The 120,918-nt window shown below is 48.9% G+C and overlaps 9 protein-coding genes across 40 annotated transcripts; 3 read left to right on the forward strand and 6 right to left on the reverse strand.

Annotated features, from left to right (window-relative positions):
* The first annotated feature begins 1,730 nt into the window (after window positions 1-1,730).
* P4htm (prolyl 4-hydroxylase, transmembrane) lies at window positions 1,731-15,747 on the forward strand. Of its 2 annotated transcripts, none has more exons than XM_004835139.3 (9): window positions 1,731-2,674; window positions 2,763-2,844; window positions 10,070-10,260; window positions 11,191-11,287; window positions 12,882-13,044; window positions 13,588-13,773; window positions 14,474-14,564; window positions 14,699-14,822; window positions 15,325-15,747. In XM_004835139.3, the coding sequence occupies exons 1-9, from the start codon at window positions 2,324-2,326 to the stop codon at window positions 15,543-15,545; spliced, it is 1,506 nt and encodes a 501-aa protein (XP_004835196.1). In that variant the 5' UTR covers window positions 1,731-2,323; the 3' UTR covers window positions 15,546-15,747. The 2 variants fall into 2 exon arrangements, with proteins under 2 accessions (XP_004835196.1, XP_021115724.1); XM_021260065.2 differs by having other exon boundaries at window positions 1,741-2,674; window positions 10,070-10,290.
* On the forward strand, window positions 15,700-22,817 carry Wdr6 (WD repeat domain 6). 4 transcript variants are annotated; one of them, XM_087186035.1, is made up of 6 exons: window positions 15,700-16,078; window positions 18,508-20,989; window positions 21,072-21,167; window positions 21,255-21,371; window positions 21,468-21,586; window positions 21,679-22,817. In XM_087186035.1, the coding sequence occupies exons 1-6, from the start codon at window positions 15,700-15,702 to the stop codon at window positions 22,140-22,142; spliced, it is 3,657 nt and encodes a 1,218-aa protein (XP_087042161.1). In that variant the 3' UTR covers window positions 22,143-22,817. The 4 variants fall into 4 exon arrangements, with proteins under 4 accessions (XP_087042161.1, XP_087042163.1, XP_087042162.1 ...); XM_087186037.1 differs by having other exon boundaries at window positions 15,852-16,078; window positions 21,084-21,167; XM_087186036.1 differs by having other exon boundaries at window positions 15,948-16,124; window positions 21,084-21,167.
* Dalrd3 (DALR anticodon binding domain containing 3) lies at window positions 22,349-25,422 on the reverse strand. Of its 6 annotated transcripts, none has more exons than XM_004833986.4 (12): window positions 25,130-25,422; window positions 24,756-25,051; window positions 24,393-24,649; window positions 24,228-24,307; window positions 24,024-24,146; window positions 23,631-23,704; window positions 23,469-23,530; window positions 23,285-23,367; window positions 23,026-23,199; window positions 22,837-22,924; window positions 22,679-22,747; window positions 22,349-22,580 (listed from the first exon to the last, which is right to left on the reverse strand). In XM_004833986.4, the coding sequence occupies exons 1-12, from the start codon at window positions 25,292-25,294 to the stop codon at window positions 22,516-22,518; spliced, it is 1,536 nt and encodes a 511-aa protein (XP_004834043.1). In that variant the 5' UTR covers window positions 25,295-25,422; the 3' UTR covers window positions 22,349-22,515. The 6 variants fall into 6 exon arrangements, with proteins under 6 accessions (XP_004834043.1, XP_087042171.1, XP_004834042.1 ...); XM_087186045.1 differs by having other exon boundaries at window positions 22,837-22,950; window positions 23,026-23,169; window positions 25,130-25,415; XM_004833985.4 differs by having other exon boundaries at window positions 22,837-22,950; window positions 25,130-25,409.
* A 2,778-nt stretch (window positions 25,423-28,200) lies between these two features.
* Window positions 28,201-29,771, forward strand: Ndufaf3 (NADH:ubiquinone oxidoreductase complex assembly factor 3). The gene is made up of 6 exons (XM_004833988.4): window positions 28,201-28,389; window positions 28,630-28,832; window positions 28,911-29,103; window positions 29,215-29,281; window positions 29,363-29,463; window positions 29,543-29,771. Exons 2-6 carry the CDS (start codon window positions 28,756-28,758, stop codon window positions 29,642-29,644), a joined length of 540 nt encoding a protein of 179 aa, XP_004834045.1. The 5' UTR covers window positions 28,201-28,389; window positions 28,630-28,755; the 3' UTR covers window positions 29,645-29,771.
* Window positions 29,772-30,232: 461 nt separating this feature from the next.
* On the reverse strand, window positions 30,233-34,969 carry Impdh2 (inosine monophosphate dehydrogenase 2). 2 transcript variants are annotated; one of them, XM_013069977.3, is made up of 15 exons: window positions 34,765-34,969; window positions 34,289-34,337; window positions 33,967-34,068; window positions 33,780-33,854; window positions 33,254-33,460; window positions 32,716-32,803; window positions 32,444-32,643; window positions 32,274-32,364; window positions 32,086-32,181; window positions 31,760-31,831; window positions 31,025-31,168; window positions 30,800-30,944; window positions 30,563-30,706; window positions 30,390-30,473; window positions 30,233-30,306 (listed from the first exon to the last, which is right to left on the reverse strand). In XM_013069977.3, exons 1-15 carry the CDS (start codon window positions 34,860-34,862, stop codon window positions 30,285-30,287), a joined length of 1,617 nt encoding a protein of 538 aa, XP_012925431.1. In that variant the 5' UTR covers window positions 34,863-34,969; the 3' UTR covers window positions 30,233-30,284. The 2 variants fall into 2 exon arrangements, with proteins under 2 accessions (XP_012925431.1, XP_004834052.1); XM_004833995.4 differs by lacking the exon at window positions 31,760-31,831 and having other exon boundaries at window positions 34,765-34,967.
* Window positions 34,970-35,269: 300 nt separating this feature from the next.
* Qrich1 (glutamine rich 1) lies at window positions 35,270-82,062 on the reverse strand. Of its 9 annotated transcripts, none has more exons than XM_087186041.1 (13): window positions 81,625-81,758; window positions 80,012-80,068; window positions 75,807-75,867; window positions 72,520-72,677; window positions 68,424-68,753; window positions 63,411-64,442; window positions 47,112-47,289; window positions 46,358-46,512; window positions 43,637-43,751; window positions 38,234-38,342; window positions 37,765-37,916; window positions 37,335-37,425; window positions 35,270-36,118 (listed from the first exon to the last, which is right to left on the reverse strand). In XM_087186041.1, the coding sequence occupies exons 5-13, from the start codon at window positions 68,730-68,732 to the stop codon at window positions 35,926-35,928; spliced, it is 2,334 nt and encodes a 777-aa protein (XP_087042167.1). In that variant the 5' UTR covers window positions 68,733-68,753; window positions 72,520-72,677; window positions 75,807-75,867; window positions 80,012-80,068; window positions 81,625-81,758; the 3' UTR covers window positions 35,270-35,925. The 9 variants fall into 9 exon arrangements, with proteins under 9 accessions (XP_087042167.1, XP_087042166.1, XP_012925420.1 ...); XM_087186040.1 differs by lacking the exon at window positions 81,625-81,758 and adding an exon at window positions 81,120-81,301; XM_013069966.3 differs by lacking the exon at window positions 72,520-72,677.
* Window positions 82,063-82,933: 871 nt separating this feature from the next.
* Qars1 (glutaminyl-tRNA synthetase 1) lies at window positions 82,934-89,841 on the reverse strand. Of its 4 annotated transcripts, none has more exons than XM_004833998.4 (24): window positions 89,641-89,841; window positions 89,355-89,502; window positions 88,925-89,034; window positions 88,691-88,766; window positions 88,409-88,473; window positions 87,727-87,780; window positions 87,524-87,581; window positions 87,142-87,213; window positions 86,933-87,018; window positions 86,669-86,755; window positions 86,204-86,303; window positions 86,011-86,089; window positions 85,825-85,933; window positions 85,599-85,729; window positions 85,416-85,508; window positions 85,169-85,306; window positions 84,996-85,083; window positions 84,767-84,910; window positions 84,532-84,636; window positions 84,081-84,173; window positions 83,860-83,987; window positions 83,702-83,768; window positions 83,504-83,629; window positions 82,934-83,082 (listed from the first exon to the last, which is right to left on the reverse strand). In XM_004833998.4, the coding sequence occupies exons 1-24, from the start codon at window positions 89,809-89,811 to the stop codon at window positions 83,032-83,034; spliced, it is 2,379 nt and encodes a 792-aa protein (XP_004834055.3). In that variant the 5' UTR covers window positions 89,812-89,841; the 3' UTR covers window positions 82,934-83,031. The 4 variants fall into 4 exon arrangements, 3 of the variants coding, with proteins under 3 accessions (XP_004834055.3, XP_021115043.1, XP_087042165.1); XM_021259384.2 differs by having other exon boundaries at window positions 89,670-89,808; XR_002395480.2 differs by lacking the exon at window positions 83,860-83,987.
* A 3,631-nt stretch (window positions 89,842-93,472) lies between these two features.
* Window positions 93,473-104,538, reverse strand: Usp19 (ubiquitin specific peptidase 19). Of its 11 annotated transcripts, XM_021260430.2 has the most exons (28): window positions 104,367-104,503; window positions 103,244-103,399; window positions 102,780-103,039; window positions 102,477-102,515; window positions 102,194-102,322; window positions 101,972-102,105; window positions 101,600-101,899; window positions 101,262-101,484; window positions 100,985-101,141; window positions 100,810-100,881; window positions 100,579-100,694; window positions 100,256-100,476; window positions 99,838-100,033; window positions 99,622-99,755; window positions 99,375-99,533; window positions 99,181-99,291; window positions 98,584-98,694; window positions 98,401-98,502; window positions 97,812-97,952; window positions 97,608-97,726; window positions 97,244-97,381; window positions 96,834-97,138; window positions 96,612-96,722; window positions 96,307-96,523; window positions 96,071-96,223; window positions 95,809-95,969; window positions 95,551-95,729; window positions 94,094-94,602 (listed from the first exon to the last, which is right to left on the reverse strand). In XM_021260430.2, the coding sequence occupies exons 3-28, from the start codon at window positions 102,901-102,903 to the stop codon at window positions 94,375-94,377; spliced, it is 4,080 nt and encodes a 1,359-aa protein (XP_021116089.1). In that variant the 5' UTR covers window positions 102,904-103,039; window positions 103,244-103,399; window positions 104,367-104,503; the 3' UTR covers window positions 94,094-94,374. The 11 variants fall into 11 exon arrangements, with proteins under 11 accessions (XP_087042160.1, XP_004834069.1, XP_004834068.1 ...); XM_087186034.1 differs by lacking the exons at window positions 94,094-94,602; window positions 103,244-103,399 and adding an exon at window positions 93,473-93,949 and having other exon boundaries at window positions 100,256-100,470; window positions 101,750-101,899; window positions 104,367-104,538; XM_004834012.4 differs by lacking the exons at window positions 94,094-94,602; window positions 103,244-103,399 and adding an exon at window positions 93,473-93,949 and having other exon boundaries at window positions 100,256-100,470; window positions 104,367-104,538.
* A 158-nt stretch (window positions 104,539-104,696) lies between these two features.
* Lamb2 (laminin subunit beta 2) lies at window positions 104,697-117,816 on the reverse strand. Its single transcript, XM_004834014.3, has 33 exons — window positions 117,724-117,816; window positions 117,540-117,625; window positions 117,241-117,413; window positions 117,023-117,158; window positions 116,869-116,942; window positions 116,288-116,476; window positions 116,133-116,196; window positions 115,699-115,901; window positions 115,489-115,609; window positions 115,002-115,190; window positions 114,618-114,797; window positions 114,397-114,509; window positions 114,052-114,131; window positions 113,835-113,967; window positions 113,507-113,665; window positions 113,304-113,431; window positions 110,118-110,250; window positions 109,585-109,777; window positions 109,367-109,510; window positions 108,917-109,148; window positions 108,669-108,832; window positions 108,364-108,588; window positions 108,057-108,274; window positions 107,849-107,945; window positions 107,388-107,760; window positions 107,110-107,294; window positions 106,798-107,039; window positions 106,371-106,719; window positions 105,855-106,062; window positions 105,630-105,771; window positions 105,370-105,546; window positions 105,116-105,275; window positions 104,697-104,942 (listed from the first exon to the last, which is right to left on the reverse strand). The coding sequence occupies exons 2-33, from the start codon at window positions 117,622-117,624 to the stop codon at window positions 104,806-104,808; spliced, it is 5,406 nt and encodes a 1,801-aa protein (XP_004834071.1). The 5' UTR covers window position 117,625; window positions 117,724-117,816; the 3' UTR covers window positions 104,697-104,805.
* Window positions 117,817-120,918: the final 3,102 nt, after the last annotated feature.

A 120,918-nucleotide genomic window follows, 5' to 3' on the forward strand; every position in this document is an offset into this window, starting at 1 on the left:
AAAGGAATAAGCTAGGAAAGGAAGAAGTGAAATCATTATTTGTGGATGTCATGATACACTACATAGAAAACCCCAAAAGCTCCACCAAAAGACCTCTAGATTTAATAACTAAATGCAGCAGTGTAGCTGGATACAAAGTCAACACTCAAAAAATCAATAGCATTCCTGTACACAAATAACAAACTCACTGAAAGAGAAATTAGGAAAACAACACCTTTCACAATAGCATCCAAAAAAACAGCCCAAATCCCCATCAACTGACAAATGGATAAAGATGTCAGGCCAGGGATTTAGCTCAGTGGTTCTGCAACCTGCCTCACAAGCTCAAGGTCCTGAGTTCGATCGCAGGTACCAAAAAAAGTAACAAAAAAAAAAGATGTGCTTTTTTTATACAATGGAGTACTACTCTGCCATATAAAGAAGGATAAGCTTGAGCCATTTCTAGCTAAGTGGATGTATTTGAGACGATACTCATTTTTTTTTTTGGTACCGGGGATTGAACTTGGGTCCTTGTGCTTGCAAGGCAGGTGGTGGAACCACTGAGCTAAATCCCTGGCCCTCCAGACCATACTCTTAAGTGAAACAAATTAGGCACACATGTTCAGATACTGCATTGTTTCTTTGGTTTGAGAAACTGAAAGTGGAAATAAGGACCAAAATGTATAGTAGATGTTGCCAAATGGGAAGAAAATGTTCAATGAGAAGGGGAATAATGGAGGCAGGAGAGGGAAAGGAAAGAAGGGACCAAAAAAAGAAAATAGAAGGAAAAAATGGCCACAAAGCTTTTGTAAATAAGGTGGGGTACAGGGGTTGAAGGGGGAGAATGGGAAAAAAGAAGCATGATACATCATGTATAGGTACACACTCCCTATGATAAATGTTATCATTATGTGTATCTAAAATGTACCAATAAATGTTTTGCTTTTAAAAAAAACAAGATCTGGAGATGTAACTCAGAGTGAATGCCCTGGATTCAGCCCCCAGTATGGGAGTGGAGTGGGGAAGTACAGTTGCAGGAAATGTGAACAATCTTAAACTGATTATAGCAGCTTTATCTACTTCAATGAATTACATTCTTTTTTTATAATTCATTTTAAGGGGAAGAGATCAGGTTCTTACCTCTGTCTCCACTGTTTGTCTGAGACAGGGCCTCGCTATGTAGTTTAGGCTGGCCTTGAGCTGACAATGTACCCCAGGCTGGCCTCAAACTCACGGTGACCCTCCTGTCTCAGCCTACCGAGTGCTGGGATTACAGGTGTGCACCACCACACTCGGTCTGTTCCATTGTTTTAAGGCAATAAAGGAGACCTAAAATGTAGGCAAAGATGCCAAGACCATCCTGCTTTTAATTACTCATTGGGCATCTGGATCCTCATCCTTTAAGTCCATTACAGAAGCACACATGAAGTGCACTGGTGCTTCTGGAACAGGTGAAGAAGGAAGGAGACTGGACTCCTGCCCAAGGAGACTGGAAAATGCAGCCGAAATGGTATTACTCCTGAATATATACGGGTGTGCAAGGTCAGCTTTAGTCATGGGTATGTGTGTCTCCTCCAGGGAATAACCCAGCCCTAGAAGGGCAGAGAGCACGAAGATACCTTGGAACTTGGCCACTGGTTTATCCTGCTTCCCCATTTTTGGTGATCATCTGAGTTTGCTTTTCCTCTGAGAGGGTGGCATCTCAATTGTGGAAGCGCCCCTTTTTCTCATTCCCACCTACACTGCACACTGAGCACCCGCTGCATTCCTGCGAGTGACTGCCAGGGCGCTGACCTCCAAGATTCCAAGGGCTCTTCCACCGCCCCAGCCGGGGTCCTGCCGCCTACGGAATCCCCGCACACCCTGCACAGCAAGCAGCTTCTTCCGAAGGCCTGACGCCTACAGAACTCCTGGGGAGCGCGCGCCGCCGGCGGAACACAGCTTCAATTGCCCGCAGGAAGGTCGTGGGACCTGCCGCACCACCACTGCGTACAGTCGGCTGCCGCAGCACTGAGTCATAGACTGGTGCCGCCGGCCGCAGCCTCTCCCTCCCTACCAGACCTTGAGCTTCTTGTAGTAAGCAGAGGCCTCTCAGGACAGCAGCTACCATCCGGGCTGCCCTGACAGTGCTGTCTTGCCTGGGTCTCCAAGTGGGAGTAGCTTCTACTTCGGAAGAGCACAGGTCTGCCGGCCACTCGGCTGAGAACAGTCCCGGGGGCGGGTCCAAGGCGCTAGCGGGAAGCCGGCTTCTGGAACCCGCGGGGCGCGCCAGGGCCTGTGGTCCCAGCGACTGCGCAGCGCGGGCCCAACGGCCCCTCCCCCGGGCGCGCGCGACCCGGGCGCCATGGCGGCTGCGGCTACAGTTCCGCGGCCCGGAGCTGGGAAGCCCGCGGAGGCTGCTAGTCTGCAGTGGGCGACCCCTGAACCACGGGGGGTCGCGGTTGGGGCCAGGCCAGGCGACGACGAAGACTCGACTGTGCAGCCTCTGTGCAAGCCTCGCGGCATCTGCTCGCGGGCCTACTTCCTGGTGCTGATGGTGTTTGTGCACCTGTACCTGGGCAATGTGCTGGCGCTGCTGCTCTTCGTGCACTACAGTAACGGCGACGAAAGCACTGAGCCCGGACCCCCGCGCCGCTCCCCGGGCCCTCTGACCGTCCCTACCTTGGGTCCCCTCACCCGGCTAGAAGGCATCAAGGTGAGTATCCCCCGCCTTCCCCCCCCCACCTCTGGGCCTCCCGCGGCCGCACCCCACTACGGGTCTGAGCTGTGCGCCTTTTCCTCAGGTGGGGTACGAGCGCAAGGTACAGCTGGTCACCGGCAAAGACCACGTCATTCGAACCCTTAGCCTCAAGCCGCTGCTCTTCGGTAAGTCCACCAGGAACTTCCGGGAAGGGCCAAGGGCTGCAGTGGCCACTTGAGGCCCCTTTCAACCACGTGCTTTTTGTTTTGAAGATGGCCGCTTCAAAGTAGCCCGCCCTCACCAAAATAGGTAATAGGGCAACCTTTTCACACTCCCCTCTCAGCCATCCTCCCTGCAGTGGACTCTTCCATCACAGAGCTTCAGAATGCAACCCTATGGCTAGTGTACATTGACATTGCCTCTGGACATTTCATGCCACCACAAATTCTGTCACCTTCTAGAGTAGAGGAAGGGTAGGAGACTGACAGCCAGGTCCCAGCTGGTATCAGGCTTCTAGGAGAAATCACTTTTTAAGTTTTTATTTTATTATTATTTTTATTTTGACACAGGGTCTCACTATGTAGTTCAGGTAGCCCTTGAACTCATTATATAGCCCAGGCTGGCCTGGAACTCCCAGAGATCCTCCTGGCTCAGCCTCCCCAGTGCAGGGATTATGGGCATGTGCCACTGCACCTGATGGGAAATCACATTCCCAAAGTGGACCCTGTGATCTATGAGAAGCAGTGTATCCAAATGTGAATAAACTAGTGCCCCTTCACCGCCCCATGAGGGAACCAGGCAGGCACAGCTTTTGCTGCCAAAACTCTGAGATTCTTTTTAGGAGTCTTTTGTTTGTTTTTGTGGGGGTTTGTTTGTTTGTTTCAGTACCAGGGATCGAACTCAGGACCTTTCGCTTACAGGCCAGGTGCAGCGCTAAGTCCCTGGCCCTGTTTGTTTGGTTTTGAGATGAGGTCTTACTATGTTATCCAGGCTGATCTCGAAATCACTATCCTCCTGCCTCAGCATCCCAAGTGCTGGGATGACAGGTGTGCAGTACTTCCTGGCCGGATTCTTCTTTTGATTGGCCATTGTAGGTAGAACCTTTCAGGATAACCCCACCTAGAGCCGCATCATGGCTCATGTTTCCTGAGTTCCTATTACATGATGGGCTTCATGTAATTATTTAATTTTTTTGTTTGTTTTTTGTTTATGGTACCGGGGATCGAACTCAGGTCCTTGTACTTGCACAGCAGGCAGCAAAACCACTAAGCTAAATCCCCGGCCCTAATTATTTAATTTTTACAACACCCTTGTGAGGTGGAAGTCGATCCCACCCTGAGGCCAGTGAGTGACAAAGTGAGGTATGGAGAGCTGCAGTGGCTTGGCCAGGCTCATGCAGTAGTTCAGTGATGACCCTAGGATTAGGATGCAGGCATCTGAAAGCTACAATGATAGAGCCTACACATAACAACCACACTGTTAGCCTTGAAGACCCCAAAGTCCCACAAAGACTCCGTGCAAAGATGTTTTCATGAAGACGTGTAGGAAGTACGGAATCATTCTGGCTGGCTGTCAGGGAAGGATGATCTAGGCCAAAGGAGTGACACTCAGCCCATTACTGCCACACTGCTGTGAACAGACTGACTGAGAAGGTTGTGTTTTATCTGCCTTCCTCGAACCTGTACCTATCTAATTCAAAAGTACATTAGGTTACAACAGACACAAGGCCAAAGTTATTCTAATATTCAGCTGTCCTGTAAAGCAGAAAATGAGAAACCCAGATCTGAATCTCCCAAGAGTAAATTACAAGAAGCAGAAGAGATTTGACAGTGGGTAAACTGGTGCTGCTTAGGCTATCGCATAGGTCCCAATTTCTGCACATGGTTACAAAGGGATAATTAAGAGATTTGAGCACCTGTAGCATGAACTTCCTGTTTGTGGTTCTCATTTCCTCCAAAACAGATTACCTCCTGGCCAGTTGGTGAAAGATGGCCCAGGTTTACCTTGAAAGACCTGGGGCTTGTTTGTGAAATGAGATGGAGCAAATAGATAATAAGAAGTCCAAGTTCGAGAGAGGGAAACCACAGAATGGCAGTTCTGCAATGCTGTGGTATTGGATAAATCCAGGGAAGGATACCTCACCCAAGGAAGACCAGTGTCCCCCGTCCTCTCATACTTGCCTGTCTGTTCAGCCTTTGATCTGCTCATCCCAAAGAGGCAGGCAGAGCCGGAGGAGGATGGACTTGCTATAGGCTCCGCCTTCTCTAGGCTCCAAACCTGTGACCTGCCAGCTTCAGAGATCCAAGAAACCAGGGTTGAAGGCAGGATGCTCAAGATGTGGGCTGGAACATGGGGACTTGGGTCCTACCCCCAAGGTGGCTCCACGTCTGTAGAAGGGATTCTCACTACTGCAGGGAAGATCCTATGTAGCCCTCAATCTCTCTCTTTGGGGAGTCTCCTGTTTCCCACTCTTGTTTATAGAGGTACTTTGTAAGTGGGACCTGGGCCACAAAAGGCCCCATCCTGAGCTCTTGGATATACAAATGCCTACATGACTGTGGTAGGCATTTCCCAAGCATTGAGAATATTGGGAGTCAGCTGAGGACTTAGTCCTGTTCAGATCAGAAGGAAAGTGTCATTATCATGTCTCTGGGGACATTCCCTTCCTACAAGTGGCTCACTTCTCCCTCCACTCCATCGTGCCTCACCCTCATTCTGTCTTTAAACAACCAATTTTATCTCTTATCTCCCTTCTTTAAAAGCCTTCAAACCCCTTCCTTTTTTTTTCTTCTATGCAGTGCTGGGAATGGAACCCAAGGCTTTGCACATGCTGGGCAAGCGTTTCACCACTGAGCTACATCTCCAGCCCTATAGACTCCCTGTTTCACTTCTTGGTCTCACGTGATGCTTCAGAGCCCTCTCACCTCTTTGACCTCATCTCTTGCCACCCTACCCCCCCAATCCCTGCCAGTCCTCAGCACCAAGCTCACTGATCCTCAGGGTCTTTGTATGTGTGGTGATTTCCTCACTAGACTAGAGCTAGGCCTGGCTCTTCCACAGATGGTGGCTTCAGCTCCATGAGGTATCTGCTGAGATTACCCATCCTCAGAGACCTCTCTGTACTCAGACCAGTCTTGAGAGAGTCCCAAGCACATTGTTACATCCTTGCTTGCTTATCTTCTCAGCACATAGCACTGCCAAGAACTATTTCTGTACTCACTTTTGTCCTTTATGCCTCTGTCCCTGAGGTGAGCTGTGTTTGTGGGAGGGTTGATCTGTTCGGGCTGTATGTCCAGCAGCCAGAATTGTGTCTTCTACTGATAATCGGCTGTGTGGAGAGGTTGTGTGTTCAGCCCATGCCAGCACCTATCTGCTTGTACAGTGACTCCACCCCCACCCTCTATTCGGCCAGCAAGAGTTTTAACCCATTTTTCTTGACTACAGAAGATAAACAAGTAATAGCAACCAGTATACAAAACAGAGTATTTTGAAGTCATGACTGCTTTATCAGGATTTCTGAATGTATTCTTTCTCAGCTATATCAGATCACTGTGCCCATGACAACACTGGAGGCCCAGAAGTAGGGAAATCATTTCTGTGTGCATATTAGTTTAAGTTTTTAAGTGCATGAATGCAGTTTTCTGCATCTTCCACCCCCTGTCCTACCATATGCACACCTCTGATGTTGTATGCACTGCTGCTTTATAGAGCCACAGACTCAGTGAAAGTCAAGCAGGTATAATTGAGTCTGAGGCTGCACAGGCAGCACGCTGCCCAAGGGGAGCATAGCTTGAGCCTGTGTGCCTGCCGTGAACCTTAGCATGGAGTACCTAAGCATGTGGGCAGCCACAGGGTGTTTGGTAAGCCGTCATCCCAGGCCTGGGGAGGACAGGAAGGTAGTCTTTCCTGTTGGGCACATCTAGTCACCACGGAGCCTAACTCCATGCTTCTTGGCCAAGGTGAGCACTGGGGTCAGAAAGCAGTGCCATCCTGCTGTTCCTGAAGCCTCTCTGCCCTGTGGTCTTCAAATCTGGGGCAGAGGCAGGCAACAGAAAAGGTTCTGTATGTGTCCAGGAGGGCACACATGGTTTGTATGGTCACTGCAGAGGTTGTGACTAAAAGTCCCATGCTCTCCCTGATAGGGTTAGCTTCTCTTCTTGGCAGTGGTGCGGTGTATAGCCAGCTGCAGATTTCGGTGCCCCCAGCTCTAGGCATAGGCTATGGTTACCAATAGGTGGCCACCCTGTATCTTCCCACTTAACACATAGAAGGTCCCTGCCTGGCTTCCTTGAAGGAAGTTGTGCATACATTTGAGATCTAGCTGCACCTTGTTAGTGTTGCAGGGTGGGAACCAACTCGGTTGGGCAGTGATTCTGTCTTCGACACCTCTAGTCTTAAGTCAGGTTCCTGGGGATGCCACCCTCCGTAACAGAATTTCTGGCTTGTTTGTTTCATTTTTGTTTTTGTAACATCCAAGTTTGGTTTTTTGTTTTGGTTTGGTTTTTTTATAATAAACCATGTTTGTAAAGGAATTTATTTTTTAGCTGTTACCAGGCAAAACATTTGCAGTTCCCTCTTTCATTTGCCCTAGTATGCAACACAGACACCATGGCCCACAGAGAAACATCCACAGTGCAAGATTGCTGGCCAGGGGTAGCCACAGTGAGGCGAGCTAGGCTGCAGCATGGATAGATGACCCTGCAGGGTGGAGGGAAATGGTGGTGGTAGGTGGAGCCTCTGGTGCTTCTAGTGCTGCCCTGGCCCAGAACTCTCCCTGGTTGCTGGGCAACAATACTCTGGTCACCTAGCAACAGCCTAGCTTTCTGGCTTTCTCTGCTTGCACATATCACAGCGTTCAGCCCTCTCTTCTTGGTCTCATGTCCCCAGATTTTCTCCCTTAACTCAGGCTTTTTTCCAGTTTTCCAGAACACCTTCCCATCCCCCAGCTCCTGGCCATCCAGTGTACGAAGAGGGTATGGAGGGCCCTGAATGTGCCTGTAATCACCCGCAAGGGAGAAATCAGGCTCCTCTCTCTTGTCCTGAAAGGCTTTCAGGACACAACAGTCCTTGGCTAGGGCTGGGGCTGACACAGAGTCTAAATGAGCCCATTCTTGCTGCTGCTGACATTACCCAGAGGCTCTTGCGAAGGCCTTGTTCTGCAGAGTAGGAGCTGGGGGAAATATTGTTCACAGGATAGGTTAACCAGAAGAACAGCCTTGTGACCACTGGGATCTGGGAGAAACAGCTCCTGGGAGGGGTAGGGGCTCAGCTCCCCCTCTTGCCAGCATCCCTGAGGTGGATAGAGCTTCCATGCCTTGCTGGAAAGTGACTTTCAGCCCCCAGCCTGAAGCAGCCTGCAGCCTGCCGTACCTTGACATGCAAGAGCCTTAGATGGTTTGTGGTTATAGACCAAGGGTCCAAGCCCACATGCTCACTATTGGTGGTCCCTTGATGGTCCCATAGGCATTGCTTCTCTGGCCAGAAACAGTCTTATAAAACAATCCTTCATTTTCCTCTCTTCCTTTTCAGCATCCAGCACACTGTTAAGTGGTCAGAGGATTAGTGAAGAGCTGAGCTGCTCTAGGAGGCCTTAGCTAAAGATACCCATCAAGGACTTGGGAGCCCCTGCCCTACAGGGGCAAAGAGGGAGCGGAAGAAGAGGTGGGCATTGGGGTGGCACTCCCAGGCAAGCAGGGACAACCAGCGGACCGACTGCTGGATGGCCTCAGCTGCTGTGTTGTGGTCCAGCATGTTGGGCAGCTGCATCTCTATATAGCCAGTGTTGTAGCACAGTGCCAAAGCTTGGGGGATGAGCATGCACTGGGGACCCCCTAGTGTGCCATGGCTCCATGGCATTGTTAGCACCGCCAGCATCCACAGCCCTGTCTCCTCTCCATCACCTGATTCTCTGCCCTATCCTTGATGAGTTGAGTTTGAGGACCTCATAGGGCAGTACTCACTCCTGCAGATGTTTGCAAAGCTCCTGGTTAGGCTCCAACATGATGACTGTGCTGTTTGCTTTTAGCACAGCCATCGTAGAGGTGATAAAGGCAGCATTTCCACTGGCCTGTGGATTACTGGCACCTAATAAACCTCTGTCTGTCTGTCTGTCTCTCTCTCTCTCTCTCTCTCTCTCCCTCCCTCCCCTTCCCTCTCTCCCTCCCTCCCTCCCTCCCCTCTCAACCCTTTCTTCCTTTTTTATCTTATATGTTAAGCAATCCAGAGGTGACTGTTGATAGCAGTTTGGTGTAACCATTGTCCAGCAGTGCTGGCTCCCAGTGGCTGGCTCATGCCCTTCTTGGGCTTGGTGGTTTTCAGGGTTGTGCAGGCTGGGGTTGGGAGTGTTTGTTCTGTCCTCGGTGTCATCACCTGTGATCATATCAACTACCCCTGGAAGCTGCATCTGGGTGTGAGTGTAGATTCTGGGTACAGCAGCCAGGGGCCCTGGGCAAGTCACTGATGGGATTGGAAGGGTGACTGTAGGGATTAAGGAGTGGGTTATTGCAGGAAATTTTTAGGACAGTTAGTGTGTGGACTGAGTCTGCACTGCATGTGGTCTGCTATGATCACTATTTTTTGTTAAATGGTTCTGGAGATTAAACCCAAAGCCTTTGCTTTGAGCTACATGCCAGTCTTCTTATTTTATTTTGAGATAGGGTCTCACTAAACAGTCACCAAGTTGCTCAGGCTGGGTTCCCAAGCTGCTATGATCACTACTTAAAACTGCTCCCATCCTGAGGCCATTTTCCTTCTTGGCAGTGACTGGATACCCCCTACCTCCAGTACTGGGGACTGAATCCACCGATCCAGGGGCACTCCATTATTGAGCTACTTACTCCCCAGTTCTTTTTTGTAGACAGGGTCTCACTATATAATTCAGGCTGGCCTTGAACTCACTATGTAGCCCAGGCTGGCCTCAAACTTGCAGCAGTTCTCCTGCCTCAGCCTTCCAAGTGCTGGGATTACAGGCATGCACCACCACACCCAACGTTGTTCATTTTTATTTGAATAGCACTAAAAAGCAAAAATTAGAGCAAGAACCAGCCACAATCTCCCTACTCTTAAAATATGTCTTCAGCAAAAAGAAGAGACAAACCCTAACCCTTAGGTCTACTTTCAGACCTTCAGGCACCCCAAGGTGGGGGATTAGCCCATCTCCAGCTTACCTCCCAGGACCCCCTTGGAAAATGTGTTGTGGTCATGAATGAGAGACCCCACATGCCAAATCTCAGCCAGCCTTGGCAGGATACCTCACCTTGACATAGGGTCCAGAGCATACGTAAAGGGTGTGTAAAGTCCTCCAGTCCTGGGAGCCACCTGGAAGCACCCTAGAAACCCTGCAGGGAGGAAGACACTAGGTGCACAGTGCCTCAGTTCAGTGTGTGGCCTCACCTACCCGTCTCCTGGCAGAAATTCCTGGCTTCCTGAGTGATGAGGAGTGTCGGCTCATCATCCACCTGGCACAGATGAAGGGGTTACAGCGCAGCCAGATCCTGTCCACTGAAGAGTATGAGGAAGCCATGAGCACTGTGCAGGTCAGCCAGCTGGACCTCTTCCAGCTGCTGGACCAGAACCACGATGGTCTCCTACAACTCCGAGAGGTTGGGACCTGGGGCCTAAGTAGGCACAGGGTGGGTGCGCCTATAAGTACTTCTTTGATGGTGTGGCACTTGTTGAGCTCAGCTCTGACCCTCACAGGTGGAGGCTCCTACAGGCCTGTGTGGGCATCCCAAGACCAAGGGCCCCCTTTCTTTTGTAGAGAGGCCCTCCCTTGCTGCTCTGGATATGCCAGAGGATGGGAGGAGGATCCATTAAGGGTGATGGAATTTATCACCACAGATTTTTTGTTTTTGTTTTTGTTGAGGTAGAGTCTTGCTATGTAGTTCAGGCTGGCCTTGAACTCACTATGTAGCTCAGGCTGGCCTCGAACTCCTGACAATCCTTCTGCCTCACCCTCCCAAGTACTGGGATCACAGGTGTGCACCATCACACCTGGCTGCACCAGTTTTTGAGTGCTGTTCCTTCTGTGGACTGGATTTCTTGCTATGATAGCTGGGGGCTCCTCAGAACTCATGATGGATGGTGGGGGGCAGCTCTAAGGTGGCCAACATTTCTCTGTATGCCCCTCACACCTGAACTGCTGAGAGAAGTCTGGCAGTATTGAGGATTCCATTGTTCACACAGCACTGCACTTAACATGGCCTTCTTGAGGGTCCCAGTAGCCAGGTCCTGGCCTGGGGGGTATGTGTATGTGACACAGGCATCTTTCTTTCCGCCTCTAGCCAGCAGTACTTCTGAAGTATTGGGTTGAGAAAGCCAGTGGCTCCCAGGCCTCTCACTGTTTCCTGGCCAGCTCCTCAAAGGCCTCTGGACCTGCCTGTCATCTCTCCTTTCAGCTTGGGAACCTCAGGCTCTGTCTTGTGTTTTCACCCATGTCCCATCACTGGACCCCTTAGCTCTACCGCAAGAATTGGGCCATATGGCTCTTTACCACTGGAGTCACCCCATTGAGGGACCCTCTTGTGCTTTAGGTCCTGGCCCAGACTCGCCTGGGAAATGGATGGTGGATGACTCCAGAGAACATTCAAGAGATGTACTCTGCGATCAAGGCAGATCCCAATGGTGATGGTGAGCATACACCCCTCCATAGTGTAGTCCCTTGAGTTGCCTCCTCCCAGCTGTACCATCTTAAAAGCTGGGGCCCTTCCCCCACTGCTGGCAGCCTCCATCCCAGCTCCCATAGTGACTTCAGGTGAGGAAGGGAGGAACCAGCTCTTCCCTTTATCCCTAGGAAGCAGGCAGGCAGCCAGATCTCTCATTGTTCTTGGTGACAGTCTTTTGACTCCCTGAAGGAATGTAGAATCGAGGACACAGGAAGTTGGGCTACTAGTAGGTAGAGGGCAGAGGACATAGAGTCAGAGCGAGGAAACAGTGAACCCAGCCAGTTTGGGTTTGGCTGTTCTCCTTGCTCCATGCACCTTTCCAGACGGGCACTGGGTCCACCCCATCACAGCCTCCCTGCTCTATGCAAGGCCTCCCTGACCTTCCTTCAGCCCAGCTGGAGTCTTGCTGAAATATCAAAGTGCTAGTGTTACTAACTATTGGGGGCAGGTGTGGGTCCAGGGGAGTTGTCATGCAAGGGTCTCAGACACCTTTGATAATAACCCTTAAAAGCTTTCTGGAGCTGGGCTTGGTGGTGCACACCTGTGATCCCAGCACTTGGGAGGCTCAAACAGGAGGACAGATGCAAGTTCTAGGCCAGCCTAGAATACATAAGCAAGACCCTGCTCCCCCCTACCAAAAAAAAAGAAAAAAGAAAAAAAAAGGGGTTTCTGAAGTGTAATCTTCACCTTTGTGCCCAAATTCTGGACCAGCTGAGGAAGAGACAGAAGTCAAATAGGACTTGGAAGCATGGCCTAAGCCTGGTGAACCTGGAGTGAAGAATTAGGAGGCTAGGACTTGAGGCCTGAGAACTGTCATACTGCCCTCAGCACAGAGCTGGGATCAGATGCACAGCCCTTGAATGGCCCTCACCCTCACAGGGCCAAAGGGGTAAGAGGTCTCCTTCAGATCAGCCAGAGCAAGATAACGCGGAGCAAAGACCACTGCTCTTCTGCAGCCCCAAGAGGGTAGAGCCTTGCTTTGTGGTTTGGGGAGAGGGTATTCCTCACTGGGCCAGGTGTCTGGCTTTCTCTACTAAGGTGGACTGGTCACCCAGTAGGGAGTACTGGCCAGGTGGGTTCCACCCAGGATGGGCCCTGGGGTCATGAGGGAGACTCTGGGACAGGCCCTGCTTGCACCCTACAGTGGAAGGCCCTGGCAGAGACCCAGCATCAGCTTTGCTCTCCTAGGCCTCTACAGGTTGGCATGTGTACATCACACTCTAGAGCCCTCAGAGTTCCAAGGTCACCTGTGGCCCATTCAGCCCTATGCTCATGCTTCCTCTGGAGGCTCTGCTGTGGCACTCTAATAGGGGTTGTGCTTCTTCCTTTTGGGGCCCAAATCAAGGCTTAAACTGAGAAAATGAACTTCTCTGGGTCTTCCCTTAGGGCCCGATGTGACAGAAACCAGGTTCATCTGACCCAAGAGTCGAGGTGGGGACAAGTGCACATGGTCCCCAGGGCCAGGGCTGCTGCCGCCTTTGGGGTAGGTAGGGAGGTGCTGCCTGCCACTGGTCTCTCCACGTTGGCCTGGCAGTCACTAACGATAGTGCCCTGTGCAGGAGTGCTGAGTCTGCAGGAGTTCTCCAACATGGACCTTCGGGACTTCCACATGTACATGAGGAGCCACAAAGGGGAGTCCAGCGAGCTGGTGCGGAACAGCCACCACACATGGCTCTACCAGGGGGAGGGTGCCCACCACATCATGCGTGCCATCCGCCAGAGGTGAGCAGCTGGGGCTGCCTCCCCAGGGCAGGGCCTCCACAGAGGTCCATGGGTGGGGCCAGAAGAACAGAATTCACTAGCTGATTCAGGATTAAATTACATTCTTAGACCAAGATGGGGCCCACTGGAAGACAGGCAATTAACACAAGCAAATTAAACCTAGTTGTGGGCAAACAGTATACAATTGGGATTAGAAATCAAGCTTTTGTTTCCTGCTAATTAGAGAAATGACTCCTTATCTCTGCCCATAAGGGCCCCTAACCCTGGCCAGCAAGGCTTTTAAATAAGTAGCCTGGTTACTGAGAGGAGGGTCTCAATTCCTCCCAATTAAGTAGAAACCTCCTTGCCACACAGTGGGTGTCTCCATCCCTGTCATCCGGGGAAAAAGGCTCATCATGTGTGACCCCTGCCTGTTCTTACAGGACCAGTCTAGGATGACTCAAGGAGCTTCTAAGGGGGTGGTCAAGGGAAGAGCTTATGGCAGGCCCAGGGTCGACCGTGCCAGCTCCTTAACAAATTGCCTTGGATGGGGCTGCCCACCAGAGTGCTGCATCTCACTCGCCTGTCACCTGAGATCGTGGAACTCAGTGAGCCGCTGCAGGTTGTGCGATACAGTGAGGGAGGCCACTACCATGCCCATTTGGACAGCGGGCCTGTGTACCCAGAGACCATCTGCTCTCATACCAAGCTGGTAGCCAACGAGTCTGTACCCTTCGAGACCTCCTGTCGGCAAGTACCTTCCACCTAGGAGCTGGCTTTGATTCCCCAAACAGGTACCCCCATGACAGTCACAGCCTGGCCCTGTGGGCGTGCCCCTTGACAATGGCATGGGGCCCAGAGTACCCTGGACCACTCTGGTCAATGATGCCCTTATCTCTCCCCTGAGTTGTTTACTGAATTACAGGAAATGGGTGGCTACTGACCATTGTGCCCACTTGAGTTAACACAGACCCAGATACCCCAGGCACCAAAACTTGCCCCCAGAGCTCTAAAGTAAGGGTCAAGGCTGGGCTCCTAGCTCCTTCTGTCCCTTCCCGCAGATATGGATCTTGACTCAACTGTTGAGGTCTTCAGTCTCAGATTCTAAAGTTGTGCCCACCTCCCCTGCCTAGGTACAGGATTAGGTCTCTTCATGTGGCTCTTCCAGTCCTCAAGACCTTTTGCATGATTTTTCTGCTTCTACTAGCTTGCCTTTCCCAGCCAGGCTCTTGGTAAGGGTCATGTAATTTAGCTAGTAAGTGTGATCTTGGCCAGAGACATTGGCACACATATTCAAAGACTGGATTTGTGGGTACTGGCCTACCCTGTTGTCATCCATCACCACCTAGCCCTCTGGCCTCTGGGAACCTGAGCAGCTTATTCTGCCCACATGTAAGCCCTGGGAATGTGCTAAACTGGGACCCTGCTCAGCAGCCCCCCTGTCTTACAGCTACATGACAGTGCTGTTTTATTTGAACAATGTCACCAGTGGGGGCGAGACTGTCTTCCCTGTAGCAGATAACAGAACCTACGATGAAATGGTAAGGGCTAACTGGGTTGGGGTTAGGGGTTGGCAGGACCTTGGGCAAATGTAGTACACATCTGGGTGCTTGGGTATACAGTGGGAATTCTGGGGAAGTTGGCCTGAAAACTCCATCATTTTGGCTGTCCACAGAGTCTGATTCAGGATGATGTTGACCTCCGTGACACACGGAGGCACTGTGACAAAGGGAACCTTCGTGTCAAGCCTCAGCAAGGCACAGCAGTCTTCTGGTACAACTACTTGCCTGATGGGCAAGGTGAGGGTCTATGGCCAGGCATGGGGGTTCCCTGAGGGCAGCTTCCCTTTATGGAGCCCCTTATGCCACCCTGGAGGGTCTGTTCCTGGCTGCCATCCAAATGCTTTTCTAGCCTGGGCCTCCCAGAGCCCATCCTGTAGTGACGGCTATAGGCTACCCCAGCACTAGTGCCACTCCCGGTTATCTCAACCTCTGTCATTCCCTGATACCTCAACCTTACTGCTCTCTGGAGCTGGGACATGTCCCTCGCCAGCCCAGACTGCAGAGTTGTGGACAGGCACAGCGGTAAAAGTAGTTTCAGAAGGCCAGTGGTGTTGACTGTACATTAGCGGGGTGAAATCCTGAGCCCCCAAGGAAGCCATGGCGTTGGGTGTTAGCTGCCCCGAGGCTTGGACCCACCCTTGCTTTGTCCTCCACCTGTCTGGGGCCAAGCACAGGCCAGCCCAGCCCGGCCGGAGGCCCCTCACATCCTGTCCTGTGCTCATGCCATACTCCTTTCTAGGTTGGGTGGGCGACGTGGATGACTACTCGTTGCACGGGGGGTGCCTCGTCACACGCGGCACCAAATGGATTGCCAACAATTGGATCAATGTGGACCCCAGCCGGGCACGACAAGCCCTGTTCCAGCAGGAGATGGCACGCCTATCCCGCGAAGGCGGCGCCAACTCGCAGCCCGAATGGGCCCTGGACCGAGCCTACCGCGACGCGCGCGTGGAGCTCTAAAGGGAGGGTCAGCCAGACTCCCACTGAGCCGCGCACCCCCAGGTCGTGGGCTTGGCTCTCGTCCTCTACAACTGCAAAGTCCTGGCCGATATCTTGTCCCGAGCCTGCCTGCAGCCGCGATTTCGGCCCAGTTCCCGTGTTCGTGTTATTTATTATGTGCGGACCCCATGCTGCTCGGTCAAATAAACTCCTGTGGCTTCTAGTTGCCGGGCAGACTAGCTCTGGGTCGGTGGAGGATGGGAGAGGAGGCGGGCGGCCTGAGCCGGTGTGGCTCCGTCCTCACATTTCGCCAATCAGAAGCCGGGCTGCTCGAGGGGAAGGTCTTCATTGGGCCCAAGCCGCAGGTCCGGCTAAGGGCGGGCGCCGCGGATCTCTAGTTCTCGCGAGAGTGCAGGTGTCTTCGCCGCGGAGGCAGCGGGGCCAGAGGATCGACATGGATGCTCTCGGAGACTACGTGTGGCCGCGGGCGACCTCCGAGCTCATACTCCTCCCGGTTACGGGGCTGGAGTGTGTGGGGGACCGGTTATTAGCGGGTGAGATTCGACTCGAGACTCGCTGGCGAAGAAATTGAGCACCCCAGTGGGTCGGGGTACAAGGACAAAAGGATGCTAGGGTGGGGTGGGCGGCGGGCTGAGGCCGGCCGGGAACGAGGGCCATTCCGAGGAGGGCGGGCAAAGGTGGTGTGGCCCTTACAGCCTTTCTTCAACACTGCAGCCCAGTTGCGGGGAGACGCGGCTTGGGGAAGAATGGGCAGCCCTCCGAGGTTATGCGGCGAGCGGAGGGAGGTGTGGGGGCGTGGTCCAAGGGGTGTGTCGGGGCGGGGCATCACCGGGAGGCTGAGGAGTGGAAGGCCCTTAAAGAGTGTCGGGGAAAATTGCCTATGAGACCTTTTTGAGTAAGGCAGTGCTCAGAGAGGCGGGCGCTGGGGTCCCACCGAGGACTGGCTCAGAAGGCACCGGCCTGTGGCTGGCTGCAGAGGCTTGGATCTGCGGTGTCAGGATCCTGGGAAGCAGTACGGCCTGATAGGAAGCCACTAGTGACCGATGATACTGAGTGTTTTATAAGGGTTCCAAGGCCAGGTGCCGGCTGTCAGGCCTTGAGTGAGCAGCCACTAGCCCTAAGAGGGGCGTGTGCGTGTACGAGTGGTGCGTGTACGAGTGCTTTGATCTGCTGTGGCGGATCTGGAAGTACAAAATTCTGCAATGAGCTAAAATCCTAAAGATTGTTGAGGAAACAGCTAAAGTAGAACCAAAGATAAGTTCCTGGCAGACGGTGGGCTTGTCAAAGCCCTTGAGGCTGGGAGAATTTGTCGTTTTGGGGCAAAGAATTCTGTTGAGTCTGGAGCCGGTGTGGGGCCTGGGGGGAAAAGTAGCTGGAAAAGGAAGCAGAGGCTAGAGTGTTTTAGACCTTCATCTGACCTTATCACTAAAGGCAATGAAGAGGACTCACTACAGGTTTTGTTATTTAAGATTTTAATTTTTTGGTTTTTTTGTGGAGCTGGTGTGGAACCCAGAACCATGAGAAGGGGCATGCTAGGCAAGCACTCTACCAGTGAGCTGCATCCCCAGGCCAATTTTTTTTTAAGGGGGAAATAATTTATTCTTTCTTTCTTAAAGTCAGATGTAGAGCTGGGGGTGTTCTTCAGTGAAGGCCCTGGGTTCCTTCCCCACCATTGAGAAAGGGGCAGGGTAGCTACAGGCATTGCCAGATCTACTCACTGGGTCCAAAAGACTCCACATTTCTCCACATCTTGGCCTCTCTCTCTGAATTCTTGGCTGTTGGCTCCATTTTCAGCCAACTTTACCCTTATGACTCCACTTAAGGCTTTAAGTTGAGAATGACTTGGAAAATGTAAGTTAGAAAGCACAATTAATGTTTTCTTATGACATTTTATAGTATAATTCTTTACTTTTTTTTTTTTTTATTGGTGCTGGGTATTGAATCCAGAGTCTCATACATGCTATAACTATCATGAAGCTACAGACTAAACCCATAGCTACAGTTCTTTTGTTTTTGTTTTTGGTACCAGGGATCAAACTCAGATCCTTGAGCTTGCAAGGCAGGTGGTGGAACCACTGAGCTAAATCCCTGGCCCTTAGCTACAGTTCTTTGTTGGTGGTGGTGGTGGTGGTGATGGTGGAGGTGGTGGTTTTTTGAGACAGGATCTCGCTATGTACTTCAGGCTGGCTTCAAACTCATGAAGATCCTTCTGCCTCAGCCTCAAGAGTACTGGAATAACAGGCATGTGCCACCACACTTGGCAGCTACAATTCTTAAATTCTATCCATGTGGCTGAGTGTGGTGGTGCAGACCTGTAATCCCAGCTTTCTAGAAGGCTGAAGCAGGAGGATTGAAAATTAAAACCCAGCCTGGGCAACTTGGCAACTTAGCAAGACCTTATCTCAGAATAAAAGATGAAAAAGAGTGAAAGTGTTGAAGATATAGCTCAGTGAGAAGGCCTTGAGTTTGATTCTCAGTACAGAAAAGCAAGTCATTGATAGGGCCAGGGATTTAGCTCAGTGGTTTCACCACCTGCTGCGCAAGTGCAAGGGCCCGAGTTCGATCCCCAGTACCAAAAAAAAAAAGTCATTGATGAAGGGAACAGAGAGTTGCACTGCAAAACTGAGTTCAGCTGGGCCGGGTGTGGTGGTGCACACCTGTGAGCCCAGCATTCAGGAGGCTGAGGCAGGAGGATCTCTGCGAGTTTGAAGCCAGCCTGGACTACATAGTAAGTTCAAGGCCAGCCTGAACTACATAATGAGACCTTGTCTAAAAAAAGAAAAGAAAAAAAAAAGGCAAGTCCACCTGAAGCTGAGACCAAGGGTTTTCTAAGGTTCAAGCTGTGGTATTTTGCTGATACATCCATAGGCTACATGCTGAGAAGTCTCGCTGCCCCATCTCTTCTCTATGGATCATCAGAGTTAGGTGAGCAGTTCTGATGTGGCTCTTTGGCTCTGTCTAGGTGAGGGGCCTGATGTCCTGGTATACAGCTTGGACTTTGGTGGGCATCTGCGGATGATGAAGAGAGTGCAGAACCTGCTTGGCCACTATCTTATCCATGGGTTCCGGGTTCGACCAGAGCCCAATGGAGACCTGGACTCAGAGGCCATGATAGCTGTATTTGGAAGCAAGGGACTCAGAATTGTGAAGATTAGCTGGGGTCAGAGCCGCTTCCGGGAGCTCTGGCGCTCTGGCCTATGGAACATGTCTGACTGGATCTGGGATGTACGCTGGCTTGAAGGTAATGTGGCCTTGGCCCTGGGTCACAACTCAGTGCTGCTGTATGACCCTGTGGTAGGATGCATGCTACAGGATGTACCCTGCACGGACAGATGCACCCTCTCCTCAGCCTGCCTGATTGGAGAGACTTGGAAGGAACTAACCATAGTGGCAGGCGCCGTTTCCAACCAGCTTCTAGTCTGGTACCCAGCAGCTGCTCTAGCAGACAACAAGCCTGTGGCACCTGACCGACGGATCAGTGGGCATGTAGGCGTCATCTTCAGCATGTCCTACCTGGAAAGCAAGGGCTTGCTAGCAACAGCTTCAGAAGACCGAAGTGTCCGTATCTGGAAAGTTGGTGACCTGCGGGTGCCTGGAGGTCGGGTGCAGAATATTGGACACTGCTTTGGACATAGTGCCCGTGTGTGGCAGGTCAAGCTGCTAGAGAATTACCTTATCAGTGCAGGTGAAGACTGTGTGTGCTTGGTGTGGAGTCATGAAGGTGAGATCCTCCAAGCCTTTCGGGGCCACCAGGGCCGTGGGATCCGGGCCTTGGCTGCTCATGAGAAACAGACCTGGGTTATCACTGGGGGTGATGACTCAGGCATTCGGCTGTGGCACCTGGCAGGACGTGGGTACCCGGGATTAGGGGTCTCGGCTCTCTGCTTCAAGTCCCCTAGCCGGCCAGGTACCCTCAAGGCCGTGACACTGGCTGGCTCTTGGCGACTGTTGGCAGTGACTGATACAGGCACCCTGTACTTCTATGACCTTGAGGTCAAATGTTGGGAGCAGCTGCTAGAGGATAAGCACTTCCAGTCTTACTGCTTGCTGGAGGCAGCTCCTGGTCCTGAAGGCTTTGGACTGTGTGCTATGGCCAATGGGGTAGGTTGCGTCAAGGTTGTCCCCATCAACACTCCAACTGCTGCTGTGAACTGTGCCCTATTCCCCGGGAAGGTCTATAGCCTGAGCTGGGCCCTGCGTGGCTATGAGGAGCTCCTGTTGCTGGCCTCTGGCCCTGGTGGAGTGGTAGCTTGCCTAGAGATCTCAGCTGCACCCTCTGGCAAGGCCATCTTTGTCACAGAACGTTGCCGGTACCTGCTGCCCCCGAGCAAGCAGAGATGGCACACATGCAGTGCTTTTGTGCCCCCAGGTGACTTCCTGGTGTGTGGAGACCGCAGAGGCTCTGTGCTCCTATTCCCCTCCAGACCAGGAGTGCTCAAGGACCCTGGGGTTGGAGGCAAGGCTGAGCCTGGAGCTGGGGCACTTGGAGGGGATGGTGGCACAGGTGGGGCTGAGAATGCTGTGGCTGAGTGGAGCCCTGTGTCTACCCTCCATTCTCTGCATGGGAAGCAGGGTGTGACCTCAGTCACCTGTCATGCTGGTTATGTGTATACCACAGGGAGGGATGGTGCCTACTACCAGCTCTTTGTGCGAGGCAGCCAGCTCCAGCCAGTCCTACGGCAGAAGACCTGTCGGGGCATGAACTGGGTTGCTGGGCTTCGAGTGGTGCCTGATGGGAGCATGGTCATCCTGGGTTTCCATGCCAACGAGTTTGTGGTGTGGAGCCCTCGGTCACATGAGAAGCTGCACGTGGTCAGCTGTGGAGGAGGCCACCGCTCCTGGGCCTTCTCCGATACTGAAGCAGCCATGGCTTTTGCCTACCTCAAGGATGGGGATGTCATGCTCTACCAGGCTCTGGGTGGCTGCACCCGGCCACATGTGATCCTCCGGGAGGGTCTGCATGGCCGGGAGATCACCTGTGTAAAACGTGTGGGTGCCATCATCCTGGAGCCTGAGTTTGAAGTGCCCAGCTTGGAGCAGCCTGACTACTTGGAGCCTGATAGCGAGGGGCCTGGCCTGACCGACATCGTGATCACCTGCAGTGAGGACACTACTGTCTGTGTCCTTGCACTCCCCACCACCACAGGCTCAGCCCATGCCCTCACAGCTGTCTGCAATCATATCTCCTCCGTGAGAGCTTTGGCTGTGTGGGGCCTCAGCACCCCAGGCGGCCCTCATGATCCTCAGCCAGGTCTGACTGCCAATGTAGTGTCTGCAGGTGGTCGAGCAGAGATGCACTGCTTCAGCATCATGGTCAGTCCTGACCCTAGCACCTCAAGCGGGCTTGCCTGCCACGTCATACACCTTTCATCCCACCGGCTAGATGAGTACTGGGACCAGCAGCCCAATCGGCATCGCAAGGTCAAGGTGGACCCTGAGACCAGGTAATGCAGACTCCCAGGCAGGAGTTCGAGGTGGGATTATGCAGGGCCAGGTGTCCCTACATTTGCAGGCTGCCCCTGACAGCTCTCGTTTCAGGTACATGTCCCTTGCTGTCTGTGAACTTGACCGCCCTGGCCTTGGCCCCCTTGTGGCTGTAGCCTGTAGTGATGGGGCAGTGAGGTGAGTGCACAGGGGCCTAGAGGGTGGAGACAAAGGGTGTGAGTGGTCCAGGATGAGTTCTGAGCTGGGCTACCCTCTGGCCCCCAGGCTCTTTCTCTTGCAGGACTCTGGGCGAATTCTGCAGCTTCTTGCTGAAACTTTCCACCACAAGCGCTGTGTCCTCAAGGTCCACTCCTTTACACATGAGGCACCCAACCAGCGGCGGTGAGGGGCTGCATGGTGGTCCTGCCTGGGTGGATGGGGAGTTCCTGTTGTTCTCCATCCATTTTACTCGCTTGGCTTCCCTGCCCTGGATTTCAGGCGGCTGTTCCTGTGCAGTGCAGCTACTGATGGCAACCTGGCCTTCTGGGACCTTACCACTGTGCTGGACAGTGGTTCTACTGTCCTTGAGCCTCCAGCAGACCCTGGCCTTCCCTGCCGTGAGTAACCAGTGTGCAACTGGGGCTACCTCTCCCCACCTCTCACTTTGCTCTCACACACAAGGGCCCTAAAACCCATCTTCTTTCTCTAGGGCTGGGCACTCCCTGCATGACGCTCCAGGCCCACAGCTGTGGTGTCAACAGCCTGCACACCTTGCCCACATGTGAAGGCCACCATCTTGTGGCTAGTGGCAGTGAGGATGGCTCCCTCCATGTCTTTGTGCTCGCTGTGGAGACACCAGAGGTGGAAGAAGCTGTGGGTGAGCCTGAGCTGGTGCCCCAGTTACATGTGCTAGAAGAATATTCTGTCCCCTGTGCACATGCTGCCCATGTGACAGGCCTCAAGATCCTGAGCCCCAGCCTCATGGTCTCAGCCTCCATTGACCAGCGTCTGACATTCTGGCGTCTGGGACATGGTGAGCCCACCTTCATGAACAGCACTGTGTACCATGTGCCAGATGTGGCTGACATGGACTGCTGGCCTGTGAGCCCCGAGTTTGGCCACCGCTGTGCTCTTGGGGGCCAAGGGCTTGAGGTTTACAACTGGTATGACTGAGATGTCCCACGGTGGCCAGTGTGCTGGGTATGGGGCCTGCTCACAGGCAGTGGAGCAGGGATCGACTGTCTGTGCCTGTGCCCAGCATGCCTCGAGGAGAGGCTGTGGCAGCCATGGGTTCCTGACTCCAGAGCAGGACTAGAGGTGAGTAGAGTGCTGCTTGGGTGGACAGAGAAGACACCCTGCTTCCTACCACAGGACAAAACTTTATAGCAAGCAATTTATTTTGATTCCAAGGTCCTAACATCTGTGGCTATTACTTTCTTTTCCCAGTTGATAATTTTGTAAACATTCCCAGATGTTGAGCTCTCTGTGACGTTAGATGTGGCTCAGTGGTGGGAGACCCAGCATAGCCAGGCCAGCGTGGAGCACCTCACGAATGGCTCTTAGAAGTTGCAGGCGGGCAAACATCTGACCAAAGAGATGTGGCCGAGCCTCCTGAAGGAGAAGGGACCTACTGGTCTCATCCTCTGCTTCCCTTGGCTTCACTCTGTAACCTTCTGCACCTCCCACACACCCCCTTTTGCTGTGCTCACCCCTAGGATGTGTACCCGGTTGTAGTATGAACTGAAGTCCATGCTGAGCTGTACCAAGAACTTGCATACCTAGAGATAGAGATTGAGTCACTGGCTTGTGTCTTTGGCCCAGAATAAAGTAGAATGTGTTGTGTCTGTCCTAGTGTTCTAAGACTCACTGTTTCTGTGCGAGCACTGATGTGGAGCCCTGGGCCAGTGCAGAACAGGCCTGCAATCTGGCTGAGCAGGTCCGGAAAGGGAAGGACACTATTGAAGAGCAGCAGCCACTCCCCCTGCAGGGGAGAAGGGTGCTGGGAGGGAAAGTCCAAGCCTCCTGCTTCTGCCAGCTACCCAAAAGGGGCACTCACCTCATCATGCAACAGTGAGAAGTCCAGACTTTTCACGGATGGAAAAGTGGGGTACAGACCTTGTTCCATATTGCGCTTGTAACCCTCAAAGAGTGTGGCAAGACGGGCACAGTTATACATGACAAAGATACCACTTTTTGTGCCCTTTGTGGAGATGATGTCAGCGAGGAGGAGCTGGGGAATGGAGGCAGAGCTGCGGAAAGGGCAGACACCACACCCTGTCACCCCAAAATCAGTCCTGTGAGATGCCCAGGCTCACCTGACTCTGTGGGGCTGTGCTCAGCATCTCAAACTTGATAGTGGCCACAGTGAGAAGCTCAGAGATCTCTGTCCATGCTGGGTCTGGGTGAGTATATATCATCAGTCTCTTTAGACAAGGAGCACGGAGGGGTACAAATGACCTGCCCCTATTCCAGGGCACAGCCAGGGTCTCCCAGGCGCACCTTGTGCCAGATCACTACCATGCTTCAGTGCTGAGGCCTTGCACACCTGGGCATGCCGGAGCCTGCATTTGTGAAGAGAAGACCCAGTGGGTACAGCCCAGCACAGACCCCTGTCCCCTATCTCAACTTCCCTGGCTGGGGTGGCCTTCCAGCCTCACTCACTCATAGTACTCAGGGGCAGTCATCAGAGTGCTGGGTGCACCAGCTACTTTCACTGGGCCACAGACCAGGTGCTTCTGTGGAAGAGAGCAGGGACTCAGCTCAGTTAGTGTTGCCCTGTAGCCATAGTCTCTTCAGGAACCAAAATCTGCTGCCTCTACTCCAGCCTGACCCACTCTCAATGTGTAACCACCAGGCTTGGTGCCTTGCAAGCCCAGCCCTTCAAAACACTATTCTTGAGTGTTCTTCAGACCTACCCCAAGAAGACTTCTGTACCCACTGGACATGCCAGCTCAGTAATTCAATCTCCCCTAATTTCTGAACCCATCAGCTAACAGGCTCTTGAGTTTTCAAGGACCCTCTGAGGTTGCAGGAACTCCACCATCAATAACCTACCTGTCTGAGAGGAGCCTGGTCATCCAATTTCCACCAAAGCAAGTCCAACTTTTGTTGCTGGAACTCCTCTTCACAGCTTACCACATGTATAACCATGCAGCTGTCTACATCAGAATCTGGGGGCTTACAAGGGAAGAGGGCAGTCACCGCAGAAATGCAGGCTATATGGTTTGCTAAAGGCCTGCAGGACCGGGAGTTACTAACCAGGACTGGGTAGTTGCCCTTGGGCCAATGCTGCACAGCTTCCTGCAGCTCAGCTAACACACACAGCAGCTCCTCAGTCACTGCAAAGAGAACACAGATGTTAAGGCTGCCCAGGTGGGCAGAGGTACACCCCTCCTTTCTGCTCTGATTGGCTCCAAGTCCCACCCAGGCACTTGTCCACGTTGGGGTCATAGCCAGCCCCACGGCCCTGTTCTTTCACCAGCTCCTTCAGGCCCAGTCTGCCCAAAACACCCGGGGGTAGTGTCTCCTGGTCTTGGGCAGAGGTGAACTTTGCAAGCACGAAGTCTCTTAGGGTTTCCGCCGGTGCATTTTTCGAGGCAGTGGGCCAGTCCACTCGCAGTTTCTGCAGAAAGGTTGGTAGGTGCGGGTCCTGCACTGCAGGAACTAAGCGCACACACACCCTGTAAAGAGAGGGGGAGGCCTCAGCCTGTGCAGCAGCTCCGTATTGCCAACCCTCTGCGCCACTTCACAGGTCCCTTTTCCACCCTGGCCTCGGCCTCCTTATACCCTTGACCGCGCAGAGCTCGCGCCAGGTGATCAGCCACGAGTACGGCCCGCAGCTGGCTCAAGCGGAGCGCGCCAGGACTGCAGCGCAGCGCTGGGCAGTGCAGGAGGATGCGCAGGCCTGGTGAAGCGCAGTTGGCCGGCGTAGCATAGGAGGCCACAGCGCCGAGGACGCGCTCAAAGACAACAGGCCGCTGAAGCTGGAGCGACAAGCCCGCGGGTGTCGGCGCGCAGCACAGTACTGGGGCCACCCCGGGGCCCTGCAAGCCGGCGAGGGCACGGAGCACATGCTCGGGCACCTGAGGGCAGACGAGTGGGTGAGCGGGCGCAGATTCCCGCCAGGCCTGTGGTACACATCCCGCCGGGCTCACACCCACCTGGCCGTCCCCGAAGCGCGCTTGTAGTGCGCGTCGCGGCGCCAGGAAATCTCGAACTCGCAGGTGCCGGGCATGTGTCTCTTTAAACCACACTGGGTCGCCAGGCCCTAAAGCCGCATTTAGGGCCCCTAGTGTCTCCCCTACTCCAAGACGTTCCGTCGCCATAGCGACCGGAAAGAGCTACCCGAACCGGAAGCAAATCGTCAGAGGCGGAACTTCCGGCAGCGCGGACGGAGAAGACTAGGCTCTGGCTGAGACCTGCGGTGAACAGGTGCGTCCGAGCTGAGGGGCGGTGCCAGCTTCCAGCCCTCGGCGCCCAGTGGGCAGGCTGCTTTGCTCCTGGACCCGAGTCCGAAACCTCGGGGCCCGCTCTCATCGCCCGACATTAGTAGTCAGAAAAGCATCCTCGCGACCGGGTTGAGGCTCAGGCCAGACGCCTAGTCATTAAAGTCTCATCTCTGTATGACGATGTTTCATTGCACCGTCCTAAACGTAATTAAGCGTCAGAGCCAGTTTTGGTGGCTAAAGTTTGTAACCCCAGCAGGCTAGGACGCAAGAGGATCGCAAGTTCGGGCCCAGCCTGGGTTAACAGCGAAACACTGTTCAAAATAAGGATGGAGGGGCCGGGGATTTAGCTCAAGGTCCCGAGTTCCATCCCCGGTACCAAAAAAAAAAAAAAAAAAAAAGCTTAGAACTCACAAAATAAGGGTGGAAATTTGGCTCAGTGCGAAGGCCCTGGGTTCAATCCCCAGTACAGAGAGCAAACAAACAAAAAAAAACTGCCCTAAGTGTGTTGTCATTAGAAAAGACAGTAACATTAAAGACATACACTTTTACTACCCCCCCATCTTATTTTTAGCTGGGCGTGATAGAACATGTCTGTAATCCCAGCACTCTGAGACAGGAGGATCGAAAGATCTAGCCCAGCCTGGGCAATTTTAGCTTTTATCTTTGTTTGTTTTTTGAGACAGGGTCTCTGAATATAGTTAAGGCTAGCCTTAAACTATGTAGCCCAGAGCCTGGGTAATTTAGTAAAATAAAGACTAAAAGGCTGGTGATATAGCGCAGTGAGAAGACCCTGGGTCCAATCCCCATACAACAAATTTTCAAAATCTTGTATCTTGTGTTTGACAGTTTCAGGTTGTCTTTCCTCATTTGAGATATGGGTGTTATTTCTAATAAATACGCAGTTTGATAGAATTACTCAACTTTTCATGATACCTAATGAATTAGAAGTTTCAGATGGTTTCTAGAATTGCTAGCTTTTTTTTTAACACAAGCTTTGGCTACAGCATTCACGCTGGCCTTGAACTCATGGAGATCCTCCTGCCTCAGCCTCCCAAGTGCTGAGATTACAGACATGTATATTTCCACTTTACCCTGGTGTACAATACTTTGGCAGCGATCTATCTTTTTACCACTTCTTGATTTAGGAAACAAGCCCGTTTGGGCTAGTAAATCAAGGTGACCATGAGGAGACCCAGCCAAACAGACCTCAGTAGGCAGAGCCTGCTCTACCAGTGAGAAAGCCCTTTCCTCTGTCCCACAAGAGTTCCCAAACAGTTTCCTTTCAATGGAACACGACTTCCACTCTCTTCCTAACAGACTGAACCCAAGCCCTATCTCTGGTCTAGAGAAGCGGGGAGCCTGCAACTCAGGGAGGAGGGAAATCTAAGGACAGGAAGAGCTTAGTAAGGCCTCTTTCTGGGTCAAGGCTGTGGGACCTGCTGGAAGGTGCCGAAAGAGCACTGGGCGGACACGACATTCCCGATGGCTTCTCGGGTGCCCACTCAACGGGAGTGATCGTGTCATTCCAAAGCACTTTCTGCGCCGGAGGTGCACAGCCCGGACTCTTGACAGCAGAGATGGGCCCCGCCGGACTTAAGCTGCTCTCGGCCCACCAGACGGTTGCGGGGTGGTTTTCCCCAGGAAGTGCGAAGCTATCTTTAGGGAGGTGGGGTTGCCCAGCCCCACCTCGAGGACTGGGTCTTCCTCTCCAGCGCTCCCGGACAGATCAGGAGATGGACGTGGCCACCTCTGGTCCGGGTGCATCTGGAGGCACGAGACCAGAGCGGCACGGCAGTGTCTGGGCAGAGCGCTGCTCAGGCAGGAGAGCAGGGAACGAAATCCAAGCGCAGCTGGAATACTCTCTAGACAACAGCTGCTTTTGGGATTCCGTTGCCCGCTGTCCCGCCGCTGGAGGGGCACGTGCCCCAGCTCACCCGCCCCGGGGCCGGACCGGAACCGCCTATCCCAGTCCACTTCAGGGTGGACCTGGAGGAGGTGGTGTAATAGTCTGGTGAGAACAGAGCGCTCACCTGGGCCCCAAACAATACGAGGAAGGTGGGGGGCCTCCCCTGGGACCGAGTCCCAATCCGCATTAGATCCGCAAGGCAGTATTAGCCCTATCGCGGTCCCATGCAGCCGGTGCCCCTGGTGCGGTGACGGAGGCTGGGCGGGCTCGGGATCCGCCGGCAGGGAAGCGCCCGTGGGCTGGAGAGGAAGTCACCTGCGCAGACTTCGAGGACACCCGCGCCCAGGCCCTTTGTCCGGTGGCGCTGCCAGCGGCTGGAATGCCAGGGACCGCACGGGCCCACGCGGCGGCGACAGGACCCAGGGAGCCCATGGCGACTGGCCTAGGCCGATCCCCGCCAGGCCCAATGGGCCCCGCCTTCCGCCCGCATCAACCGCGGGCAGCGAGCGCGACAGTATCCCCGAGGGGTACGGAGAGCTGGCGCGCGGAAATGCCCGAACCCCGGACGCCAGAAGCTCTCGTGCCAGTAGGCCCCGGACTCTGCTCAAGACAGGGCTGGAGGACTGGGGGGTGCGCGAACAAAGTGGGCGAGGACAGGCTGGCTCTCCGGTGCTGTCTAGTTCCCGTCCGCTCCAGTCCGGCCCGATCCGTCGACGGCAAACAGCTACCACGGCTACCCCAGCCACTCCGAAGCTCACCCTTCCGCTGGCTCCCGAGCCCGCAGATTTGAAGCCATTTTAAGGCGAAACCACTTGGCCACGCCCCCTCTATCTCCCGAGAAGCCAATCCACGCGCAGCCACGCCCCCCTCGCCCCGCGCGGCGCCACCGCCAACTGTCGCGCGAGTGACGGTTGGGGAAGGCTGTGGTTCTGGGGAAGGCTGTGGTTCTGAGGCTCGGCGGGGAAACCTTAGCCGACTGCTCCACCCACGGTGCTCGACGCCCAAAGCCTGGGATTAAGAGTCTGGAGTTGGCGCCGCACCCGGCCAGGTGTGCTGGGCTAGCCAGGTGCGCAGCCCCGCCCCGGTTCCCGGAGCCTGTCCTGGCCGAGAGCCCCGGCGAGGTCGCGGCTGTGGCGCAGGCAGTGCCAGAGGGCAGCTCACCTGCCAGGTGTCCCTACTCCCTCGGGACAGGGGCGGGGCGGGCGGCAGGTGCTGACACCAGAGCCGCTCCAGGGGAGCGCTCTGCTGAAACCCTGGCTTCCCGGCTTACGCGATTAATGACAAGGTCTTCCTTCGTATTCAACAGCGTGGTAGACGCCCATCAATAACCCCGCGTGATGTCCTCCTGGACGCTGGGGGCGCTGTGGCCCGCTTGGCCCGACACCCTGACGTCCTTCCAGGCCGGCGGCCGTCTCGCCGTGCTCCGGCAGCCATGGCCGTCGCCTTCGCCTTTCGCAGTCTGTGCCGGGCGCAACTCGCACCGCGCGGCCTGCGCGCCGGGCCGCTCTGGTGAGTTGGGTCCGCAATCTCCACCCACCCCGCCGTGCCCCGGCACCCCGCTCCCTGACCCTGCTCTTCGCCCCGCAGGACCCCACGGCGCTGGCACCGGCTCTCCCCCGCAGACGACGAGCTGTACCAGCGGACGCACATCTCTCTGCTGCAGCGCGAGCTCCCGCACGCCATGTATATAGAAAGCTACAGCATCCGCGGCTTCACGGTCAGTGGAAGCCGAGTTCTGGGGCCGTGCGCCCTGCTCCCGAACTCCGTGCTGCAGTGGAACGTGAGTCTGCCCTGCTCGTGCCCCTTAAACCTGGATTTTCCAGTGGCTTCAAGGTGGACCTGGGGAGAAAAGTCTCCTGTACTTGTATTGAATCGACCCCTCCCCATTCAGGTAGGATCCCACTGGGACATCACCGAAGAGAGCTTCTCCCTCTTCTGGATGCTGGAGCCCAGGATAGGTAGGCTGAAGGCAGGGTTGAGGCCTGAAGATCCGAGTCTTTACGCCCTTGCTGTAGATGACCCACCCTTCCCTTCCTCAGAGATCGTTGTCGTGGGCACTGGAAACAGGACCGAGAGGCTGCATTCCCCGGTGCTGCAGGCCATGAGGCAGCGGGGCATTGCCGTGGAAGTGCAGGATACGGTTAGTCTTAGAACTTGGAAACGCATCAGGGAGTTCTGGCGTACCCTTGGGCAGGCTAATGCTGGCCTTTTCTTTGCAGCCCAATGCCTGTGCTACCTTCAATTTCCTGTGTCATGAAGGCCGAGTGGTGGGAGCTGCTCTCATCCCCCCACCTGGAGAGAGTTCACTGACTCCAGAATGAACTCCCAGGAACCTATCCGTTGTCCATGACGGCACTGGCACTGGCGGAGCCTACACTGACCTCTCCCCCTTTGGCACTCTGTAACATTGTTATGCTTGCCAGGATAACTTATACATCTTATTTTGTATCCGGTGTGTTGTTGGCCATGGGCTGTTGAGTTAGTGGGCTTTGGGGGGGGTGATTAAGAAGAAATCAAATCACAGTTCCACATCAGCTTGCTCACATGCAGATTTGAGAGGACTCCAGTGGCTTTCCTCAGAGCCTTTAGTTAAGAGTATGTATTCATGAGGTGGGGAATTAGCTTAGCAGTTTCACCGCCTGTGCACGCAAGGACCCGAGTTCAATCCCCAGTACCAAAAAAAATAAAGTATATATTCCTGTTTTGGGGTTAGCAGGGGGCCCAGCAGATCCCAGTCCCATTGACTGTCCACCCTACCCCCCCGCTCCCTCCCAGCCAGGGAAGAACTTTGAACCAGAACTACCTCCTTCCAGGTTCATGGGGTACCCCTTGGGAACCAGGGTGCTGTATGTCTGTGGTGCTGGCATCTACAGACCCCACGTCTGTTGGCTTCAAAGATCAGGCATCCCTTTTATTTTCAAACTTTTATTGAAAAACCAAGGAGATATGATGGGTTCCTTTTCAGAAAAGTCGCTTCTCATACCTGTAGGCAGAGACCATCTAATGAGTTCAAGGCAGGAGGAAAGTGGGACAAAGCATGGCAGGAGTTAGGACGAGGTCACTTACGAGTGAAGGCTGTGGACACCACCTTCCACCTGGGCTGAGGACGTTCTCTTCTCAAACTTAAGCTCCCCAGAGTACATCATGGCTCTGAAGAGGGGCAGATGTCAGTCACAGACAGTAAGTAGCTGACCCTAGAAAGGCTAGCCTGTACCCATGTCCCAGCCACCCCAGCTCACCGGACTTGTGTCAAGCTTTTGGCACCAATGTCCTGGCAGGAGTGCTGGATGCCAGCAATCAAGTAAGGAACAAACTTGTGAATGGATCCTTTGTCTTGCACAGCTCCCGACACCCCTTGGGCCACTTTGATTTTGTCAGCTTCACTATGGGAAGATGCAAACAGTAGGCAAGGTCATAGCAACGATGAGCCCTAGTAGTGCAGGGTGAAGGTGGGGCGAGTGGTCTGATTGTCCCACCTGAAATAGCGGTTCTGGCTGCTGAGATGCTTGTCCATGGCATCAAGAGAACCCATGCCACGATATTTCTTTAGCCGGATCCCATCAGAGAAGAAGTACTCACCAGGGGCTTCAGTGGTGGCAGCCAGGAGGGAGCCCATCATGACTGTGGACAGAAAAGTGCTTAGGGCAGTCTGAACAGCATGAGGAAGGAGTCACACCAGGCTCCAGGGTACTGGACCTCACCTGTGGATGCCCCCAGGGCCAAAGCTTTGGCAATATGGCCCACATTCTGGATTCCTCCATCAGCGATGACAGGAACACCAAATCGCCGTGCATATTCTGATACTTTGTACACTGCTGTTGCTTGGGGCCTTCCACAGGCCAACACTGTTGATAGACAACAGAAGCATGGGGTTAGTGGGGACAGGTAACAAACCAGCCTCAGTACCCAAGAGCTCTTGGCTACATCTGCGCCAGGATGACAGCCTGACTGATGAAGGTGTCTGGATGGCTGCTGCCCCATCTAGTGTAAACTGTACAAACAGGTGTGCTGGCCTCACCCCTGCATATGCACATGCATGTGTCCAGGGCCCAGGGCAGCCTCAGGCACATGCAGTCCCAGCTGGTAGCAAGATGGGACAGGAGTCTCTGTGCAGTTAGTACCTAGAGGCACCAAGTCAGGCCCAACCCTTCTCCCCTGCACAGTGGGCAGCTCAGGCAAGATCAGGGCGATGGTAATGTGGAAGGGAGAGCAGGCTCCAGAGTAGGTCCTCGTGCCATGCCTATCTTATAAGATGTGGTAAAGCCTGGGTCCTGCTCTGAGCAACCCAGGAAGAGGGAGCTGTGATCCCAAGAAGCCCCAAACCATGGTCTGTACATGTTTGCCCTGCCCACCCATCAGCACCACAAACCCTGAGAGCTACAGCTATAGTCAACCAAGCAGCCGGGCAGTGGGCAGCTGGGCCGGGCCAGACTTACTATAGCAGCCCGTGACAGTAGAAGGGCATTTGGGGCTGTGGGACTTTATGTCTGGAGGGATCTTGGGAGCCACTAAATAAAACAAACAGACCAGAGTTTAGAGAGGGCGCAGAGCAGGAGCAAGGAGGCCAGGCTAGGTGGGGAAGTAGCAGGTGAGGGATGACAAGAACTCATCTTGCTTCCAGCCATATCACCCATCCAAGAGGCTGTCTGGCCCCAAAGTTGCCCATCTTGGAAAACTCAATGTAGTTCCCATAAGAGTGCTTGGCCCCAAGGCACATGGGACCTGAAGCCAGTCTCTAGGCTCTGCTGGTACATATTCTCACCTTCCTGGGTGATGCAGATGGAGCCGCTTCCCATGCCCACCCGTAGGGCATCTACACCTGCATCAATGAGGTTCTTGGCCTGAGCTGCGGTGACCACTACAGTGAAGGAAGAGAGAAAGACATGTTAGGGTCCAGGTGGGACCCCAGCTCCTCCCATCCTGAACCACAAGCACCAGTGTCTCACTTACCATTGCCTCCAATGACTTGGAGATTGGGGTATTTTTCTTTGATGTACTTGATCATATTGATCTGGAAGATGGAGTTGCCCTGGGAAGAGTCCTGACAGAAAGGAAGTCCCAATCAGACTGTGATATAGCAACTGCCCCTACTGTCCCACCGTGTTTATGCAGTAGCTCACCAAAACCACTACATCCACACCAGACTGAGCTAACAAGTCCAGCCTATACTTGTCATCTTCATGAGTGCCAATGGCTGCCCCACACAGCAGCTGCTTCTTGGCATCTTTGGAGGCCAGTGGGTAATCCCTGTTCTTCTTCAGGTCGGTCCGGGCAATGATGGCCACCAGCTCATCATCTTCATTTACAATGGGTAATTTTCCTAAAGCCGAGTCAGACACGAATCAGGACCATGAGCGTTAGTTCTAGGCTCCTTCCCACCTCTAGGACTCACCCTTCTTGCTGCGCTGCAAAATTTCATTTGCTTCCTTTAATGTGATGCCTGCAGGGGCTACTACCAAGTCTTCCCTCTTTGTCATGATCTGAGGAGGGAAGTCATGAGGGAGGACCAGTCAGAAATCAAACCTCTCCATAGATCCTACCGTAACTCAGAGGGAGGCTCCAGGACCACCAAGTTCATCTATTTGAATCCAGATCACACCTGCTCTACAGACCTCAACATTTCCAAGTATAGCAGCCTCTTATGCTATAGTGGACCACACATGAGCAATGAAAACACCAGTAGAGCAGGGCTGATGGCATGTGGGCACTGCCCCTACCTTGGTAGTAGCAAAGAACAAAACAAGAATACTAGCAAGCCCCTCCAAGGGGAAGAGAGGGCACAAACCCCATAAAGCCATGAGAAATATGGCTGGACATTCATTTTTTCCTGGATAGAAGAGGTCCTCAAAGATGTCAGATGGACAAAAGAAGCCACCTTTTTTTCATCTGGGGCTGCTAGAGCTTAGCTCTGCTCTGCCAGTGCTACCCACCTCTTCCAGAAACCGGTCATGCTCCTCTTCCTTGAGAAAATCAATATCCCTCGAGGAGATGATGCCCACTAAGCGGCTCCCCATGCGGCCTGTATCTGTGATGGGGATGCCACAAAAGCCATGCCGAGCCTTAGCTTCAAAAACATCCCGCACTCGATCCTTGGGGCTGAGAACCACAGGGTCTGTGATGAATCCCTGCTCATATTTCTGGAAGGGATAGTGAGAAAGTGCATTGTACCTCTGAAGCACTTTCAGGCTCTTGGTCGAAAGCACAGGGTCTGTGCCTAAAATCCTCCTCTGGCAGAACCACAGAATCAACCCTTCTGAGACATGGGTGGGCTGGAGGCACTGTGCAGGTCGTGTTCTTCTGCTAGCTTAAGAAACAGGATCTCGGGCCCTTCTCAGTAACTGAACCCACAGCAGGGAGAAAGGACCCTAAACTAACAGAACAACTCCCCCATTCCCACCCCACTCCACCTCAGCACAATTCCCAGGAGCTTCTGGCCATGATCCTTGCCCTTCTGACCTTCACTTTTCGAACTTCATTGGCCTGGAATTCAGGTGTACAGTTGTGGTGGATGAAACCAATACCTCCTGTGAGCTACAGGATAAACAAAAGATAGGGAATAGATGACTAAAGATAAGAGAGGCAGGCTTGCATATCTTTAAGACAGACATTGTCCCAGTTTTCTCCCAAACCCCAGGGAGCTCACCGCCATTGCAATGGCCATCCCAGCCTCTGTGACTGTATCCATGGGGGAGGAAACCAGTGGGGTCTTGAGTGTGATCTTCTTGGTCAGAGCAGAAGTAAGGTCCTAAAGAGACAAAGGACTACTAGGGTGGGAAAGTGCCTCATACTCCTCAGGGTGGTACCAAGCCCCCCAAAATGGGTACTATATGATTTGCATGCCAACCAAAAAGACCATTCCATAGAATCCACCCCAAGTCCAATCTGGAGAGGAAGCCCAAAGACCAGGCAACTGCAGCACCTTAGCCCACTTTGACGTTCAGAATCCAGTTTTTTATCATACTCACCACCTGGTCTGCAGTGAAGTCGATGTATCCAGGGAGAATGAGAAAATCGCTGCAGCAGAGAAGAATAAATTGGGAGTAGGACTCTCAGGTTTCTGGCACCCTGAGACTCCAACTCCATGCCTTAAAGCCTCTGAGCAGGGAATGACACTAACTGAGACCATGTGTCACAGGCAAGACAGCAGGTGCAGATAGGCGACGGGGCCTTTTCTTCCACTGAACTGTCATCAGTGTTCCTCCCGGCCCGACAATTCCATGTATCTAAAGAACGGAGTCTCAAGCCAGAAATCCCTACTAATCCCGAAATGGCTCCCCCAACCCCCATGCCAGATCTGTCAAAATGAGTCCAGGAAAGATGAGGAATTCCCGGATCCTGCTCCCGTGTTTGCGCCCAAGGGGGCCCCACTGAAGCTCCCATCTGCCCTGTTATCCTGGGGTACCGCCCCACTCCTCGCCCAAGTGACCCCCTAAGCCCGCACTTGTAGGTGAGGCCGTCCCCGCAGTTGAAGAGCTGCTGTGCCGTGAGTCCGTCGTCCGGCACATAGGATGTGCCCCCACTAATCAGGTAGTCAGCCATGGCCAACACAGACCACCTCCGTGTGTTTCCGAGGACCACGCCGCAGAGGCCTCTGCCGTCTGGATCGCGCCAATATAATTCCGTCACTCCACCGCGCGCCCCGTGACGTCAAGGCGCAGGGCGCGCAGGGCGCGCAGGGCGCGCAGGGCGCGAGCCAGAAATGTAACTACAGCAGAGGTGGGGCTAGAGGGGAAGAAGCGCATGCGCATAGAGTTCAGCAGCTCTCTTGGGTACCTGGGGCCATTTCCTGTCCCACCCCTAGACTCCCCTTCGGCCTATTCCATTAACAGGCTTAGCTTTGCTTCCGCTGTCACGCCAGACTCCTCCCCAAATAAAGACGCGATGTTCACTAGCATGTTGAAAAGACGTGCTTGTCATTCTTAATAAACAACTAGAGTAAGAATACATAAGAGAAACAGAGTGGTATCTTTATATGATACACAAGTGTATGTTACAAGAATTCCATCAGGCACAGGAGCCTCAGGTTTAAGGCCTCAATGTTAGGCCAAAAAAAAAAAAAAAAAAGGCATGGTAAAGTTTTTAACATCTAAAATGTCACTTGTCATAAAGGAGGGTGTGATAGAAATTGTCTTTAATAAATCATTGAATTTCCCCTCACTTTTCTCCATTAGACGCTAGGTTTATGTCTGAACAAGAAGAAAACATGGTTCCTCTGTGGTCAGTGATATGAACCAGTCCAGAGTGGAAGCCAGCTGGGGAGACTCCCTGGAGGTTGGTCCATCATTAGTTCCATCGTGAGGAAGGCAAGGGGCCACATTTCTATCAGTCCAAGCCCTTTCCTCGGGCCCAGATAAAAGTCAGCCAGCAACTTTCTAGGACATCTGGCTCTCAGGAAACCTCAAGCCCCCCCACAGGCCAAGGAGTCTGCTGCAAGTCTATGAAGATGCAAAGGGGGCAAAGTTTTACATTTTAAACAGAAGTAGCCTGAAAGGCTCCATAACTACACCAATAAAAAAAGAAAAAAAATGGAGGCCTCTTCTTTAGTGTGAAAGTCTGTCTGGTTTTTCCTGGTTGGTTTCTCTTGTACCATGGCTGAGGCATCTCAGTGCATGGTGCTCGCATTGGCCACTGCAATGGCCTCCTGAATTTCTCGTATCACCAGGATCCGGGTCAGCATTTGTCCCATCTGCTCTCTGCTGATAGGCTGGACTGAGTACCAGATTGGGCTGTTGGGGGCCACTACTGGCTCAGGTGTCAGGTAAAAGGTGTCATTCCGGCCTTTCACACTCTGGGGACTGAAGAATATGTCAGTAAAATCTTGGGTAACACCATTATAACTTCAACCCACCCAGTACAGCTACTCAAATCCATGCAGATACCACACACCACCCTCCAGGACCTCCAATGGTGCTACTGTCAAACCAGTGAGTTTGCCTCCTCCTGCCGTGCTTTCACACAAGTCAGATGTGATCAATCACTAACTGCACTTGCCTTGGGCACCTCTGGGCTTAACTATTGGAGGCCATCTACATTCCATTTATCACCACTCCTGTCTTCATGTGATTTGTTCACACTGTTTGCTCTACCCAGTAATATGATCATAATGTAGGGCCCTTGCCTGGGCTCACTCCTTCACCCACGGTGCTCTAACTCTGTCGAGTACTTAGCACACTCCATCCTCTAACAGTTACTCATTCATCCATTCGAGATTTATTGAAAGGCTACTACTGTCTGCCAGATCTGCACTAGGTGTGGATGGTAAATAACAGTAAGTAGTTCCTACCTCATGAACCATACAGATTAAGAGGGAAGACAGAAATTAAAGTTACACAAATACACACAAAATAAAACAGCAGTTAAGCCAGAGGGAACAGGCAGTGAATCTAGAGATGTTTCCCTGGAAAACTAGTGTTTATAGAGAGGAGCTAGCATGATGCCCTTCAGTGCGAAGAACCTAGCAGGGCTAGAGGGCTCAGACCCAGACCACGACAGAAATGGGGGGGGGGGGGCACCACAGACACATGGATGGACACCAGCAGCTGCCATGTAAGAGTTCATGTAAAAGTTGTTTCTGTGGAGTAATGAGAAACCACTGAATGTTTTAATCTAAGTGACATACTAAGACCTGCAACCAATAAAGATCCTTCTGATATTGTTGTGAAGGTCACATACCAAACTTCAGGGATAAGAGGAAGCCAAAGCCAAGGGAAGAAGTTCCTTGAACAGGTGAAAGAAGGCAGTAACGAATGGTCAGGACCAGAATGATGTAGGGCAATGTTCAGTACGTGATGAAGGTGACATCTATGTGCCTCCCTACCTTCTTCAGCAAAGGTGACTGTCAGGAACCACTTTTATGTACAGTGATTAAGCATGCTTTTACAGTTCCCTTTTTGGAGTAATTTTACTCAGTCTGGGACTAGAGAATGCTTCTCTCCTAAGATCTTTAAGTAAGTATGCATGCACATGAACATACACACACACAGCATTAGCCAGTGGATAAAGCCTCCTCACCATTTGAAGAGGTAGAAATCGTAGAGCTTGATGGGACACCGCAGTGGATTCTCTGGATTTTCTGTCTGTTCTGCATACATGTCATCTGTAACTATAGAATGCCCCACCACCATCACAGACCTGGCACAAGGTTGTCTTAGCTCAGGCCCAGCTCAGGAACCTCAAGCATTCAGCCTCCCCCTCTAGGAAATACTGGGTGAGAGGATGGAAGGGATGAGGGATGGGCAGTGACTAGGGAAAAAAGCAGCTACCTTCCCCAGGGTTTCTCTGCTTCCAGGAGAAATCTTTGAACTTTTTGGCCAGACAAAGGGAGTAGAGAATTCCTATCCAGAAAAGCCCAACCTTCATAATCATTACTACCCTAATAAGGACCAGGGCATGGCAGGAAAAGTAGTTATCTATTTCTGCCATACCTGCCTCCTTCCCCTACCTTTCTGGCCAGTCTGGTGTATTCCAAGGGCCTTCAGGTACCGGATACTTGTGCTTTTATCCTTTGGATTAGAGGGGTTCTTCTTTGTCTGTCGCAAGACCTTGGAGAAGGCCAGTTTCACGTGCTGGTCCACTGTCTTCAACAGGAAGTACCTGTACCACAAGTGAAAGCAAGGCAGAAAGAGGGGTGCCAGGAGGATACCATAGCTTACCCATCACATCACCCATCAATGCTTCAGAGGAGCCAATGCCCACATTCCCAGGATCTGGACAGGCCTGTACCAAAGCCACACTAAGATGGACAGTAGGGGTTTGGGGCGAGGCTGTTTGCCTCACCAGTCACACACATAATGCAGCCATGTGAGGCTGGGCTTTCAAGAGCTCAAAGGTTCTCAAATGTGTATCGGAGGAATTGAGAAGTCCTACAGAAGTTTCCACTCTTTTTAGTGGTGAGCTTCTAGAACACTTACTTGGTATTAAAGAACATGAGGGTGGTCAGCAGGGTAGAGGGGGAGTGCGCCCCAAGCTGTTTGCACTCCCACAGCATCTCCTCAGTCACGTGGCTGGGCAGAACGTAGCCTAGGAGGAACACAGGACTGCTACACCAAGTGGATGGGACAAGGTCCCCCAAAGGCACATAGTGGAGGCACAAAGACCATACAGGAACATAAGTCTTATCAAGGGAAGCCTCCTTAGGGTATGCCAAAATAATCTGGGAAGCATTAAAACACAGATGCCTGGGTCTCAATCCAAGTTTCTAAGATGCAACCTGATAAGCTGTATGTATTTCTAACATGGTCATACAGCTAGTGCTGCCTAACATGACTACTATTCTCTCTCTCTTTTTTTTTTTTTTCCTGGTACCACGAATCGTACTCAGTGCCTTGCTTACCAGGCAGGCCCTGAACCGCTGAGCTACATCCCCAGCCCTAACATGATTACTGTTACCTGGCAAATTCTTCTCTCAAATCAAAGGCTAATATGGGGCAAAACGAAAGTTCTCAGAGAGAATGAAATATATAAAACTAAAACACAAAAATCCATGTATATGCATACTTTTCTTTGAGAGCTTTCAAGGTGTCCATGGCCCAAAGATCTGGTATCCATACCCCTCTGGCCCTTACCAAACCTCTACCATCTCTAGAAAGTAAGCCCACTTTCAACCCTTCTCCAGACCAAGACAAGATTGATATTTGAACTATTATAAGATGCTTGCAACAATGCAGCTGTTACTGTGTAAAACCCTGGCCAGGGGGCAGGAGTGGGGTTGGGAAGCTAGGATTGCACCAAAGGAAAATGACACTTGGTATGACCACCAAAGACCCTTTGTGTATTCAAATCACTAACGTCCAAGTGATCGTGCGCGCTGGCAGCATTTTCCTACAGGATTTCAGGAATCTCGAAGCAGACAGCAAAGGTTAAATTTGGTGCAGTAGAAAAAGGAATATTCTGGCCAATACAGTTCTTTTTCTGGTCTTGCGAAAGCTACATCTTTAAACTGAGTTAACGATGATTCTTTTTTTTTTTTTTTCGTTCTGGAGATCGAACTCGGGACCTTGCACTTGTGAGGCAGGCACTGGAACCAGAGCTAAATCCCTGGCCTAACAATGATTCTTAAGAAAACAACCTTTAATTGTTCATCACTGGGGAAACTGGTAAACCAACTCATTATTGTGAAAACTGATAAAGAAAAAGAAACAAGCCCTTATTCTGCCTTGTCTATACAATCAGGACTGCCTGGAATCCCGAGTTGAGGAGGGAGAGGTGAATGAATATTTCTTCCAATATTCCAATATTCATGGAATATTTCCTCCATGAATAATGAAGAAATAGCAACATGAGAAGACTGTTTTGCAGCCCACAATTTAATGGATCCAGACAGTATGGGCATTGTGATGGAGGAAAAGCCGCCTATGTGAAGGAAGAATGACAAAAACGAACAAAGCTGGAATAAATTTTTTTTTTTTGGTACCAGGGATCGAACTCGGGACCTTGCGCTTGAGAGGCAGGTGCCGGAACCACTGAGCTAAATCCCCAGCTGGAATAAACTGTTTAATCTATTTAGCAACAAACTATAAAAACTAAGAAAAAATATATTAAACTAAACCAAAGCAAACAAGTCAACAAAAACTAGATGAGTCTTTTTTTTTTGGTACCTGGGATCGAACTCAGGTCCTCGCGCTTGCGCAGCAAGCAACGAAGCCACTGAGCTAAATCCCTGGCCCCATAGATGAGTCAAAGGGCTAGTTTAACGAAGATAGACCTTTTACAAATTGGAAGATCTACAGAAGGAGAGGGAAAGTAAAGTAAAAAAAAGATGTACAGCCAGGCTTGGTGGCTCATGCCTGTAATCCCAGCACTCCGGAGGCTGAGGCAGGAGCACTGCTGCCAGTTCAAGGCCAGCCTAGACTACATAGTGAGACCCTGTCTCAAAATAAAAACAAAAACGAGGCCCGGGGATTTAGCTCAGTGGTTCCGTTGCTTGCCTTGAAAGCACAAGGACCCAAGTTCGATCCCCAGTACCAAAAAAACAACACAAAACAAAAAGTACACGGTCCAACTTCCCATGACAAATGTAATCATTACATATGGCAAACATGCACAAAAAAAAAAAAGTCAGGCACACAACTATAATCCCAGTACTTGGGAGTTTTTGAGGCTACCAGTGCTAGCTAGCTAGTGAGTTTAAGACCAGCCTGAACTGCACAGCCAGACTGTGTCAAAAATTTACATTAAGAGGACAGGGATTTAGCTCAGTGGTTCCACCACCTGTCTCACAAGTGCAATGTCCCGAGTTTGATCCCCAGTACCAAAGAAAAGAGAAAGAATACAGTTAAGAAGAAAAAGGGCTAGTTTATCCCATGAAAAAATTATCTTTTTTTTTTTTTGGTACCGGAGATCAAACTCGGGTCCTTGCACTTGCACAGCAGGCGGTGAAACCACTGAGCTAAATCCCTGGGCCCATGAAAAAATTATAAAGAAAAAATCATAGAGGAGAAAATTTAAATATGTTAAAAGTCACAACCAATTTAGATACATGGACTTACTACTGCCCTGATTCAGATAAACTGAAATAATGAAATACGTGAGACAATCAGAAATTTGAACATGGGTGGATTCTGGTAAAATGGGATTATTTTGAGGGGTCACCCCCGACACCCCGTACTGGGGATCTAACTCAGGACCTTGCCCTCGTGAGGCAGGCGGAGCACCACTGAGCTAAATCCTTGGCCCATACAGCTATGTGTTTTGTAAACATTTTTTTCCCCAGTACACAGCTTGCCTTTTCATTCTATTAAGCATATTTTTCGCAAGACATAAGTTAAAAAATTTTCTAGTTTTTAATGAAGAGGACATTCTCGAAAGTTTTGACCAGTGAGAGGAACTGATATGAGATGGATTATTTTGAGCGTCACTGAATTTCTGCCAGCTGCAAATTCACTTTGCATTCTAGATTATCTGTCCAAGGTATATGTACACATATGTCTAGTGGGAGCTTATCTTCTTAGTTTCCAAAATTTTCTCCAGACTTTGTCTTGTTTTGGATCTCTATCTCTAGGCCCAAGTTTCCCACCCTGTCATCCGTGATTCTCCAGCCCACCCTGCTGTCAGCTCAAATCCATCTGCTCAGACATGTTGAACTTTACGAATATTACATAGACCTGTTTCAGCAGCTTGGGTTTTTACTAGGATTATGTTGGGTCAATAGGTAAGGTGAAGGGACCAGGAAGGAGAGGCTGATTTTCCAATGTAAAAGAAAGTGTTTTTTAAACTAAAAAAAAAAAAATTTTTTTTCTAGTTTTGTTGTTTTTTCCTTGAGATGAGGGTCTTGCTATGTTCCCCAGGCTGGTTTTGAACTCCTACGTTCAAGTGATCCCTTTGCCTCAGCCTCACAGGTGCCGGGACTACAGATGGATTGCCACCACTATAGCATCTTTAGTCACAACTGCCAAAACTTGAAAGCAAAGATAAAATGTCTTTCAACAAAATGAATAAACAAACTGGTATATCCATACAATGGAATATTATTCAGTGATAAAAAGAAATGACCTATTAAGCCATGAAAAAAAAATATAGGAGCACTGAATGGCCTCGAACTTGTGGGAATCCACTGGCTTCAGCCTCCCAAGTGCTGAGATTACAGGTGTGTACCACCATGCCCAGCAAATCAAAGTAACGTGCTAATTAATGACAGAAGAAACTATGTGAGGATGCTTATGCAAGAGAACAAAGAGAATTATCTGTACTTTCTCTTTAATTTTTCTGGACACCTAAAGTTGCACACACACACACAAAAAATTAACACTCAGGCTAAGGAGGGAATTCAACAGTAAAGTACCTGCTAACATACAGAAGGCCCTGGTATTAATCCTCAGCATCTCAAGGGGGAAAAAAGTCTATTACAAACAAAAATTAATCCCAACTCAGATATTTTACTGAAAACCTCATGTTCCAACAAAAAAGGAAACTGCTTGTAACTGAAGAAAAATTATGTTGCTATGCAAATGAAATTTTTTTTTTTTTGGCACCAGGGATCAAACTCAGGACCTTGTGCTTGCAAGGCAGGCACAGTGTCACTGAGATAAATCTCTGGACCTTTGTTTTGTTTTTTGTGGGATACTTTTTAAAATAGGATCTCACTATGTAGTTCAGTCTGAGCTTGAACTCACTTAGCTCAGGCTGACCTTGAATGACTCTTGAATGCTGGGATTAAAGGAATGAGGCACTTAACCCTGTCCTGCCTCTTAATTCTCTTTTTTTTGAGACAGTCTTGCTATGTAGTTCAGGCTGGCCTTGAACTCACTATGTAGTCCAGGCTGGCCTCAACTTGTGGCAATCCTCTGGCTTCAGACTCCCAAGTGCTGGGATTATAAGCGTGTGTCACCATGCCCAGCCTATCTTTCTCTTTTTTTTTTTGGTACTGGATCAAACTCAGGACCTTGAGCTTTCGAGGCAGGCAGCGGAACCACTGAGCTAAATCCCTGGCCCATACCTTGTAATTCTCAGCAACTGTAATCATTTGTTTCTTTGTTTTGCAATAGGGTCTCATATGTATTTCAGGCTGGCCTTGAACTCACTATGTAGCCCAGGCTGGCCTCAAATTCATGGCAATCTCAGCACATTGTTTTTGGCTTTGGTTTTTTTTGGTACTGGGGATCGAACTTGGGTCTTTGTGCTTTCGAGGCAAGCAACGGAACCACTAAGCTAAATCCCCGGCCCTCAAACTCACGGTAATCCTCCTGCCTGAGCATCCCAAGTGCTGGGATTACAGAAAGGTACCACCACACCTAATTCAGTAAGTAATGATTCTTATTTTTTTCCCTTTCGCAATAGGGTATCACTCTGATGTCCAGGCTAGCTTTCAATTCCAGAACTCAAGTAATTATCCTGTCTCAGTCTTCCCAGTAGATGAGACTATAGATATAAGCACTTGTGCCTGTCTGTGATTCTGATTTTAATTAATAACAGATTTTAATAGGAAAAAAAAAACCCACATTAATAACTGCCCTACTAGTTCTGCAAACTCCAGTGTCCTTGCCATGCCATGCCAGGACCAACAGGAATCTCTGGTGAGGAAAGCAGCACAGAGGACAAAACTGTTGTCTGGGATTTATAAGTCCATTGATCGCACACTACAAACACAGCCAGCCACAGAAGCTGCTCATCTTTTGAAAACCTAAATGAGAAAGAAAACCAAAGATGAGCCGGGAATGTAGCTCAGTGGCACTGCACCTGCCTCACAATTGCATGGTCCTGAGTTCAATCCCCAGTACCAAAAAAAAAAAAAAAAGAAAGAAAAGAGAAGAGAAGAGAGAATCGAGAAGCAAGAAGCGAGAAAAGAAAAGAGACAACCAGAGACAAGGGGAACTTACCAAGTGGAGTGACCCGGGGCTGAACATCCTTCAAAACTTCATGAAGCCACTCCGTGAATCGAACATAGTAAAGATCAGAGAAAATGTCATCTACCCTTCCATTTTCAAAAAGATACTACAAGAAAAACAATCAACAAAGATAATTAGTGCTTTCTTAAGTAAGGGTTTCAGGCCAAATATACTTTTCCACAAGCACAAGCACCTCTCCCTACCAATTATCCCCTCAACAAAGGAACAAAGGATGCCACCAACCTAAAACTGTCTATCTAGCCTATGACACTTTCATAGTGTCCTTCATAGCATGTGAACTGATCCCCTAACATTCTTTTTTTTTTTTTTGAGACAGGGTCTCACTGTGTAATCCAGACTGGCCACGAACTCTCAATGATCCTCCTGCCTCAGCCTCCCGAGTTCTGGGATTACAGGCATGTGCCATCATGCTAACATTCTTGACAGTTGGGTCAGCAAGACAGGTTTGTTTTTTTTTCCCCCCTAGTACTTGAGATTGAAGCCAGGAAATGCTGAGCTACATTCCCACCCCTTTTTCTTTCATATTCATTCATTTGTTCATTATTCTTTTGATACAGGGCCTCAATACATTCTCCAGGCCAATCTTTTAACTCCCTATTCTCCTGCCTCACCCTCCCAAGTGGTGAGATTACAGACATACACCCAGTTTACCTATTTATTTTTCTGGTACTGGGGATTGAGCACAGGGCCTTTGTACTGAACTATATCCCCAGTCCCTTAAATTTTTTTTAAAACAAGGTCTCTCTAAATTGCTAAGTTACTCAGGTTGGGCCTGAATTTGCAACTGTCCTGTCTGCCTCCCAGAGTGCTGGGATTAGAGCCTATGCCACCATTTCCCAGCTATTAATTTTATTTGTTTTTTTATTTGTGCTGCTGAGGATCAAACTCAGGGCCTGGGACATTCTAAGCAAACAGTGAGCCATGTCCCCAGCTTGTTGTTTTGCTTTGTTTTGTTTTTTGAGACAGGCTCTCATTATTTAGTCCAGGCTGGTCTCTAATTCGAAATCCTACATCAGTCTGTGGAGTAGCTGAGATTACAGGTGTGTACTATCATGCCGTGCTCGATTTTTTTTTTTCCCAACACCAAGGATTGAACCCAGAACCTTTGCACTGAGCTAAATCATCAGCCCTTTCTGGAGACAGGGCCTCACTAAGTTGCTGAGGCTGGGCTTGAAAGTGCAATCCTCCTGCCTCAGCCTTTCCAAGTGCTGGAGTTACTGGTGCACACCACCTTGCCTGTTTCTGGGTGGATTTTTTAAATAAAAATTTATTTTTGCAGAACTGGAAATTAAACCCAGGCAAGTAATGCTAAGCAAATACCACTGCACTACATCCCCATAATATTTTTAGTGAATGTATTTCACTCAAGCAAGGCACTGTCTTACGGCAGCAAAAAATGATGAGCAGGCTTAAGGGCCAGTCTCTAAGGTATTGTGTAAATTAACAACATATGGATGTCTTCTAACTTCTGGGGTTTGGTTTCCTTGTCAATAAATAGAGATGATTCTGTCTTCTAGAAATGGGGAGAGACTGGATCCTGACAGAGCATGTGAAGTCATTCACATGTGCCTGGGTAAGGACCAGAAAGAAAAAGGAACAAACTAGGAGGCAGAATTTTCTCAGACCAGGCAAAAGTCCCAACCAACAAGCCCTCATACTGTGGGGTTCTCTTCAAGGGTCTTCAAATACCAAGAAATCCACCTCTGTTCCTCAAAACTGCTGGTCTACAAGTTTCTCTATTGTGATTCTTACCTTAGAGGTCCTGAAAACCTAAGTATATTTTGGTATTTCACCCTAGCCAGACTTCTTCAAATAACTGTTTTGTGTTAATATAGGGAACAATGAGAAGTAAAGCTGAGTTAGCATCAAACATGTTTTGGGTTTTGTTTTGTTTTCTTTTTTTGAGACAGGGTCTTGCTATGTAGCTCAGGCTGGCCTTGAACTCACTGTATAGTCCAGGTTGGCCTTGAACTCTTGACAATCCTGCCTCAGCTCCCAAGTGCTGGGATTACAGGCATGTGCCACCACACCTGGCCAAACATTTCTGGATAAATCCTCCCCTCCCCCAACATTGGGAATTGAACCCAGGGCCTTCCCACTGAGTTATATCTCCAGTCCTTTATTTCTTTTGAGACAGGGTTTCTCTACGTAGCTCAGGCTGTCCTTCAACTCACTATGTAGCCCAGGCTGGCCTCAAACTTCCAGCCATCCTCCTGCCTCAGCCCCATGAATGTTGCGATTATAGGCATGCGCCACCACACCCAGCCATTTTTATTTTTTGAGACAAGGTCACAATAAATTGGTAAATTGCTCAGGCTGGGGTTGAATTTGCAACCCTCCTATCCCAGCCTACCAGAGTGCTGGGATTACAAGTGGATAAATTGTATTTTTAATGAAAATTCTGTTTACTTGAACAAAAAAAAGTGAATACCTCGTGATTAAAACAAAATACTATTAAGGTAATTATTAAATATTTTAACAGAAGTTTCTCTAAATGCTAGGATAATACTTGCCTATTTTATTTTCTGAAATGAACGTGAAGGTCTCTGCAAGTAAAAACAAAATGTCTATTCTACAACACTTTACATAGCTCAAAGAGAACTTTATTTTCACCACTTATTTGTCATTTAACTAAGCAACACCCAGTGGGAACATAGCTCATACATGTTCCTATGATAATCTGCTTCCTACCTTTTGAATACACAGGAAAATATAGTAGAGCACGTCAGGGTCATAGGGTTCACCTTCTCCATTTCGAGCTTCCCGTGTCATTAGACACAGCCCATAATTCAACTCAGCCACAGCAGAGGAGATGAGATCTTCTTGGAAACGCAGCAGTTGGCGCCCTGTGATACAATTCCCAAAAGTGATTAGGGAACCTGGACACAGTTGTCTCTTTACTGGCTAATATTCCTGAAAGGGGGGCTTAGAGCAGATACAGCCCAGGGTACTGGGAGAAGAATGGTCATTTATCTCTATAATCAGAACTGGCTAAGTCAACTAATCACATATGCTAATTACACCAAGGGTTTACTTTTCATAATCCTTCCCTATCTCACATACAGTATCTCAGAAATTACTATTAGGGCCAAGAAATGAAAGCAGAAAAAAAAAAGAATCCACTTTGTATAATATAAGCAAGTTTATGAGTCTAATGCCAAAGAAGGGCCTTGAGTACACTCACTGGTACCTATTTCCTCCCAGAAGAAGCCATTCTGCCTTCATCTGCTAGCTGAACTATAGAAACACGTGTTGACAAAAATGTACACATTCTGCTCATCAGTTCAGGGCCTGGGCTTGCTTGTTGCTGGTCATGATGCACCTTAGCATTTCAGATAGTGCTCTCTAGGTCCTACAGTCAGGGACTACCAGCTTCTTGTCATTCTGTCCACCTTTTACTGATATTGTGGACAGGTTCCATGTCCTACCCGCTCCCAACACTCACTCCCAATGGGGGCCAATCTGTTCTGAGCATCCTTCTCCAGTTCAGCATTCTTAGTCTGGGCCCAGTTTTTCCATACTTCAAGCCCTTCTTCTGGCTTCAAAGAATTTGGAAGCAGAAGTTCTGGGGAAGGCTGTGGCTGTGATTGTGGTTCAACTTCAGCAACTTGGACGGTCTGAGCCTATGAAAGAAAACATTAGAATGAGTCAATACTCTTTGAATTAGGTCCTCTGGTAAAACTCCCAGAAAAAAATTACTTATGGTTCATTAGATTAAAAAAAAAACTCTTTGCTGCTGCCTGCCTCGCAAGCACAAGATCTGGAGTTCGATCCCTGGTACCAAAAAAAAAAATCTCTTCTAGCTGTCCTACTTTGAAGAAGCTCTGGGGTTTTTGAATTCCAAGGACAGTAAAGGTAGCACTACATACTTGAAGAGTGCAGTGTTTCTCATCCTTAGATAGACTCTCTTATTTAAAAGTATCAAACCTGGGGTTGCAATGTCTCACTGGGATATTGTCCAGGTATCAGACTTTTTAAACTTTCCAAGTAAAATGGGAACTCCAATGTCATCATTGGTTCAATCAACTGTTTCTCAAACTTCAATACACAAACCTACTTGAGAATTTTATTAAATGCATATCCTGATTAGAAGGGTTTCAAGGTGGTCAAAAGTTCCTAGATTTAATAACCAAATTCAGTAGTAAAGGAGGATACAAAGTCAACATTCAAAATCATTAGCATTCTGGTACACAAATAACAAACTCACTGAGAGAGAAATTAAGGAAACAACACCTTTCACAATAGCATCAATAAAAATGAAATTAAAACATTAAAAAAAAGAAAAATGAAATACCTAGGAATTAATCTAACGAAGGAAGTAAAATAACTTTACATTGAAAACTACAGAACTCTGAAAAAGGAGACCGAAGAGGGTATCAGAAAATGGAAAGATATCCCTTGTTCTTGGATAGGCAGAACCAATATGGCGAAAATGGCCATACTTCCAAAACTGTTATGCAGATGCAATGCAATCCCAATCAAAATATCAATAGCATACCTCATAAAACTAGAGAAAACAATCCTAAAATTCATATGGAACCAGAAAAGACCTAGAACAGCAAAAACAATTTTGGACAACAAAGGCAAGGCAGGGGCCATCCCTGACTTGAAGTTATACTATAAAGTTATCATGATAAAAACAGCACGGTACTGACCAAAAAACAGACCAGTGGATCAATGGAACAGATTAGAAGATGTAGAAACAGCTCCAACACTCAGCTACTTTTATCTTTGACAATGGGGCCAAACACCTTCATTAGAAGAAAATAGCCTCTTTAATAAATGGCGCTGGAAAAATTGGCTTTCCACATGCCAAAAATTAAAGCTAGACCCATGCCTCTCATCATGCACAAAACTAAAATTGAAATGGATCAAAGATCTAAATATTAAGCCAGGCATGGTGGCTTATGCCTGTAACCCCAGCACTTGGGAGACTGAGACAGGAGGACTGCTATAAGTTTAAGGCCACCCTCGACTACAGAGTAAATTCAAGGCCAACCTGAGCTACACAGGGAGACTGCCTCAACAAAAACAAAACAAAGGACTTAAATATTAAAACAGAAATACTTAATCTGCTAGGAGACAGAATAGGTAGAACTCTTGAAGACAGGTGTAGGCAAAGACTTTAGGAACAAAACCCAGATTGCACAGGAAATATTACAAAAAATCAACAACTGAGATCTCATCATATTATAAAGCTTTTACACAGCAAAAGTAACCACCAACAGATTAAAGAGACAACCCACAGAATGGGAACCAATTTTTACCAGCTATTCCTCAGAAAAAGTACTAATATCTAGGATATATAAAGAAGTCAAAACTACCAAAACAACCCACTCCCCAGATTTAAAGACCAATCCAAAAATGGTCATCTGAAATAAACTCACACTTTTCAAATCCAGAAGTACAAACAGCAAGTAAATGTATGAAAAGATGTTCAACATCACTGATCACTTAAGAAATGTAAATTAAAACAACACAGATTCTATCTCCAGAAAGAAAGGCTATCATCAAGAATTTAACCAATTAAAAAAAAATTCAATAACAAATGCTAGCAAGGCTCTGGGGAAAAAGGTACCCTTCTCTACTGTTGGTGGGAGTGTAAATTGGTACACCAGCATGGAGATTCCTCAAAACACTAAAACTAGAGACTCTATTTGACCCAGCTAGTCCCCCTCCAGGTATCTTCCCAAAAGAGTTAAAAGCATCACCAGGGATTAAATTCAGTGGTGCCACACCTGCCTTACAAGTGCAATGTCCTGAGTTGGTTCCACGGTACAAAAAAAAGAAGAGTTAAAAGCATCACACTGTCGGGAGCACTGCGTTGTAGATCACTATGGCCAGGCCTAACTCGCCTCCTCCCCCAGATGAGGCAGGGCCCCACGTGCAACAAGGAACATGACATGCCTTCCTCCCTGTCCATCCACATAACAGTATCCATCAAAGCATGATGTTCTGCAGACCTTAGCTACTTTCCTGGCTCCAGTTACAGACCAGCCCCATTTACCTCCCCCTATACTTCCCTTATCTCTACCACTATAAATAAATGCACTGCAGTTGCCTGGCAGACCTTCCCATCAGGAGTGAGGCTCCACCTGGCCCCAGCTTTGTTCTTTTATATCTCCTCTTTTTTTTTCTTTTTTGGTACCAGAGATTGAACTCGGGACCTTCCACTTGGGAGGCAGGCTATGGCAAAATCCCCAGCCCCTCTTTTTTCTTAATCCCCTGCCATTCTCACTCTGTGGACCCTTCAACCAGGCAGGCCATGGCTCATACTACAATGATATATGCACATCATGTTTATAGCAGCACAAGACGGCCCAACTGAAGGGAGCCGCGCCAGGTCCCCTCCGTTGCCGTGACCCCAGGGCTCTGCGCTGACCCTGCCCGGGTGCAGGATGCCCAGGCCGCTGCAGGAGGCGAGAAAAAGTCGGGGTTGAAGCCCCGCTGCACCGGGGCCACCTTCCCTGAAGGGTTACTATAATGAAAGACAAAGATACGAGGAAGAGTAAAGGGGTTGCATTTATATTATTTTTGGATAAAGACTCTGCACAAAACTGCACCAGAGCCATAAACAACAAACAGCTGTTTGGTAGAGTGATAAAGGCAAGCATTGCTATGGACAATGGGAGAGCAGCTGAATTCATCCGAAGACCAAAGTACTTTGATAAATCAAAGTGCTATGAATGTGGGGAAGTGGACACTTAGTTATGCCTGTCCAAAAAACATGCTCGGAGAACATGAGCCTCCAAAGAAGAAGAAAAAGAAAACTGCCGAACCGGAAGAAATTGAAGACGTAGCAGAAAGTGAAGATGAAGGGGAAGACCCCGCTCTCGACAGTCTCAGCCAAGCCATCGCCTCCCAGCAAGCCAAGATTGAAGAACCGAACAAATGGAAACCCAGTGTAGGAGGCCCATCAACATCAAAGGATTCATGGCACCCAAGGATAAAGAAGAGCACATACTTCAGTGATGAGGAAGAATTTAGTGATTAGAGTTGTATAATGTAGATGTCAGGAAAATAAAAAACCATCTGCAGTACAAATTATTTGCCTATAGGAACATTTAATATCAAAATTTTTTTTACCATAAAATAGTTCACAGAAAATAAAAAATAATTTTTAAAAGTTAAAAAAATATATATAGCAACACAATTTGTAATAGCTAAATCTTGGAAACAGCCCATATGTCCATCAATGGATCAACTGGGCAGGGGATTTAGCTCAGTGGTTTCGCCGCCTGCTGCACAAGCCCAAGGACCCGAGTTCAATCCCCGGTACCAAAAAACAAACAAATACCATCAATGGATCAATGGATAAAGAAAACATGAGTTTTCTGTGTTGTTTTTTATTTTGGTGTTTTTGAAACAGGGTCTCACTGTGTAACCCACGCTGGTCTTGAATTCACTATGTACCCTAAGCTGGCCTGGAACTCAGAGATCCTCCTGCCTTATCCTTCCAAGTGTTGGGATTACAAGTGTGTGCCTCTATGCCTGACTGAAAATGTGGCTTTTATATACAATGGAGTACTACTCTGCCATAAAGAAGGATAAATTTGCCAAACGTGATGGTACATGCTTGTAATCCCAGCACTAGGGAGGCTGAGGCAGGAGGATCACTGTGAGCTCAAGGCCAGCCTAGGCCACATAGTGAGTTCAAGGCTAGCCTTGGGTACATGGTGGGACCTTGTATTAAGAAAACAAACAAACAAACAAAAAGATAAATCTGAGACATTAAGTAAATAGATGCACATTGAGAATAGTTTCAAGTGAGATAAACTGGGCACATATTTAAATACTGCATTGTTTCTCTTACGTGAGAAATTGAAAGGGTAAATATAAATAGGGACCAAAAAAGGAATGCAGATATTGGGAAACAGGAAGAAAATGTTCAAATGGAAAGATGAACAAGGAAGGAAGGAGGGGAAAAAAAGGGGGATAGGGATAAAAATAAAAAAGAAAAGAAGGAAAATAATATAAACAAAATTTTATAAATGGAGAGGGGAAGAAGGACTGAAGGGAAGGGAATGGGGAAAAAAAAAGAACTATGATATACTATGTACAGGTACAAATTCCCTATGATGAATGTGATCATTACATATGTCAAAAGTGTACCAATAAAATTAAAATTTTTTTTTTTGGTACCGGGGATTGAACTCAGGTCCTTGCACTTGCAAGGCAGGCGGCAGAACCACTGAGCTAAATCCCTGGCAAAATTAATTTTTTAAAGAAGGGTTTGCAGAGCCGAGAATTTAGCTGAGTCATGCCACTGCCTGCCTCGCAAGTGCAACGTCCTGAGTTCAATCCCCTATACCAAAAAAAACAATTAAAAAAGGGTTTGCAGGTGGTATATTTCTTTTTTTTCTAATGGCAGTAGGTTTTACATTTATTAAAGGTAGGAAAAGAAAAAGGCTCTGCAAAGTGAGTTTGGCCCAAGTAAAAGTCAGAAAAGAAAGTACATTCTACATTTTGAGAGTGGAATACTCTGAGCCCACATCACCGGCCATCACAGCAGTGATTCTCAAATCTAGTTACAACTTCAAATCATCGGGACTGCTTTTTAAAAATATTCACACCTGGGCATTATTCTCAGACGTTATGATTTAACTGTTCTAAGGGTAGGATCTGGCATCAGTAGTTTTAAAAGCTCCCCATGTGATTCTGATGTTCAGAATTGAGGACTACTGTTCAGGAGAAAAAAAGCTCCAAAACCAAATGGTGTTCTCTCCTCTGCCATTATAAAATGACAGATTAGGAATGAAAAATCTAGCTGATGTGGTGGTGCACGCCTGTAACCCCAGCTCTAGGGAGGCTGAGGCAGGAGGATCACTGTGAGTTGGAGACCAGCCTGGGCTATGTAGCAAGACTCTAAAAACAAAAAACAAACAAAAAAATCCCAAGAATGAAAAATCTTAAAAAAAAAAAAAGGAGAGAGAGAAATCTTGGGCATGGTGGCACATGCCTGCAATCCTAGCACTTGGGAGGCTGAAGCAAGAGGATTACTGTGAGTTCAAGGCCAGCCTGCTCTACAAAATGATTTCAAGTCTGATCTCAACTACACAGCAAGACCCTATCTCAAAAATGACAATAACAAGGGCCGGGGATTTAATTTAGCTCAGTGGTTCTGGCGCCTGTCTTGCAAGCACAAGGTCCCAAGTTCGATCTCTGGCACCAGAAAAAAAAAAAAAAAGACAATAACAAAAGAATGGACAATCTTTATGGCTTCTCCAACTTTAAGATTTTATTTTTTTCACACTTCTCCTAAAATAATACTCTCTTGTAAGAACACAATCCATTTTCTAGAGATAGGAGATAGGAGGTACTATTCTAGCTCCCTGCCTCCACAGGAAAGTCTCATCATCCATGGTTTGACAGCCAAGCCATATAGACAAAGGATAGAGAACATCTGTCTCAGTCAATCCCCAAGGGGTTGGAGAGATAACAACAAGTATGCCAAGTGCAGGTTCTTGGGTCTCACACACTTATCAATATTCCCTGAATAAATCCTCTTGAGCAAACCCCTATACTAGCCTTATGCAAAGGGCTGAAAAATAATCAGAAGTCATTCTAAATAAAAAAAAAATAGTTTCTACATGAGACACAAGTTTCTTCAACAACTAAAAATAAAAATGATCTTATTAGCTTTGATAAGACACTGTTAAATAGGGAGCGAAAGCATTAGTGTTTTGGTATTATGTAAGTTATGTAAAATATTATTGAAGAAAATGTTTATATGTTTTGATGAGGGACTCTATCTTAAGGAAACCACCAGAAAGAGAGACTGTACTTTATGTATAAACTGCAGTGGCTTACACCAGGGAAAAATGTAAAATACTTGAGTGTGCAGCAAAGTGGGAATACTTTGGCAAATTATACCGCATCCATCCATGTGAATTACAAAACAAACATTAAAAATGTTGGTTAAAAAACAAAGACTAGGGCCGGGGATTTAGCTCAGTGGTTTTGCCACCTGCTGCGCAAGAACAAGGACCTGAGTTCGATCCCCGGTACCAAAACAAAGACTAATAACAACTGCATAGCTTTTACTTACATTGGTAAGTAAAAGGAAACAAGATACAAAAATGTAGAATAAGTGTACAATCGTGTAAATAAAAATTATTCCCCTCTATTAAATGATTTTTCTTTAAAATCAAGACTGGTGATATACGCATAAATGATCAAATACTCCCTACTATTCTGTTTTGTTTTGGTACCAGGGATTGAACTCGGGTCCTTGCGCTTGCGCAGCAGGCGGCGAAACCACTAAGCTAAATCCCCGGCCCTTGGTTTTTAATGTTTCTATAATGAAAGAATACAGTAAGTTCCCAACTTATGAACATTTAAGTTGCAAACTTTCACAAGTATACTGTATAAGATTCATTTTGTCAGCTTAAAATCGAATCTGACTTACGACTTACAAACAATTCTCCTGGAATAGAACTTATTCGTAAGTTGGGGATTTACTGTAATATTCCCAAATGCCCTCCCCTCAAAAAATAAAAAACAAAACAAAAAAAACTGTGGTACAAGTTTTTGTATAAACATACAGGAAAGAAAAGTGTGTAAAATCTGGGCAGCCAACTGTAGTGTTATATGCCCACAATGTCAGCTACAAAGAAGCTGAGGCTGGAGGACTGATTGAGTCCCCAACCTGAGCAACACAGCAAGACCTAGTCTCAAAAACAAAGGGGCCAGGGATTTAGCTCAGTGTTTCTACCGCCTGCCTTCCAAGCACAAGGTCCCAAGTTTGATCCGCGGTACAAAAAAAGAAAAGAAAAAATGCCTGCCTTAGAAGCAGAAGGTCCCAAGTTTGATCCCCCATACCCAAAAAAAGAAAACCAAAGAAAAGCAGGGCATGGTTGTACATGCCTGTAATTGCAGCCCTTGGGAGGCTGAGACAGGAGGATTGCTGTTAAGAGTTCAAGACCAGCCTGGATTATATGGTAAGTTCTAGGCCAGTGTGAACTACATAGCAAGGCCCTGTTTCAAAAAGCAAAAAGAAACAAGAAAACTGAATAGGCAAAAATCAACTCTACCTTTACATAAAGTTAGGTCCAAACTGTATTCTTCCTACATGGGGTTCTAACCAACATCTATCTACATCTAATACTCAGTAAACCAGATTTCATTTTCTGCACCTGACACAAGCAGCCCTCCCTCCTTATAAAACCTCCACCCTAGACTTTACAGATCCATAGTCAGAGCCTGATATGATTAACAAATTTATGGGCCAGAGATTTAGCTCTGTGGTTCCACCACCTGCCTCGAAAGCGCAAAGACTGGAGTTTGAACCCCGATAACAACAACAAAAAAAGATTAACAAACTTATAATTAGTATTTAGATAAATAGCTTACTTGACACCTAATCTTAATGATTCTCAAGAAACCTCTAGTCCCTCAAATATTAAAACTTCAATGTTTTCAATTTCTAGTGGGGTATGGTAGCACTGACCTGTAATCTCAGCACTCTGGGAGTATAAGGTAGGAGAATCAGAAGTCTACCCTGGGCAATTTATTGAGACTCTGACTCAAATAAAAAATTAAAAAGGGCTAGGGATACAGCTAAGTATGAAGGCTCTGGATTTATTCCTTAGTACCACAAAACAAATTGGGAAAATCCACTAGATTTTCAATTTCCTTGGTAGAGGCTGGAATTTTTTTTTGGTACTGGGGATTGAACTCAGGTCCTTGCACTTGCGCAGCAGGTGGCGAAACCACTGAAAGGGGCTGGAATTTTAAAGGAGTCCTGGGCATGGGGGTGCCCAAAATCCCAGCACTTGGGAGGCTGAGGCAGGAGGATCCCTGTGAGGTCAGCCTAGACTACATATCGAGACCCTGCCTCAAAAACACAAAACAAGGTCTGGGGATTTAGCTCAGTCGCAATGTGCCTGCCTCACAAGTTTAAAGTCCTGAGTTCGGTTCCCAGTACCTCAAAAGAAAACAAAAATAAATAAATAAATAAACAGATAGATAGATAATTTTTTTTAAAAATTTAAAAATAAAGAGAATTGAGTTATTGCATCTTCAAGGAATGTGCCTGACCTCTTAAAAGATGAAGGGGGAAAAAAACAATTCAAATTATTCAAAAGTCCTCAAACAAACATATTTGCGAAGTTCTGTGTTAAGCTTAGGAAAACAGAAATGCATAAACCAGTCTGAGGCAAACAGCTGATTCAAATGGTGATATGCAGAAAAACCTTGGTGTCAGTTTTTCCCCTTGACTCCACTGACTAGTCTAGAAGTTCCCCCCAAAAAAATCATTATTCCAAAACAGCTCCATTAAATGCCACTTATCACGGACCTCTCATGCACTGAGTAAAGGCCATGAAAGCAACTGAGCTCAGGGCCAGTGAAACAAATGATACCTAAAGCCTCTCAGAGTGAGCTACCCATAAGTCCCTGCATACAGCCCAAGGCCCCACTAGTCAACAAGCACTTTCTCAGCACATCCAGCAACACACTTTCCCCTACTCCATTTTACTAAAAGGTTTGTCACTAGGGCTGGGGATTTAGCTCAGTGGCTCCGGTGCCTGCCTCACAAGTCCAAGGTCCCAAGTTCGATCCCCAGTAACAACAACAACAAAAAAAAGGTCTGTCACTAATTATTTTCCTGGTCAAAGCTAAATCTGTAGGTAGGCCTTGGCATTCTTGGCCTTATTCCCAGCCCCCCCCCCCCACACTTTTTCTGCAGTCCTAGGGACTAAATCCAGGGCCTCTGCACTGAGCTAAAACACCTAGTCACCCCCTATTCCTTTCTGAGACATGGTCTGGTTAACTAAGTGGTCCAGGCTCGGGTTCAACTTGTGATCCTCCTGCTTCAGTCTCCCAGAGACTGAGATTATAGTCATCCATCAACAAGCCTGGCTTCTTTTGACCTGATACTCATTCTCTGATTTTGAAGTTCTTTGAAATTTGACCCCCATGCTGCACCCAGTGCTCCAGTTCCTATTCTGACCACCACAGAAATGAATGCTCTCTTGTTTATCCCACTGGCAATGAGCACCACCACTACCATTCCAAGTTTCTCTCAATTAAAAATTACTACAGTGAAAAAAAAATTTACTACAATGAATCCTATCATGGTGATGCATATTTGTAATCCCAGTTGCTCAGGAGACTGAGGCAGGAGGATTACAAATTTGAGGCCAACATGGGCAACTTTATAAGACTTCATTTCAAAATAAAATGTAAAGGGCTGGACATGTAGTTCAGTTCTAGAGCGTTTGCCTAGATCTATTCCTTAGGTTTAATTCCCAGTACTGTACTGCCCCCTCCCCCAATTATTAAAATGAGAGGGTCACATGCAGTGAATGCTTTGGCCCTAAACTACTGGACTTTTTTTGCAAAACAATATTAAATATTACTACTCACGATATTCCTAAACTACTGGGCCTTTTTTGCAAAACAATGTTAAATATTACTACTCACGATATTCCTAAACTACTGGGCCTTTTTTGCAAAACAATATTACAATATTACTACTCACGATATTCTCCATGTTGTATTCTGCTCAGCCTCCTGACATCACACCCTCCTAACACCTCCTTAGGCTATTGGGCAGCCGTTTATCTGTCTTGGGTTTATCTCTGCCATTCCTTTAAATGTTTGTCAACCCTGGAGCTCTGGGCCAGACATACTTTTTACGTCAACTAGACATTCTCCCTGATGAATCTTATCCACCTTCCCAGATTGGATTTCCATGTTTGTTGTAAAAGCGATTGCCAACAATGCACCTCTAAGAACATACCAGTGGTTACTCTACATCTCCAACTGAACAATTCATAATCACCTCAAACTAACGCCCACAGAGAAAACTCACCTTCCCTTCCCAAACCTGTTCTCTGCAGAATGCCCTCCTGACCTTATGCAATGGTAATGCCATCTACCTGCACTTATACACCTGAATAGACAAGTAGGCAGGGGCCACAGCATGTGGAGCAATGCTTTTCTACTGGCTTCTGAGCAGCCCTCCATTGCTGTATGCCTCTACCCACTAAATGTTCCCAAGCATCTTGACAACCAGAAGTTCTTTCACCATGTCCAAATGTCTACTGATAGATGCGGGTGACAGTGACACAGCCCAGTTTGAAAATTAATGATGTAGGTAGGGCCTTGTACATTGTGTTGTACAGTTTTTCTTACACATCATGGGAGACCATGAAGACCTGAAAATGATGTACTCTTGTATTTTAATATTATTGTTAGGGATAAGAATGTCGCTCAGTGCTTGCCTATCATTTAAGGGTTTCATCCTTAGCACCTCAAAAAAAAAAAAAAAGATTCTGGCTTTTCCACAGAGAATGGATTGAAAAGCAAAAGTGGAAGCAAGTGGTCACAGTCTGGACTGGAGTAGTGGCAGTGCAGGGACTAAAGAGAATTTGAGAAGTTTGGTGGTAGAATCAACATGGCCTGCTGATGAACTGGTTCCAAGGAATAAGGGAAAGTGGCCTCAAGGATGACTCTTGGTTTTCTTGTACTTTGGGGTAAAGGATACTAGGATTGAACCCAGGGCCTTCACACTGAGCTACATTCCCAGTCCTTTTATTTTCTGAGACAGAGTCTAGCTAAAATGTCCTGGCTGGGCTCAAACTTTCGATCCACCCTCCCTAACCAGTACAAGTACTGGGACTACAGACATAAGCCACCATACCAGGCTGACTTCTGAGTTTTGGGGCGAAACAACTGGGTAGATGGTGGTGCCACTTTCTGAGAAGGGGAAATTTTTGACAGTGGTGCTACTAAAGATAAGAGGTAAGGTTAATAAATCAAAGTAAATGATATGTAGGTAGTCAAATTTGTAGAAAGGGTTATAAGGGGGGAAGGTATAGTTGAGAAATTTAGATCTGTGTGTTAATGCCCCATAGGGGTTAAGAGTCAAAGTCCAGAGTCAGCCTGTACAAGGCTGAATCCTAATTCCAGTACTTAGCAACCTGGCTTTTGGCTTCTCACTTACTTGCTCTATACCTCAGTTTCCTAATCTGTAAATATTGCAGGAGGTTGGTGTGAAAAAATAATTTTTTTAAAGTACTGAGGCTAGGGCCTTTGCACTGAGCTATACCCCCATCCCTTTTTATTTTTCAAGAGGGTCTTCCTAATTGCCGAGGCTGGGATCCAACTTACAATTTTCTTGCCTCAACTTCCCAGAGTGCTGAGAAAACAGGTGTGTGCTATCACACCTGGCTTGGTATAAAAATTAAATGAGTTAATACATCTAAACCATAGATAAGAGGGCTTAGCAGACAAGTGTCAGTGATTATTTTTTGTAGCAGCAAGAGTCATTAGGGGATACTGAAAACCACAGCAATGAACACAAATTACTTAGGGTGAAAAGGCCACCAGTACTAGGCCTTGAGAAACATCAAGATGTTTAATTTCAGAGAGGTGAAGACAGGAGTAAGGGATTCTGGGAAGAATTACTTGGAAGGACAGACAGGCATGTGTAATAACATGGAAGCCGACAAAGACATTCAATAAGGTAGGTATGCGCTCTCTCTCTCTTTTTTGGAGACAAGGTCTTGCTATGCCTTGTTTAGGCTGCCCTTGAGGTCACTATGTAGCCCAGGCTGCCCTCATACTTTCGGTGATCCTCCTGCCTCAGCCTCCCGAGAGCTAGGATTACAGGTGTGTGCCACCACACCTGGCTCAAGTACAGTTTCTTATATTGTGTACTGCTATGAGATATAATTTGGCCACAAGAAGGTCACTGTCATCAAACAAGAACAGATTCAGATATGAATCAAAAATAAAACTGAAGCTAGTTGTAGTGGTACTCAATCACAGTACCAGCTACTGAGGAGGCTGAGCCAGGAGGACCCAGTGAACCCAGGATGAAGCTAGTATGGGCAACAAATCAAGACCCTGTCTGAAAAAAATAGAAAAATGGACGCAAGTGGAGTCAGCTTGTGCCGATGTTTTTGAGGCTTCTGAGAATGAAGTACAGCAGAGTAATGGGGCAACATATAGAAGAAGATACAAAATTAAAGGAGGAAGGTCTAGCCACATATCTGGTTTTAAAGACAGAAGATTGGAACACTTTCATAAAACATACAGCCCTCCCCACACCTCAATCCACAACAGTGGAGGGAACACACTGTGTCACCAGCTTTTTTTTGGCACTGGAGATTGAACTCAAGACCTTGCACTTGTGAGGCAGGTGGCGGAACCACTGAACTAAATCCCCGGCCCTGTCACCAGCTTTTTAAAATTCCTATCACAGCACAATTATCTTCTGCATGGCTTGTAAGCAGTTCAAAGGTGGAAGAGGTTGTCTTATTCATCTTAATTCCCCAGAGCCTGCTGAGGAGGGGAGAGGCATGTTTGTGGTATACAGTGGACCCTAGAGTTACGACCAGCCTCACATATGAACAACTTGGGTTACAACTGGAATTTTAGTTTTGACTTAAGACCAAAGTCTTGAGTTATGACCCGAATGCTAGTCTTTCCGGTGTGGAGTTAATTGAGAAATCCTCAATTAATTGAGAAATGTCTCTCTAAGGACAATGAGATCTACCTGGAGAAAGTGAGGCCTAAAATTATACAAGAGAGAGACTTTGAAGGCTGTGTAGAGGAGCCTGAGCCTTCAACTGACCCTGTGATTGATGACAGTATCACTATAGCAGAGTCCATAGGCTTGCAGGTAGACAGTGGTGATGTTGAGGAACTGGTGGAGGAATGCTCAGAGGAACTGTCTACAGAGGAACTTCAGCAACTTCTGGCTGAGCAAGACAATGGCATCTGAGGAGCTTTCTGAAGAGGAGGGGAGTGTCAACAATCAGTGCAGCAAAGTTCCTCTTCTGAAATAAAGGAAACCCTGAAAAAATGGACAGAGCTACAAACATCTGTAGAGAAGACCCACCCTGACGGAGAAAAAGCCAATCGGTGCATTCACTTGCTTAATGGTACTGTCACATCATACTACAGAACAGAGTTAAAGAAAAGACAGAAACAGGGCTGGGGATTTAGCTCAGTGGTTCCAGCGCCTGCCTCAAAAGAGCAAGGTCCCAAGTTTGATCCCTGGTACCAAAAAAAAAGACAGAAACAGGGCCAGAGATTTAGCTCAGTGGTTTTGCCACCTGCTGCACAAGCGCAAGGACTCAAGAAAAGACAGAAACAGACAACCTTAGACCAGCTTTTAGTTCTGAAAAGGCTGAGACCTAGTGAGCCAGAAGCAGGTCTTAGTGGGCTACAGACTCTCCCAAGGAGAGAAAGGACACAAGAGAGCCAGATTCCTGATGTTCTCATGGAAGGGGACTCTCCTTCCAAACAGTAATCACCTTCCACTTCATCCTCCCTTCCTGAAAGCAAGATACCAATTTAGTAACTTTGAATGCGAATGCTGACCACAGTATGAAATTGTTGTTTCTGGTAAACTAGATACATTTTATAACTTTTTGGTGACTACGTTAGAAAAATTATTGGTGTTTCTGGTAAATTATGCACATCATACAACTTTTTTATTATGAAAAGGTTAGTCAGGGGTGCTATGGGAGATTTGGAACACATTATGAGTATTTTCATTACTTCTTATGGGAAAAAGTCTTGAGTTACAACCAACTTAAATTACAACCAGCCCTCATGAACTTCCTGACTTTTCCTAATAATACTTTACATAAATCCCTATACAATTCTGTCCAAAGAGACAGTTTCTGAAGAATTTGGACCCAGTGAAATAAACTACAGAAGATTTTCTCCTACTAAAGAATCCAAACATACAAATTACAAGCAAAGAACAGTAAGTACCAAAATAGACCTGCAACTAAATGGGACCATTGGGCCCAGGAGAAATAAGGGAAGGCCTAATGTGCACCATCCCTGTGAACAAAAGCTGAGCATAGAACTGGGTGTGGTGGTGCACTCCTGTTATCTCAGCACTCTGGGAGCCTGAGACAGGAGGATTGCAAGTTGGAGGCCAGCCTGGGCAATTTAATGAGACCCTGTCTATAAATAAATCAGTAAATAAATAAATAAAAAGTATTAGAGATGTAGCTCTGAGCAAAGGCCTTTTGTTTGATCCTCACTAACACACACACACACACACACACAGAGCTTAGTACACAGCCCCATGCAAATGTTCTGGATGGTTTCTGCTCAATGAAATCAATTCTACATAACTCTATTTCATTTCTCTTGTCATCAGGACTCTAGAAATCCAGAAATTTTAGATTTCCCACACAGACAGATCCACTTTAACTTCACTTTGGAAAGACAACACTCTATTCCCCACACTAACTACTCTCCCACTATTTCCCTGTCATGTTGCCCTAGGCTGTATCCTTTCGGTCCATCTCTATATTTAATTGTCCATTCTTCTGTCAATCTAAGCTATAATTAGTTTGAACCTCACTTTTTCCTCAGACTCCTCTCACTTTATTTAACCTAGAATTTCTAAATTCCCAATTAGCTTGTGTGTATTATCATTTTTTTATTATGCTCCCTTGTAAATAATTCAAAACAAGAGAAATCATTAAAATTTTTCTTCTCGGGCTGGGGATTTAGCTCAGTGGTTCCGGTGCCTGCTGCACAAGCGCAAGGTCCTGAGTTCAATCCCCCGTACCAAAAAAAAAAAAATTTTTCTTCTCACTAGACTGAGGTACCTGAAACAAGGACTACTTCATTTTACTTGTAGGCCTTACAAGACATTTAGTAGGTCTTTAACAAAGTCACCTAAGATGATATATTGTTGTTGTTAGGAAACTAATTACACTTTGCTTAATCAGTCTTTCATGGCTTGAGTTTTTCAGTGTAGTCCCTCATCTAATTTGTTTGTAACTGTTTCCTCACATGCAGTCCCAGAAGCCCACCTTTAGCAGTCTCATGAGACTAAGCAGTCAATATACCACTTTTTTTTTTTGAGACAGGGTCTTGCTATATTGCTATGTACCCTAGGCTAGCCTCAAACTCATAATCCTCCTACCTCAGCCTCCCAAGAGCTGGGATTATAGGTGTGCACCACCACACCCAGGTACCTTCCTTCTTTTCTTGCAGGGCTGAGGACTGAAGGGGGTGGGCTCATGATGCTAGGAAATAATACTACTGAGCTATAACCCCTGTCCTTTGTATCCCATTCTAAAATCACCTACACACAGAACTGGAAAGTTTATTAACAATACAAAAAGATTAATCTATTCTAATCTATTCTGAGCTATCTTTAAAATTAGTAGGCATGATACTGCACACCTGGTACTCCCAGCACTCAGGAGGCTCAGGCAGGAGGATCATAGAGTGTTTGAGGATAGCCTGGGCTACACAGTGAATTCACTGAATTATATAGTGAGGCCCTGACTCAAAAAACAAAAACAGGGGGCCAAGGATTTAGCTCAGTGGTGCCACCACCTGCCTCGCAGGCACAAGGCCCCATGTTCGATCCCTGGTACCAAAACAAACAAAACCACAAAACAATAAATAAATAAACAAAATTACTAATTAGGAAAAAGACTCAAGCAGTTTTAAAGGCTAGAATTCAAACATAATTCTATTTTGGTAATTTTTCTGTAAATCTAAAATTTCAAAACAAAGAGAAAAAAAGTTCAATCTTGCTGCTATATCAGAAAACCCAATTAATCAGGAATTATCATAACTTTTTTTTTTAGAATATACCTCCTGCTTGTGTAACTGCTTCTCCTCCTCCCCCCCCCAATACTAAATACTTTATCACTGTAAGACTAACATGCCAGTAAATAAGCCAGAGCAAGTTCTGTGTTGTATTTTGCCCTGAGGGAGTAAGATGCCCTACAGATGTCTCACTTACTGAACAAGTAACCTGGAGCTGCTGCTGCTGCTGTGGTGGTGGCGGTGTCTGTTCTTGGGGAGTTTGCTGCTGTGGCTGTTGCTGGGGATCCCATATATGGACAGTCTGAGCCGTATTCTGGTACGTGCCTGCCACAGCCTGCACAGCCACTGGAATGTGGATGTTGCCATTCATGAACTGTGCTGGAAAGAGTGAGTTTGCAAGGGTCTGCACAACCTCTTCGTGGGAGTTTTTCACTACAGATGTGGTACCCACCATCTTCTCCTTGTCATCCTCCAGCTTTACAGCTGCCAGGGCTGTGGGTGAGCCACTGACATGAACTGCGTTGTAGGCTTCCTGGGGAATGGCAATGTGGGTAATGCTCTGCTGCTGAGGGTCCCCCCGGGGCTGGGCAGAATAAACAGGGATGGTCCAAGTTTCTCCTGTAGGGCTAGTAATGGTCCCAGTGGCACTGTATAGGTGGGCACTGTCTACTGTCAGCAAGTCTGGCCTCAAAGACACGTAACTCTGTTGCTGGCCCTGTGGAATGGCCAACACGGTGGCCACTGGCTGACCTGAGATGGCATAGGACACAGTGATGGGCATGTCCACTTTGCGCTTCTTCACTGGCTGGAGGACACTGGCCGTGCCAACCCGGCGCTCCCCTTCCCGAGGTGAGCCCTGCTGGGATGGTGGTGGGGAAAGGGCACCCACAGTCTGGATTTGGATCTGCTGACCCCCAGCAAGAGACTGGCCAGCAACCAGCTGAGCCTGGATTTGCTGATGTGGGATGTGCTCCTCCGGAATTTCAGCTGCTTGGATCTGCTGAGCTGCCTGCACATGCTGCACCTGGATCTGGGCCGCTTGCAGCTGCGAGGGATTAGGGCTCTGCAGAGATGGGGTCTGGATGGAAGGGGCTGCTGACTGCGGTGCCTGTCCTTGGATCTGCACCTGAACCTGGATGGGCTGCTCGGCAGGCTGGTGAACGGTGAGCTGCGGGGAGAGCTGCTGAGCCGAGACCTGCTGTGGGGACTGCTGTACCTGCACCTGTACCTGCAGCAACAAGATTCATCAGTGAGTAAACCAGGCAGCATTAAAAACCCCATCCCCAGTGATTTCAGGTAGGATCACTGTGTACTGTGAGGAGGGGCTGCCATAACCCAAGGCACAATCCTCAAAATCATACAGAAATTCTTCAGCATTACCATATTCAGTGACACATTCCACCCTGAAGAGCAAGTAAGACCTGCAGGCCAGGAAGAAATCATCAGACTGTTTGCTCACTTTTTTGTCATTGTTTTGTTTTTGTTTTTTCATTCTTTTTTTTATTTTTTCATTTGTTTTTTCTTTCTGTTTTTGTTTTTTGAGACAGGGTCTCAATATGCAGTTCAGGCTGGCCTTGAATGCATAGCAATCCTCCTGCCTCAGCCTCCCAAGTACTGGGATTATAGGCATGAGCCACTGCACCCAGCTATTTGCTCATTAACTCTTCTGTGAAAATGTGCCTTTTGTTTTTTTGTATATGGGTTTAGTAGTGTAAATATATAATCTGTAAATATATATATAGATGTATGTTCAAAAATATTTTATCTATGGCCAGGTGTGGTGGCATACACCTATAATCCCAGCACTTGGGAGGGCTGAGACAGGAGGATCACTGTAAATTCAAGGCCAGCTTGGGTTACACACTGAGTTCAAAGCCAATCTTGAACTATATAGGAAGACCCTGTGTCAAAAAACGAAAGAAATTTGGGCCCAGGCATTCAGCTCAGTGGTGCCATGCCTGCCTTGCAAGCACAAGGTCCTGAGTTGGATTCCTGGTACCAAAAAAAAAAAAAAAAAATGTATCTATGCAATAAGTGATAAAGAGTGGGACCTGGCCGGGGATTTACCTCAGTGGTTCTGGCGCCTGCCACACAAGCGCAAGGTCCCGAGTTCGATCCCTAGTACCAAAAACAAAAAAACAAAAGTGCGGGACCACTGTTCTACATGGTCAGAAGAACAAATACATCCCACATGAATCCAATTCTCATGTGCCAAATCAGAATCAGGTGTGTGCCACTGTGTCTGGTCACAATATAATCTTATATTATGGATCGAATCTATCTACCATCATGAACACGTAGAAAATATGAAGCCAAGAGTAATGGTGCATGCCTGTAATCTCAGTAGTCTGGGAGTCTGGGACAGGATTGTAGAGAGCCCAGCCTGGGAAACTGAGCAACATCTTGTCTCAAAAAAATAAAGGCAGGTACTATTACACGATTTTTTGGAGTGCTTAAGATACATTTAAGAAAGAAAAGGCCAGGGATTTAGCTCAGTGGTGCCGCCGCCTGCCTCACAAGCGCAAGGTTCTGAGTTCGATCCCCAGTACCAAAAAAAAAATTAAACATACTATACGATAAACATAATAAACAAACCACATGACCCTGTAATTTCACACGTAGGTATCCATCCAACAGAAATGAAAATATGTGCATACAGAAACTTGTACATCGGGCCAGGGATTTAGCTCAGTGGTTCTGTTGCTTGCCTTGCAAGCACAAGGACCCGAGTTCGATCCCTGGTACCAAAAAAAAAAAAAACTTGTACATCAATGTTCACAGCATTGTTCACAATAAACAAAAAGGTCTACATTGCACTAACAGACCCAGAACATGCTACCTGAAGTCAGTCACAAAAGACCACATGGTGTATTATTGTATTTATATGAAATGTCCAAAATAAGTATATTTACTGTACAAACAGAAAGTAGATTAACAGTTGTTAGGATTGAGGGGGTAGCTGGGAGAAAATACAAAGCGACTGCTAAAAAGTATGGGGTCTCTTTATGGGGTGACTAACATGTTATAAAATATATGTGGTGATGGTTGCACAACTGTAACTAAAACACTGAATTGTATTTTTTTGGTGATGGGATCAAACCCAGGGCCCTTGCTCAGGGTAATCACATGCTATGATATACTGAGCCCCTAAACTATACACTCTAAATGAATTATATGACATGAGTTACAACTTACAATAATGCTGTTTCTAAATTTAAAAAATATACAAGCTGGGTGTGGTGGTGCATGCCTGTAATCCTAGCACTTGGGTGCTTGATTTGGCAACACATATACTAGCACTTGGAAAGCTGAGAGAGGAGGATTGCTCCAAGTTCCAGGCCAGTCTGGGCTACACAGTGAGTTCAAGGTCAATCTAAGATACGTATCGAGGAGATGGGGATTTACCTCAGTGGTTCTGCTGCCTGTCCTGAAAGCGCAAGGACCCAAGTTTAATCCCCAGGACCCGCCCCCCCAAAATAAATAAAATAAAATATATAGCGAGACCTTGTATCAAAAAAACAAAAACCAGGGGCTGGGTATTTAGTTCAGTGGTTCCGGCGCCTGCCTCAAAAGGGCAAGGTCCCAAGTTCAATCCTCAGTACCAAAAAAAACCCCAAAACAAGAAAAATATGGAAGACCATAAGCCTTAAGATCAGACTTAAATGTGAACTGATACTGCACTTTCCTGATGGTCACTGACTAAGTTACCTAATCTCTAAGCATGTTTCCTCAGGTGTAGTAACAAGTGGGAGAAGGTTCACTATGGAGTTGTGAGAACAGTATTTTAAAATACATTTATTTTAAAATGATGCCCAAGCCAGGTATGGTAGCTGAGGCAAGATCTAAATTCGAGCTCAGCCCAGGCAATTTAGCAAGATCCTGTCTTTAAAAAAAAAACAAGTTATTTATAGGAAAATGAATGCATTGTGACATGGTTTCTCTTACATGAGAAATCCAAAATAAAAATAAATTGCAAACTAAAAGATACAGCCATGTGTGGTGCCTGTAATCCCACCATTCGAGAGGCTGAGGCAAGAGGATCACTGCAAGCTCAAGGCTAGCATGGACTACACAGTGAGTTCCAGGCCAGCCTGAACTACATAGCAAGACCTTGTCTTAAATAAATAAATAAACAAACAAATAAGCAAGTAAATAAGTATATAAATGATACATAATAGGAAGTAGGGAGGAAGGGCTTTTTCAAATGGGAAGGGGATCAAGAGATGGAATTACAGGTGTGTGCAGAAATAGTTCTATGAACTGGCCATGGCTGCACACACCTGTAATTCCAGCACTTGGGAGGCAGGGGAATCACTGTGAGTTTGAGGCCAGCCTGGACTACAGAGTAAGACGCTATCTCCAAAAAAGGGGGAGTGGGAGTGGCTTAAGCATTCAGATTCTGGTATCTTATATAAGGGGTCCTAGAACCAATCACTCATAGATACCAAGGGATGGCTTAATGTGCTTAATTGTTGTTTAATTCCCAACCTTCTGGCATGCACCTCAGTCACATGCAGCTATAACATCCAGAGCTCTTTAATTTTTCACCATTCAGTTCTCTAAGAGAAACGGCATGAATCTGTGGTTTTTTCAGTTTACAGTGACTGAAACCATTTTTAATACATGTTAACTATAATAGCTTTAGTATTATATAAAGTTTCAAAGGGAGCCAGGGATTTAGCTCAGTGCTGCTGGAACCTGCCTCTCAAAGCAGAAGGTCCTGAGTTTGATCCCTGGTACCCCCAAAAAAAAAAAAAAAAAAAAGTTTCAAAGACTCCCTTTTTTAAAATTTTGTGGTTTTTAATTCCTTAAATAGTTAAAGATCTGGATTGACAGTTCAAAGACTCCCTTTTAGTAGTATACACAAGGCTACTACTAATCAATCTCCAGCACTGGAAAAAAAAAATTAGAGAAAAAAACTATTCCCTTTATTGAAAATATTTTTAATAAATTTTATTTATCCCATTCCCCCCCTCCTTTTTGTTTTTTTTGTTTTTTTGAGATAGGGTCTTGCTATGTAGTTTGGGCTGGACTTGAACTCACAGTGATCCTCCTGTCTCAGCCTAAGTGCTAGGAATACAGGCGTGTCCCACCACACATTGTGCAAAAAATAATTTCTTAACATCTGTATAGATATGTTCCTAATACCCAAAATCCTGACAACAAATAAAAGTATTAAACAGGCTGCACCTAAAGATTTCCGTTTTACCTGAACCTGCTGTGGCTGCTGAACCTGGATCTGCTGTTCTTGCTGGGTCTGTGGCTGAACACTGGTGGTAACTGGACAAGCAAGTTCAAGCAAAGACCCAGCCACTTCAGTGCTGTCTGTGTAAATGCAGTTCCCACCCTGTTGGTACACCATGGTAGTGGTGGCCGTCTGCTGGAATTCCTGAAGGGCTTCTGGACCCTTAGAGGCCAATGAGTCCAGAAATTCCTTCATCCTGTGTTGTGGGACAGATCGTGCCTTCACTCGGATGTATTCTTCAAAGGAAATGGTGTTCTCCAGAGAATTATTCATATTGCAGAGTCCTTAAGGTTCCTAAAAATAAAATAAAAGGATAGAAGTCAAAATTATGCTATTGTTTTGGTTTTTTGAGGCAGGGTCTCTCTTTGTAGTTCAGGCTGGCCCTGAACTCACTATGTAGCTCAGGGTGGCCTCGAACTCACAGCGATCCCCCTCAGATTCAGACTCCCAAGTGCTGGGACTACAGGCATAAGCCACCAGGCCCAGCTATTATGCTATTGTTTTTATATCCTGAAATGCACAGAAAGCAATCACTGAGACATCAAAGTAGAACCAAATCAAAGACACCCATCGAGCACCTGGATATATCTAGAATGCAAAATAAAGTTTTTTAATATCATCTTGTATTTTCAGTTAATATATAAAGTAGTTCCATTAACATTTCTTAAATCAAACTATATCACACTGAAAACAAAAAATAAAAGCATGCTTCACATTACTGGATGAAACAGGCTGAAAACACACTCCCCATCTGCCACTAGGCCAATCCCACCTTCTCAGCACGGCCAAGCATTACTGCAAATAGTAAATGTCATATGCAAAACTCCTCTCTGATCATCACAGAGAGGACTAGCAGGCAGGTAGGAGGAAGCCAGGATCAAAGATTCCTAACAACATGTTTTGTTTCAGCCACCAAGCATGTCATACAGTGGAGACAGGTATGCCATCCAGCTGTGGCAAGACCCGAGAAAGGGGACATGCTCTTCATCTCCCAACCAAACCACCAGCTCCCACCAGAAACACTAAAAATCTCATTTTGCCCATACCGTCAGTGCTCATCTTTTTTTTGTGGTATAGCTTATTGGTTAAGAGCATGGGCTTTAGAGCCAGACTATCTGGGCTGAATCAATCTCAACTGTATGACTAAACCAGTCAGTGAACCTTAAGTTTTTCTGTCTATAAAACAAGGATAAGATAGTATTTACCTCAGAGTTGACATGAGGATTACGTGTAAATAAAACACTTAGAAAAGTATCTGGGATAAATAGGCAGTACTATATGAGAAATAACTAATTTTATTAAAATTATTGACAGGAGGGAACTAAACAACAGTAGCTTAAATAACTAGATCACTACTGAAGTTCAGAAGTCAAAATAATAAATGAAGTTCACAGATCAGTTCTGCAGGTTTTTCATCTAATATTTATGTACTGAAATTCACCTGCAAAGGTGGATATTCACCCAAAGGACAATCATGCCATATGTGGATACTGAATGACCTACCAGTGCTATCTTTGCACCTTCCTTCCTTGACTAGTACCACCTCCAGAACTAAAGCAACAGCAAATCTTGTAAAGTTTCCTGTCTAAAACAATTATCAATTTCAAATCTCCAGAAATGTGATTTTTTTTCTCCCTGAGCTATCAGGTAAGAAATGTTAGTCTCACTTTTACTGCCCAGATGCTCAGCCTTATGCTACAGATTTCAGGTCATTTGGGTAACCATTTCCTTTCTTCCACTGGCCTCTGAACCCCTGGCAGACAAAACTCTGTCCTGGTCCTCTCTAGATCACACATGGCCAGTGCTTCTTATACATCCATTACATTTAGAATTCAATGTGGAACAGGAAGAACTCATTCCTTCCTATGAGATCTACAACTTTTAACAATAAAATGTACAAGGTAAAATGTACACTAGGGAAAAGGCATATAAGAATTTCTGGGGCCAGGGATTTAGCTCAGGGGTTCCGCTGCCTGCCTCAAAAGTGCAAGGTCCCAAGTTCAATCCCTGTACCCGACCCCCCAAAAAAAGGAATTTCCCCTAGGAAACTGTTAATACACCCCTGGGGAAAAAATTATTCATCCAGCCCAAAAGTGAAACCAAAGAAAAACTATGATCCTTAATGCAATTTAATGATAGTGGCACTACTTCCATGGGGTGCTATGTAAATATAGGAGACAAATTATATTTCAATGCTTCCAAACAATAGATTCAGTAATAACAATGCATATAATGCATTGTAAATATATTTATTCATAAGAACAACACATCTGAAATCACAATTTCCTGGGCATTACCCTTAGGAAAGCCTCCAATTTTAAAGAAACTCTATAAGAGAGTACAGAGAACAACCAGTACAAGACACAGGGTTCAAGGGAAAACTCTTGCTAATGTGCTGTCTTCAGACACTTTATTCTTGTTTACCCCCTTTCCATATCTTTTCAGACTATCTCCTTTACCCAACTTTCCCTTTCTCCCTGCTACAGAAGCTTTCTCTCAGAGCAGAAAATTAGTCTTGAAGCCTGGTATCAGAACTCAAAAGAATTTTTTACCATGATCTCCATGGCACATGGAAAACCATCAAGGCCAAGCACACTGTTAGATTCAGCACAGGCTACTTAAGTATAGGTGACCATCCTCAAGGCTGGAATAAAGACTCAATAACAGGGCCAGGGATTTAGCTCAATGGTGCTGCCACCGGCCTTGCAAGCACAAAGTCCCGAGTTCAATGCCTGGTACCAAAAACAACTCAATAATATTACAAAGTTCACAGTGTCCAGGACTCTAATCACATTCTGCTCAAAGGAGTTAAGGGAGATATATGAGAAGCTATTAATATGGCTCCTCTACCATGCTGGTACATAATTCAGTTTTTTCACTTCCACTATAAAAAAACAACAAACAGAAAAAAAAACTTTAAAAAAACAGCAAGGCCTAGCATGATGTTGCACTCCTGTAATCCCAGCTATTTAGAAGGCAGAAGGACTGCAAATTGAAAGACCAGTCTGGGCAATGCAGTGAGACCCAGCATCAAACTAAAAAAAAAAAAAAAAAAAAAAAAATTTCAGGGAATGTAGCACAGTGGTACAGCACTCCTGGGTTGGATCCCCAGTACCATAAAAATACATAAGTAATGTAATTATTATGGTTTTGTTTTTGAGACAGGGTCTTGCTTTTTAGTTCATGGTGGCCCTTAACTCACTATGTAGTCCAGATTGGCCTCAAACTATGTTGTTTGGGCTGGCCTCTAACTCACAGCAATCCTCCTGCCTCAGCCTCCCAAGTGCTTCAGATTATAGGCATGCACTACCATACCTGGCAAGTAATGTAATCATTATGTACTACAAACGTATCTAATTAAAAAACAGTAAGGCAAGCTGGGCATGGTGGCGCATGCCTGTAATCCCAGCACTTGAGAGCCTGAGGCAGGAGAATCACCATGAGTTTGAGGCTTCCTGGGCTGCATAGTGAGTTAAAGGCCAGCCTGAACTACACAGTGAGACCCTATCTGAAAACAAAACAACAAAAAAATGCAAGGCAGGGCATATAGCTCAGTTGGATCTCCAGCAATAAAAAAAGAAAAACTAAAGGAACAGCAAGTTCAAATGGAATTTACATTTTCTAAAATTTATTTTCTTCAATAAGTCATTGCACTCCCATAAACAGTAAGAGAATACTTGAATTTTCCACTGCCTATGGTGGAATTTATAGCCACTATTTTAAATTTTTACAGTAGTGAGGGAATCATGCAACAAAAACACCTTTTATCTCAATCCGAGAGATAATCTATGTATCAATACAGTGAACCCTTGAGTTACAACCAGCCTCACATATGAACAACTTGGGTTACAACTGGAATTTTAGTTTTGACTTAAGACCAAAGTCTTGAGTTATGACCCAAATGCTAGTCTTTCCGGTGTGGAGTTAATTGAGAAATCCTCAATTAATTGAGAAATGTCTCTCTAAGGACAATGAGATCTACCTGGAGAAAGTGAGGCCTAAAATTATACAAGAGAGAGACTTTGAAGGCTGTGTAGAGGAGCCTGAGCCTTCAACTGACCCTGTGATTGATGACAGTGTCACTATAGCAGAGTCCATAGGCTTGCAGGTAGACAGTGGTGACGTTGAGGAACTGGTGGAGGAATGCTCAGAGGAACTGTCTACAGAGGAACTTCAGCAACTTCTGGCTGAGCAAGACAATGGCATCTGAGGAGCTTTCTGAAGAGGAGGGGAGTGTCAACAATCAGTGCAGCAAAGTTCCTCTTCTGAAATAAAGGAAACCCTGAAAAAATGGAGAGAGCTACAAACATCTGTAGAGAAGACCCACCCAGACAGAGAAAAAGCCAATCGGTGCATTCACTTGCTTAATGGCACTGTCACATACTACAGAACAGAGTTAAAGAAAAGACAGAAACAGGGCCAGAGATTTAGCTCAGTGGTTTTGCCACCTGCTGCACAAGCGCAAGGACTCAAGAAAAGACAGAAACAGACAACCTTAGACCAGCTTTTAGTTCTGAAAAGGTTGAGACCTAGTGAGCCAGAAGCAGGTCTTAGTGGGCTACGGACTCTCCCAAGGAGAGAAAGGACACAAGAGAGCCAGATTCCTGATGTTCTCATGGAAGGGGACTCTCCTTCCAAACAGTAATCACCTTCCACTTCATCCTCCCTTCCTGAAAGCAAGATACCAATTTAGTAACTTTGAATGCGAATGCTGACCACAGTATGAAATTGTTGTTTCTGGTAAACTAGGTACATTTTATAACTTTTTGGTGACTACACTAGAAAAATTATTGGTGTTTCTGATAAATTATGCACATCATACAATTTTTTTATTATGAAAAGGTTAGTCAGGGGTGCTATGGGAGATTCGGAACGCATTATGAGTATTTTCATTATTTCTTATGGGAAAAAGTCTTGAGTTACAACCAACTTAAGTTACAACCAGCCTTCGCAAAACCAATTTAGTTCATAAATCAAGGGTCCACTGTACAAAACTCTAAACTGCTAAGTTTAGAGAGCTGGAAAACTTAAGTCTCTCCCATACTCCTAGTAACCTTATTTTCCCTTTCAGATTCAGAAATTCAGGTAGCGCAGGTTAACCCTCATCCCATATTAAGTATGAAAAAGTTTACCAACTTTTGTTCCTACAAAGAGTATTTCTTTTGTATTTAGGTTAGAATTCTACCTATTTTTTCATTTTGGAGTTTTTCTATTCTGATTTTACTTTCTTTTCTTTCTTTTTTTTTTTTTTTTTGTGGCACCAGGGATCAAACTCAGGTCCTTGCGTTAGCAAGGCAGGCGCAGTGCCACTGAGCTAAATCTCCGGTCCTCTGTTTTGATTTTTTTTGAGACAGGGTCTTGCTATGTAGTTCAGGCTAGACTGGAACTTGTAATCCTCCTACCTCAATCTCCAAAGTGCTAAGATTTCAGGCATGTGCCACCATGCCTGGCCGTTTATGAAAAGTAAAAAAAGCTAAATACACTTTGACCTGTTTTTTTTTTTAATTTGTTACAGTACCAAGGACTGAACTCAGGGATCATGGAACTACATCTCCAAGGGCTTTTTGAGACAGGGGCTCATCAAGTTGCCAGGGTAGGCCTCAAACTTGTGATTCTCCTCCTTCAGACAAGTACAGTAACTGGGATTACAGGTGTGTACCACCATGCCTGGCTGACCTCTAGTTCTTAAGTCTACCAATTTTTAATATTTACCACTTGTCCAGCAGAGTTTAGGGCATTTAAATCACCCTTTTCTCACCCTCTCATCACCTTCTGCTAATCACTTTTTTATTTTTCATATTTGCTCTGATCACTTTCACACCTGTCAAACTATTTGTAGATGCATTAATTTCAGAGTATCACTGGATTTCCTACTATATAAAATAAAGTTCCATGTTCTATTTATTTTCAATGTGACGCTGGGGATCAAACCCAGGGTTTTGCACATGCTTAAGCACACATTTTACCAGTGAGCTACCCCCACAGCTCCTTTGCCCTCTTTTTTGACAAGCATTTAGCTGAGTATAGTTCTGTTTAAACAATTTTAGTTTAAGAATACAAAATTTCATATCAAATCAAAATCCAGGGATTTTTTGGTAAACCAAGGTTCCAAAGTAGACAGAAAACATTCTACTCCCCAAGTCATCTCCAAACAAATGCTATCTATAAGTATTTCCAAAATATAAGGAACTCTAATCCAAATGCAAAAAAGCAAATAAGCTAGATGAATATTCAGCTCTCAGAAGAGAATGAAAGCTTCAAAAATCATCTGCTATAAAGCATCAAAATTCATTTTTTCTGTGCTGGGATTAAACCGAGACCCTCTGCACTCAGCTACATTCCCAGTGCCCCACCACCATCACCTTTGTTGGTGACAGGATCTCACAATTGCTAAATTGCCTGGACTGGGCTGGAACCTGTGATTACTTGCTTCAACCTCTCAAAGTGCTGAAATTACAAGTCAGTCCCACCTCATGGGCAAAATTTATTCTTCAGGGCCAGGGATGTAGCTCAGTGGTAAAGCATTTGCCTAGCATAAGCAAAGCCCTGAGTCTGATCCCCAGTAACACAAAACCAAAACTTATTTAAACTTTTATCAAAAAAGAGAAAACCAACCTAGTGTGGTGGCACACCTGTGATCCCAGCTACTGGGGAAGCTGAGGCAAAAGGATCACAAATTCATGGATTGAGGATGTAGCTCAGTGGTGTAATGCCCCAGGTTCAATCCCAAGTATGACTAAATTAATTAAATAAAATAAAAAGAGCTAGGCTGTACCTCAGTGGTGAAGTACTTGCCTACCACGCATGAGGTCCTCAGTTCAGTCCTTAGCAGTATCAAAAGGGGAGTGGGATGCTAACATATTTAATCTAACGAAATTTTATTTATATATCCCAGTATTCTTTAATTATATATTAGGAAAAAACTATCAAAAAATGTATCAGAGGGCCAGGGATTTAGCTCAGTGGTTTCACCGCCCATCTCACAAGCGCAAGGTCCCAAGTTCGATGCCCGATACTAAAAAAAACAAAATACATCAGATCCACCCAATTGTTTTTTTTTGGTACCAGGGATTGAACTTGGGTCCTTGCACTTGCGCAGCAGGCAGTGAAACCACTGAGCTAAATCCTCGGCCCAGATCCACCCAATTTTAACTACTGTGCTTTACCGTGGGTTAGTGCCGGACACAACACAATGCAGTCCTCCCACACATAAATTATCATTTTATTACTAGAAAAAGATGGTGCCATGGAAAGAGATTACTCTGAAACAATCATTTCCACAGGTCTGTTTGCTAATCCCTCTTTTTTCTATTTAGGTACTATGGGAAAGAAAATCTAAGTACTCACCAGAATCACCCTTCCTTGGATCACTTATCTCTGATACTTCTTCCAGTGTCTCCAAACAGTTCTGCAGAGTAGGTCTTGAATTAGTGATGGTCATAGTTCCCTTCCCATCTCCTCAGAGAAGACAGTTCAAGCTGCCTCACAGAATCCTGTCTCTTCTTTGGTCCTGAACCCCCCTCAAGGCTCCCATCTATTCTAGCAATGGCTCCTCATAGCTTAGCAAGTCTCGTTTGAAGAATATAGTTACATGAAAAGAACAATTTCCACTTTAAGAATTATACTCATGTCTGTCCTAATTAATATAAGGATCATTTCAAAGAAACAGAGCAGAAAAAATATTTCTATTCCTAAAGATAATTAATCCACTACAAGTTTGTGATAGAAATCATCCCACTGGGCCATTTATCTGTTCCATGACTCGAAGAAATCCCGATTTAGGGGCATTTTCATTATAATTCTACTTTTTTGGACAACATATACTTTCAATGAGGAACTTTAAATTCATGTTCCTATGAAATACTGATGGGCTGTAAAATAGCACAACCATTTTCGCAAGCTAGAGAAGCTGAAAATACCATTCCATAAAGCCCAGTAATCCTACCTGTAGCTGCACATGGCATATGTATGTATAAAGGGTACTTATATACGAATGGTCATAGCAGTATTTTTGGTCAAACACTGAAGGCAATTTAAATGTTTATTAACTGAGGAAGTAAGAAATTATGGTATATTCAAATAACACAGAGTAGAAATGGGAATCAACTACTGCTGCACACATCGACAAATTTTTTTAAAATGATGAAAAAGGAGCAACCAATAATAAAGCATGGCCAGACATGGTGGCACACACATGTAACCCCAGCACTTGGGAGGCTGAGGCAGGAGGATCGCCTCAGGAGTTCGAGGCCAGCCTGAGCTACATAGTGAATTCAAAGCTAGCTGAAATACAGAGACCCTGTTCAAAAAAAAAAGAAAAAGAAAAAGAAAAAAAGTAAAGCATGATTCCATTTATAAAAAATAAAAACTAAATTGTTTAGAGATACAAAGTTGGTAAATCCAAAAAGAAAAACAAAGAATAAGATTATCACACAAGTCAGAATAGTAGCTGTTTCTTGGGATTGAGAAGCTGGACCCATAAAGAGTTCAGGGATGCTGACACTGTTCTTGTTCTTTTTTTGGTTTTTGGTTTTTCTGCAGTACTAGGGATTAAACTCAGGCTCTTCCCACTGAGCTACATCCTCAGCCCTTTAAAAATTCTTTTTTTTAAACCAAGCGTGGTGGCACACCCGTAATCCCAGCACTCAGGGGAGGCTGAGGGAGAAGGAACTAAAGTTCCGGGCACCCTGGGCTACACAGTGAGTTCAAGGACACCCTGAACTACATAGTGAAGACAGTCTCAAAAACAAAACTAAACTAAACTAATTCTTTCTTTAAATTTTCAGACAGGGTTTTGCTAATTCCCTAAATTGCCTAGGGTAGCTGGAACTTGCAATCCTCCTAGACTACTAGAATGCTGGAATTAGAGCCATGTGCCACCACACTCAGCTGGCCTGTTCTATTTCTTACAATAGTCACAATGAAGCTTACTTTATAATTTTTTTTTTGGTACCCGGGACCGAACTCGGGTCCTTGCACTTGCGAGGCAGGCAGCGGAACCACTGAGCTAAATCCCTGGCCCGCTTACTTTATAATTTTTCATTCAGCTGTACACAGAGCATATCTATATAAAAAATGTACATACACAGAAAAATATTTCTTTTTTTTATTATACTGGAAATTGAACCCAGGACCTCTATACTGAACCACATCTTCAGCTTTTTAAATTTTTTATTTTCTGACAGGCACTTAGTAAATCAGCCAGGCAGGACTCCAATTTGTGATCCTCCTGCCTCAGCCTCCCAGAGTATTGGGATTACAGGCATGTGCCATCGTGCTCAACTTTACCAATTTAAAGAAAAAGAAGGGACTGGCTTTTTTTGTTTTTGGTTTTTTAAGACAAGGTCTCACTATGTAGTACATGCTGATCCTGAACTTAAAACTTGCTGTGGTCCTCCTGTCTGCTTCAAGAGTGCAAGTGCTTGGATTACAGGCATATGCCACCATACCCAGCTTTAGCATTGGCTTTCTGATACAGCCTGTCATTTTACCTACAGTTTTGCCCTGGCTGAAACACTAAAACCAAAGAAGCATTCCTTTTCCTCTTTCAGCAAAACAAGACATCATTTTTTCATGCGGACACTTCAGTGTAACAGAAATCACAGTTGAGGGCTAGGAATGTAGCTCAGTAGCAGAGTATGTGCTTAGCATACTGTTTTGACTCCTAGCACTAACAACAAAAAACAAACAAAAACAGAAATCACAATCCAATGTGACAGAAAACAAAAAAACAAAGAAAAGCATTTAAGTCTGGAAAGGATTTACAACATTTGAAGCAAACTCCAGGGCAACAAAGTAACTGAAATAGGTGTCTATATTACACCTCATTCTAAGACCAATCCAAAAATGAGAGACCTTAAACCAGGAACAGTGGCACCCACCATATACCTGTAATCTAGGAACTACAGGAGGCTGAGACAAGAGGATCACAAATTCGAGCCAAGGGACAACTTAGTGAGACCACATTTCAAAATTAAAAAATAAAGTGTTGGGAATGCAGCTCAGTGGTAGGGTGCCCGTGTTCAATCCTCAGTTCTGCAAATGAAAAATAAACACAAACCGACTTTTACACTGCCTGACATGGTAGCACAGTAATCCCAGCTACTCAGGAGACTAAAGCAAGAAGATAGATCACAAGGAGGCAGCCAGCCTGGGCAATTCAGCTAGACCCTGCCTAAAAATTAAAAATAAAATAAAAAGAGCTGGAGATGTAGCACATATAAGACACGTGCCTTGCATAGACGATGCCTGGGTTCAGTCCCCAGCACCACGCAAAAAAATAAAAAAGACCTTCAGTTCCACCACCTCCCTTGCAAGCACAAGGTCCTGAGTTCAAACACCGGTACTAAAAAAGACCTTTGAAGATAAAGGGTGGTCAATTAAAAAGCACAGAAGACTGCCAGGGATTTAGCTCAGTGGTTCCACTGTCTGCCTCACAAGGGCAAGGTCCTGAGTTTGATCCCTGGCACCAAAAAAATAAATAAAATAAAAAGCACAGAAGCAAGACGCACGGCACATCAAGCACACATACCAACTGATGATATTAAAAGAAAGCATGCAAGCTTAAAGAAAGATATGCCTGTTTTGAGGCTGCTATAAAGGAGGAGAGCTACACCCAAAGCCCCTGACTGTGGTTATTTTATAGTAAATCAAATTTATAAAAAAAATTTCAACTGGCCATGGTGGCGCATTCCTGTATTCCCAGCACTTGGGAGGTTGGGGCAAGAGGGTCCCTGAGTTCAAGGCCAGCCTAAGCTATACACTTGAGTTTAAGGCCACCCTGAATTACATAACAAGGCCCTGTCCCAAAAAAACAAAAAACAAAAGAAAATTCAACAACTATTTGATCTTTTGTTTGAAATGGCAACACAAGCTGGAAAGGAGATGTTCAGCTGCAGAAGTTCATGGAGAGGTACATAATTCCATCACAGAATACTAGAATAATTCAAATATGTAAATCTTAGCTGCTGAGTTATGGAAACATTACATACAAACATTAAAAGATCTCAACATAGGGCCGAGGATTTAGCTCAATGGCTTCGCTGCCTGCTGCGCAAGAGCAAGGACCCGAGTTTGATCCCCAGTACCAAAAAAAATAAAATAAATGATCTCAATGTAGTTAAAAACAAAGGCAATTCCAGAACAAGGAAGCCTAAAAGGCATAACAAAATTTTAAGTATATCTTGGATAAACTTGACTTGGGAGGATTTAGGTCATCCTTGGATGCTTTGCTATTGCTAACTGATACAAGTTGCACTGACTTACATTTTAAGAGAACACTTTTTTTTGGTACCAGGGATCGAACTTGGGACCTTGTGCTTGCGAGTCAGGCAGCGGCACCTCTAAGCTAAATCCCCGGCCTAAGATAACACTTTTCAAGCAACGAACTGTGGCTGTATTCAGAGATGCAGTCTCCCACATCTTCCATTTTCCAGTACCTAGCAGTTTCTGATAGACAGCACCCAGAATGATTGACAAGATTTGTAATTTTTCAGTATTACCAGGAAAAAACTGTGCATACATACTTCCAGCACATGAACGATTTAACTCACCAGTCACCATGTTGAATGTATTTCTGCTGCTTGTCCTGAGTTAAGACTTCTAACATTCTGAAGAAGATAGAACAAAGAAGTTCCTTCCATCCTCAGCCTCTTTTTAAGTTTTAATTTTGTTCTTTAAAAAATACAGTATATTTTTATAACTCCCCCATCATTATCCAATTTGCTAATTTCGCTACTCTTAGCTTCCTCTTCAACCTTAATGAAGCAAACAGTAAAACATAAGCTAGGAGATATTTTATCTTAAGAAAATGAGGCACGAATTTCCCCAGGACAAACTTAGAATTCTCTTAGAGCCAGAACATTACTGAAGTGAAAAAGGGGGTGGGGGAAGAGCGGAGAAAGCTTTAAGTCATCTGACTTTTATAGTGATACATAAACAGGCTTTAGAAATTTATACCGGGGGGCCAGGGATTTAACTCAGTGGTTCTGCCGCCTGCCCCGCAGGCGCAAGGTCCTGAGTTCGATCCCCAGTACCAAAAAAGAAAAGAGAAATTTATAATGGGGAACTTTGAATTTTAAAAAAAAAGGCAAAACATTTTCAGATTCATCCAATTTGTTCTAGGCAACTTTCTGGCTGAGGAGTGAGCTCAGTGGAACAGACTAAAGTTAGTTCCTCCCACTCATGCAGGAAAAAAAAGACTGCATTTAAGGATTTAAAGGGGCATTTTAGAGCTCACAGAGTTTCACATCTTCTACATAGGAGAGAGAATCCCCTTCCGGAGCGCACGGAGGTGACGTGTATGAATTGCGCTTATGGAAGAACTGGTTTCTAATGAAAAGAAAGCAGATACTACTGAAGGATCTTGTAGACATTAACGTTCCCTCCTTGGCACAAAGGCATCAGCACAACGTGAGAAAGCCCGAGGGAACTCTACCCTCTCGGGCCAACAGGACTCGGTTTCCGATGCAGGTCAGCACCCTCCCCAAACACCCAACCCGCACACTGGCCGCAGATAACCACGTTCTTTGAGAACAAGCAGCAATCTCGCCCGCCTCGCAGAGAAGCGGAGCCGCAAACTAGCCAGCAAAGCCGCTAGGTTTCTCTGCAGGCCTAGACCATGGCTGCCCGGGAACGTCACCAGAGCAGGAAGAGCCCAACCTTCAAACTTCCCCACGCAGCGAGCCTCCAGCCCGCCGCCCCTAGCCTCAGAAGCGGAGTCCTGCGCGCTCTCGAGGCACCATTGCGACCCAACAGGAGGGCGTGAGCCCGAAAACTGGAGGTCGCAGACAGGCGCGCGCCCCAGAAGCCGCTCCTCTCGTGGACCACAGCTATGAGAGCCGAAATACCGAGACGAGGACGCGCACGTCAGCGGCCACGCGCCCCCAGAGAGCCGCACAGCGCGCGCGCCCCCGCACGTAAAAACACGCTCGGGGCGCGCCCGCAACAGCGCGCGCACCGCGCCCACAAGAATCTTCGGTCCGCCCCTCCCCCACCCAGGGGCGGGGGCATGCGAGCCCAGGGACGTTCCGAGCTCGGGAGCCGCCCGGAGCTCTCCTGGGCCCCGCAGCAGCGGTCTGCCCGCCCCCGCCCGCCGTTGTGTGGGGTGGGCCTTCGGCCCAGGCCTGCACTCTTGCCACATCCCCGCCCCCACTGAAGCCCTCACCCAGCGACGTCACGGCCGCCGCAGCCTCCACTCGACCCGCCGGCCCCGCCGCACCGCCCGGGGGCCCGGTTCCGCCGTCGCCGACCCAAGACCGACAGGATTTTCTCCTCACAGATCCCTGAGCGCCATCTTACATTCAACCCTCACAGCCAATGGGTGCCGAATACCCCTCTCGCGAGAATCCGAGCGTGCGATCCCGCGAGAGGTGAGGCTGCCTCCCGGCCAGACTTAAAGTGAACGCTTCGGACCGAGAGGGAAGCCGCGCCCCAGGCTGCCGGAGCCTAGAGCAAATCCCAAAGTGGGGAGGAGCGCACCGCCCACGGACGCCCCTCGAAGTGGGGCGGAGCCAGGGTGGAGTTCGGCCCAGCGGGTGGCCTCCGCAGGCTGGGGCTGGGAGCTCCCCCTGGACCCACCTTCGGCCGCCCGCCGGAGCCTCCTTTGGTGGCGCAGCCCCACGCGGGCCCCGCCCTGGCGTGGGTTGGCCTCTCGCTTAAGGTGGCCCCACAAAGCCCGACCCGGGCCCGTCGCGCCCCTCCGCCTTCCCTCTTCCCAAGTTCCTGTGCTGCTCACCTCTTGAAGCACCCAGCGTTTAGGACCCTCGCCTGGTACTGCCGTTGAACTCGGCTTTCAGCAGTCAGGTCCACCTTAAAGCGGCCCGGGGTAGCTTGGTGTTTGTATACAGGGAAAATGTGCAAGCCTTTAAAGCTGCAGGCACACATGGCAGCCCACACTACCCAGAGGGCCACCAGCCTGCCATGCCTCTAGGCCTTTGCACTTTTCCTTTTGTTCTGGCAAATCTCCCTAGTCCTTCAAGGTTTGTCAGAAATTATTTCTTGAGAGTGGATAGTCTAAGGCCACGCTGGGTCAGGAACCTCTTCCCACTCTTGTACAGACCCCAGGAAGCTCTCTCCCATACACTGGAGACCTTTGTCACCATTGACTCCCCTTTCCTAGATGAATTTGAAAGGTGCCACATTTCTGCCTAATGTCGTGCTTGGCACATACTAGACACTCATTATTTGCTGAATAATCAGACTAGGAACCAAGCTTGTTTGCCTGGGCACACAGACACAAATTACATCTCTCTAGCACAGGGCTCCTAACCATGGTACAGCAACTCCAGGGCACTCCAGCCCCTCAGACCAGGTGCAAAGGATATTAATTCCACCCAAGTCTCTGCACTTGAGAGCCAAGCACTGCATAAGATGTTTTAAAGCTATCAGTGTCCCTTTGTTTTGGGAAAGCCCATATACACACACAGCATGTCTTAAGTCCCCAGGTACTATAAGAGCAGACAACACAGTCCTCGGGAGATTTAGCTATTCTTTATTGACTTGGGAGTGTGGGGCGATTCAGGCCCCTGCCCCAGCCTTCAGGAGGGTGAGGTAGGTTCATAATGCTTCCAGTTCACAACTTTCCTGGGTCCTCCTTCAGTGTGACAGTTCGGTTGAAGACAAGCTGCAGGGCAGTGGAAGAAGAATGAGTACTAACCCAGAACCAGGCCAAATGGCCTAGATAGGTTTCACCATGACTCCTTCCTCATCCCAGAGGAACTGACGGACCAGGGATCAGGAGATGGAAGTTCTCAGTAACTTTGAGACTATGGGTAAGGGACCAGGGGGCTCTGGAGCTCGATTTCAGAAGGATTCTAACAACCCCCATGCTTGCCCCCTACTTTGAAGATTAAGTAGGGTCGATATAAAATTGTGTGCATTGGACTTACTCTCTAAGCCAGTTTCCTCACCTGCAGAACATGAATGCCCCTACCCAGCTCAACTGGTGACAGGTAGCTAAGGGACTGTGAGCAGAGTGCTTATCACAATCAATGGCAGCCAACCTCACTGTTGGCTGAAAGGGACAGATGGATAAAGTCAAGTACCTGTCCTTGGCAGCTATCTGGATCCACAGAGAAGTACCCAACGCGCTCAAACTGGAGCTTGTCAAAAGGCTTTGCCAGAGCCACAGAGCAGTCTACTAATGCTGCTTCCACCACTCGCAAGGATTCCTACAGGCAGGAAACTCAGGCAGCAATCCAGCCAGGGAGGCCCACCACCCTCTCCACACTCTGTGAGCCTACCGGATTCAGGTCACAAAGGAATCCACCAGGGACCTCAGCAGGATCTTCAGGGTTCTTGTGCTGGAATCTACAGCCAGAATGGGTCAGACCCCTAGGTGGGCAGCCACAGCAGTCAATGCCCACCTTGTAATTGCTCCCACCCAGCTCTGTTCACTCACAGTCGCTCATAAAGGCGAATTTCACACTTTAGAGGCTGTGACACCCAGTGAATAAAAGCCTTGGGCTTCTCCCCAGCATCAGCCCGTGTGCAGGTCACCTCTAGGCTCTCCACACAGCCAGTGGGGCCCTGGAAGTGGGGAGACTGGCATTCAGGCTGGGGACCTACCACCAAATTCTGGCCCCAGCAAGCACTGCTCTAAGAAAGCTACAGCTGCCTCACCTTGACAACGTGCTGCAGCTCAATGACATAGCCTGTATGTCTCAGGCCCACCGGTTGGCCCCAAGCCAGGCGCTTATAGCCTGGCTCTGGCTCCTAAGGATAGAAAGGGGGTAGAAACAATGTCAGGCATGGTGGTGTATGCCTGTAATCCTAGCACTTGGGAGGCTGAGGCAGGAGAATCGCTGTGAGTCTAAGGCCACCCTGGGCTTACACAGTGAGTTCAAGGCCAGCCTGAACTACATAGCAAGACTGTCTCAACAAAACAAAAAAAGAAGCAAAAGGCTACAAGGGTCAGACAAGTATGAAGCTCTCCCCCCAACCCCATGTCTAATAGGGTCTGGTTCATTTGAAGCAAGTAGGAGATGGACTGACAGATGGGATGAGATGAAAAGACCCCAGAACTAGAAATAACAGCAAACAGAACCCTTTACCCCATTTAGAACCCATTCACCTCCTTGAAGTCCATCTTCTCAATGAAGACAATGGATGCAAAAGGAACCTGGTGGAAGCCCTTAGTCTCATCAGCTGGAAAGTTGGGCACCTGGATGTCTAAGTGCTATAAGCAGAAAACAGGTATATGATGCACATCAGGCACAAGGACCCCCATGCTCAGGCATACGCCCAGGCACACACCCACCCACCCTGAACCCATATTATCTACACATACACTGTTGAGATAGGCTCACCTTGGCAGCAGGAAAGTTGGTGATAACAACCTGTAGCGGTTCCAGCACAGCCATGGCCCGTGGAGCTGTGTCATTTAGCATATCACGCACACAGGCTTCCAGAAGATGTGGCTCCATTGTAGTCTGTGCCACTGTCACCCCAACCTGGTAAGAAAGTTCATCAGTCAAAGCCACAACTACATACTGTTACACCAGCGTTCATTTGCCCACCTGGCCCACTGGGCTATACCCGGGCACAGAAGCTGTTGATAGCTTCAGGCGGAAAGCCCCGCCGTCGCAGGGCCGTAAGTGTGAAGAGCCGTGGGTCATCCCAGTCCCTGTGGATGAGGTGATTGAGAAGATCTTTTGCAGCACATGCCACTCAAACTGCCACCCTTTGATGTGTCCAATAGCCACACCTACCGTACTGCACCAGCTGCTACAAGCTGGAGGATCTTCCTCTTGGAGACCACAGCATAGTGCAGGTTAAGGCGGCCATACTCCCACTGCACAGGGCAGTAGACATCCAGTGCATTGCACAGCCAGAAGTAAGAAGACCGGCTAGCATGGGAGGGTAGGGTTAGAACTGGCCACCACTGCAACCAGAGACCACAGAAAGGGCTACTGGAATCCCACTGGCCCTCCCCACCCATGGCCCCAGCTTCCTCACCGGGACTGGAATTCCTTGGTGCACAGTGAGTGGGTGATGTGCTCAATGGAGTCACAGAGGCAGTGGGTATAGTCATAGGTAGGGTAGATGCACCTGTGGGCATAGACAGTGAGCCCCACAATCCTGTCTCCTGCCCTGCCCCAGGCCTACAGCCCCAAAACCCCACCACATGGTCACACCCACCATTTGTCGCCTGTGCGGTGATGTGCTGTGTACTTGACTCGATAGGCCACAGGGTCCATCTTGCCATCCTCCATTACCAGCTTCATCCGCAGTGTGGCCTCACCCTCGGCAAACTTGCCCTTGCGCATCGCCTGGATAGATGAGTTTAGGCAGCCTCTAGCTACAAAGGCATCTCATTCTCAGCATCTTGGCCTGCCCAAACCCAGCTGCCCTTCCAGGACCTCACCTCAAAAAGCAGCAGTGATTCTTCCACTGGCCGGTCCCTCCAGGGTGAAGGCAGAGAGTTGTGACCTTTGAGCTCCTCCCCTCGCTGGTGGCAAACATAAGCCTGCCCCCTGTGGGGAAGGGTATGAGTGGCCAGCAGTCATGATGGGGTCAGCCTACCTGGCTCTACCTTATGGCCTGGCCTCACCTGTGGATGAGCTCCACAGCCCAGGCATACAGCTGGTCAAAATAGTCAGAAGCATATGTCACCTTGTGGGGAGTGTAACCTGAGGCAGTGCAAAATACAGAATGAGCCATTCACAAGACATGCCCACTGACAGGCCATGCCCAAGGGGAAGTTCACTGACACCAGAACTGCCTAGGCCTCACCCAGTCCGTACCCAGCCAGGTCACCATGTCATAGATAGCGGTAAAGAACTTTGCTTCCTCTTTCTCAGGGTTGGTGTCATCAAAGCGCAGAAAACAGATACCACTGTTGGCCTAGAAGAGCAGGAGTATCCATGAGCTCCCACATATCCATCAGCCCCAACAGAATAGCTCATCAAACTAGAACATTCTCAGAGCTCTCTCATGTCAGAATTAAAAATTTCTTCAAGTTCTCTCATATCCCTGTATCTAAATGTTCCAGATAAACCATTTCTTACACCAACTTGGAACAGACAACGTAGCCTCTTCAGTTTTTCCCAGTGAGCCCAATGGATTCCTAGATATCTGTCACACAGGTGGTTCCTCCATGGCCTCTGCCCACTGAGGCACATTATCAGGAACAGAAGGCAAAACAGAGACACCTTTCTGGCACCTAGTAACAGGAGCAGACAGTGCCAAGGCCACAGACCCATACTCACCTTGGCATAACCAAAGTTAAAATTGATGGCTTTGGCATGTCCAATGTGCAGGATTCCATTGGGTTCTGGCGGGAACCGGGTACGTACCTGAGTTAAGGTGAATAGGATCAGGGGAATAAGGTCAGAGCTCAGGCCACCCTAAAGAAACAGATGCCCCTTCCTAGGGAAGCCATGGTGATGGGGAAACAAGCCAGTATAGAGGTAGTCCAGCTATCCAAGCAGTTGCCAGATGGCACTAGCTTGCCTAGCCACATTCCCACACACCTGACCCCCAGTGATCTCCAGGTGTTGCTTCAGTAGATCCATAGTGTGTGGAGTAGTAACATAGCCAGGGGTCTTGTAGTTCTCACCTGCCAGGACCAGAACAAACTGGGGGGCCAGGCCGCAGCCCAAGAATCCCTATCCCAGGGGTATGGCTGTAGGAGTCAATGCCAAGAACCAGCCCTCCCCAGGGTTTCAAAGTGCCCACTCACCAGGCTTATGGAACTTAAGGGCCTCTCCCCGAAGCTGCTCCATCAGAGACAAGGTCAGGCCTGCAGGATCACCTACAAAGACAAAACCAAAAAAAATTTGTCCTCTTGATATAACTGTCATATCCAGCTCAGGAAGGTATTTCTACTACCCATATCCCACAACCAGAACACATCTGAGCAGGACTGTCTTCTCTCATTTTAGAGACAAGAGATAGAGTGCCACATTTCTGAGGCAAAGGAAACACCAGTAATCCCAGTCCAGAGGCAGAAGACAAGGTACTGGATAAGCCAAAAGCCTGAGGAGCCTGGGCTGTAAGGACACTTCAGAGGGAACACCCCGAAGTCGGGGAACTGAATGAGACAGGAGCCTCAAGCCTCTCACCATTCTCCACATCTTTTGCTGGCTTCTGGTCTGTTTCTTCTAATCGAGCTTTTGCCACCTGAGAAAAGCACCAAAATTACATGAGAATCTTTCCTGGGTAGGGAGAGTAAGGTCAGATACTCCCTTTGCCTGCCTGAAACATCACTGTACCCCACCCCCCAACACACATACACACCAGAATCCTGGGCCATTCCCAGCCTTACCTTGGGTTTCTTCTGCAGATCAGCTTCCACCTTGGGACCCAGAAGGTGGAGGACCTGAGCAGAGACCAGACTCAGGCAAGGACAGGCGTGTTTTTGGGGGTTTTTTGGTACCGGGGATAGAACTCAGGTCCTTGCGCTTGCGAGGCAGGCAGCGGAACCACTGAGCTAAATCCCCGGCCCAGGTGTGTTTTCTTTTGAGAAATTGCCCATATCTAACCACTCGCTTGAGGGCTTCCTGGGATGTCTACCAACACCACCTGGAAGAACCAACCCAGCCCATCTACCGCATCTTATGTGGTTGTGCAAGCCTCAAATGATTTCTCCTTCCTGAGGGTCCATATTGGGCCCAGAGAACAAACACTGCCATTTACAGAGAACTGTGGGTTCTTCATCAAGTCAAGCTATCTACCTCAGCCATCATTCTCTTGTGATTCTATGCCAGCATCTTGAGATGAAGGCCCCAATACCTCAGCTTATGGAATGAGGAAACAGAGGTTCAGAGTAAAGTGATTGGCCCTAAACTAGACAGCCCAGGGGCCAAAGTCAGATGCCACCCCCTCCACACTGGGTTCCACTATCATCAGAACAGGACAGGGTCTTCTCCCCACTTTTCTCCATCAGTGGATTCCAAGCCCTGTCCAGGCCAGGGTGTTTGCCAGCTTCACCTCAGGTAGGCGCCCACCTGCATGTCCACTTCATGCTTGATCATTTTGCCATCTGCCCACTTGAGCACAGCCCGAGCTTCTCCTAGGACCATGATGACAAGAAGCTGCGAGAAGGCAAGAGGGCATTTCCCTCCTCCCCAAGGAAAGGTCCTAGCTTACCACAGGAATCAGAGCCTGGGCCCAGCCATGACACTTTTAAGGTGCTCTGGCTCCTTCCCCACCTATCTCCCTCTCACTCTGCCCAGAAAATAAGGCATGACCAGCAAAAACATAACTCCTTGCCCCAAGCTCCCTCTCACCCATCAGCAGCCCCAGGTTGAAATGGTAACGCTCCATCAGGAGCTGGGACCGGTGCCTATTTATGGTGGCCTCCACCTGCAGAAAGCCAAACCACATGGTTGAGGAAAGCCCATTCAGAGATATTCTAGGGACCCATACCCTCACCCTGGGTCTGTCTTCCTGGGAGAGAAGCTGAGCCACTCTTTTCCAGGGCCAGGTGAGGGGAGGCAGCTGATGTGTGGGGAAAGACTTACAGCCTCCTCAATCTGCTCTGGGGTCACCGTAACACCCACACCACATTCCTGCTCGAAGTCCATAGTGTCGATGGGATCCAGAGGGTGACTCCGCACATACTCAAGGGCAGCTGAGAAAAGAAGAATACCTCCAAGAAATGCGCAGACAGGGCCCTAAGAACCTCAAGTATAATTTGGCCTCCTGAGCGTTTAAGCCCTGGCACTACATTAGAGAAAACCACAGGGAAGAAAAGAAGCTGGTGTTATATGGGAAGCTCCTCCTCACAACAGTTCCCAGGATACTTTCACCAGAGGCTACCCCCTCCACCCCAGTGCTTGTGCACAACTAGGTGTCCAGAAGGAAACTGGAGGAGTTGACAGAAAGAGAAGGTAGGGGTGTCGGCTGAATGGAGGGGGTGGGGAGGAAATTGGCTACAGGCAGGTGTCTCACCGCTCAGCTGGGGCTCAGTGTGGATCTTCTTACTGGCTATATAGCTCACAAGGAAAGAGAGACGCCTGGTATCCCTGAGTCGTGAGGCCAAGCCATATAGCAGGGTCCCGGTAGCTTTGTCGATGGTGGAGCCCAGAGTCTGCTGCGCCTGGGGTCAAGGGAGAAGCACCACGTCCAGTCAGAGGCAAGAGCAAGACAAGGGGGGTAGGTCCAGATCTGGACCCAGCTCCACGCTGCTGTGGGGCATCGTCAGCAGCCTCAGCCAAAGGGCAGAGGGGACTCGCACCTGGGTCGCCGCCTCACGCAACTGCTTACTCAGAGCCGCGTTCTTTAGCGTCTCGCGGGCCTTTGGTTCGCTCAGACCAAGGGCGGTGAAAAGCGATAAAGAGTCGGGAGTGGCCATCGCAGAAACACCGGAAACCAAAAGAAACTCTGGGCCGAATCTGCACGTTGGCATTCGCCTACTGACCAATAAGAACGAAGCTTCCAGGGAGAGCCAATGGTGTCCTTTTTTCACTCGAGGGGGCGTGGCTTCAAGGTGGCCTGAGCCAGCTAAGGGACTGTGAGCGGGACCGGCTTTTCCGGTTACTTGCCTTCCGGCTCTGTGGTCGTGGCCCACTGGAGGGGTTGAGTCACAGAGACTCCTTTGGCCCGAGGGAAAGTGTTCCGCACCGAGCCAGGAGGAAGACGCAGGCGTGGCCTTTTCCTCTGAGTTTACTACTTCAGCCCTGAGAACCTATCCCAGTCCTATTCTCGGGGAGTAAATGTGAGTTCCAGTCGCATTGCTGACGTCACAGCTTTAGAGTTGTCATGGAAACAGTTGAGCAGAAGGTAGCCCGGGAAATCCCTTGTCTAAATCCATTGCAGAGAAGATGCAGAATGGTTTATCGAGAGACACCACGTAAATCCAGCACTTTTTAGGTGCTCACAGAGACACATTCAGCCAGGAGAGGGAAGGGAAGGATTTGGGGCCAGGAGAGAATTCATAGTTCTGTCATGATTTAGTTTAAAATCTCATGCCACATTTACCTCTGTTGTCAAAGTATACAAATATTACAAAAACCACTACTAGCAAATTAGACCTTAAAATCCCTCTACATGCCTTCAGGGTGGGACAGAAAAGATGGAATACTCAGGACTATGGCTGCTGTCCTTGGAGGTCTCCCCACAGTCTCACCAGACTTCTAGGATCTACTGGCTAAAATAGAACGTGCAGACTTATTTTTCATGTAGAGGGTGGGAGAGGGCTGGGGATTTTGCTTAGTGGCGTCGTGCCTGCCTGGTAAGCACAAGGTTCTGAGTTCAATTTCCCGTACCAAAGGTGGGGGGTAGGAGAATAAGCTGTTGGTGGTAGGATCAAGAGGAAATTCTCAAATTTGGAATTGGGGCTGAGGTGCTTGGAGGCTTTGGTTTTACTTATATTTCTGGATCTTCAAGAACTGGACAGAATCCTGACTAGTGTGTAACCTGGTTGCTTTGTACCCAAATCTCACCAATGTCCAAGATCCTTGTCTGGACTTGTATTTTTGAGTGCTACATTATAACCACATCCCAGGTTTCATCCAGAGCTACATGCATCAGTATCCAGATCCAATCTATGTCCTGAGGCTTTGTACCTTTCTCTGGTCCCTGGGCCCCAGCCTGATAGCCAGCCCTAGAGTGCACTGTACAATGAAGGTCAAGTGCAAAGTCAAGTAGAAGATGCAGAGCAGGGCGCCATGGTGAAACACCAAGGAACAGAATTATAGCCATACCACCCCTAAGCCAAGTCTGCAGTTACAGGGGCCCAGCCCAACACAAAGATACCCATGATGGCTGGATATGGTGACATACACCTGTAATCCCAGCTATTCAGGAGACTGAGGCAAAGAAGACTGTGACTTTGTTTTGTTTTGGGTTTGGGGGTGGGGGTGGTTGGTAACGGGGATCAAACTCAGGACCTTGTGCTTGCAAGACAGGCGGCAGCACCACTGAGCTAAATCCCCAGCCCAAGACTGTGACTTTGAAGCCAGCCAGTCTGGGCAATGTAGTAAGACTTTATCTCAAGATGAAATTTATTTTATTTTATTTTAATTTTATTTTATTTTTGTACCAGGGATCGAACTCAGGTCCTGGCACTTGCACAGCATGGGGCAAAACCACTGAGCTAAATCCCCGGCCCTAAAAATGAAATTTTAAAAAAAGGCTAGAAGTCAAGCATGGCAGGACACATCTGTAATCTCAGAACTCTAGATGCTCCCACCCACAATTTCAAGGCCTACTAACCATGGTGGCACATGCCTCTAATTCCAGCACTCAGGAGGCTGAAGCAGGAAGGATTGCGGTAAGTTTGAGGCCAACATAGGCGACAGATGCCATCTCAAAATAATAAAGAAGGGCTGAGGATGTAACTCAATGCAAAGGCCCTGGGTTCAATCCTCAACCAAAAAATTAAAACAGAGCTAGGGAAGTAAATCAGTGTGAAGTCCCTGGGTTCAATCCCCGCTAATGCAAAAAACAAAACCAAACCCATGATGAACAGAGCCATGCAAAGTGCCTACTGCTGCCACTGTTCCCTTGGTACCTGATTGCTACCAAAAGATTCATTGCAACATCATCATAGCAAAGTCCTGCAAGTCTGTTCATGGTCCAGGGCAGAGCCTGCAATCCTGGTTCCCTCATGGGACCCTATAGCTCTATGTAACAGGATTAAGTAGTAGCTCTAGCAGTGCCACTAAGCATGGCACTATCCCTAACTCTGTCCGAGGCTGAGAGCTACCGGCAAGGCCTACATGCTAACCTTCATGAGACTGGTTCCATGGACTTAGAATGGGGATGAAGCTACAGGGTTGCCAGGACCCTGCCTCACCTCTACTTCTTATTCCCTCTCTGGCTCCTCTAAATACCTTCTTCATAAGTACCTTTGCTCCCTATCTCCCTCCAGTTAGAGATCAGCATCCTATCCTCCAATTCGAGTGGAAGGAGCAGCATTATCCAGAGCCAAGGGGGCTTCTTACAAGATGTATATACAAAGTTGCAGAGGCTCTGAAATTTGGATGAATATTCTAGGTCAGTTACCAGGAGCCAAGGTCTCAGGGACTCCTAAGGGAAGTAAGTTTGGCAGGACCTAGCACCCTCACTCAGGAAATCAAAGTAAGATTTACTCTGGTTCCGCCTATCCTCTTTCCAGAAGAGGATCTTCCTCACTGACACCCCCTCTCCATATTTATAATGTCCCTCTGGTATCTCTCCAGTATTGAAGATTAAACTTGGGGCCTTCACATGTCCCTACATCCCCAGGCCATTTATTTACTTATTATTTCTCAAATTTATTTATTTATTTATTTATTTTGGTATCAGGGATCGAACTCCGGGTCCTTGTGCTTTCGAGACAGGCGGCAAAACTACTAAGCTACATCCCCGGCCCCTACTTATTAATTTGAGACATGGGGCAGGGGATGTAGCTCAGTGGTGCCACGCCTGCCTGGCAAGTGCAAAGCCTGGTTCAATCCCTGGTACCACAAAAAAAAACCCAAAAAACAAAAAACTGGAGATATGGTCTCACTAAGCCACTAAATTGCCCAGGCTAGGCTTAAACTTGAGATCCTCCTGCCTCAGTCTCCCAAACTGCTGGGATTACAGGTGTGCACCACTACCCATGAGTCTCTCAGCAGTTTTCCTTCAGCTTCATTCCCCTCTGAGGAATGCAGATGGTATTCGAACAATAGCAAAGAAAAAGGTAGGAACAGTAAGGGAGGTGGATTGGCTCCCAGTCCCTTATAAAGTCCTCCCCAACCTGCTGTCAGGCAGCCCAAGGTGCTCCAGTGGCTGCATCTTTCACTCCATGCTGTAATCCAGAGATTCATAGAATTTTCCTCTTCCCTAGATATCCTGAGATCTTGACAGTGATGCCAGCTACAGCCACCTCTGTGAGACCCTGAACCAGTGGAATGACAGGGCAGTAGGTAGGTTCCACAGCTGATGGCACAGGGGCCTTCATGGCCCACCAGAAGTGAGCTTCAACCCCTCAAGTGCCCCTCAGATTACAGCATTTTCAGGGTCTCCAACACAGACAGATACACACACAAAAGATGATGGAGCTGGATAGGTCCACAGCATGTGGGAGATCAGTCACTAAGTCGTCTGCTTATTTATTATTTATTTTTAAAATATATTTAAACAGCAGCAATCACTTTCAAAATGCAAAAAAAAATTACAATTTTTAGAATAAAATTATAACATTTATAACGCGGGGCAAGAAGAATTGAAAGTAAAACTGAAAATCAAATCACACAGCACTGGAGGCAGCTGGAGAAGCCAAGGCCCACTGAGGGGACCAAGCTAACGAGGTCACAATCTATGAGGTTCCCACCCCCAAATTATAACCCCCAACTCCCCACTGATGCAGCCAGTGTCCTCTGGCAAAAGAAGAGAAGCAGCAAAGAGAGGGCCCTCTGTAGGGGATCCCCAAACCCAGTTTCCCAACAGCCAGGGACCTGCTAATCGACCTCCTCCATGTTGCTGTAGGTGGGGGCTGGGCGGTCCACAGGGGGGGCGTAGCGTTCAGGGGCTGTCCGCGTGGGGGCCACCTCTGGGGCCTGGCCAGGGCCTAGTCCCTGCAACAGAATACGAGGACAGGGGTTGGGGGCTGCCCAGTATGCTGCCTGGCATCCCGGGGGTGCTGGCTCAGAGCCCTGGCACCCAAGGGAGGGTCCCAAGGCAGGCGCAGATAGCAGCAGTATTGAGACAGAGAGACGAGATCGGGCCTGAATAGTCTTGCTTTATTAATGGTTTAAATACAGGAAGTAACTTGGGTGGAACCAAGCTCCAGGCCAAGGGTCAGTGCAGCAGTAGAAACAGACAGACAGCTAGATGGATATCCAACCCAGGATGTTCTGCCCCTGCAGAGGCCACATTTCCCCTCTCCCACCAGATGTACACACTGAGGCCCAAAGCCTAGTGCTGTTCCCCACCACAAAGGCAGGCACTGCCTGGCGGGCAGACAAGTAGGCCAGCTCCTAGCAGCTGCGTGCAGGTGAGCTCATCTCCAGTGACTCTGAGATACCAGAGGATAGAACACGTTGAGCACTAGGGCCACCAAAGCGGCCACAGTGCCAAGGACAAAGTACCGGAGGCAGCCCTCATCTGGTGTGGTAGGGCCACGTGATGGAGTGCCCACCCAGTCTTGGGGTCCCCAGGGACCAACAGGCCCAGGCCCCTCAGGCACCATCTCTTCCTCGGTCTCGAGCTCCTGCCAAATCCGGGAAGCCTATGGTATGTGGAAATATCCATCAGCACCCAGGGGGATTAGGGAGGACTCAGTGTCCCCAAGACCCCTGGCTAGGACAGCCCTGCCTGGGTGACCAGAGCTAAGCCCCTGCAGTCCAGATGAAGCAGCAGGGAGATGAGCAGGTACTCAGTTTCGGGGTTGTCTAGCATGTGCAGATGAGAGTGTGAGCATCCTCAGTCTTTTGGTCTCAAGACAGCCTCATAATCTATATGAAGCTTCTCTTGGGGATGGGTGAAGAACTCAATTTTTGAGTCCCACAGAGGGGACTGCTTTATGGAGGCTGGGTTTGCCAACCCCAAGGCAATCTCCTGGGGGGACTCCCCATATCCAGATCCTGACCACTGTCTTCTGAGGGATTCTCTGAGCTGATAGAATGGGATCAAGGGAGAAGGCTGGCAGTCCAGAAAAGTGGGATAACCATGCCTATCAAATGGGTCTAAGGCACACCATGTCAGTAAGAGACAGAAGGCCCTGAAAGATCACCGGGGATAGCTGCTCAACCCAGAGAGTGTGACAGCTACCAGACACTGTGGCCAGCCCTGACAGGCCCCATCTTGAATGCAAGCCAGAACACAGGGACAAATCCCAAGAGCAGGTCTGCAGGCTGGGATGTGAGGAACATGTAGAGGAGAGCTGGGAGAAGTCAGATACAGTCTGTTCACAGCACAGTGCCTGGTGAGGCTCACAGCAGTTGCTTGACCTGTGCCTTTATGCATATTAGTGGAGCATGCTGGTGACATGTACCTTTTGAGTGTCTCTTGGGGACCAGGATGCCTCTAGATGAGGCTCTGATGGTAAAGAACCCTTTCTGTAACTTCTGCAGGTTCCAAAGCTTGAAGGGTCTATCGCTGGAGGAGCAGCTATCCCCCAACCCTCCCCAATCTGAGTTGGCCCCAACTAACCTACAAAGCTTCCCCCATGCCTCACCTGGCTGGCAGCAGCCTCGGCTGCAGGGTCTAGGTCTGGGTGGTGCTCAGAATGACCTGCCCTGGGGGGCCTCTCCACAGGAGAGTTCCGTCGGCGGTAGAAGAGTACATAGGCATAACGGGTCACGACCTGGCTCTCGTCTACTGTCGTCACAGTGCTGTCATCAAACAAGCGCCAGCCTACAGCAGGGTGGGAAGAATGTGAACATAACCTGCAGCACCATCTCTAACACCTATCCAACTGGCTGTGTGCCCTCACCCACGTCACTGCGCTGGCTGCTGCGATCATTAGGCAAGCGTGCACAGGCTGTGTAGTGGCCACCAATCATGCCTCCATAATGGTTAATGACAGCATATAGGTCATAGCTGGGCAGCTGCTCCTCTTTCTGACCAATGCAGAACTTGCTCAGGTCCAGGTTCCTGCATTCCCAATGAAGGAAAGGTGAGACAGATAGTCAGCAGGTGCCCAGGGTGCCCCCTGGTCCCCCTGTCCTACCTAGTTACCAGAGACCATTGCTCACCGAACAGGAAACTCCACTAAGTCATTGATCTTATCACGCCAGATGAAACTTCGGAAAGAGAACCGCTTGAGCTGCACAATGAGCACATTGGGCAGGCGCCACAGCAGCAGCTGCTTGGAGGCTTCCCGGTGCTGTTTGCATTGTGGGCAGTACCTGTTAAGGGACATAAGAAGGCTCAGGACCAGCATGTTCTCCCTCCACCCTGCCCACCACCATGCCCACTGCTCAGCTCTCACCAGGCCTCCTCAGGTGCCAGCACCTCAGGCCGTGTGAAGAGGTTGAGGCACTGGTCCAAGGTGAAGTGGCCAGCACGGGCAGCCTCACCAGCAGAGCCTGGGTCCTCAGCACATTCTAGCTCCTTGGAAGCTACCAATACAAACTCCTGCAGGCGCTCGTTGTTCCGCCAGACCAGAGCCAGGCTACAGTCATCACCCAACTCCAGTGGGGTCTCCCCTAGAGATAAGCAGGAACAGGGGTCATGCACCTGTGGAGGGCAGGCAGCCCAAACTACCCCATGGCTTCCACCCACAGACTCAGACACCTTTGTCCTCTAGCCGCTGTTCTCGGTTAGATGCGTCAATTTTATAGATGAAGAACTGGGGTGTGTGGGCATTTATGGCTTCACTTGGGTGTTGGTACCCAGGCACAGCAGCTGTGAGAGAACATGATAATCAGAGCTCCCTCTACCCACCAAATCAAAATCATCATCCCCAACTTCCCCTGCCTCCCATCCCAGCCCTCAGAGCCTTTCGATGGCTCCTACCTTCAGGCCGGGACACCCTCTCACCAACAGGCAAGGAGCCATTCTCAACGGTCCCACTGGTCAGCATCTCAGAAGAAATTCCACTGGTGCTAGCCACAGGCCCCCGATCAGGAGCTACCCATACTCGGGGAACTCCTGTGTCCCCCTCAGCCACCAACTGGAGTTCTGGAGGCTGAATAGGCTCCCTCTCACTGTCCCCAGCCTCCAGGGAGCTAGTAGAGAGCAGCGTGGTGCAGCCAGGGCTCTGGGACTCCAAGGCCATCCGGCCAGGCTGGAAGGGTGGCTGGAATACACTCACCGAGTATCTGGCAACAGATAGCAAGGTAGGTCAGTGCTCTTTAGCCAACCCAGTGCCTCTGAACACCTCATTTCTCCACCACCCCACCCTACTCCAACCCCTGGGTACTTACCGGGCATAACCTTCCAGCAACTGAGTCAGACGAGCATAAGTGAGGCGTGAGGCAGGTACACTGACCAGGAAGGGGTAGCCAATGTTCTCAGGGCGGCAGAGGCCCTTATGGTCAGGCCAGTGGTTTTTCTGGCAGAGCCTGGAGGGCAGAGGAAGATAAGGACTGCAGCCCCAACTCCTATGACTATATACTGGGGGCTAGTCTAAGACCCTGGGAATTGGGTAGGCCAGGTCTTCCTCCCCTAAGGTCTAATAAAGTAGGGTAGCAGGAGGAAGGCTTAAAACATATGTGTCTTTGTGTGGAAGGACAGCATGGTGGCAAGTGGAAGGAGAGGAAGGATGGGGGGAAACCACAGGGTCCTCACTGGTTGCAGTAGCCCACACGGTAGCACCGGGTACAGCGCTTCAGTTTTTCATCCTCTGACTGCTGCTTCCGCTGGCAGGCTGCACACTTGGAGATGGGGATGCTGGGTACCTGGGGGCGCTAGGGTGGGTTGTTTGACTTAGCAAGGCAAAGGAAGAGTGCCCTCCCAACCAGGGTGCTGTGTTACCAGGTCAGCCCAACTCACCTGTTGTACCTCTAACACCACTACCCGCTCCTTAGCCAACTCTGGGGATAGCAGCTCAAAGCAGAGGAGTATGTCAGATGGGGACACAGTGTCCAGGGATTGGGAGGGGAGAAACACACGGTGAAAGCGATTCTTAATCACCTAGAGACAATGAATACATAGATCCCATGTGAGAATAAGCCCTTTCCCTAGCTCTGCTCCTCCCCACCCTTAATCCCCCTCCAGACAAATGGTGCTGCCAGGCTAAATGCTAGGAAATTTCAGGGAGGGCCAGCATGTAGATGTGGAACAAAATGAGAAAGTAGTAGATGGAAGAAGAAACACAATGGTGGGATTCTTGTAGCTCAAGCCCCATAAATGAAGATGGTAAGAAGTTAGGGTCTACTACCAAAAAAGGGAGAAACTGACATGGCTGGAAACTAATGGCACCTCTGTCACATAGCCCAATGCCTAGTTTCAACAGTGCCTCAAACAAGAGCACACTGCCTGTGTCTCATGTGTTCACATACATGTGCACAACTGCCAATAACTATACTTATCTGTACATACATATGTCCACATATATAAGAGCCTGAGAAAACAGGCATACCTCAGCCAGGCGCAGGTTCTCAGGCTTCACGTGAACACTCTCAGAGAGCGAATCCAAAACCTCACTCGCACTGGAGTTCTCCTTGCTAACACTCACCAGGAACTGTGGTGACAAGGGTGGAGTCAGTGGGGGAGACGGGTCAGGTTCCCTGAACAGCTCAGAGGGGAAGGGCTTACTCCTCACCTTGATGGGTTTACAGTGGGGCTCTCGGGCAAAATAGAAGATGGGAAGAACCTTTTGCTTTTGTGGTAAGGGCACCGGCAGATAAAGGAATGGGTCAAAAGTGATGGAGACCTGTGAATACAGATAGCACTAGAGTGGCTATGCAAAGACAAGATGCTTATGTCCAGAAAGCCTCCTCTAGGCCCTCTCACAGCTCTCAGGACCCTCACAGCCAACCAGCAAACTCTAACACTAAATGGAGCAGGAAAACACAATCCTGGCAGATAGCCGCTTACTTGATTTTTTTTGCCTGCATCCCATGTGCCTTTTGGATCTTACCCACAGCCCTGCCACTCCTTTGCTATACCACATCTTTAAGCCCAAACATTGCCTTTATCTCACCGAGGAAACCTACCCTACCTGATCCCTTCAGCCCCAAGGAGCCCAAGGCCTCAATGCCAGATTCCTTGCCCCAGTGTTGCACTAAAGGACCTGAAAATGCGGTCTCTGGACCCGATCTCACCCAGCGAACTGAGCCCAACTAGGGACCTCTTCTCTTCCTTTTCCCTTTTGCAGTGGTGGGGCTATGGGATCTGTCTTGAGGGAAGTCCATCACACCTTGGCACACACAGGGCACACCAACTTTGACTTGTACTGGCCCTGAAACAGGTCCACGATGAAAGAGTCATTCCTCATCTTGTGCCGCTGCCATGCTTCCGCAGCCACCACCTGAGGAAAATGGTGGTGAGAACGAAGGACACCTAGGGGCTAGAGTGCACACAAGATGCACCCACGTTGAGCTCCACCCTAACCTCATCAGGCCGCCCATCTGAGTCCACAGTCTCTGTGTAGGGCTTGTTCTGGATTCGATTCAGGTCCTCATGTAGCCCATCCAGCAGGAAAGCCATGAACTCCTGTGCATCATGCTGGGCATAGCCTGTGAATTGGCTGGCCTTGCTTGCCACAATGGCCTGGATACAGAGACCAAGGTGTAAGCGTGAAACCACAGCAACCCCTGTACATCTAGCTGGCCAGCCCTCCCTGCCCTCTCCAGATCACCTTCAACTTGGAAGGCTGAAAGGCATGGTGAGTGCCCTTCCACAGGGCCCGAAGCAGCACAGCAAAGCCAATGGCCAAACGCCCACCAGTCCCCAGCGGGTTGTTATAGTTGATCTCAGCCTCAAAGGAGCGGTCTAGGAAGAGCAGCCAAACCAAGGTATGAGGGATAAAAGCATCCTTTCTGCCTCTGCCCCAGGTTGCTGGCCCTAACCTCACCATGGAAGAAGTCCCGAAGCTCCCGAGTGTTGGACAGAGACTGAATGACACTGTTCATGAAGCAGGTGTTGCCTAAATTGACAAGGCCGGTGAATCCTGGCAGACACACCTTCTTCTCTTCCTCCTCTTCCTCCTCCACACTGTCTCCACTCACAGGGCTGTGGGGCATTGGAGGCACCATACATGTGGGCTTGGGCTGTGGGAGCAAAGCGGACATGAGAGAGCAACCCTGAGGCTCTCCACCCTCCATTCTTTTTTGGGGGGGGCGGGGATTGAGACAGGGTCTCACCATGTAGCTCAGGCTGCCCTCTCTCGATCATCATCCTGCCTCAGCCTCCCAAGTGATGGGATTACAGGTGTAATCCTACCACACCCAGCTAGCCTCTATTCTTGGCCCTTCGAAACCTAGGAGTCTCACCGAGGCCAGGTGTGGTTCTGGCTTTGGGGATACATGCTCCAAGGGGGTGCGGGCGGCCACACTATCCAGCCCCACATCCTCAGATCGAGCCTTAGCTTTGTCCTTCTCCACAGCTCGAGCTTCCTCCTGGCCTGTCAGGGGGTGTGGAGGACTTCCAGGAGGGGCTGACTCCAGAGGAGTTGGACCTGTCGGCACAGCAACCTTTGCACCACCCACTGCACCTTAAAAAGGGGGAATGAGGGGGCTGGTGGTTAGCAGCACGTGGCAGGGATGGGGGTCCTGGTCATGGAGGGCTGGGCAACGAAGGGAGCTCGTATGCAGACCTCGTGCAGCCGGGGCCTCCAGGCCCCCCCAGCGCTGACTCTGCCGCTTACGGAGGCAGATGTCGATTCGAGAGGCCGTGAAACAGAAGGTGCACTGTTCTGGCTCAATCAGGTTCCTGCAGAAAAAGGCTGAGCTCAGGGACTTGGGTAAAGGAGCTATCAGGTTTGACAGGCCAGGGAGATGAAGCCCCAGGTGGGACAGGCATAGTGACAGGGCCTAGCACCACCCACCTGAGCTTCACCTGCCAGCGGAAGATGGTGTGAGACCCACAGCCCGGATGCAGCCTCAGGAAGTTTCCATCCCTACAGAGGCAGAGCAGGGCAGGAGAAAGGACAAGGAAGACCATGAGATGTGAGGCCTCATTTGAGGTGCACTGTCTGCCCCAGCTCCTGCCCCACCACCCACCTGGTCTGGAAGATGAGTGTGAAGTCCTGCTCCCGGAAAAGTACTCGAGAGGTGTCCCTTTGGATCTCCTTCACATACACGTGCACCACCACTGAATCCGGCCCCTTCTCGTATGAGTCATTCTTGACAAATGCCAGGTTCACTATGGACTCAGGCTCTATGTTGAGACCATGGCTCAGTACCAGAACAGGTTCTAGCCTATTTCTAGTCTACTCCCTACCCACCCACCAACCCTGCAACCCAAACTAGGGCTCCACCTGCCCACTTCCAGCCCTACCTTTATCATCTGACAAGGCTGCAACATCTGCTGGTTCTACCATCTCCTCTTTGACGTGGCCATCTTTCCCAGAGTCTCTGCTTTGGATAATGGCTGCGGGAACTGGGTCATTCCTGGGGAAGACTGCCTTCTCTCCTGACAAAAGGGCTAAATTCGTCTCTGAGCCCAGAAGGCAGGTTTTGGGGTTCAGCAGTGGTACCTGGAGCTGTTCTTCAGCCTCAACCTATTCATAGCAAGATTGTGGGCATGATCAGCCTTGGGCCTAGCAGATGATCCCCCTTCTAGTCCACACCCCTTCCCCCCACCTCCTAAGACCCAAACAGGCACCCAGCTCTCACCTGGGCGTCCAGATCAGCCAGGAAGGGTGGGGCATCACCCTGGAGTCCAGGGCCATCCCTGGACCTTTCCCCCTCTGGCCCTCTGCGGAGATGCACAGCCCTCTTGGCACTGGGCCCTGCCTGGACCCCAGGGCCAGCCCCTGAGCCTACCTCACCACGGCCCTGGGCTCGCTTTTGGTTCCGGGCCTCCTGCTTAGCCCGGCGGGGCTCAGGGCCTGGCTCCAGGGCAATGGGAGACAGCTCCTGTCCATTCTCTTGGCATCGCAGACCTGATACCAGCTCCTGGGTCTCTAGTTTCTTCTGCCAAAAATACAACAGTCAAGCCCCATCAACTACATTTGGTATCCCACTCTACCCTGTACTAGAACTCACCAGAAGAGAGGGCCAAGTGAGCAGAGGCACCTTCTTAGGCAATGCCAGCTGTAGGAGACCACCCTTGCGGGCCTGCACTTTGGTGCAAGAACTTTCTATTTCAGCATAGAAGACACCACCCCACTGCCGACCACCTGGAGACAGAGTAGTGGCAGTGAGCTCGGGGGCAGGAGTAATCACAGAATTAGAATATACTGCTTTGCTCAGGGCAGATGGACATACCTGGAAGCCGAACCACACAGTCTGTGTCTGTGAAGGCAGCATCCACCTCCTCCAGCTGCAGTGGACCAGTTCCCACACGCAGCTTAACAATTACCTCATCTGCACTCTGCCTCCAATCAAGCAACAACTCTGTAAGGGGAGATGACAAGGGTCTCCACAAGCTGATGATGGGGATAAACCGGTAACAGAGACCCAGGCCTAATGGGTCTGCCCCAAGATAGAAACCAAAGTCCCAGTGCTCACTCACCTTTCTTAGCGCTTAAAAGTCTCATTCACTACTCACCTTCTTTAGTCTGCTCCTCTTGAGGAGTGGACAGTGACACTAACAACAAAGTAAAAAACAGGGAGGCAATGATAAGGTGCCAGTTTCCCAGACCCTATTACCCCAAGACACCATCTTCTGGATCTCAGCCAAGTACCCTGAGCTCAGAGCTGAGGCTCTACCCAACCTGCCATGGGGCATTCAGTCAGCATCAGACCAAGACAAAGGAAGTGGCAAAAGTCATCTCCCAACCCCCTATCACTGTATGCCTAGTGAGAGGGACACAAAAGGAAGTTATGAATATTCTGGGAATGCCACTCCCACCTCTCCTAGGGTCTCCATCCTTGCTCTCCTGGTTTGCTCGATCCTTCTGCTTCTTCTTACTAGTGGCCTCCTCCAGTCCTGGGGGCCCTCTCCTTGGGCCTGTGGCACTGGTCCCTCCAGACATCTTCAGCCGCTTGGTTGACAGCCAGAGTGCCCCGGGGTCGGCAACAGCGTCTGGGTCAGGGCTGCGGCGCTTTCTTCCTGGCCCAGCTATCTTGGCAACTCTTTGTGGCTAAATTCTCCAGCAAGGAACCGACAGCCTAATGAAAAGGGACCGGTGATCACTGCCAAGGCTGAAAAAATTGCTTCTTGGCTACAGCCAGGGCTTAGCAATCCAGGACACTCTTAACCCTACAGAGCAGCATCTCCTCATTACCTAAAGGAGCTCTGAATATTCTCAGGCTATTCTGAAGAGGGACTAATGCAAGTAGCAGCAACCACTTCTAGCCAAGTCTTCTTGTTACCTGTCACAATAGTCCCTCAAATCTGGAAGCCTCTCTGAGGAGGCACCAGGTCAAGACAGCCATGGCCTAAGACCAGACTCCTCCTCTGGACAGGAGCCATGGCTCCTCAGCAGGGTGCACACTTTTCCTTCATTCTCACTGGCTGCTTAGTCACCCCTAGAAAAGTAGAAGATAGAGGAGAAAGGCAGGAAAGCTAGACACCATTAGGCAGCAGGAGAGTCAAGTTGTAGTTGAAAACAGGTTCAACCCAGCTGCTCCCACTGCACAGCAAAGGTCCTGGTGCAAAGGTGACCCATCTGCCTCCTGCCAGCTCCCACCTTTGCCTATGGTACTTTGGTCTTTCTCCATCCCAAGAAAGAACCTACCAGCCACAGAGAGGGGCTGACTCCAGTACTAAGGCATGACAGGCACCTAGCTTGAGACCAGAATAGACATCACCTTCTTTCCCAAGTCCCTTCACTCATCATCAGCTCTGAGCCACTGGGTCCTTCTACCCAGTTTCCCATGGAACTGCCAGTGCATTCTGGGCAGCTTCACCATCCAAAACAAAGTTCTCAAAATCAGATACTGAGATGAAGGTAGAGACAAATCATGGACTCTTAGCAATCTCAGCCCCTGGCCTGAGCAAGCAGCAGGACTTATAGTGACTAACCTATGTTTCTGTGGGGGAGGGAAGGGTGATGGGGTCAGATGTGGCACTGGTGAGCTGGATCTTTAATAATGGCAGGTCCAAAGTTGGGGGGGTGGGGTGGACACCTGCTTCTCTCACCCACGTCTCAGGCGCAGGTCTCATCCTTCCCTCATGCTCGGGGGCATCAAGGCGGGAAAGGGGCTGTCGAGGCCTATACAAAATTACTGACCACAGCCCAGTGCCAACCTCCGAACCTGGGCCCACCACCACCTCCTCCAGGAAACCTCCCTCGCTCGCCGCTAGTCCTCTTTGAGGACCGGGGCCAGACCCTAGCATAGGGTAACGGTTCCGCCGGCATCGGTGGGCCCAGCACGCTGCACGGCTCGAGATGTCGCGGCTGGCACACCCCGTGACCTTGAAGAAGCCGTCTGGGCCCGCGCAAAGGCCTCCTCGCTGGGGCCCCAAGGGCGAGTCGCGGCCCACCCCACTCACCGAGCCAGACAGCCGCCGCTAGCCTTCTTCAGGCCCTGGCAACCCGCTCTCGATTCCGGTTCCGGCGTCAGGTCGGTTCCGGTTCCGGCGAGTCCCTCCCTCGTCCGGGCGGCGGCACGGCCGCCGCCTTTTTAGCCGCTTGTTTTGTTTCGACTTCCACTTACTGCTGCGGCTGGCGGGGCGCCAAGTCAGTGACGCACTTCCGGGGAGCAGGCGCTCCGGATGGGCAGCGCCAGGCCTGCAGAGCGAGGAGGGGCTGCGGCGCTTTGTCCTCCTGGAGCTCTGCAGAAGGCAGTCCCGTCCCAAAAAAATCCAGACAACAGACACAGCTAGGGTTCACACTGATTTATTGGAGCCTTGCCAGGCGGAGAGCTCTTTAATGTGTAGCCGGACAGAAGCGCAATGTGGGGTTGGGGACAGGGTAGGCCCTGGGCATGGGTCACTGGCAGGTGTTGTAGATTTGAACTTGCAGGTTGATGGCTTGAAGCACACTGCGCATCCTGGCCTCCAGCCCGTCCAGCTGAGCCGCCTTGCCTTCCAGGGCGCGCTCATTCTCTTCGTAGGTCCCCTCCAGTTCTTGGGGGAGGGGGGTAGGTATCAGTTTAAGGATTGGGGGGGATACCAGGGATCGAACTCGGGACCTTGCACTTGCGAGGCAGGCACCGGAACCACTGAGCTAAATCCCCAGCCCTAATTTAAGGATCTTTTTCCAATCCCACTGGTCTCCTACCCACACACTCCTTCCTCACCCTGTAGTCGCTGCAGCTTGTCCTGAGCCGCTTGCAACAGGCCCCGAGCCTCATCCCGCAGTTGTTCTGCCCTCACCTGTGCAGCCAGCACACCCTGGGCTTTACGTTCTGCCAGGGCCTTCACCGTTTGGTATTGATCACCCACTGGCCCCTGCAGCAGCTGTGGATTTTGGGGACAGTCTCAGGGAGGGGACAGGCCAGTGGGAGGCCAACAACTTCCTTTACCTCCTCCAGCTGGCTCTGCCCCAACCCACCTGCTCAGCCTCCTGGGCACGAGTGTGGGCAATGCCTGCTGTTTCTTCAGCTGTAGAGACTGCCAGGCTATTTCCTGCCCGTTTCAGTTTCAGAGCCTCCAGGAGAGCATCCAATTGCTGAGCCCGCTCACCTACAGAGCTCAATGACTGCTCTGCACCTGTCATCCTCTCCTGTACCTACCATGAGTGGGCCCAGAGTTAAACAGATCTATGACACAAGCCAATAATCTCACCTCACTGATGTCCTAGCGAGAACATACCTGGTGCATTGTCTGCTCTGTGTTGTGTGTATCAACCACTGCTCCCTGGATGGCACCCTGGGCAATACCTTGTGCCCGCAGGGCCTCTTCTAGTGCTTCCTGTACTGTCTCTGCCTTCTGTTTCTCACCCTCAGCCCAGCTCCTGGGGAAAAGAAGGAATTAGGGCCTACAGGTACCAGGACCAGATGTTAGGGATAGAGGCCAGGGACCAGGTTGGGGTCAGACCGTGCCCGCTGTGCATCCTGCAGTAGCTGCTCAGCCCGAAGTACGTCCCCTATGGTACGTGCCAGGATTGTGTCCACATCCGCTAGGCTCCGGACCCGCTTTGCAATTTCACCTGCCAGGTGCTGGATCTGCTCAGGTGAGGCTGGGATGGAGAGCTCTAGCACCCGCATGGCCACCATCTCAATGCTATCCGGATCCGCCCCCTCCTCTACGGGTACACAGGCAAAAGCTTAAGCAGAGATTCTCCAGCATGAGCATGGAGATACAATCTTGGGGTGTGGACTCTGGGATTTGCTAATAGGCATAACAATGTAACCAGGGAAAGGGATTATACAGGGGGCACAGACTCAGCAATGAACATGTACTGGGGGACCAAGTATGAGCAAGGACTCAAGGGCCAGACATGGGGTCATAAAGATAGGTCCAGAGCAGGCCCTGAGATACAGGTATGAACCTAGAGAGACACATAGACACAGAGGAAACAACCACATGGCCTGGGCCACAGGGGAGGCTCACGGCTGAGGAAGTCTTTCACACTCTGGATAAGTTCTCGAAGCTCCTGGTTGGCCTGCTCCACCTGTCCCCTGGAAGCATTAGCCTTTTCCAGGGTTGCCTGGGCCCACTGCTGTGCCTCGCCTGCCTGGCGACGAGTCTCAGCCACTCGACTGAGGATGCCACCACCTTCTACCAGTGTCCGCTGCAGCTCTGCCTGTGTGTGCCGGGCCCGGGTCAGTGCTAGGTCTGCTGTGGCTGCTGCCCCACTGCAGCTGAGGCCCCCACAGCGGGGCTGCCCATCCTCATCCCGACAGCCGGCACCTCCACAAGGGCTGGTAGCACAGGGTTCATCCCCTGGTGCCCCACACACCTGCCAAGCACAGAACAAGTCAGGGTTCTGAGGAATGAACACCTATACCACCTGTCCCACCCTACCCCTGCACCTCACCAGTTCATTTATGCCTGTCAGGCTCAGGGTACGAGTATGGACAGAGAGCTCACTAAGTGCCCACTGGTTAGCCAAGTGCATTTGCCTAAAGTCTTCCATCTGGGCATCTATCAGCACTTCTGTCCGATGCCGGGTATCTGCTGAGTTGCTCACAGGGCTGGGTATTGATAGGACTGAGGTGTTGGCATGACGTTCTGCCTCTGCAGACTGGCTGTGGGCATGGCGTATGCTATCATAGGCACCTAAGTTGGACAGAGTCAGGCAGTCAGCTGAAGATCAGCCCTGGTCTACTTGCCTAGTTAGCTAACTTACCCAGGAAATTTGAATGCTTGAGCAAGTCCAGGTGCTGGCCAAGCTGCCGCAGTGTGAGATTAAGTGCAAGCCCATCTCGTTCAAGACTGCTGAGTGCGTGGTTGGCATTGAAGTTTTCATCTTGCACATCAGTCAGCTCTGCCTCCAGCTGAGTCAACCGCTCAGTGGCCTGCCCAATTTCACGCCTGCATCAGTGGGAAGTGTGTTTAGAGAGGCTTTAGCCCTAGTCCACTGGGCCTCTGCCCCATCCCACCGTGTATTCTCTGGCCCATCCGCACCGCAAATCCTCTATGGCTTCCACAAGCTGTGCAGTGGAGGCAGCTGAGGTGTTGCGAGCACCCACAATGGCCTGCACCTTGCCCAGCTTCTCCTGAATGTGCCAGAAACTGCTCTCAAAGGAACCTAGCACTCCTGTCTGCTGCAGCTCGTGGGCCCATTGCTCCAGGCGTCGTGTACGAGCAGCCAAGTCCTGCACGATGCGGTCCCAATCCCCAAAGCATGCATGGCAGGAGTGGCAGGCAGGAAAGACACCTGAGAAGCCCCGGGCACACTGGTCACAGCGCACACCAGACACGCCTGGGCGGCATCTACAGTGGCCAGTGGAATGGTGACACTGAGGTGTGTCTACCCCGCGAGGGTCACAATCACAGGCTGCAAGAAAGGGCAGATCAATGAGTTAGGGCCCCTATGGAACATCCTAGGAGGTCCTCCATCCATCCTGGCACCCCAGATGCCTCACCACGACACTGTAACCCAGGGTCTCCCCAGTGGAGTTCTTGGCACTCAGAACAAGTCCGTCCACCGAAGCCAGCATGGCAGTGGCATTCCCCTGTGAACTAGGGTGGGAACAAAAGAAAGCTCAGAGCCTCTACCAGAGGCTACTAAGCCTTTGAGACAAGCCAAACAGCTGGCCCCATTACCCAGGGATCTGCAGGAGGGCTCCATACCTCATTGCAAGTGGGGCTTCTGGCCCGGGTTAGGTGGCAGGCACAAGGCTGGCACCCATGACCACTGGTAAGATTCCAAAAGTTGGGGGCACAGTGATCACAGCTAAGCCCTTGAACATTGGGGAGGCATGGGCACTGCCCACTGCTTGGATCACAGCGGCACTGGTCAGTAGATGGACATTGCTGGGGATTTGTGCCCAGAAGGTTGCAGGTACAGCCTGTGCCAGCCAAGATGAGCACAGTAGTCAAGGGAAGCCCAAGCAGTAGAGCCCTACTCCCAGTCTTCCCTTCCTATACCCATACTTACGGTGACAGCTCTGTCGGGCAGCCTGTCCATGGAAGCCAGGCTTGCAATGTGCACAGTGTGGCCCTTCTGTGTGGTGTAAACAGCGTATGCACTGCCCCGTATGGGAGTTACAGGCATCAGGGTCCGTGGGGTCTATGTTCCCACTGCACTCACATGGTTGGCACCTGCCACCTGGCCTTGATGGGTCTCCAAAGTGCCCAGGGGCACAAGTGTCACACCGCAACCCTGCCGATGGTCAAAGGGAGGCACTCAGAGTTCAGCCGGCCACTTCACACTGATCCTGTGACTGTCCCCTACCTACTCACCTGTGTAGCCTAACTGGCAGTGGCACACAATCTGCTGGGAGTACCCATCTCGATGGCAAGAAGCAGCAAAATTCCGCTGGCTCCCAGGGCCTTCGGGGCAGGGGCAGGGCCGACACTGGCCCCCATATGGTAGCCGTGGGTCCCCATGGAAGCCAGCAATGCACCTGCAGGGAAGTGAAGGAAGAGAGATGTGTCATCCCAGGCAGCCTGCCTACCCACCAGCCCACTCACAGCTGTTTCAAGCTTACCTTTCACAGTGTTCTCCGCCTGTGTGATCACGGCAGCTCAGGCAAGTGCCTGTGTGGGCGTCACATTCATCTGCATGCCCATTGCAGACACATGGCCAGCAATTAGGGAATCCCCACTGGCCATGTTGGCAGCGGTCACAGCGAAGCCCAAAGGCACCAGGTCGGCAGGGACACTGCCCAGTAGTCCCTTCACATAGGCCACTGAGTGCTCCCTCAGAGCTACACTGGCAGGCTGAGGCAGAGTAGAGGATAGGATGGGGAAGATGGTCTAAGGGGAATCTGGGTAGGGTGAGCATGGGAAGGTCATGGGGTGGAAGAGAGCTGCAAAGAACTCAGGGTTGAAGAGAATGAGGCCCAAGGCAGTTAGAAAAAGCAGAGCCAGAGGGAGGAAGGAGAGCAGTAGTGCAAAGGGGAGAAAAGAATAGGAGGGAACAAAGGGCAGGCAAATACCTTGACAGCCTGTGGGGCCAAAACCGTAGTAACCAATGGCACAAATGTTACAGCGGCGCCCAACCACTCCAGGTTTGCACAGGCACTGGCCACCATGAGGGTTGCACTCAGAACTCAGAGAACCTTCAGGGTCACACTGACAGGCTGTGGGATGCAGGAGGGCCAGATCAGGCTGGGCCCTCACCTCTGCCCCACTAACCCACATCAGAGGTACTTACGCAGGGCACCATTGTAGATCAGGGTGGACAGGCTGATGAGAAGAGGGTCACAGGCCTCAGTGGGAGGGGTCTTGCTGGGCATCAGACCTTCCTCATGGCAACGATAGTGTTCAAAGGTGGCACGGCGCTCCAGGGAAGTGACATCACCAGCACTAAACATCTCTAGTGCCAGTACACGGGGCAACAGCACCAACTGAAAGGATAACCAAGGAAGAGTGCAGCTCAGATAGGAGACCACACTGGCACTCCCAGAGCACTTGCCTTCACAGTGCTGTGAGCTTGCCCATCCCAGTATCACCAGGATCTGCCTCTTCTATCACAGATCCCACCACAGGCCACACCTCACAAGCCCTGCCATCTTGGTTGGTGTGGGCAAGAGTTTACTGAGTTGGTGGGTAGTAATCCCAACACTCAGGAGGCTGAGGCAGGAGGATCACTGTGAGTTCAAGACTAGTCTGTGCTACATAATGACCTCAAGGCAGCCTGAACTACATAGCAAGACCGTATCTCAAACAAACAAAAAAAGAGTTCACCGAATCAATGAGCAGGCCAGGTCCAGAGTAGGGGACCTGAGGCTGGGCACGTCCCCCTGTTCGAACCAGCTTCAGGTGCAGCCTGTAGGAGATGCCAGGCTCAAGGCAGACAGGTTTGGGAAGCACCATGTACCTGAGGGCAAATGGAGACAGGTATAAGAAGTCACCCAAGGTCCCTGTACCCATCATCCAGGGTCTCTCACACCCTACTCAGGTCAACCAAACTATTGGCCAAGGCAGTTGGGTTAGACAGCTGCTAGACACAGCTGCTAGCAAATCTGTATAGAAGATTCCCATAAGCTGAGCATGGTGATGCACACCTGTAATGCTAGCACTTGGGACACTGAGGCAGGGGGGATCATGAATTCAAAGACAGCCTGAGCTACATAGCAAGACCTTGTCTCAAGAAAAAAAAAAAAAGACAAAAAAACAGCATAAGATTCCTATAACATGACTTTTTGGGATCACACGCCTGAGCAGACCAGACTCACTGGAAACCTTCATACAGCCTGGCAATTTCACAGCACTTCCCTGGCATAAGAACCTACCAATTTGTAATTCAAACACCAATTCACACTTCCCCTGATCCCCAACTTCTAGTCCTCTTCACTAAGACTGCTTCACTTCCTCTGTCTCCTTCTCCATCTCCTGGGTTAGTGGCACAAACCTATGGCACATGTGTTATTGTGTTTTTCTTTTAAGATAAAAGATGTTGGGCCGGAGATTTAGCTCAGTAGTTCTGGCGCCTGCCTTGCAAGCACAAGGTCCCAGGTTCAATCTCCAGTACCCAAAAAAAAAAAAAAAAAAGATGTTAATGTATGAGTTGTTTTTTCTAAACTAAAACCTCAATATTCAGTGTTAATTGCACTGTTGGCACTTTGCAATAAATAAGTGGGTTTTGGGTTGCAGTTTGGGTGCTCAGTCTCTAAAAGGTTCACCATTACTGTCCCAGATCATTCCCCAATCCTACAAAACCATACTCAGACCTGGTAGAGACCCCTGTAGTCAGGTTCCAGTACCCACCTGCACAGTGAGTGACGCAGGCCTGAGAAAAAGAATACACTAAGAGACAGAACTAAGAGAAAGTGGGGGGCCGGGGATTTAGCTCAGTGGTTCTGGCACCTGCCACACAAGCACAAGGTCCCAAGTTCGATCCCCAGTACCAAAAACAAAAACAAACAAAACTTAATGCTTGAGAAAGTGGGGTGCCAGGATGACCAATGCCGGTGCAACCAACAAAGGTGCTGGACAGTCCCAGGGACTGACTTTTATTGACAATCAATTGGAATAAAGGCAAGGTATGGTTTCTATGGAAATTAATGTAAACAAGGCTCATAAAGGACAAGACAAAGCATTCTCAAATTAGGAAGAGAATAGACAAAATATATGATTGTAATTGGGGGCCGGGGATTTAGCTCAGTGGTTCTGCTGCCTGCCTCGCAAGTGCAAGGACCCAAGTTCGATCTCTGGTACAAAAAAAACCCAAAACTTGACATTCCTCTCATTGTAATTGGAATATTGTCCTTCTAGTCTCAAGGTTTTAGTTGTGGGAACAGAATTTAGATGCAAGTTACTCTGACGTCGGGATGCAGGCTTCAGCCAGACTCACTTCCATAAACAAGCCAATTGTGGGGTTAACTCTTTACAATCTGCTTTGGGCATAATCAGTATTACAGTCCTCTGCATAGGGCCCCCCATCCTCCTTCAATCCCTTGAGTCTTCCCTTAGCTGCCACATCATCTTTGTTCTGCTGTGCAATAAATCCCCAAGCAGAGATCAGTGTCCTCACTACCTTCCCTCCAATGGGACTTCTGTTCATCTTGTATTAAGGTCATCAGTGACCTCCATCTAGCTAAACCCAGTGGCTACCTCTCTCTCTTACCTAACTCCAGCAGTGAGCAGCATGTCATGAGGTTACTGTGCCTTCCTCTTCAGATAGTTTTTTTCTGTTAACTTCTGAGCCTCTGCTCACACTCCTCGGTACCACTCAGCCCCCTAGTTCCTCCTTTCCTAATTTCAAACACTAGTGTAACCCCAAAGCTTGCTTCTAGTCCTCTTGCCTTTCTCTAGTCATTTTGTTGACTCACTTTTTAATACTGAGTCCCCAATTTTTATCTCCAACTTAGCTCCTCCCATTTATTCCAAGTACAGAAATCTACCTCCCCCCACTAGCCTGCTCCATGTCTAAGCATCTCAGCTCCTTCCTATGTCTCCACTCAGTAAAGACCTCCACCCCCATCCAGATGCCCAGACCCATAACCTTACTCACCTTTCTACCTTCTTTCCCTACTCTACACATCTAAGCCATCAGCTCTATCCTAGGCCCTGCAGAGCCTTCTCTTTTTTCACTGTCTCTACTATACCTCTGTCCAGCTGACTGTCACTTGGCCAACTCAGTAGTCTCTGTCAGATCTTCCAGCTTCTACCTTAGCCCTTTAAATCTATTCTCCACTCAGCAACTAGGGAGATCATGGTTAAACACAAGCCATAGTTGACAAAATGTCTGTAATGGATACCTCTAGGTTTATTATGCTATTCTTTCTACTTCTGTATACATATGAATGTTTACACTATCAAAAAGCCAAGGGCCAGGGACTTAGCTCAGTGGTTTTGCCACCTGCCTCATAAGCACCAGGTCCCAAATTCAATCCCCAGTACCAAAAAAGAAAGAAAAAAGAAAATCCAAGAAAAGGGCTAGAGATGCACCACTTCCCTAGCATGTATGAAGCGCTGGGTTTGGACCTCAGCACTGCAGTTTTGGAGCTAGGAATATAGATCAGTCATAGAAGACATACTTAGCATACATGAAGCCCTGAGTTCAATCCACAGCAGCAAAAGAATTGATAAAAAAGATACATAGGGCTGGGGATTTAGCTCAGTGTTTCTGCGCCCTGCCTTGCAAGCGCAAGGTCCCGAATTCAATCCTTGGTACCAAAAAAAAAAAAGATACATAAAAAAATACTACCCAAGATATAATAAACATTAACCAGACCAGTCACACCCCTGGTTAGAATTATTTCCTTCCTATAACCAAAGCCATGCCCAACAGTGCCTGGCAAACAGCACTCAGGATGAAGCATGCGAAGGGAAGAACAGACAAATGGCCAGTGGAGTCTTCCAGGGGCCCAACTTAGGGCTGGTGCCACAACCCCCCATCACTACAGGTGTTACTACTGGTACCCTCACCTAATGTCTGCTTGCAGAGTCCCTTGGATGCGGTCATCATTGGGCACCACATGCCCACACGGGGTGTGGGCAGCCACAGAACTGGGTCGCTGCACAGTCAGTTCTATCTCTGCCCACTGTTCAGGGACCTGGGGAAAGAGGATGATGGAGGAAATACTCCCACATCTAGAGGATCAGGTCCAGTCATCTATCACGGGTCTGACCTGAGGCTCCAAGCGAAGCAGCAAGTCATAGTCCATTGCTTTTGGCAAAGAGATCACCAGGAATTCCAGTGTCTGACCTTCCCGCAGCTGCACAAAGCCTGGGCCAGTCCAGGAGGGAGCCTCCCCGGTAGCTGCCAGACGCTCCACCACATCAAGCACCTGGGAGGCAGTGGAAGCAGGGATGGGAGCTCAGGTAAGGCATTATCTTTTCTGCTACAGCCAGCCCCAAGCCCCATTTCTCTTGCCAAGACCTCACCCAAGTACCCTACCCCAAACAAAAACCACCCACCTCCCTAGCCACCCTCACTATACGACACAAGCCCCCCACCTGCCCTCTGGCATCCTCAGCCTCCCAAGTTAGGTGGTCTAGGAAGGGCCGGAAGTAACCAGGCTGCACTTTCTCACAGCGTCGCCCAACCATGTGCGGGCGACAGTGGCACTGACCGGTGGCCTCGTCACACCTGAAGGAAGTTGCAGTTACTCACAAAGGAACTCCTCTCCAGGATCTTTCCATACCCCTCCTGGGACCCCTTTACAATACTCACTGAGCATCCAAGGCACCACCCACATCACAGTCACAAGGACGGCAGCCTAGCAGGTCATGGCTCAGACCCCAGTGGCCAGGCTGAAAGAAAGGGGTTGCTGGGGACCAGAAACAGACTCCCTTGCCACCCAGCAGGCAATCCAACCACATCCCTCAGTCTCTACCACTTCTTGGTAAACACATGGCCCCCAGACTGCTGGTCTGTGCCCTTAGCCTCCCAGACCTATGGCTTCTCAGCCAGGACTGGTTCTCAGCATCCATTCACTTGGGCATGAACATTGCCCACCAGTCCTGTGTTCTTAGGGCAAGTCAAGGACCCCAGCATCCCAGGACCCTCTAGTCATACCAGGCAGTGGTCGCAGCCATGTCCAGTCACCAGCCGCTTGCAGAAACAGATTCCACTGTTGGCATCACACGGGGTGCCCCCAGACACTGTGCCCCGTGCATTACATTGACAACCTGCAGGGAAGGAGGCCTATCCATTAACCCAGCTCAGGTTCAGCTGAGTCAGGAGTAAAAGATCAGGGACTAAAGGTCAGCGCAGGAGTTAGGGCAGGAGGTACATACGCTGGCAGCCTAGTGGGTCACTAGCACTGAGCCCAAAGAAGCCATCACGACATCGCTGGCAGCTAGGGCCCATGACATGTTCTTTGCAGCGACACTGGCCTGAGACGAGCCCCAGTGCAGCATCATCATGCGAATCACAGAGACCACCATCTTGGGAACCCATAGGGTCACAGTCACAGGCTGAGAGCAAAAAGCGATACAAGGTCACTCTCACCAAACTAGTCCAGCATCAGTTCTTTCCCAAGCACCCATCCTGGATCCCTGGTCTAGTTCCACATCAAATTCTCCACCCCAATTCCCTGTAACTTGGACAGCAATCTGGCTTCCCAGTTCTTGCCCCAGGAGTCTCAGCTTTCTCTCCCTCATCCCCAATCCCAGCCTCACGGTGGCACACAGCTGGGTCCCGCAGGTCCTTTGTTGGGTCACGGTAGAAGAAGGGTCGGCAGAGTTCACAGTGGTGTCCAACTGTGTTGTGCTGACATCTGTCACACACACCTCCACTCACATTGCCAGATGCCAGGTATATGGCCATATCAAAGTGGCAGCTATGGGTGTGTCCATGGCATTCACATTCTGGGGGGAGCAGGGAGAGGCCACATGAGGAAACAGGCCCTCAGGGTGAGGGGCAGAGGGGGCCCTAGTGCCACCTTAGATCCCTGCTATAGGCCGGAACTTGTGGCTGGTAGCTTAAGGACTTCAGGGCCTCAACATCATGCTGGATGGAACCCCACCCAGAACAGACTATAGAAGAGGATTGAGGGGGTCATCAAGGCCTAGATACACTCTGGGTTGATCAACTAGCTATAGGTTCTACCTAGGGCATAGCCAGGCTGCAGCATTTTGGGGCAAAGGGCGCCAGAGCATCACTCACTCCTACAGGCGTGACTGTAGCCATCCTCAGCTGGATGCCAGGGAAGATCATGATAGAAATCCTGACACTGCTCACAGTTGAGGCCACGAGTGTTGTGTTTGCAGACGCAGGCCCCATGTACCTGTGGAAGTGGGCAGGCAGGTTGTAAGCACCATCCAACCATGCCTACCCCTCCCCTCAGCCCTATCCTAGTCATTTGAAGCCCCTCACCATGCCCTCAGCATGAGCTGGTGCCCCTGGGGCAGGCACACACTGTGAGGCATGTCCATAGCAGAAGCAATTGCCACGCACTACCAGCTCATAGAGGGCGTAATAATATTTCTCTCGGATCTCCCGCCGTGGGTCGAGCAAGTGGTCCCCCAGTGTGTGAAGCCGAGTTAGGTTCACTCGAAGGTTGGTTATCTTCAACAAGTCTGAGTGAAAGGAAGGGTGGGAGCCAACTGGCTTGGCAGGCCCTCGAGGTCCCATACCCACCCAGGGGCTGCAGCTGCCAAGGTCACCTTGAGAGACCTCCTGTCTACTGCCACCCAATCTAAACTAGGCTTGGCATCTGCCCCAGGAAGCATCCAAAATAGTACTGAGGCCCCAAATAGTCCCCAGCCGGACGCTGGGACTGTGCCAGGCTCAAAGAATGGAGCACTCACTCTGGATCCGTGGGCTGTAAGGATCTGGGATAGGGATGGCAGGGTCTAGCACACGATAGATGACCTGCAGAGGCAGGGACTCCATAGAAACACTGGATCTTGCACATGACCATCCTCCTCCCTCCCTACCCCCCAAGCCTGATCTCAGCCCTCACCTCGCCTTCAGTGGATGGCTCGATTTCTGAGTAGCGAGACTCACAGACTACATCATCCCAGTGTCGTGGAGGGGCTAGTGGGACTCCTGGGAAGTCAGCTCCACAGTCATAGGAGAAATATCGGTACACATACCAGGTACGACCAAAGTCTGCTGAGCGCTCCACCAACATGGCAGCAGGACGAAATGTCTGGGTGGGAGACATAGCTGATCAGCAGGCACCAGTACCCAAGCCCAGCCCAGGCTTCCCAGAGCCCTGCTTGGCCTATGATTTCCCTCAAGCAGCTCACAGACAGCGGGGAGGGACCATGGAAGCCAGTCGATGACTAGGAAGGGTAGCCATCTCTGCTGAGGAGGCTCAGGGGTCATGGGGCCCAAGGAGGCAGAATCTGACCCAGCCTGAGATTGAGGCAATAGAAGAGAATATGCAAAGGCCAGGAAGTATAGCCATGGAAGGTGGGAGGATGAAAGAGCCTCCCATGCACCAGAGTACAACATGAGCTCAGAAAGCCTGGGTTAAGGAGCTGGGGAAATGAGGAGCCAAGCAGAGTGATTCACGTAGCTTGCCAGACATGCAGGTACCTTGAAGGTCATAATAAGGTGTGTGAAATGGAACTCAGCCTCCAGGTCCAGCTGGATGGTGACCATGGGAACACCTGGAGTAGAAGTCAGAGGTAAAAGGACTCAGGCTTCTGGTAGGCAGCCCTGGTCAATCCATGCCCACCCACAGTCTCACCGTTCTCTGATTGCCACCAGGCTGTCCGGCGCTGAGGTGCAAAGCTGGTGACTACATTCTGGATACGATGGCTGTTTGGGTTGTTTGGAGCAGAGAAGGGGTGCCGAGAATCACACAGGAAGCACTTCTTCTCATCCTGGCTTGGGGGAATCAAATTCAGTCCCCTGCCACTGCCAGCCCTACCCTGACCCAGACTCTCACCCAGCCCCTAGCAGCACCTGCAAGTGACTGACAATGCAGTAGGGCTGGGGCCCACGTAGGCCACAGGTGGATGAGGCAGTCAGTCTGTCGGCACGGCCCACCAACAGGTCACCTGTGGCTGGGTAGCAGCTTCCTCGAGAACAGCCAGGCATATCCAGAGATGGGGCCTGGGCCAGCGTGGTGGCCAGCACTGGGGACAGAGGGCCAGCCAGTTCAGCTATGTTCCCATTGGCAGTCCCACCCCATGTGCCCTAGAGGTAACCACCCCAGACCACCATCACATCCCACACCCTGGGCCCTCACCAGGCCCCCTCACCACTTAGAAGCAGGCCCAGTCGAAGGTCCCAGGGCACAGGCTGTCCCTGCCGGCACCTCCCTCGGTCCTCTGAGGCCCACTCCATCCTGAAGAGGAGGGAAACAGGGATGAAGGGAGATGAAATGCTGAGCCCAAGCCCACCCCTTCCCTTCAGGGTCCAGTGCGGATCCTGCTTGTGTGGGACCTTGGCTGATTTCCCTCGAGGCCCTTGGTCTGTCCCACAGTTTGGTCCAGCCTTCCCTCCCAGCTCCTAGTGGCGACTTTGAGCAAAGTTAGGAAGCACGACAAAAAGGAAAGTACGGAATGGATCCCAGGCAGGAATACATGAGACAACAGAATTCCCCTCCCCTGCTCTGGCCCTCCAGAAACAATTCTTACCCCAGGAACCAGAGACTGACCACCTCACCCACACATTTTTATTATGCCTCTGACTTAGATATTTTTTCTTTACTGGAACAAAATACCTGACACCTACAAGTTAAAGGAGAAAAGATTTATTTGGGCTCACAGTTTGTAAATTTCAGCCTATAGCTGCCTGGCTCCAAGGCAAGGCAGCATGGCAGAGGGGCCTGGCAGAGAAAAAATGGTCCATGGCAGGGCAGGTAGGAGGCTGGGAGCAATCAAGGCAGGTGGAAGGATATATACCCTTAGGCCATACCCAAAATGATCCACCTTTTCCACCAGTCTTCACCTCCCAACATCACAACTAGCTATAAACCCATCAGTGGACTAATCTAGTACCACACACCCATTATCTAGTCACCTCTCAAAAGTCCCATCTATGAGCACATGAGGCTTTGCAGGGACATCTAGATATAAATCATAACAGCCCTTAAATGAAGACCTAATCAGGGGCTGAGAAAGGGGCAGGGTGGGGTAGGGTTAGCAGAAAGAGGGAACACCAAACTGGGGTCATGGAAGAAGCAAATAGGTTTCTGATCTTTGAGCTCTAGAATACAGGGCCAGTTGGATGTGGTGGTGCATGCCTGTAATCCCAGCACTCCAGAGGTTGAGGTGGGAGGATTGCTGTGAATTCTAGGCCAGCCTGAACTGAACAGTGAGACCCTGTCTCACAAAACAAAACAAAAACCAGTGTGGAATACAGGGGCAAGGAGCTGATAGCCATTGTCCCTTATGTTACCATGGAAACCACTGCCAATCCAGCCAGTTGATTGCAGGGTTCCAGCATCAGTAGAGAGGTTAGAAGGGTACAAGCAGAGGCACTAAATTTCCCTATTCAGAGTTGTGGGGAGGTTTTGTTTTGTTTTGTTTTTTGAGACAAAGTCTTACTGTGTAGTTTAGGCTGGCCTTAAACTCACTATGTAGCCCAAATTGGCCTCAAACTCATGATGATCCTCCTGCCTCAGCCTCCCAAGTGCTGGGATTACAGGCATGCAGCACCATGCCTGGCAATGGGGAGTTTTGCAGCCTGAAGGACAGGACAAACCCAGGGGAGAGATGAGCAAAGGTCACACCTTGCCTGAAGCACAGCTCTAGAGAGCTCTGCTGCCCCTACTCACCATAGCAAATAGATATGAAAATTGCAACCTCAGTTTCCCAGTACAAAAATGGGAACTGAAGCTGGGTGTGGTGCTGTGTGCCTGTAATCCCAGCACTCAGGAGGGTGAGGCAGGAGGATCTCTGCGAGTTCGAGGCTAGCCCAGGCTATATAGTGAGTTCAAGACCAGTTTTAGCTACCTAATGAGACCATGTCTCAAAAAAAAGAGAGGGAAAAGAACATGGGCAGCCGTGGCAGCAGCAACAAGTGAATCCAGATCTTGTGGCTATTATCCACTCCAGAGCTTCCAACCCTCCAGGAGCAAGGGAGCCGGGGTTGGAATGTGAGCCTCGGGCAGGCACCCGCCCCACCCAGGCCCTTGGGACCAGGGTGGGTGGGGCTGGCGTTGTCCGTGGAGTCCTCCGGTATTTAGAGTCAGGCTTGCTTTGAACCACTGCTGTGAACACAGAATCTGGGGCCAGGCTTGGCGTTTTGGAAGCTACAGAGGTGGGAGCTGAGGGGGACTGGGATTCTGAGGGAACCACCCAGCTTCAAGAAAAAAGGAAAGAGCACAGGGGCAGCCAATCTGCGGAGCATTGGGATGACCTCACTGGAGTAGTCTCCAATCAACTCAAGGATCCTACGGTTGACTGGAGGAATCTGTGGGATGCTAGAGATGACTCCAAAGTTTAAATTACTAGAGATAGAGATCTATAATGGTCAAGGGCACTAGATGGCTTCAAGGAGTTAACATGATCTCTCTGCTTACTCAAGATCAGAAGGCCAGTGGGGGACTTCATGGGGTCACACAGGGGTTACTTAGGGTCAGTGGGCACTTGGTGCAGTCTCTGGTTTCTCAAGATCAGGAGATGCCTGGGTCAACTCTGGGGTTGCATTGAGTCACCCAGGTGGTCCCAGAGTCCATAGATAGCTGACAGCAGGTGGTATATGTAAGAGTACCTGGCTGCAGGTGCTCAAGGAGCGCTTTTCCAGGGCCTTATAGGGTGGAAGCCTTTTCTCAGTTCCTGATCATTCAGTGCCAACTAGTGCTCTAACCCTGGGGATCAGGTCATATGAGCCAGGCTCTGACCTCTGTCCCTAATAATCTATCACCACCCTGACCCTGACCTCAGCCCTAACTCTAAATGAACCTTGACCCTAATTGTCTTAGTTACTTTTCTCATTGCTGAGACAAAATACTGGACACCTAAAGTTAAAGGAGGAAAGGTTTATTCTGGCTCACAATTTGTAGAGATATCAGTTCATAGTTGGCTGGCTCCAAGGGAGGGTGGCATGGCAGAAGAGAAACAGTTCAGTTCATGCCAGGCAGAAAGCAACAAGCAACAAAGTAGCAAAGCAGCAAGCACAACCATAGTCCTCTTTCTGTCCCTTTTATTCTATCCAGGCTACCCACCCTTAGGACATACAGTACTCACACCCAGGGTGGGGAACTCTTAATCCTAGAATCACACCAGGAATCAATCCCAGCATCATATCCTTAATCCCAGCATCATACACTTTAGATGCAGTCACTTCCCAAAACTCCTACCTATGACCACCTGAGGCTCTGGGGAGACATCTAGATACAAGCCATAACACTAATCAACAGCTATCCTCTTGTTCTGAACCTTACCAAGGCCCAGATTCCTGTAGAAGTCTGAACCTGATCTGGACCCAACCCTGTCCCTTATACAACATCCCTGTTCTGACTCTGACCCTCCTATCTGACCCTCCTCTACCCTGTGCCTGCCCCACTTTACCCCACAATGTACCCTCCAGACTGCTCCAGGGGCTCTCTGCACTTTCTTCAGTAGTTCCTGGGCCTCTGCACTGGCTCTTCTGTAGCCTGTACCATGGCTGTAAAGTCATATAGGCCCTCAG

This window comes from Heterocephalus glaber, unplaced genomic scaffold, assembly GCF_053883595.1.
Source record: "Heterocephalus glaber isolate CG9 unplaced genomic scaffold, H.glaber_assembly_v1.0 deba00001504, whole genome shotgun sequence".
In the NCBI taxonomy this organism is placed as follows: domain Eukaryota; kingdom Metazoa; phylum Chordata; class Mammalia; order Rodentia; family Bathyergidae; genus Heterocephalus; species Heterocephalus glaber.

Excerpts from the sequence above, each read along its gene's own strand:
- P4htm (XM_021260065.2), top strand. The coding sequence starts at position 2,324 with ATGGCGGCTGCGGCTACAGTTCCGCGGCCCGGAGCTGGGAAGCCCGCG. Across the intron at positions 11,288-12,881 it reads GGCAGATCCCAATGGTGATG|GAGTGCTGAGTCTGCAGGAG; the intron begins GTGAGCATACAC and ends TGCCCTGTGCAG. Across the intron at positions 13,774-14,473 it reads CCCTTCGAGACCTCCTGTCG|CTACATGACAGTGCTGTTTT; the intron begins GCAAGTACCTTC and ends CCTGTCTTACAG.
- Wdr6 (XM_087186035.1), top strand. The coding sequence starts at position 15,700 with ATGTGCGGACCCCATGCTGCTCGGTCAAATAAACTCCTGTGGCTTCTA. Across the intron at positions 21,372-21,467 it reads GAGGCACCCAACCAGCGGCG|GCGGCTGTTCCTGTGCAGTG; the intron begins GTGAGGGGCTGC and ends CCTGGATTTCAG. Across the intron at positions 21,587-21,678 it reads AGACCCTGGCCTTCCCTGCC|GGCTGGGCACTCCCTGCATG; the intron begins GTGAGTAACCAG and ends TTCTTTCTCTAG.
- Dalrd3 (XM_013069933.3), bottom strand. The coding sequence starts at position 25,294 with ATGGCGACGGAACGTCTTGGAGTAGGGGAGACACTAGGGGCCCTAAAT. Across the intron at positions 24,650-24,755 it reads CGAGCTCTGCGCGGTCAAGG|GGTGTGTGTGCGCTTAGTTC; the intron begins GTATAAGGAGGC and ends CTCTCTTTACAG. Across the intron at positions 22,951-23,025 it reads TCTCACTGTTGCATGATGAG|GGGGAGTGGCTGCTGCTCTT; the intron begins GTGAGTGCCCCT and ends TCTCCCCTGCAG.
- Ndufaf3 (XM_004833988.4), top strand. The coding sequence starts at position 28,756 with ATGGCCGTCGCCTTCGCCTTTCGCAGTCTGTGCCGGGCGCAACTCGCA. Across the intron at positions 29,104-29,214 it reads ACTCCGTGCTGCAGTGGAAC|GTAGGATCCCACTGGGACAT; the intron begins GTGAGTCTGCCC and ends CTCCCCATTCAG. Across the intron at positions 29,282-29,362 it reads GATGCTGGAGCCCAGGATAG|AGATCGTTGTCGTGGGCACT; the intron begins GTAGGCTGAAGG and ends TCCCTTCCTCAG.
- Impdh2 (XM_013069977.3), bottom strand. The coding sequence starts at position 34,862 with ATGGCTGACTACCTGATTAGTGGGGGCACATCCTATGTGCCGGACGAC. Across the intron at positions 32,644-32,715 it reads TTTGCAGCGCAGCAAGAAGG|GAAAATTACCCATTGTAAAT; the intron begins GTGAGTCCTAGA and ends ACTCGGCTTTAG. Across the intron at positions 30,307-30,389 it reads GGTGTCCACAGCCTTCACTC|GTATGAGAAGCGACTTTTCT; the intron begins GTAAGTGACCTC and ends CTCTGCCTACAG.
- Qrich1 (XM_004833993.4), bottom strand. The coding sequence starts at position 68,732 with ATGAATAATTCTCTGGAGAACACCATTTCCTTTGAAGAATACATCCGA. Across the intron at positions 43,752-46,357 it reads TTTTCCTGTGTATTCAAAAG|TATCTTTTTGAAAATGGAAG; the intron begins GTAGGAAGCAGA and ends TTTTTCTTGTAG. Across the intron at positions 37,917-38,233 it reads CTCATGTTCTTTAATACCAA|GTACTTCCTGTTGAAGACAG; the intron begins GTAAGTGTTCTA and ends CTTGTGGTACAG.
- Qars1 (XM_004833998.4), bottom strand. The coding sequence starts at position 89,811 with ATGCCAACGTGCAGATTCGGCCCAGAGTTTCTTTTGGTTTCCGGTGTT. Across the intron at positions 86,756-86,932 it reads TGGAGATCACTGGGGGTCAG|GTACGTACCCGGTTCCCGCC; the intron begins GTGTGTGGGAAT and ends ACCTTAACTCAG. Across the intron at positions 86,090-86,203 it reads TGACATGGTGACCTGGCTGG|GTTACACTCCCCACAAGGTG; the intron begins GTACGGACTGGG and ends GCACTGCCTCAG.
- Usp19 (XM_013069991.3), bottom strand. The coding sequence starts at position 102,903 with ATGTCTGGAGGGACCAGTGCCACAGGCCCAAGGAGAGGGCCCCCAGGA. Across the intron at positions 101,900-101,971 it reads TCACTTGGCCCTCTCTTCTG|AAGAAACTAGAGACCCAGGA; the intron begins GTGAGTTCTAGT and ends TATTTTTGGCAG. Across the intron at positions 101,142-101,261 it reads AGCCTTGTCAGATGATAAAG|AGCCTGAGTCCATAGTGAAC; the intron begins GTAGGGCTGGAA and ends GTCTCAACATAG.
- Lamb2 (XM_004834014.3), bottom strand. The coding sequence starts at position 117,624 with ATGGAGTGGGCCTCAGAGGACCGAGGGAGGTGCCGGCAGGGACAGCCT. Across the intron at positions 108,833-108,916 it reads GGCGGAGAACACTGTGAAAG|GTGCATTGCTGGCTTCCATG; the intron begins GTAAGCTTGAAA and ends ACTTCCCTGCAG. Across the intron at positions 106,063-106,370 it reads TGTGAAAGACTTCCTCAGCC|AGGAGGGGGCGGATCCGGAT; the intron begins GTGAGCCTCCCC and ends GTGTACCCGTAG.